The sequence below is a fragment of the Macaca fascicularis genome, chromosome 1, assembly GCF_037993035.2.
Source record: "Macaca fascicularis isolate 582-1 chromosome 1, T2T-MFA8v1.1".
Taxonomy (NCBI): domain Eukaryota; kingdom Metazoa; phylum Chordata; class Mammalia; order Primates; family Cercopithecidae; genus Macaca; species Macaca fascicularis.
In genome coordinates, this window is record NC_088375.1 from 50,594,430 (window position 1) to 50,720,386 (window position 125,957).

Genomic DNA, 125,957 nt, shown 5'->3' on the forward strand with positions numbered 1-125,957 from the left:
GACTTCAAATTATACTACAAGGCTACAGTAGCCAAAAAAAGCATGTTATTGATATAAAAATAGACACATAGATCTATGCAACAGAATAAATAAAGCCACATATTGGCCGGGCGCGGTGGCTCAAGCCTGTAATCCCAGCACTTTGGGAGGCCGAGGCGGGTGGATCACGAGGTCAGGAGATCGAGACCATCCTGGCTAACATGGTGAAACCCCGTCTCTACTAAAAATACAGAAAACTAGCCGGGCGTGGTGGCGGGCGCCTGTAGTCCCAGCTACTCGGAGGCTGAGGCAGGAGAATGGCGTGAACCTGGGAGGCGGAGCTTGCAGTGAGCCGAGATCGCGCCACTGCACTCCAGCCTGGGTGACACAGCGCGAGACTCCGTCTCAAAAATAAAAAAATAAAAAAATAATAAATAAATAAAGCCACATACCTACACAAAACTGATTTTCAACAAAATCAACACAAACTTAAAATGAGGGAAGGATACCCTATTCAATAAATAGTTCTCAGAAAACTGGTTAGCCATGTGCGGAAGAATGAAACTAGATCCCTATCTCTCACTATACACAAAAATTAACTTAAGATGGAATAAAGACTTAAATATACTACATGAAACTATAAAAATTCTAGAAGAAAACCTAGAAAACTTTGTTTGAACATTGGCTTAGGTCAATGTAACAAAAACAAAAATAGACAAAAGGGACTTTATTAAACTAAAAAGCTGCTGCACAGCAAAAAAAAAAAAAAAAAAAGTATGAACAGAGTGAACACACAACCCACGGGATGGGAGAAAATATTTGTAAACGATGCAGCCAACAAAGGACTAATATCCAGAAGCTACAGGGAACTCAAACAACTCAACAACAAAAAAGCAAATAGCCAGGCACGGTGGCCTGTAATCCCAGCACTTTGGCAGGCTGAGGCGGGCGGATCACCTGAGGTCGGGAGTTTGAGACCAGCCTGGCTAACATGGTGAAACCCCATTTCTACTGAAAATACACAAAATTAGCTGGGCATGGTGGTGTGCGACTGTACTCCTAGCTACTCAGGAGGCTGGGGCAGGAGAATCGCTTGAACCCGGGAGGCAGAGGTTGTGGTGAGCCCAGATCTCGCCATTGCACTCCAGCTTGGGCAACAAGAGTGAACCTCCGTCTCAAAAAAAAAAAAAAAAAAAAAAAAAAAAAAAAAAAAAAAAGAAAGAAAGAAAGAAAAAAAAAAAAGAAAAAAGAAAAGAAAAAAAAAAGAAAAAGCAAATAAAATAACCCCATTAAAAACTGGGCAAATGATATGAACTGACATTTTCCAAAGGAAGACATACACATGTCCAACAAGCATATGAAAAGATGCACATCACTAATCATCAGAGAAATGCAAATTAAAACCACAATGAGATACCATCTCACACTAGTCGAGATGGCTATTACTAAAAACCCAAAAAATAATAGACATTAGTGAGGATGCAGAGAAAAGGAAACACTTATATACTATTGGTGAAAATGTAAATTAGTACAACCTCTACGAAAAACAGTGTGGATATTTCTCGAAGTAAAAATAGAACTACCATTCAATCCAGCACTACTGCTACTGGGTATCTACACAAAGGAAATCACTAAATCCAAAAGGTATCTACATTTGTTTGTTTATCACAGCACTGTTCAAAATAGCAAAGATATGGAACTACTCTAAGTGTCCATCAATGGAGATGACTGGTTAAAGAAAATGTGCCATGTATACACCATGGAATACTACTTAGTCATAAAACAGAATGAAATGATGACTTTTGCAGCAACATGGATGAAACTGGAGGCTATTAACTTAAGTGAAACAACTCAAAAACAGTAAAATACCACATATTCTGAATTACAAGCGAGAGCTAAATAATGTGTATGTGTGGACCTAGACTGTAGAATAATAGACACTGGAGAATAGGAAGGTGGGAGGGATGAGAAATTACTTACAGAGAACAATGTACACAATTCAGGTGATGGTTACACTAAAAGACCGGATTTTACCACTAAGCGAAATATCCATGTAATAAAATCCCACCTGTATTCCTAAATCTATGTTTTAAAAAGTTGAACCTAAACTGAAATTCAGTTAATACCTTTGTTCTTTTTTTCCTTCCCTTGTCCCTTTCCCTGAAATAAGCTGTCACTAAATATGAAAAAAGGAAAAATATAAACAGTTTTTTTTTTTTTTTTTTTTTGAGACGGAGTCTCGCTCTGTTGCCAGGCTGGAGCGCAGTGGCACGATATCGGCTCCGCAACCTCCACCTCTCGGGCTCAAGTGATTCTCCTGCCTCAGCCTCCCAAGTAGCTGGGACTACAGGCGCAGGCCACCACGCCCAGCTAATTTTTGTATTTTTAGTAGAGACGGGGTTTCACCATGTTGGCCAGGATGGTCTCCATCTCTTGACCTTGTGATCTGCCCGCGTCAGCCTCCCAAAGTTCTAGGATTACAGGCGTGAGCCACCGTGCCCGGCCATGAACAGAAATTTTTATATTGTGTTCACAACATCTAATAGTAAGTTGGGATCTCAAGTTGAAGTTGATCCTCATAAACATTTGTTCAAACTACAGGCATACCTCAGAGATATTGCAAGTTCAGTTGCAGACTACTACAGTAAAGTGAATATCAGAATAAGGTGAATCACATAATTATTTTTGGCTTTCCAGAACATACAAAAGTTATGTTTACACTATACTGCAGTCTATTAAGTGTGCAATAGAATTATGTCTAAAAAATATACATACCTTAATTAACAAATACTTTAATGCTTTTAAAAAAAAAAAAATGGTCGGCCAGGCGCGGTGGCTCACGCCAATAATCTCAGCACTTTGGGAGGCCGAGGCGGGCAGATCACGAGGTGAGGATATCCAGAGCATCCTGGCTAACATGGCGAAACCCCGTCTCTACTAAAAATACAAAAAAAAAAAAAAAAAAAATAGCCGGGGGTGGTGGCAGGCACCTGTAGTCCCAGCTACTCCGGAGGCTGAGGCAGGAGAATGGCCTGAACCCTGGAGGCGGAGCTTGCAGTGAGCAGAGATCGCGCGCCACTACACTCCAGCTTGGGTGACAGAGCTAGACTCCGTCTCAAAAAAAAAAAAAAAAAAAAAAAAAGGTTAGCAATCATCTAAGCCTTCAGTGAGTCAGAATCTTTTTGCTGGTGGAAGGTTTTGCATGGATGTGGACAGCTGCTGACTAATCAGTGTGATGGTCGATGAAGGTAGTAGTGGCACTGGTAATTTCTTAAAATAAGATAACAGTTAAGTTTGTGGCTCTGGCAATTTCTTAAAATAAGACAACAGTTAAGTTTATCACATCAATTGACTCTTCCTTTCACAGAAGATTTCTCTGTAGCATGCAGTGCTCTTTGCTAGTATTGTATCCACAGTAGAACTTCTTTCAAAACTGCAGTCCTTCTAAACCCTACTTCTGTTTTATCAATTAAGTTTCTGTAATATTCTCAATAGTTTCTTGTCATTTCAACAATGTTCACAGCCTCTTTACCAGGAATAGATTATATCTCAAGAAACTGCTTTCTCTGTTCATCCATAAGAAGCAACTCCTCATCCATTCAAGTTTTATCATAAGTATGCAGTAAGTCACTCACATCTTCAGGATCCACTTTTAATTCTAGCTTTCTTGCTATTTCTACCACATCTGCAGTTATTTCCACCTCAGAATTCTTGAATCCTTCAATATTGTCCATGAGGGTTGGAATCAACTGCTTCCACACTCCTGTTAATGTTGACATTTTGGCCTTCTGCAATGAATCATGAATGTTCTTAATGGCAAATAGAATGGTAAATTCTTCCTATGAGGATTTTGATTTAATTTGCCCCGTTCCATCAAAGGAATCACTTTCTATGGCAGCTATAGCTTTATAAAATTTATTTCTTAAACTGTAAGACTTGAAAGTTGAAATTACTCCTTCATCCATTGGCTACAGAATTGGCTATGTTAGTAGGCATTAAAAAAAATTAATATCCTCGTACATCTCCATGAGAACTCTTGGGTGACCAGGTGCATTGTCAATGAGCAGGAATATTTTGAAACGAAGTTTTCTTTTTTCTGAGCAGTAGTCCAAAAGTGGATTTAAGATATTCAACAAACCATGCTGTAGACAGATGTGTTCTGTTTTCTTCCATTTCTAGAGCACAGGCATATCAGATCTAACATAATTCTTAAGATCCCTAGGATTTTTCAGAATGGTAAATGAGCATTGGCTTCAACTTACAGTCACCAGTTGCATTCACCCCTAACAAGAGAGATAGCCTGTCCTTTGAAGCTTTGAAGCCAGGCATTGACCTCTCCTGTCTAGCTATGAAAGTCCTAGATGGCATCTTCTTTCAATATAAGGCTGCTTTCTGAATTCTGCCAGAGGTAAAAAGAAGAACTGGTACTATTCCTACTGAAACTATTCCAAATAATTGAAAAGGAGGGACTCCTCCCTAACTCATTCTATGAGGCCAGCATCATCCTGAAACCAAAACCTGGCAGAGATACAAAAAAAAAGAAAGAAAAGAAAAGAAAAGAAAACTTGAAGCCAATACCTTTGATGAATATTGATGAAAAATTCTCAACAAAATATTGACAAACCAAATCCAGCAGCACATCAGAAAGCTTATCCACCACGATCTAGCAGGCTTTATCCCCAGGATGCAAGGTTGGTTCAACATACCAAATCAAACAAGTGTGATCAACAGAACTAAAGACAAAAACTACGTGATTGTCTCAACAGATGCATAAAAGGCTTTCATTGAAATTCAACACTCCTTCATGTTAAAAACTCTCAATAAACTAGATGTTAAAGGAACATACCTAAAATAGTAAGAGCTGTTTATAACAAACCCACAGCTAACGTTATACTAAATGGGCAAAAGCTGGAAGCATTCCCCTTGAAAACCAGCACAAGACAAGGATGCCCTCTTCACCACTTCTACTCAACATAGTATTGGAAGTCCTAGCCAGAGCGATCAGGCAAGAGAAAGAAATAAAGGACATCAAAATAGAACGAGGAAGTCAAAACTATTTCTGTTTGCAGATGACATGATTCTATATCTAGAAAATCCCATAGTCTCAGCCCAAAAACTCCTTCAGCTGGCAAACAACTTGAGCAAAGTTCCAGGATACAAGTCAATGTACAAAAATCACTAGCATTCCTACACACTAACAACAGGCAAACCAAGAGCCAAATCAGAAAAGCAATACCATTCACAAGTGCCACAAGAAGAAGCAAGTACTTAGGAATACAGCTAACCATGAAGGTGAAAGATCTGGCTAGCCATATGCAGAAAATTGAAGCTGGACCCCTTCCTTACACCACATATGAAATTCAACTCAAGATGGATTGAAGACTTAAATGAAAGAACCCAAAACTACAAAAACCCTAGAAGACAACCTAGGCAATACCATCCTGGACACAGGAACTGGAAAAGGCTTCATGACAACGATACCAAAAGCAATCACAACTAAAGCAAAAATTCACAAATGGGATCTAATTAAACAAGAACTTCTGCATAGCAAAAGAAATTATCAACAGAGTAGACAGACAACCTACAGAATGGGAGAAAATATTTTCAAACTATGCATCAGACAAAAGTCTAATATCCAGCATCTATAAGGAACTGAAACAAATTTACAAGAGAAAAACAGACAATCCCATTAAAAAGTGGGCAAAGGACATGAACAGACAGTTCTCAAAAGAAGAGATACATGAGGCCAACAAACATATGAAACAAAGCTCAATATCATTGATCATTAGAGAAATGCAAATCAAAATCACAATGAAATACCATCTCATGCTAGTCAGAATGGCTATTATTAAATAGTCAAAAAATAACAGATGCTGGTGATGTTGCAGAAAAAGGGGAACACTTATACACTGTTGGTGGGGGTGTAAATTAGTTCAAACATTATGGAAAGCATTTGCTCACAGAGCGAAAAGCAGAACTACCATTCGATCTAGCAATACCCAGCAAAATATAAATAATTCTATCATAAAGACAAGTGCACATGAATGATCACTGCAGTGCTATTTGCAATAGTAAAGACACGGAATCAGCCTAAATGCCCATCAATGACTGATTGGATAGAGAAAATGTGGTACATCTATACCATGGAATACCATGTAGCCATAGAAAAGAATGAGATCATGTCTTTTGCAGGAACATGTATGAAGCTGGAGGCTACTGTCCTTAGCAAACTAATGCAGAAACAGAAAACCAAATACCACATGTTCTCACTTACAAGTGGGAGCTAAATGATAAGAACTTATGAACACAAAGAAAGAAACAACAAACACAGGGGTCTACTTGAGGGTAAAGGGTGGGAGGATGAAAGCAGAGCAGAAAATATAACTATTGGGTACTGGGCTTAATCCCTGGATGACAAAATAATCTGTAAAACAAGTCCCTGTGACACAAGTTTACCTGTGTAACAAGCTTTCACATGCACCCCTGAACCTAAACTAAAAGTTAAAAAATAAATAAATATATAAAAAATAAAAGAATGCTGTAGTCGGCTTGATCTTCTATCCAGACCACTCACATTTTCTCCATATCAGTAATAGCACTGTTTCATTTTCTTATCATTCATGTGTCCATTGGAGCAGCACTTTTAATTTCTTTCAAGATCTCTTCCTTTGCATTCAAAACTTGGCTGTTTGACACAAGAGGCCTAGCTTTCAGCCCATCTTGGCTTTTGATATGCCTGCGTTACTAAGCTTAATCATTTCTGCTTTTGGTTTAAAGTGAGAGAGATGTGATTCTTCCTTTCATTTGAACACTTAGAGGCCATTGTACAATGGTTATTAATTAGCCTAATTTCAATATTGTTGTGTCTCAGGGAATAGGGAGACCCAAGAAGAGAGAGAGAGAGACCCGTCAGTGGAGCAGTCAAAATACACACAACATTAATCAATTAAGTTTGCTGTCTTACATGGGCACAGTTCATGGCACCCCAAAACAATTACAATAGTAACATCAAAGATCACTGATCACTGATCTCCATAACAGATATAGTTGGGGAAAAGTTTGAAATAGTACAAGAATTACCAAAATGTGATACAGGGACATGAAGCGAACACATGCTGTTGGGAAAATGGCACCTGTAGACTTGCCTATTGAAGGGTAGCCACAAATCTTCAGTTTGTGAAAAACACAATATCTATGAAGTACAACAAAGTGAAGCACAGTAAAACAAGGTATGCTCATAGATGAACATTATTACATCATATGGGGACAAACTAGTCCTATTTTAGATTGTGAAATAGTCTAATACCTATTGTATTAGACTATTTTGTATTAGACTATTTAGTCCTAATACCTATTGTGTAGGGAAGTTATTCCCAGTGCACATTACAATCCCACAGGTTAAAACCTAGCCTAAAGCTGCAGAATAGATGAGAAAACATGATACAGAGCAAGATATGTCTTTTCACCCATGTAACCCAAATACATAGCATTGAGCATGACTCAGAGTAGATAATAAATACTTTTTGATTGAATGAATTAATGAATGAACAAGCAGATGTTCAGCCTATCTTCAATCTTGCCTCTTCTATTATAATAAAAGGATTCATGTGGTATTTCTAATAGTTCTTTTCTCCTGATATTTACTGATACTAAAATATATAATTCAAAACTTTTAAAATGGTAATCCTGTCACTAGGCTCCAGAATTGCCTAGATTTATTTAAAGACATATCTAGAAAAGAGTTGATTTTCCTTTTTGTGAATACATTTGGAAAGACGCTATAAAGATTGTGTGTCCAGATGACTAGATACCAAGTTGCAGATGCTTGGTCAGAATAAATACTGTTTACACTAGCTTATACTCTGTATCATCTTGGAAGTTAGAATTAGCAAAAAGGATCACATCAAGACAGTAGTATAAATTACATTTATGAGCTTATGAAATTGTTATTGGAGGGAAAATAGATTCCCAAAGTTTTCTCAAAATAGCTAAGGAAATATGACAAAACTTTTCCTAAACTTCAAATGTGGTTTTTTTTTTTTTTTTTTTTTTGAGACGGAGTCTCGCTCTGTTGCCCAGGCTGGAGTGCAGTGGCCGGATCTCAGCTCACTGCAAGCTCCGCCTCCCGGGTTCACGCCATTCTCCGGCCTCAGCCTCCCGAGTAGCTGGGACTACAGGCGCCCGCCACCTCGCCCGGCTAGTTTTTTTGTATTTCTTAATAGAGACGGGGTTTCACCGTGTTAGCAAGGATGGTCTCGATCTCCTGACCTCGTGATCCGCCCATCTCGGCCTCCCAAAGTGCTGGGATTACAGGCTTGAGCCACCGCGCCCGGCCTCAAATGTGTTTTTAAAAAAAGTTTTATAAGCCTGATTTCTTATATTTGGATTCAACCAAAAGAGAAAAAGAGAGGTCCAAAAGACAGAGAGAGAGAGAGAGAGAGAGAGAGAGAGAGAGAGAGAGAGAGAGACAGAGTCTAATACAATGAAGCTTTAATAGAGCAATATTTGTTTAGTTGTACAAACAGATGTGAAAGCCACCTGTTTGCTCTATAAGTGCTATTTGAAAATTATAACAAAGGAAAGGACAAAGTGCATTTTAGCAGATAATAGAATATAAACAAACATCACGCAATAGTTAATAGATTAGCAGGACTAGAATCCCAGGTCCCCTAAGTCCAAATCCAGTAGTCTGTTCTCCAACTTACTGCAATATAGAGTTATAACTTTAGAATAAAAGAAAATGCACAAAGTCCACTGTCTTATCTGTGAGGTTGTGTTTACCAACCTTAATAAAATTGGCAAGAAAGTACAGTTCTTAGAATGGCCGTAGAAGCTAGAGTGAGCAAGTTACTCATGGAAGATGTAATGAGGGTACTTAAGTTGGCACACCATTGTTTTAGATTACAAACATTAATTCAAGTAAATTTCTGTCTGAAATCTGAAAGGGTAAAAGGTGTTCACTGTACATGCAATGCATATAACTATTCTATGTGCCCTGAGAGAAAAACTTCTCACGTTGTATCAGTGTGCAGAGCATTCCAAACATGTAAGTTAGATATAGACTATTTCAGGCATAAGATATTAGGAAAGGTCATATTGACATTATTAGAATACAAATACTGATTCCTCATACACTGATATTACATAGGTTATAGGAAATAGTCCCCTCATCTACAGACAGTCTGAAAAATTAGGTTAAGCAGTTTCTCCAGATGTCACTAAAAGGCCAGATTAGAACAAAAATAAAATCAAATAATTTTTTTTTTTTTTTTTTTTTTTTTTTTGAGACAGAGTCTTGCTCTGTTGCACAGGCTGGAGTGCAGTGGTGCAGTCTCGGGTCACTGCAACCTCCGCCTCCCGGGTTCAAGCAATTGTCTGCCTCAGCCTCCCGAGTAGCTGGGATTACAGGCACACACCACCACTCCTGGCTAATTTTTGTATTTTTAGTAGAGACAGGGTTTCATCTTCTTGGCCAGGCTGGTCTTGAACTCCTGACCTAGTGTTCCAACTGCCTCGGCCTCCCAAAGTGCTGGCATTACAGGCGTGAACGACTGCACCCAGCCAAGTCAAATAAATTTAAACTTAAATTACAATACATTTGAAAACACTTGTTGACACAAGAAAGGAAGCAGGGAAATGTCAACCAGAAAAGTGACAATTATGAAGTTTAAAATTTTGTCATTGTGTCTGTAGCAGTAGAAGCACGCAGTAACAATGTGATCAAGGAGGTGTGTAATGTAGCAGGCTTGATCTTCTATCCAGACCACTCACATTTTCTCCATATCAGTAATAGGACTGTTTCATTTTCTTATCATTCATGTGCCCACTGGAGTAGTACTTTTAATTTCTTTCAAGATCTTTTCCTTTACATTTGAAACTTGGCTGTTTGGCACAAGAGGCCTAGCTTTCAACTCATCTACAGGCAGATTTGGTTGGTGTCTTAATACAGCAAACCATGTCACAGGCTATCATAGCAAGTATCTTTAAACAACAAATAATTTCCTTCAGTACAGTTCTATAGTCAACTAACCTTCTGGTCTTAATTTGGTTTCCTTGGTAAGTTTATCTACTAGGGAGACAATGTATCAATAGGCTGATAGAAATGTCTGGTCTGCTGGCAGTTATAATTGTAAAGTAAATTAATAGATTGTTTTTCAGGTGTACGTTAGTCTCCTGCAAGTTTTATTAAGTTGGCTTAACTACCCAAAGTCCTTATCGCCTTCAATGAGTATACTCAAATCATAAGCTGAAAGGGCAGATCTTGGACCTTGGTAACCTCACTTGGAGACAGCCTGGGAGGCCCAGCCTGGATCGCTTGTTAGCTTCTAATCAAAATCATTATAATTACCAGCCCTCAGGGAGCCACTGGATCTCAGATCTCACAGTTACCACTTACTCTTGGCATTCCTTAATAACTTAGCAAAGGTCATCAATGTCTCCTACAAAGCTCCTAATAAATCCGGAGATAGTTTTTTCACGTAAACACCTCCATTGTACAATTCTGTCCGTAATGAAACTTTTACCTCTAAGAATCATTTTTATGAGAAGAATGGTGGAAGTATATAAAGGAGGTGTGCAGGTGAGCATCACAAGAAATTACTATAAAGAAGAAAGGAGGGCAGGGTGCTGTGGCTGACACCTGTAACCGCAACACTTTGGGATGCTAAGGCAGGCGGATCACTTGAGGCCAGGAGTTTGAGACCAGCCCAGCAAACATGGTGAAACCCTGTCTCTACTAAAAATACAAAAATCAGCCACGGTGGTGTGCACCTGTAATCCCACCTACTCGGGAGGCTGAGGCAGGAGAATCACTTGAACCTCGGAGGCAGAGGTTGCAGTGAGCCGAGATCGTGCCACTGCACTCCAGCCTGGGTGACAGAGTGAGATTCTATCTCAAAAAAAAGAAGAAGAAGAAAGAAGGGAAGGATGAAGAATGGAAATGGGATGGGGGGAGGAAGGAATGAAGGAATGGAGGGAGGGAAGAAGTGAAAGAGAGAAGTACAAGTAGTAGTTCAAGTTTGAATTCTAGATCTACTACTTACTAGCTGTATGAACTTGGGCAAGTCACTTATACTTTCATTTTCCTTAAAAATAAGTCACAGACATCCTTCCACGTTAATAGTCATTCATATTCTTTTCAATGACTGCCTAGTATTCCAGTACAACGTAACTAATGTATCCATTGTCTTTTGCTGTGCTTTAGTGTCCCTCATCTGAAGAAATGGGGATAATGTAACTTATTTCATATCTGTGAAGGTTGGAGTTAATGTGCAAAAGTACTTAGGACGCCGGGCATGGTGGCTCATGCCTATAATCCCAGGACTTTGGAAGGCCAAGGTGGGAGGATCATCTGAAGTTGGGAGTTCGAGACCACCCTGACCAACATAGAGAAACCCCGTCTCTACTAAAAATGCAAAATTAGCCAGGTGTAGTGGCACATGCCTGTAATCCCAGCTACTAGGGAGGCTGAGGCAGGAGAACCGCTTGAACCTGGAGGCGGAGGCTGCGGTGAGCCGAGATGGCACCCTTGCACTCCTGCCCGGGCAACAATAGCAAAACTCCATCTCAAAAGAAAAAAAAGTACTTAGGGCAATGTTTGGCACATTGCGAATAGTTTTCTATTTTATTTCTAATAACTTTTTCTAATTGATTGTTTTCGCATCTTGCTACTGAAATTGTAGAAGTCCTAAAACCAATTTTTTAAAGTCAGAAAATAAAGCACAATGCCTATTGATTATGGAGATACTTATTTCCATAAACATAACTAATGAGATTACGTTTGTCAAATTTTAATGTGCATAAATGTAATTTAATCAACTGGGCATCTTGCTAAAACGCAGATTCTGATTCCAATGGTCTGGGGTGGGACTTCAGACTCTGCATTTCTAACAAGTTCTCAGGTTATGCTCATTGCTGCTTGTCTGCACATCACCCATTGAGTACTCAGGATACAGATGGTTTGATTCAAAGGGAAAAAATACATAAAGGAAAAAAGTAGATATTATCTGTAAAATGAAGTTAATACTTACCTCATAAGATTGGTGTGAAGATAAAGTGAAATATATCTAAAACGTTAGAATAGCCATCAATGGGGAACACCCTACAATCATATTTTATTGCTTTATTGCAGGATTGCACAATAAATATATTACTCATATATGAGTATAATATGTAATATACAGAGGAGCTGTGTATTAGACATTAATTTGTCTAATGATTGTAATATGCATGTTGCATATTATGTATGACAAAATTTTATTTGTTGGCTTGCTATCTCTTTTATGGTGTCTGTTGCCTTACAGAAATTTTTAATTTTTATACAGTCAAGTATTTCTCTTCTGGGTTCTTTTGTTTTCTTTGGAGCTTAGGAAGCTTTTCCCTGTCCCTAAATAATAAAATATTCTCCCAAATTTTTTCAAATAATTTCATTGTTTTTGTTTTGTTCTGAGATAGGGTCTCACTCTCTCATCCAGGATGGAGTACAGTGGCTGATCACAACTCACTGCATTCTCAAACTCCTGGCTCAAGGGACCTTCCAGCCTCAGTCTTTTGGGTAACTGAGACTATTGGCATGTACCACCTCCATACCCAGCTAGTTATTTTATTTTTTATTTATTTTTTAAGAGACAGGGTCTTGCCATCTTGTGCACACTAGGCTTGAACTTCTGAGCTTAACCAATCCTCCTGCCTTAGCCTCCCAAAGTACTAGGATTACAGGCATAAGCAACCACACCCAGCCTGTTTTAGTCTTAATGGTTATGATGGGAAGGCGGGGGAGAGTTCAAAATGTTTTTAAAAATACACCTACATGAGACTTTCCCCACTGGTTTTATGGTTTATTCAATATTCTATTATCATTGCTACAAGAAAGAATCAAAGAAACATATTACATAAAATATATGGATAAGCTAAAATGTACATAGAACAGTAGTCCTAGCCTTTTCCATATATCTTTTATTCAACCTATTTTCATATTGACACTCCAGATCAACATTCATAAACCATTTAACTATCAAACATAATTGCAAATTAATATTCTTAATTATTGCACATTGATTCTGCCCATATGCAATCCACTTGTATAGTGCTAGTTGAGTACTAGAGAAAAAATTATCTTCATTTAGGTCTCTACTTAAAGCACATCTCATTAATAATCAAGATACATTCAAGAATTTATCTTGAAATGTTAATGTTATAGGCAACTAGGAGGATTAATTGAAAGTATTAATCTGCATATACCACCGTGGGCATTCTATCAAACCTCAGGTCCTCCCACCCTTTTCCCTACTTTATCTTTTACCATTCACACTACTATTTGCAAAGTGGTATTGTATACTTACTGTATGTCTCACCATGAGAGCTGGGGCTTTTTCCTGTTATACTACCCTCTAGCATCTAGAACAACTCAGATGTACCTCATAAGATTGGCTGAATAAATCACTGAATAGTTTCAAAAAGTTAATGTAATCAAGTCAAAACCAAAAAGTGCCCAGTATGCTAGAAGTGGTGAATCTTTACCACGTCAGCCATTGGAGTTAGGCCAGTTAACAATGTACTAAGGAACAAACTAAATAACATGTGTGTCTGACTGATCTAGGAATTCATACTACTCTAAAAAAATGAAGTATTGCTCTAAAAAGATAACTATCCAGTTTGTCTATTTTAGGCATTTAGGCATAGAAGGTTTAACTTTTCTGCATTCCAGTGTGCAGTCATTGGGTGTTACAGCAGTTTCCTCATTCCTTGAACTACTGCAACATGTTCTAACATCATAGTTCCAAAAGTGGACTCCCTGACTGCTGCAAAGGTGAGCAGTTCCCTAGGTACCCCAATACTGTATGTTTAGATGGGAGTAATTTCTGGAGACTCAAGCTTGAAATCACTCCTCCAAACCTTCCAATGATTTTGTAAGAAACTATGTAATTTCAAAACTGCCAATATAAATCTGCATTCCTCTTCAAATAGCTAGAGTGGTTTGTTTCCTGAAAATTTGTATATGATCAAGTTTAAAAATAATATAAACTACACAGAACTATTTCAGACTATGGGGAGGGCAAGCAAGACTAACACACAAAAACATATGTGTACACATGAGGAAAAAGATCACTAAATACACCAAAATGTTAATGTGCTCATCCCTGTTAATAGAAATACGGTAATTTAAATTTTATTTTTACTTATCTGTTTTCTCTAAACGTTTTTTGAGAATACATTAAAAGCCTTTTTAAAAATTATTTCAAATAAACAAAATCCTACAGGATAAAAATATCTAAATGTATCTTGAAATGTTAATGTTAGAGGCAACCAGAAGGATTAATTAAAGTATTAATCTGCATATAACACCATAATATACACACAAATACGTATCATGGTCCTAACTAGGGAAGCAAGTCCCCGTGGTTGTGACTCCTGAGCAAATATTTGTCTATTCTAGTGGCACAGATGACTGCTGTTAGAAAAAGGGCAGCTATCTTGGGAACTAAACATATAAGGTGAGAGTAGCTAGTGCTGCAGCTGTTGGCAAGCTTTTTGTTGATAATACCAGAAGTACATCCCTTAGAACTGGTCATTTTGAAAGGCATAAAATAGAATGGAAGTGCCTTCACCTATTTTGAAAGGCATAAAATAGAATGGAAGTGCCTTCACCTACCCAATAATTAAATAAAATTTTAGAAAAGACTAAATATGAAACGAGCAAGACTTTCTATAAAATATCATTAAAAAAACTTTCCACATAGCATTTATCTATTTATGGGTTGCTCTTTATTCTTCCATTTTCTGTACCCACTAGCTTCATGACTTAGTTTCAAACCAGCAATATATGGCACCCAGACAAAGACAAGTCATACTTCTTTATTCACAGACAGAAGTAATCATGAAGTATCACAAGGGATTTGCAATCATCCAAGAAGATGCAGATAAAATAAACCATTCTTAAGCTATGGAAATTCCTATTAAGGAATTTTGTTAGATTAATATGAAAAAATCCTTATATCTATTAACATGGTCATTTTACAAAGATATTTTTCAAATGTCATTTGATATTACTTTTGTTAACATTTTCAGTGACAATTTTGATGAGCTCTAATTTTGGATCTTTTATGGCTACTGCTTTCTGTGACTTGAGAAACCTTTGACTAACCCCCAAGTCACAAAAATAATCATCCATGTTTTCAGTTAAAAAGCTCCATATTCTTAAAATATTACATTTAGGTCTATGATTCATCTCCAAGTCATTTTTGTGAGGTAGGGGGTCATGTTCATTTTTTTCTATATGGATATTAAGCTATTCTGGCTCCATTTGTTGAAAAGACTTTCCTTCTCTGTTGAATTGTTTTGCCACCTTTGTCGAAATCAAGTGATCATATAAATGTTGATCTGTTTTCAGGCTCTCTCTTCTATTCCATTGATTTATTTGGCAATCCTAGTGCTAGTATCACACTGTATTGATTACTAAATACAACTTACCACAATAATCCTCACATTGCTTAACAAAATTTAAGCCTCAATAGGAAAGGATATACAAATTAAGCTGAAATAAATGAATGGGATCAAGATGAGCCTTCCTTAAAAATCCATTTTTAAAAATTATATCATGGCTTTGAAAACACTCCATAATTATTACTGTATCAAGAGCAAAACATATTTACCCACAAATAACTGAGAAACTACATTTTTCATTACCTCCAACTGAAATTATGTATGAAAAATATTTCATTAGTTTTTCTATCAATTTCCCATCAGGTTTTTCTCCATTAGTTCTAAGTCATTTAATACCACAATCACTAAGCTTAAAAACAATCCTTAAAAATTCATGTGCTGAAACTGGAAGATGGGTACACGTTCTCCCTAATAAAATATATTATGCTAAATTTATTTTACAATAAATAATGCTAAAAAGTCATGTATCAACCTCAGAAATATTCTTGATAAAGAAAAAAGTAGATTACTTCCTTTTAAAAAGAAAGTTTTATAAAGTCTTCTTTAAAGTCTGACTTGCAAAGGAAGATTAAAAGTAAGAAAATTATTACAAAGCAACTCCCAAAATCAATTTTTAAAAATCAATTGTGAGCAAACTGTATATGGCTCTTGGAAACTGCAGGCTGTACGAAATTTATTCAAATTGGCATAGAAAGATCCCCCATCACCACTACTATCTTTTTAAAAAAGCAGATAGCATGAACTGTCAAACCTCCAATTTTTTAATATACAGCTTATGAGCTTGAAAAAGTATTCCATTGAGAGTAACACCAACATTCTTTAAGATTTACAATTTCTTCTTAACCTGAAATTTTGCTTTGAAGCGTAATACTCAAGACCTTCCTGAAACAGTTCTCTACTACATAAACAAATAACCCCAAACACTTGAAGAAAAATTACTAAAATAAAATTGAGATGTTTATTACTTTTCTACTGACAGCAGTGAAAATCACTGGAAATTATACTTTTGTCCTTTTTAAATGATTTACATTTAAATCATACTTTTTCAAATAACTGGTATAGCAGATAAAATTCAGTTTTAAAATCCTCAAAACACTCAGATATCAAAGATAGAAATACTGATTTTTTTCCCATTAATGATGATAAGAAATAAGACATCCAGTTTCATTAAGATCTGACAATTGCAAATTTTAAGTATTTAAATTACAGATAAGGAGTATCATTTGTGCATTTTCTAGGTTCATATGGTAGTTACACATCCAGAAAACTAACAGTTCTCAGATTCAATGTCAAATAATGGAATTTGGGCAAGCACTCTTAATATCACTTTCATTTAATATGCACTACATGCACATGATGCAGGTAGGGAAGAAGTTTATGAATCCATGCATTAAAGACAAGACAGGCTGGCACTACCGCCAAACGTGCACTGAGCCAATTAGGATGTTGCTCAAGGTTCTTTATACATAATGATTTCCATGAAAATATGTGCAGAAGCAGAAATGTGTACACATCCCAAAACATCCTCTTCATTTGGTTTCCTGAGCTTTCTTTGCGTTCTGTTTTTCTTTTGCCTAAAAATTAAAAATAGTATGTTACAAAATTTTAAAAGTCAGTTTTAGACTATATTAAAATAAAATGTGCCTAAGAGGGTATTCTCAAGATGAAAGGTTTGAAATACATTGTTTCTAAGATTTCTAAAGCATTATGTTTTATAACTTGAGACTTATAACAAACTTTTCCTGGACAATTACATAGTTATTTGCTCTAAGAAAGGATCTTGTTTGGTTTGCAGTTCTTTCCTATCTGAAGGTAAAATGAATTATTATAATTATAATAATTTAAAAATTCCATAAAGTCAAACTCATTCATGAGTATTCCAAAACAATATATGTACACATATTTGCCTATTTCCGATTCAAATGAATATAAGAAAAATCTTACATTAGTTTCTGCAAATGTGAATAAATGAGTTTAACCTAACAGTTTAAGTGAGTTTAACAGAATGTCACTAAAGGATTATGTATCCCTGGTGTCAACAAACTTTATTTATATGACTTAAAACCATGTTCTTCATGACAATTATATAGCTTGAACACAGTACTTCTGTCTTATTCTTTAGCAAATGAAGCCAGAGCTTATAGATGTTATCAAGCTTGACCAAAGTAACACAGCTAGTATACAGTAAGTCCTCAACACAGATCAAAGACATATGCTTTATAGCATTGCTTCTCAATGTATATACCAAAGACTTAGAGATCCTGTTAAAATGCAGACTGATTTAGTAAAATGCCTGAGGTTCTGTATTTCTAACAAACTCTCAGATGATGCCAGTTCTGCTGGTATTCAGAAGACATTTCTAAAGCAAGATTTTAGAGTACTACAACACAATATTTTCCACTGTGCCACTACAGAAGAGTCAATAAATTTCTACATTATACAACTTTTTAAAACTTCCTTAAATAAAAAATAGAGCAATTAAAACAATTACAATCTTTTTGTGATGTATTAGGTACTATAATTATTACTTAACAGTAAGATAAAACTTGAGTGTTGTGCCTTAGAATAAGAGCAAATAGTCTGCATGCCATATTAAACATTATAAAATTAATTGCCAACATCAATGTTTTTAGTTAACAAACATAATTTGTAATTTGGTATGTGTATCGCATCTCAAAGTTTTCTTTCCTCAAATAATAAACATAATTTGGTTTTAGGCATAATTTAAAATAAAAGTATGTGCTTCTTTCCTTATTGATCTCGGAGTATACTTAGTAGAATACTGAGAAGGATTAACAAGAAATACATTTACTGGTTTCTGATATAAACTTTACAATGTAATTAAATGAGTAAACATATAAGGCAGAGTGTTCATACATTTATTAAAAAGTTATCACCATTAATTGAGCATTATGGTGAGCACTAATTTATATACTTTACAGATATGATCTCATTTAATCATCAAGAATGTGAAGTAGGTATGATTCCCAGGTTACAGATGAGAAAGAGGTTATAAGAAAGTAAGTGCCTAAAAGCACTAGCTAGTAAGTAACATATATAAGATTTAAATTCAAAGCCTGTATTTTGGTCTGCTTTTGTTAAAAAAAAATCATATTTACAAATAGCATGGAAAAATATATACTGTTAAAAATACTTTCCTTCTATACAGTGTACCAATGATATTAAAAAGTACTGACTTAAATCAGATAATTCTGCATTAATAGATATTAATGTAGATACTGTTGTGATTAGCCTTAACTATTCTTCTACCTTATTTCTATTAAGAAATAGAAAAAGATCTGAAGCTTACTTATTAGTAATCGAATCATAAAGTCATAGTAAAATGTGGACAAAATTCAATATTGTGAAGTTTCTGTGGATTCCCCCATAGCAATGGAATTTATGATTTTATATTAAGTTATTGATAGTCAAAAACTTAAGATAATCATTCATAATTACATAATGTGTAGACAAAAATTTTTTAATCATAAATATACTCGAATAAATGGAAGTCTCACAAATATAATCTTAAATTACATAATTTTATTTTATATTTTAAGAAAGAGATTTGGTACACAATACAAGAAGTTTTACAACTATATATTTTTGGATTACCTCCTATGCAGTTTTTTAATGTGGTATATATTCAATGAATTCATTAGTTAAAAAGTCTCATATAACAAAAACACTTATAGGTCCAAGTTCATTACAGCCATGCCAAGGGAGAATCACTTTTTATTTATTATGTTGCAAATAAAAAGATTTTAGCTCAAATACTTTTATGTCATCACAGACTATAGGCAACTGCCTCAGCTATTCAAAAATCTGATCCTGTAGAATCTCGGCATATAGTAGCACTGCATGGGGTAGCCACATCTTTCCTGTTTGTTTCCTTCTATTCCTTCTCACACCTTGTTCTTTTATCCTATTTTCCCTGAAAACAAAACATAATAAGATCCACTATTCCAATTTATCTATTTCTGAATTCTATAGGTAATTTTTCTTAGAAGCATTACTATTAAGTAACCATCACTGGTCAAGATTTTATATAATTATAAAAGCTAATATTTAGCAGTATTTTCACATATTTTATTTTTAAATTTGCATTTATCTGCAGAAAATGATATTTTAATATGACAAAATAAGATGAACAAAAATATATTCTTGCAAAGGAAACTGATATATTGCTACAGATTAAGTATTCCATTCCAACCACGTATTTAGAACTTTATGGAAGTGAAATTTTAAGTGGCTATAAAGTTATTTAGCAGCTACCTTGTGCTTGCTGGGGATCTTCAGCCTGACTTTATCCTGGCATTCATCAAAATAATACTATTTAGCACAGTACCATAATTGTTCATTTATTCCTTTCCTAAATCGTATCATGAGTTGCTTAAGAGAAAATAACACATCTCAGTTATACATACATCCCTAGACCTTAACAGAGTGCCTGGAATATCCTTGCAGCTAGATAAATGTTTGATGAACAATTTAAAACATTTCAACAATTCCAATTAAATGAGTCTAAGCTCCTTCAGAACCTAGGAGAATAATAGTTATTGCATGCATACAAGAAACAAATCTATCTCAATATTGTTTCTGGAATATTAATAAAAGAACAACTTAGAGAAATAAGCCACTAGAAGGTCAATAACTACTTTCCCTAAGAAAATGAAGGCAAACACAACAGAGTTGGTGTTCCACTAACATCAGGTATTCATATGCTGCCACCTTGTGTCCAAAAAATGTGAACTAAGGAATAAAGATTCTAATGTTAAGCTGACAAGCTGTTGTTCTCTAACTATGCTCTCAAAAAAAATCTAGGGATATAGTGTAATTAAAAATCAAACAACAGTGGTCCTTTTACTTACTAATTTGCACACACAAAAAATTCCGTTCACAGATCAATTTTAATGCAAAATTTATACATTTAAAATTTGTCTAAGGGTCCTGGTCCCTAGTAACATTTATCTAACTTAAAATATGATGCATCACATATTTAGCACATTGTATAGTTATTTTAATATTTTTAACAGAAAAATATTTGATAGGGTTAATAACATATCTAGGTATTCTTGTTAATCAAGCAATTTTGAGAACCACAGGACCCTGTATTAATCTAAAACTTGGAATACAACCTGAGATGCACGAACAGAAAAAAACCTATAGTGGAAAAGAGATTTAGCAGTCTTCTGCAATAATTTTTACATGTAATGCTAAAATTTGGGTCACATGTTTCAATCAATAAGGTATATACACAAAAAACTTATTAGCTCACATCTCATATTATTTAGAATGTATAACACAAAACAGCTTGGTTGAAATGTATCTTTGCTTTGTAAACTTAAAAATTAATAAGGAAAATATACCTACCATGTATTCTCGTCTTTAAGTTAATGGTCCAAAATTTTATTTGCCTAGTAGTGTCTTCTCAAAGTGTTTCTCAAACTGTGGTACACAGACCAGTTGCATTAGAATCACTTGGGGAACTTATTAAAGAATCCTTCCCCTATATCAGAATATCTGGGGAGGGGCCAGGTAACACGTATTTTAAAGAATATCCACTGATGTTCACTTTCAGAAACACTGATTGACAGTATGAACTTAAAAACAATTTAACTGCATTTTACTTACTCAACAAATATTTTATTGTTACTTATGAAAAAAATAATAATAATCAGATTTTTTCACTAACTTATGCTAGTTTTCCCTCAGTGGAACGGATGCTAGATAAGAAATAAGAAAGCCTGTTTTGTAGTACCGGCTATTTTTTTTTTTAATCCAACAATGTCCATTCTACTTTTAAATTCTGTTATATCAACTCAAATTTTTGCTAAATAGGAAAATATCTATTATTTCAAGTATTAGCATTAAAAATCTATTTTTGCCTAAAGAAAGAATAGTGTTTTAAATTTTATTTTAATATAGTACAACCTGAGGTCTTGACACTAAGAATCTGGAAGGCTAAAGCAGTGGGGTAATTCTTTATTTTTGTTTTACAGTCTCAGTTGAACTAATTCTTATAGAATATAAAACAAGAATCAAAAGCAAAAGAATAAAAATGTACAAGCTTCCAAAAATTTTACCTCTAGTCATGCAAAAAAAAAAAAAAAATACATTTTACGTTTTTGGAGAATCTAAACCTAATTTAAGTATCTACGGATAAAATACTTACCTTTTCTACTAGTGGTATTAACTGCTGGTGTTCTGCTAAAGTCTTTAACAATTCCATAATGAAAGGCAGATAATTATGCTTCCTTCTGATATTCTCAATCTGAAAATAAAACAACATCAATCCACACTAACTACATTTCTGCTAATTTTGGTATTTTACTCTTTGCATCCAACTCAAAATAGAAATGGTATAAAATATCCACTCTCATAAGAAAATAATTTTAGAAATAATGAGACTCCACTCCCACTGAGAATAAAGATTAACACAATAAAACACGTGGAGGGAGTTTCTTGGGCGGGGCTTCCTGCCCCTGACTTAGCAAATAATAGACGCCTTTAAAAGTCCAATCTAAGATTACTTATGAAAATGTCATTTATCAAAACAACTAAAGGTCTACATGCTAAATTAACATTTGCTACTTCACCTAATCAGGCAAAGTCTAATGAGACCAGCTTTATTTTGTGATCAAGCACAATCTTTCCTTCAGATTATTTTTTATCGAAAGGAGGTACATTGCAGGAAAAAATTTATACTTCAGTGGAAAACTATGGACTGTCTAGATAACACCCTCTCAAGTTATGTGATTCTAGGCTCTCACTGCCACTGAGCTGTTATATATTCTGCCTGGTAGAAGTATAAGTGATTGCCCTTCTTCCATAGAAAGTTTCCATCTCTTACAAATTTATTTCAACTTCATATAAATTTGAGCTTCTCTGACTACTTCTTTAACTAGAGTTCCTTCAGTTAATTAATTAAATTAAAGCTTAACATGTTTGTTTTATAGCAGTATGAGAATCATTTGATCTTTTTTTAAACAAAGCATTCCCAAATAATAAAACAGGAAACTTTATGGAAGTTATGGAAACTCTGTGTTGTATTTTGGGCGGATATTAAAAGTTAATTACATAATAACTACATAAGTATATATAAAGATGGGTAATTTACTTTTTTAATATCATGTGAAATGGAAAATACTTGGTAAAGCTATTATTTCTTCCTTTCCTATCTCCACAAACTTGGCCCTCCCTCTTTCCTGCCTGGAATACCCTAGAGCCTGCCTGCCTGCCCTTACCACTTTCACCTGAAGAAATTCTACTAGTTTAAGGCCCATTCATTTCATTTAGCAATCATCTGCTGTCTGATAAGTATGAGGCAAAGTATCTGTTGTCTGTTAAGTATGATGCAAAACACTTTACTGACACTGTGGGGAGCAACAAAAAGGATAGTTCTTGCCTTACACTGAGGTTCAAATGAAAAACAATCCTTTTACTAACATAACACACGACAAATGACATATACATTCCACATCCAAAGTTAACACAAAATTCAAACTTTCCTCCACTCTTTCCGCTTTTCTGAAAAAAGGTTACCAGACGGATTGCAAGTGAAAGACGATACATTATTAAAAATAACTTTGCCTTTATATTTGATTCTGAATTATATAAATGCTTGTCATGATTAAATAAAATTAAATCAGAATTTTTAACTCTAAAAAATCTGAAAGCAAAATCAACAGGAAAAAGTTTTAAGTGAATTTAAAATACAGTGATTTGATTATATATTCAAAATAGGATATACCCTAAGGAACAAGAAAAACAAGAAAAAAACTATTCACTTGTTATTATACTATTGGCTATTATTCTGAACCTTTTTATATAGATGCATATACATATATACACAAATACGTTATATACATACTACATGTATATGGCATAAAACAAATAAGTAATTACATTAATTTTGTTAGGAACCCAAGATTTTCAACTTAATAGAAGAAATGCAAATTATTAACTTCCTTATGCACAAAGCCCTTTAATCCTAAATTTGAGTATTAATATGAATACATGATGTATTTCCTCTTCAAAAATAAAATATGAAACAAACAAAAGTGTACTTGCAGTGCTAAAAAGGCCTAGAAACAATGATCAATCAGCAGCACTGAGCCCGAGTGCCCAGATAGTGGTTTCTAAACACCATTTTGCACCAAGGGAACAAAGGGCTTATTTATGAAACGGCTGATTCTAAGCTTAAGCAAGAAATGTACAAGAAAAGTCTAAGGCAGGCATGGTAGCTCACACCTGTAATCCGAACACTCTGGGAGGCCATGGTAGGCAGATCGCTTGAGGTCAGGAGTTCGAAACCAGCCTGGACAACATGGTGAAACCCTGTCTCTACTAAAAATACAAAAATTAGCTGGGCATAGAGGCAGGCACCTGTAATCCCAGCTACTCGGGAGGCTGAGGCAGGAGAACTGCTTTAACCCAGGAGGCAGAGGTTGCAGTGAGCCAAGATAGTGCCCTGCACTACAGCCTGAGCAACAGAGCAAGACTCTGTCTCAAAAAAGAAAAAAAAAAAAAAGGGTCTGAAACATTTTATATCAGAAAGCAAGGAAGCTGGCTGGGCATAGTGGCTCACACCTGTAATTCCACCACTTTGGGAAGCCAAGGCAGGAGGATCATTTGAGGCCAGGAGTTTGAGACCAGCCTGGCTGACATAGTGAAATCCTGTCTCTACTAAAAATACAAAAATTAGCCAGGCGTGGTAGCACAGGCCTGTAACCCCAGCAACTCAGGAGGTTGAGGCAGCAGAACAGCTAACCCTGGAGGCAGAGGTTGCAGTCAGCCAAATTCGCCTTACTACACTCCAGCTTGGGCAACAAAGTGAGACTCCAACTCAAAAAAAAAAAAAAAAAAAAAAAAGCAAGGAAGCCATCAGAAACTAAGGGGGTTATGTCAAAAGGACTCACGAGACAGCCTGAAGTGGCTCCTATTGGCCAAAAATAGGATAATTTGAGCATCAACAAGAATGATAACGGGCCGAGTGCAGCGGCTCATGCCTATAATCCCAGCACTTTGGGAGGCCAAGGCAGGTGGATCACTTGAGGTCAGGAGTTCGAGATCAGCCTGGACAACATGATGAAACCCGTCTCTACTAAAAATACAAAAATTAGCCAGGCATGCAGGCAGGTGCCTATAATCCCAGCTTCTTGGGAGGCTGAGAGGGGAATTGCTTGAACCCAGGAGGAGGAGGCTGCACTAAGCCCACATCATGCCCTGCACTCCAGCCTGGGCAACACAGCAAGACTCTGTCTCCAGAAAAAAAAAAGTCTGAAATATCTTATACTAGAAAGCAAAGAAGCTGGCTGGGCGTAGTGGCTCACACCTGTAATCCCAGCACTTTGGGAAGCCAAGGCAGGAGATTCATTTGAGGTCAGGAGATCGAGACCAGCCTGGACAACATGGTGAAACTCTGTCTCTACTAAAAATACAAAAATTAGCTGAGTGTGCTGGTGTGGGACCATAATCCTAGCTACTCAGGAGGCTGAGGCAGGAGAATTGCTTGAACTGGGAGGCAGAGGTTGCAGTGAGCCAAGATTGCCTCACTGCATTCCAGCTTGGGCGACAAAGTGAGACTTCATCTCAAAAAAAAAAAAAAAAAAGTAAAGAAGCTATCCAGAAACTAATCAATAAGAATAATAACAGGCCGGGTGCAGTGGCTCACGCCTGTAATCCAAGCACTTTGGGAGGCTGAGGCGGGCAGATCACTTGAGGTCAGGAGTTCAAGATCAGCCTGGCCAACACGGCAAAACCCTGCCTCTACTAAAAATACAAAAATTAGCGTAGCCAGGCATGGTGGCGCACACCTGTAATCCCAGCTACTTGGGAGGCTGAGGTAGGAGAATTGCTTGAACCTGGGAGGTGGAGGTTGCAGTGAGCCAAGATTGCACCACTGCATTGCAGCCCCGGCGACGCAGCCCCAGCGACAGAGCGAGACTCCGTCCAAAAAAAAAAAAAGAATAATAACTACAGTGAACTGAAACATCAAATAGGTTAAAATTCTGTTCCTAGTAATATTTTACAAAAATAAAAATGAAAGACATCTCACTACTTATCTTTGTAGGGTATCAGAGAATCAACATATTATTTGAAATTTGGTAAATGATAGGAGGGAAGGCCATCAGATATTCAATGTACCTTCATCTTGAAATATACTGCTCTACATTAAAAAAACATTAAAGGAACACATTTTTAAAAACATACCTTGTATCTTTTTAATTTCTGTACTTCTTCTTCAATAAGCATCTGATTTTTGGCAACTTCTGACTGAATAGCACTTAACATACTATTACCTTGATCTGTATCCATGGGTTCCTCCTTGGGGGAAGGAAAAGAAATAGCACACCCTAATAATTGAGGCTTACATTCAGAATATTTTAAAATAATAAACACAGTATGACTATTTTTGAATTTCTACTCTTCATATTGATAGCAGCATGCCAGCCTAACAGCAGCATTAAAGGATAAAAGCTCCAAAATTGTACCTTCCATATTTCTGTTTTAATAATATGAAATTTCATCTAAAAACAACCTACATTGTAATATACTATATTGCCATATTCTCCTAATACACTATAAAATAAATTTTCTTAAATATATTCTTAAGAAAATGTGATCAAAGGATGGTAAATAAACTTTTGTCTACTAAATCTCTTCTCCAATGACATTTACTACGGAAAGATAACCATAGACTAGTAAAGACTACATGTGACTCTAAATGTACTCAGTTAACTCTTTGAGAATTAACTTGCTTAATTATATAATGAAATCACAGAAAATAGTTAAAATAGTTCATTCCTAACACTTATTTAGCATTTACCATTTGTTAGTCATTAAGTGATTTACATATAATACCTCATTTACTCCTCATGACAGTCTTATGAGGTAAATACTACTTATTACCTTTATGCTATATGAAGAAACTGAGGCACAAGGAAATATACTCAAATTCCTATATCCACTAAGTGCAAAGTGAGGAACCAAATGAATCTAGGCAGCCTGATTTCAGAGTGTGTATTCGCTTAATCACCATTCAGACCACTTGATTATATATATATATTTAAAGTAAATACTATTCCTGAGAGAATAACCAAGCTAGAACTTTGTACTTAGAAACATGGCCACGAACCTCTGCAAGTTGTCGTTGTAACTCTGCTATCTTCTGTTCATATATCATTTTTCTATCAGACACAATGGCCATTAAATTAAATCGAATTTCACCTTCACTGTACCTAGAAGAAAATTATTTAAGTTTATAATGCAATAAAGAATTGTACAATTATTACCATTAAGATAATCCATTGTGATTCCTCTCTTGATTTTCTAGTATAAACAAAAGTATATCAATTGGCTAACAATAAAAATGGACACTTTTAAAAAGTGTCAGGCACATAGGTGTGCATCTGTGGTCCCAGCTACTTGGGAGGCTCAGAAACGGGGAGGATCCTTTGAGTTTAGAAGTTGGAGGCTGCAGTGAGCTATGATAGAGCACTATACTCCAGCCTGGGTAACAGAACAATACCCTGTCTCTTAAAAAACAAAAAACAAACAAACAAAAAAAAAGCTTTCATATAGGAAAGACAACTATAGCAAAAAAAAAAAAAAAAAAAAATTAGTTAAATTTCATCAATCACAAATGTTTTTCAAATGTTCTAAAATAATGTTAGTATCACTTAAAACATGTGAAATAAAAAATACTTTAATCAGTTTCCCTACCTTTATAAGAAATATGGCAACTCATTAACCTAAGAGCTCAGAAAAACACAAATGAATACTCCACATTTGTTAAATTAATTAGACTGGCATCTTGATTGGAATTAACTATGCTCCTTTATATAATTTTTCCCAAGTCATGATGAACTTTCTATTTTTAATTTACATATTTTAAATTTTATCTTATCATATGTAAATAAATATAACATATTTTATTAATATAATGTATAATTATATCGTATAGTAAAACTTCCAAATGTTTGATTTTCACTACTCTGATATCAATGAAGCATTTCATAACATAAGCTTGTTCATGGTAGCAACTGACATTAAAAGCATTATTTGTAACACTATGTAAATGGCACTGAGATGAAAATATATAGAAAATGTAGAAAATGTAAGCCCATTTTGCATTAGTTTATCTCTAAGAGTTTCTCATACACAGCTCTATTCACTGAAAAGAACATGGCCCAATATAACTATAGTGCTTTGAACTATGTAAAAATGTTTTTAAAACACTGATTGTGGGACTTCATGTCCCTATTCCTGCCATTAAGTACAACAAAAAACCCTGGACATAGTATGTTTTTTAAAAAGAGCAACCAAGAACATTCTGAAAGATAGAAAAAGGCAGACAAGGTGGGGAACTCAGGAACCAAGAATGATACAATAGTGAATTCCCTGAGGTTTTTTTCTGCCTCATATATCCCAGACTTGGAGCTGAAGAAACCAGCAACCCAGAAATACCAACAGATACAGACAAAAAAGCCCCAACAAAAGTCTGCTCTCTCTAGCCAAATAGAAAAGGTGCAGCCTCAGAAGACAGAAAACTTTTAGACAATAATCATTCTACTATAGCCAAACATGACTGAAAAATCTGTGACCTCACCCCTACTCAAAACCAGTAAAAGTAGAATAGTGAGCCTGGACTTCCAACCTTGTTTCCAACCTATAACAAGACTCCTAGGTTGGTATTAAAAAAGGCTGGGTAGGGAATGGGGACTTTCATCCCTGCCATGTGGTAATGACAACACCCATTTGTGGTATCAGAGGACACAGAATGGGAAGCTAAAATTGCCACTACCATCCAGTGGCAAAGCAGCCTCTCCCACTTCAGTATGAGTGGAAAGCAATAGCAAGGCACTTCTACCCCTCTCAGCCAGAGTGGTATTAATAGAAACCCTGCTGGGGGCTAGAACTCCTATCTCTGCCCAGCAATAACGAGAAGCCTTATTCCATTTCAGCTGTCACTGAAGGCCTAGTAGGGAAGTTGGACTTCTACTCCCATCTAGCAGTAATGAGGTGGCACCCACAATTTACCCTGTCAGAGCCATGTCCATAAAAACCAGCTCACACAGAAATTTTAAATAAGATCCAAAGTTGAGGGGGGCACCCAAGATGGACGAATAGAACACCTCCAGCCTCCAGCTCCCAGCGTGAGCGACACAGAAGACGGGTGATTTCTGTATTTTCAACTGAGGTACCGGGTTCATCTCACTGGGGCATGTCAGACAGTAGGTGCTGGTCAGCAGGTGCAGCCTGACCAGCAAGAGCTGAAGCAGGGCCAGGCATCGCCTCACCTGGGAAGCGCAAGGGGGAAGGGAATTCCTTTTCCTAGCGAAGGGAAACTGAGACACACAACACCTGGAAAATCAGGTAACTCCCACCCTAATACTGTGCTTTACCAAGGGTCTTAGCAAATGGCACACCAGGAGATTACATCCCACACCTGGCCCAGAGGGTCCCATGCCCACAGAGCCTTCCTCATAGCTAGCACAGCAGTCTGAGATCTAACTGCAAGGCGGCAGTGAGGCTGGGGGAGGGGCGCCCACCATTTCGGAGGCTTAAGTAGATAAACAAAGCCTCTCAGAAGCTCAAATTGGGTGCCCACCACAGCACAAGGAGGCCTGCCTGCCTCTGTAGACTCCACCTCTGGGGACAGGACATAGCTAAACAAAAAGCAGCAGAAACCTCTGCAGATGTAAATGTCCCTGTCTGACAGCTTTGAAGAGAGCAGTGGTTCTCCCAGCACGGAGGCTGAGATCTGAGAACGGACAGACTGCCTGCTCAAGTGGGTCCCTGACCCCTGAGTAGCCTAACTGGGAGACATCCCCCAGTAGGTGCAGACCGACACATCACACCTCACACAGCTAGGTACACCTCTGAGACGAAGCTTCCACAGCAAGAATCAGACAGCAACACTTGCAGTTCAGCAATATTCTATCTTCTGCAGCCTCCACTGCTGACACCCAGGCAAACAGGGTCTGGAGTGGACCTCAAGCAAACTCCAACAGACCTGCAGCTGAGGGTCCTGACTGTTACAAGGAAAACTAACAAACAGAAAGGACACCCACACCAAAACCCCATCAGTACATCACCATCATCAAAGACCAAAGGCAGATAAAACCACAAAGATGGGGAAAAAGCAGGGCAGAAAAGACGGGAATTCAAAAAATCAGAGCACATCTCCCCCTCCAAAGGAACGCAGCTCATCGCCAGCAACGGAACAAAGCTGGAGGGAGAATGACTTTGAGGAGTTGAGAGAAGGCTTCACGCCAAACTTCTCAGAGCTAAAGGAGGAACTATGTACCCAGTGCAAAGAAACTAAAAACCTTGAAAAAAGAATGGATGAATGGATAACTAGAATAATCAATGCAGAGAAGACCATAAAAGAACTGATAGAGATGAAAGCCATGACACAAGAACTACGTGACAAATGCACAAGCTTCAGTAACCGACTCGATCAACTGGAAGAAAGAGTATCAGTGATTGAAGATCAAATGAATGAAAAGAAGCGAGAAGAGAAGTGTAGAGAAAAAAGAGAAAAAGAAATGAACAAAGCCTCCAAGTAATATGGGATTATGTGAAAAGACCAAATCTACATCTGACTGGTATGCCTGAAAGTGACGGGGACAATGGAACCAAGTTGGAAAACACTCTGCAGGATACCATCCAGGAGAACTTCCCCAACCTAGTAAGGCAGGCCAACATTCAAATTCAGGAAATACAGAGAACGTCACAAAGATACTCCTTAAGAAGAGCAACTCCAAGACACATAATTATCAGATTCACCAAAGTTGAAATGAAGGAAAAAAATGTTAGGGCAGCCAGAGAGAAAGGTTGGGTTACACACAAAGGGAAGCCTATAATACTAACAGCAGATCTCTCGGAAGAAACTCTCCAAGCCAGAAGAGAGTGGGGGCCAATATTCAACATTCTTAAAGAAAAGAATTTTCATTCAGAAATTCATATCCAGCCAAACTAAGTTTCATAAGTGAAGGAGAAATAAAATCCTTTACAGACAAGCAAATGCTTAGAGATTTTGTCACCACCAGGCCTGCCCTACAAGAGATCCTGAAGTAAGTACTAAACATGGAAAGGAAAAACAGGTCCCAGCCATTGCAAAAACATGTCAAAATGTAAAGTCCATCGATGCTAGGAAGAAACTTCATCAACTAGAGAGCAAAATAACCAGCTAATATCATAATGACAGGATCAAGTTCACACATAACAATATTAACCTTAAGTGTAAATGGACTAAATGGTCCAATTAAAAGACACAGACTGGTAAATTGGGAAAAGAGTCAAGACACATCAGTGTGCTGTATTCAGGAGACCCATCTCACATGCAGAGACACACATAGGCTCAAAACAAAGGGATGAAGGAAGATCTACCAAGAAAATGGAAAGCAAAAAAAAGCAGGGGTTGCAATACTAGTCTCTGATAAAACAGACTTTTAAACCATCAAAGATCAAAAGAGACAAAGAAGGCCATGACATAATGGTAAAGGGATCAATTCATCAGGAAGAGTTAATATCCTAAATATATATGCACCCAATACAGGAGCACCCATTTTCATAAAGCAAGTGCTTAGAGACTTACAAAGAGACTTAGACTCCCATACAATAATAATGGGAGACTTTAACACCTCACTGTCAACATTAGACAGATCAACGAGACAGAAAGTTAACAAGGATATCCAAGAATTGAACTCAACTCTGCACCAAGCGTACCTATTAGACATCTACAGAACTCTCCACCCCAAATCAACAGAATATACATTCTTCTCAGTACCACATCACACTTATTCCAAAATTGACCACATAGTTGGAAGTAAAGCACTCCTCAGCAAATGTACAAGAACAGAAATTATAACAAACTGTCTCTCAGACCACAGTGCAATCAAACTAGAACTCAGGACTAAGAAACTCAATCAAAACCGCTCAACTACATGGAAACTGAACAACCTGCTCCTGAATGACTACTGGGTACATAACGAAATGAAGGCAGAAATAAAGATGTTATTTGAAACCAATGAGAACAAAGACACAATATACCAGAATCTCTGGGACACTTTTAAAGCAGTGTGTAGAGGGAAATTTATAGCACTAAATGCCCACAGGAGAAAGCAGGAAAGATCTAAAATTGACACCCTAACATCACAATTAAAAGAACTAGAGAAGCAAGAGCAAACACATTCAAAAGCTAGCAAAAGGCAAGAAGTAACTAAGATCAGAGCAGAACCGAAGGAGATAGAGACACAAAAAACCCTCCAAAAAAATCAATGAATCCAGGAGCTGGTTTTCTGAAAAGAGCAACAAAATTGATAGACCCCTAGCAAGACTAATGAAGAAGAAAAGAGAGAAGAATCAAATAGACACAATAAAAAATGATAAGGGGATATCACCACCAACCCCACAGAAATACAAACTACCATCAGAGAATACTATAAACACCTCTACGCAAATAAACTAGAAAACCTAGAAGAAATGGATAATTTCCGGGACACCTACACTCTCCCAAGACTAAACCAGGAAGAAGTTGAATCCCTGAATAGACCAATAGCAGGCTCTGAAATTGAGGCAATAATCAATAGCCTACCAACCAAAAAAAGTCCAGGACCAGATGGATTCACAGCTGAATTCTACCGAGGTACAAGGAAGAGCTGGTACCATTCCTTCTGAAACTATTCCAATCAATAGAAAAAGAGGGAATCCTCCCTAACTCATTTTATGAGGCCAACATCATCCTGATACCAAAGCCTGGCAGAGACACAATAAAAAAAAAGAATTTTAGACCAATATCCCTGATGAACAGCGACACAAAAATACTCAATAAAATACTGGCAAACCGAATCTAGCAGCACATCAAAAAGCTTATCCACCATGATCCAGTGGGCTTCATCCCTGGGATGCAAGGCTGGTTCAACATACGCAAATCAATAAACGTAATCCAGCACATAAACAGAACCAAAGACAAAAAACCACATGATTATCTCAATAGATGCAGAAAAGGCCTCTGACAAAATTCAACAGCCCTTCATGCTAAAAATTCTCAACAAATTCGGTATTGATGGAACGTATCTCAAAATAATAAGAGCTATTTATGACAAACACACAGCCAATATCATACTGAATGGGCAAAAACTGGACAAATTCCCTTTGAAAACTGGCACAAGACAGGGATGCCCTCTCTCACCACTCTTACTCAATATAGTGTTGGAAGTTCTGGCTAGGGCAACCAGGCAAGAGAAAGAAATAAAGGGTATTCAGTTAGGAAAAGAAGAAGTCAAATTGTCCCTGTTTGCAGATGACATGATTGTATATTTAGCAAACCCCATCGTCTCAGCCCAAAATCTCCTTAAGCTGATAAGCAACTTCAGCAAAGTCTCAGGATACAAAATCAATGTGCAAAAATCACAAGCATTCTTATACACCAGTAACAGACAAACAGAGAGCCAAATCGTGAATGAACTCCCATTCACAATAGCTTCAAAGAGAATAAAATACCTAGGAATCCAACTTACAAGGGATGTAAAGGACCTCTTCAAGGAGAACTACAAACCACTGCTCAGTGAAATCAAAGACGACACAAACAAATGGCAGAACATACCATGCTCATGGATAGAAAGAATCAATATTGTGAAAATGGCCATGCTGCCCAAGGTAATTTATAGATTCAATGCCATCCCCATTAAGCTACCAATGACTTTCTTCACAGAATTGGAAAAAACTGCTTTAAAGTTCATATGGAACCAAAAAAGAGCCCGCATTGCCAAGACAATCCTAAGCCAAAAGAACAAAGCTGGAGGCATCACGCTACCTGACTTCAAACTATACTACAAGGCTATTGTAACCAAAACAGCATGGTAGTGCTACCAAAACAGAGATATAGACGAATGGAACAGAACAGAGCCCTCAGACATAATACCACACATCTACAGCCATCTGATCTTTGACAGACCTGACAAAAACAAGAAATGGGGAAAGGATTCCCCATTTAATAAATGGTGCTGGGAAAACTGGCTAGCCATAAGTAGAAAGCTGAAACTGGATCCTTTTCTTACTCCTTATACGAAAATTAATTCAAGATGGATCAGACACTTAAATGTTAGACCTAAAACCATAAAAACCCTAGAAGAAAACCTAGGTAATACCATTCAGCACATAGGCCTGGACAAGGACTTCATGTCTAAAACACCAAAAGCAATGGCAACAAAAGCCAAAATTGACAAATGGGATCTAATTAAACTAAAGGGCTTCTGCACAGCAAAAGAAACTATTTTCAGAGTGAACAGGCAACCTACAGAATGGGAGAAAATTTTTGCAATCTACTCATCTGACAAAGGGCTAATATCCAGAACCTACAAAGAACTCTAACAAATTTACAAGAAAAAAACAAACAACCCCATCAAAAAGTGGGCAAAGGATATGAACAGACACTTCTCAAAAGACATTCATACAGCCAACAGACACATGAAAAAATGCTCATTATCACTGGCCATCAGAGAAATGCAAATCAAAACCACAATGAGATACCATCTCACACCAGTTAGAATGGGAATCATTAAAATGTCAGGAAACAACAGGTGCTGGAGAGGATATAGAGAAATAGGAACACTTTTACACTGTTGGTGGGACTGTAAACTAGTTCAACCATTGTGGAAAACAGTGTGGCGATTCCTCAAGGATCTAGAACTAGAAATACCATTTGACCCAGCCATCCCATTACTGGGGATATACCCAAAGGATTATAAATCATGCTGCTATAAAGACACATACACACGTATGTTTATTACAGCACTATTCACAATAGCAAAGACGTGGAATCAACCCAAATGTCCATCAGTGACGGACTGGATTAAGAAAATGTGGCACATATACACCATGGAATACTACGCAGCCATAAAAAAGGATGAGCTTGTGTCCTTTGTAGGGACATGGATGCAGCTGGAAACCATGATTCTCAGCAAACTATCGCAAGAACAGAAAACCAAATACCGCATGTTCTCACTCATAGGTGGGAACTGAACAATGAGATTGCTTGGACACAGGAAGGGGAACATCACACACCAGGGCCTATTATGGGGATGGGGTAGGGGGGAGGGATAGCATTAGGAGATATACCTAATGTAAATGACGAATTAATGGGTGCAGCACACCAACATGGCACATGTATACATATCTAACAAACCTGCATGTTGTGCATATGTACCCTAGAACTTAAAGTATGAAAAAAAAACAAAAGATCCAAAGTCTTACTTTTATAGATATAGAGATTATAATAAAATTTATATGGGAAGGCAGAGGAACTATAATAGTTAAAACAATTTTGTAAAGAAGAATACAATGAAAGGCATCCATCTACCTGATTTCAAGACTTACAGTAATCTACACAACGTAGTACTGGCAGAGGAACAGATAAATGGAACAATGGACAGAACACTGAGCCCAGAAATAGACCCACACAAATATGTTCCATTTTTGCAAAGGTGTAGGAGGAATTCAGTGGAGGAAGGATAGCCTTTTCAACCACTGGTGCCTGAGTAATTGAATATGTACAGGCAAAAAGAAAAAAAAAGACCCTTGACCTAAATGTCATACCATATACAAAAATTAACTCAAAATACATCATACACTTACATGTAAAACATTAAACTATAAACTTTTAAGAAAATAACACAGGAAAAAAATATATGGTCTCTACATCGAGACAAAGAATTCTTAGACTTGACAACAAAAACACAATTCATTGTGTGAAATATTGATAAACTGTACTTCATCATGATTAAGACCTTTTGCTCTGTGAAAGACCATTTTGGGAGTACGAGGGGATGGGCTACAGACTGGGAAAGAATATTTGCAGGCAATGTGTTTGATGAAGGATTAGTATCTAAATTACGTAAAGAACTTCAGGCTCAAAAGTCAAAAAAACAATCCAATCAGAAAATGAGCTAAAGGCACAAAAAGATTTTCAACGTCATTAGTCATTGGGGAAATGCAGATTAAAACCACAATGAAGTATCACTATACATCTGTCAGAATGGTTAAAATAAAAATGGTGATAACACCAAATCCTAAAAAGGATGCAGAGGAACTAGACCATTAATATATTGCTGGTAAAATATAAAATGATACAGTCACTCTGGAAAAGAGTTTGGTAGTTCCTTAAAAAAATAAATACCCATTTACCATGCAACCCAGCAATGACACTCATAGGCATTTATCCCAGAGAAATGAAAACCTGTAGTCACAAAAAATCTGCACAAAAACATTTATTGTAGTTTTATTCGCAGTAGCCAAAAAATAGAAAACAATCCAGATGTCCTTCAATGGATGAACAGGCAAAAAAATGGTATATCCATATCACAGAATACCATTTACGAATAAAAAATGAACTACTGATACACTTAATAACTTGGATGAATCTCCAGAGAATTAAACCGAGTGAAAAAGCTAAGGCAAAAAGGTTACATATTGTAAAATTCATATATAGCTTTCTTTAAATCACAAAAATTATAGAATTAGGGATTAAGGAGTGAAGGAAAGGGAAAGGCAGTAGGGGAGACAAGTGTTTGTGCCTAAAAAGAACAACATAAGGGATCTTTGTGGAGAGCAAATTTTCTGTATCTTGACTACATCAATGCCAGTATCTTGGCTGTGATATTATACTGTAGTTTTGCAAGATGTTGCCATTGAAAGATAAAAAATACACATGATGTCTCTGTATTATTTCTTACAACTGAATGTATATAATTATCTGAAATTGAATATATAATTACCCAAAAATAAAGAGCTTAATATTAAAAATAAACCCTCAAAAACAAAACTCTATAAAATAGCTGTACAATTATCCAACAGTACAAAATATCTAGCCGGGCACAGTGGCTCATGCCTGTAATCCCAGCACTTTGGGAGGCCAAGGCTGGCAGATCACTTGAGGTCAGGAGTTTGAGACAAGCCTGGACAACATGGTGAAACCCCATCTCTACTGAAAATACAAAAATTAGCTGGGTGTGGTGGCATGTGCCCATAATCCCAGCTACTCGGGATGCTGAGACACGAGAATCGCTTGAACCCAGGAGGCAGAGGTTGCAGAAAGCCGAGACTGCACCACTGCCCTCCAGCCTGGGCAACCGAGTGAGATACTGTCTCAAAAAATAAAATAAATAAATAAATAATTATTTAACTTAATGGAAATCTGCATGTTTAACTTCTCTAAAGACAAGATGACATACTACTACATGAAATTTAGAGATTTTCTGAAATAGACTTCTTAAACGCATTAACCCAATCAAAAGTAGATGTTTGGCTGGGCACAGTGGCTCACGCCTGTAATCCTACCACTTTGGGAGGTCGAGGCATGCGGATGGCTTGAGCTCAGGAGTCTGAGACCAGCCTGGGCAACATGGTGAAAACCCGTCTCTACAAAAAATTAAAAAAAAAAAAAAAAAAAAGTAGATGTTCAATGCACACTGCTAAAATAACAATAAAATACAAGTTTAAAAAATACTTAAAAAACAGAATATTATGCCAATAAGATTAGCTGAGCATTTACTTTTGTATCCTTTTTTCTATGACAGGCCTTACTGCACTGATCCAATCATCTTGATTGCATGCACCTAGAAAGAAATTTTAAAACAGTTAACACAAATAAAAATAAGAACAATCAACTTTAACATGCAAAAGTTTGGCCCCAAATATTTTTCTACAAATACTTTAACAAATTTAGAGCAGTAAAACTCTTCTTAGTATAATTATGTTGTTTCAATTCCATAAATAAATTTTTATAACAGACATAGAAAAGTAAGCATTTTTAAATATAGAGGCAGCATGTAAATCTGCATTAGATAAACTATTGATTGGTTCCACGCATGTGGAACGGCAAAAAGTACAAACAAAATGAACCCATGTTAATTTTTTTAAAATCTAAAACAGTTTTAAAATCGAACAGTTTTATGAATAGCCTGTAACATTAGATTCAACTAAAACAAGTTGTGTTGGACTTCAAACCTAATATTAAAAAAAGAAAAACAAAATTTAATGAAGTCAAAATAAGGAGTTAAAATTATTTTGTGAACCTATTATTTCAGTAATCTTTCAGAGCCACGGATTGTACCCTCAACCTTGATAAGTGTTTATCATTTTTTGCTCAGCATTAGAGATGGGGTGGGATCAGAACAAATCTATGCTTTGGCACAAAGGATAACACATTCATGCACTATTTAAATAGAGAACTTTTAAGAAAAATATTTTCTTGATTGCAAAACAATAAATTATACACTTCCAAATGAAAATACTTCAATACAGATGACAAGAAATGTTTGCTATCCTTTATGAATGGGTTAAAAATGACAAGAATAACTATTTAAGTTCACTAAGGGTAGTTTTTAAATGCTAAATGGAAAATAAAATATAAATTATGTAACCTATAGGTTAAAAACTAATTTTACTTGGGAAAAACTCAAAGGCCTCAAATGAACTATGGTAGTCAACATGTCCTTCCTGTATATTAATACAACATACTGAAGAGCTTAAGGCCTTCATTATTTTATGTTGCCTCATAGTCACTTTTACCTTGAAAATTTAAGCAGCACTGTGACTAAAATGAGGGTGAATACCCAACAGATTTTCCTCTGTCAAAAGTGAAACATCAGGAACAGGAACTGCATTACCTAAATCAATCGGTCCTTCTCTTAATCCATCTAATTCATACAGTCTTCCATTAACAGGAACATAACTGACAAAATGAAAAGCATCTTCTTCTTTTGCTGATGTCTTCGTATCAAATTCAAACATTTGCTGTCTATAGTAGATAAAAAAATAGTGAGACTCAAAGAAGCAAAGAAAGAAACAGTATTTATTTAACATAAAGTCTCTTTACCTGGCGAAACTGTTGTGTACTTGTCGAATCACATCTGAATTGCTCAGTGCCAAGCCTTTCATCTAAAATAATTTTTTAAAGTAGCCTATTAATACACAAACTTTCACAAATATGACATTTTAGGAATAAGAAGGTTGTACTCACAGCTGCATCAAAACTTTGTGAAAATTCTTTAAACTCTGATAATGTCTCGCCTAAATGGACATCCTGGTGGGTACAGTTCAGTAACACACTCACTATGGCTTGAGTAGCACAAGCATTATTAATTACCTAGAAAATATAAAAGTGAAGATATCAATGTGTTTAAAAAAAATAAAAAATGGTTTTTAACCGGTGACAATGATCCCAAAACATGAACAGTTTTCAAATTATATTTTATAAAGTCTCAGCATAAACAGAATAAATATGTTTAATGTCTATCTTAATCTATTTTCAGAAATTTGCTGCAATTCTGGAGTTGAAGATTCTAGGAAACCAAATGAACTCAATGAACTCATTACCAAAAACCAATCCCGTTAGGGTAACAAAACCAATCATCCTGATCGAAAACATAGCTGATTAAGCCAACAGAGCTTGTCCTCCTCTCCTATTCATTTCCTCCTAGACTCATTTCTACCTATTCAAATTCAATTCGTATTTTACTACTGAGCATAAGCTTCAAGTCACCTATGTGATTTTAGAGAAATTCCGAAACAACTCACATTAGTTTCTACCCTCATTTGAATTCCCAAACAGGGTATATAATGTCCACATATTTTTTTCACTCAATCATGTACAGTCTTTACATTGCTATCATCTAGCTGTTAATTGTTCATTTAACAAATTATCTGGACCTTACATTCTAGCCAAAGGAAAAAACATTTAGATAGCATTTACTATGTGCCAGTTACTTTTCTAGGCACTTCACATGTATTATTTCTTTTAATCCTCTCAACGACTTATGAAGAAGGAGTAATATTATCATCTTCATTTTAAATTTGTAGAAGCTGAGGCACAGAAGTTAAGTGCCCAGGGGCACACAGCCAATCTGGTTCTAGAATTTGTGTACGTAGCCATCATGCTACGCTGCCTCTGCACATACATGTGGTCTCTCCAACAAGATTATAAACCACTTTATGAACAGCAGTTTCTTCCACACTGCCTAAGCACCTACAGTACTGATCATGAAGCTGGAAAGACCCTCAGATGATCAGTGTGAACACCAGCAAGGTTAATCATAGAGCTGAATAATTTTTTAAATTACAGCTTAGTCCTACTACAGTATTATGCTACTATATTGTAATTAGTCTTTCCAATAATGCTAATTAGCTTATGATTTTACATTTTAGTAAATTATCTATTTTTATCCTGCCTGATTTCAGAAGAAAAAAATTCAGTTATTTTCCTTCTTTAATTCTTATAGTTCTCTATTTCTCATGTTGGTAGAGGTTTTTAAGGTCTTATGACTATCTACCAGTTCCTGAACTGCTGACTGAAGTATATTTGAGAAATTCCTTGATAAGACTGCACTCTCCATTACAGAACAGTCTCGTACTCCTACTTCTCAATAACTATAATAACATCACCATGCTTCTATAATTCTTCTCTTTAAGTATTTTGTATTCAAAACTGTCTTAAAATTGATAAATTAGGAAAAAGTAGTAATAGATCCAGAATCCAATTAACATTGCTGCTGACTTAAACGAGTAAATATTTTGACCTGAATCACAGTTTTTTAGTAAATTTGGATGAAAACTTTAATGATGAAAGAGGACTTCATAAATGTGGTTAACTAAAACACTGTAACACTTAGTACTCCCTTATCTTAGGTCAAAATTATCTAAGATGAAATTATCTGAGGATAGCAGAGTGGGAGGAGTAAAGTTAGAAGTTACAATTTATACTTATTAACACATTCTTTCAAAATCAAGACACCTTAAAGATATATAATATATGCCCAATGCTAAACTAGGCAGTGAGGCTACAGCAAAAAAATATTATCAAACATTTCTATAATCTAAGGACTTCGAATCTGTAATCCATTATTTTAGGATTTTAAGAAGTAGAAAAAATTCTTGTGGTTACTAGGTTTTTTGATGTCAATAATAATTTACACTGTCCATGATATATTAAAGCTCATTTTGTATGTGTGTGTGAGAAGAAAAGTTACAATGTACAAGGGTATGAGAATATTGTCTTCAAGTTTTAAAATGAGTTTAGTGCCATCAAGTGGTTATGCTATACATAGTACAAAATTAATAAAAAACAGAAAAAAAAATTTTAAAGTGCATAGCCATTCATTCATTCGTTCAAATAATACTTACTGAGCAACTACTATGTGCCGGACATTGTAATAAATGCTGAATAGTGAATAAGAAAGATGTGGTCCTTGTCCTCATAAATCTCACATAAAAATAATCTTATATATAGTCAAATAAAGTTCTATTTGAAAGAACTTTAACTCATGTCACAAAAAATCTATTGCAGTATGAACTATTTAGGTAGTTCTCAACTTTAAAAATCTTTAGCTTATCCTAAGTGTCCTACTTTAACTCTCGCTTTTAAGATATTTTAAAATAAAGCAGTAGAGTTCAATAGAAATGAGGCTAGAGCACAGGGTCTCAAGGAGGACTGACCCAGAACCTTAAGAGTTTGGTTTGCATTCCTTTGCCAGGATATATAGTCTTTAGTTAATCAGGACACTTCTACTCCCTATTTCTTACACACAATCCAATTCAAACATTCATGATGACAACCTGATACTGAAGGCATTTGATTTTGTAATCCCCAGACTAGAGAATAATTTCTTTTCAAAGCTTATACAAAAGAAGAGTAGATGTCTGGAGGGATAATACAAAAATAGCTTAAAGTACTGCCTATATAGATTATAGTCAATCAAAAAACAAGCAAGGAGAAAGGATTCCCTATTTAATAAATTATGTTGGGAAAGCTGGCTAGCCATATGCAGAAAACTGAAACTGGACCCCTTCCTTACACCATATACAAAAATTAACTCAAGACGGATTAAAATTTTAAGAGCAAGACCTAAAACCATAAAAACCCTAGAAGAAAACCTAGGCAATACCATTCAGGACATAGGCATGGGCAGACTTCATGACTAAAACACCAAAAGGAATTGCAGCAAAAAACAAATTTGACAAATGGGGATCCAACTAAACTGAAGAGCTTCTGCATAGCAAAAGAAACTATCATTGGAGTGAACGGGCAACCTACAGAATGGAAGAAAATTTTTGCAATCTATCCATCTGAAAAAGGGCTAATATCCAGAATATACAAGGAACTTAAACAAATGTAGAAGAAAAAAACAACCCCATCAGAAAGTGGACGAAGTATATGAACAGACACTTTTCAAAAGAAGACATTTATTTGGCCAACAAACATATGAAAGAAAGCTCATCATCACTGGTCATTAGAGACATGCAAATCAAAACCACAATGAGATACCATCTCACGCCAGTTAGAATGGTGATCATTTAAAAAGTCAGGAAACAACAGACACTGCAGAGGATGTGGAGAAATAGGAAAGCTTTTACATTGTTGGTGGGAGTGTAAATTACTTCAACCATTGTGGAAGACAGTGTGGCAATTCCTCAAGGATCTGGAACTAGAAATACCATTTGACTCACCAATCCCATTACTGGGTATATACCCAAAGCATTACAAATCATTACTATAAAGACACATGCACACATATGTTTACTGCAGCACTATTCACAATAGCAAAGACTTGGAACCAACCCAAATGTCCATCAATGTTAGACCACTTAAATACCATGGACTACTATGCAGCCATAAAAAAGGATGAGTTCATGTCCTTTGTGGGGACCTGGAGGAAGCTGGAAACCATCATTCTCAGTAAACTAACACAGGAATTCTCACTAAACTAACACAGGAATAGAAAACCAAACACTGCATGTTCTCACTCGTAAGTGGGAGTTGAACACTGAGAACCACTGAGTGCGAACCACTCAGTAAGAACATTGAGGAATAGAAAACCAAACACCGCATGTTCTCACTCGTAAGTGGGAGTTGAACAATGAGAACATATGGGCACAGGGAGGCGGGTGGGGGGCTAGGGGAGGGATAGCATTAGGAGAAATACCTAATGAAGATGATGGGTTGATGAGTGCAGTAAACCACCATGGCACATGTATACCTGTGTAACAAACCTGCACATTCTGCACATGTATCCCAGAACTTAAAGTATACAAAATATATATATTAAGTTAAACACAGAAAAATTATTGTCAATCTTCATTGAGTCATAGCTACTGCAATATAAATTCATAAGTTTTTAATTTTTTTAATAGTCAAGGAAAAAGTTTGAGATTGTAACAGTAGCTTTCCCACAAGAAAGTGATACTGAAAAAAAATATAAATGTTTTGCTCATGAAGACTCTATAAAGAAAGATACACAGAAAAAAGGGATGAACACCAGAAAAATAAAATAGTAAAGGAAAAAATCATTTTATACTGGAGTATCAGAGAACGTTTTTTTACAAATGTGAAATTTTAATAGGGGTTTGAAAGCTTGGTAGGAGCCAGAGAATAGAGAAGTAAATTCATTTTAAAAAGTGAGAACAGTTTGAACAAAAGAACAAATTAAGATGTTTGATGTGCTTGTTCAAGAGACAATGAGCACATTGGTCATTTGTACTAGTGTGGTTATAGTCACAGTGGGGGTTATTCTTTACCTTGTTAAGTCACTGGCCTTGAGGAATTAGGAGTTTACCCAAAGAGTAAGACATTTTGAATACAGAAATAAAATAATCAAAACAGTGGTTCAGAAAGATTCAGTTTAAGTCAATTTACAGGAAGGACTGAAGGTGGCAAAAAGGAGAAACAAGATTAGCCAGGTTCCTACCCTAATAAAAGTATGAAATAATAAAGAGTGGTAGGCTAATATAATACATAAAACCACTATCACACAAACATGCAAGTGAGAAATCTAGGAATCAGAAATATAACTGAAAATAAAATAAGATTAAAAACAAAAGACTATTAATAACCACCATATGAAATGATTTTGAAAATTTAAGCTGAAATGAAGAAATCTCTTTAAAAAATACATCTTACCAGAACAAACTCAAGAAGAAATAAAGAACCACAGTAGTCCCTTACCTATTGAACTGAAGCAGTATTTTAAAACATTCTCACAAAGAAAATACCAGGCCTACATGGATATACAGGTCAATTCTACAAAAATTTTGAAGAAATATATCACCTTAATTTTATACGAATTCTTCAAGACAATAAAAATAAGAGAAAATTCCAACTCATTTCATGAAGCCAGGATAACCTTAATACTAAAACGACTCAAAGCCATTACTCAAGAGGAAAAATTAAGATACATTTCATTCAAAAATTTAAATGCAAAAACTAAACAGAATACTACTACATTTAACCCAACAGTACATAAAAAGAGAATACACCCTGACCAAGTGGGCTTATCCCAGGTTTGGAAGAATAATTTAATATTAGAAAAATCCAAACATAATTAAATGCATTAACCTATAACAGGAAGAAAATACAGAAGATCATCTCAATAGAGGCAGAAAAAGGAATTGAAAAAATTTAATATACTTTCATAATAAACACGCTAATTAATAACAGAACATTAAAAATAAAAAAGCTGGAGTAAACATCATCCTAAATGGAGAAATGGTAAAAGGCATTCCCTTTTAAGTTGCAAATGGTTTAGCCAGGAACTAAGACAAGAAAAATAAATTAGAGTCAAAAGGATTATAAAGGAGGAAATAAAACTAACATTATTTATACCTCATATGGTCATTTTGATAAAAACACACCCACTCAAGAAAAAACACAAATTATTAGTGATAATAGAAAAGTTTAGTAGGATGGCTAAATATAATATTAATAGATGAAAGTGAATTGCCTGTCTTTATGCCAAAGGCAACAACCTAAAAAAATAAAACTACCCAAAGAAAACTACTCCAAGTCATATAATAATCAAACTCTCAAAAGTTAAAGACAAAGAGAGGATCCTAAAGGCAGTAAGGTAAAAATAAGCAAACAAAATATAAAGGTGCTTCAATTCATCTAGCAACGGGGTTCTCAACAGAAACCATATAGGCCAGGAGGGAGTGGGATAAAATTTTCAAATTCTAAAAGAAAAAAAAAAGGCCACTCAAGAATACTCTCTCCAGCAAAGCTATCCTTCAAATATGAAGGAGAAGTAAAGTCTTTCCCGTACAAAAGCTGAGAGAAGTGGACACAAGACCTGTCTTACAAGAAATGCTAAGGGCAGTTCTTCAATCTGAACAGAAAAAAACACTAATGTGCAAAACCAAAACATTTTAAGGTCTAAAATCCACTGGTAAAAGTAAATATACAAACAAACTCAGAATAATATTGTCACTGTGGTATGCAGTCTGCTCATAACTCTGGCATAAAGCCCAAAAGACAAATAATAATACCAATATTATTTGTATATTGCTGAAACAGACAATATAAGAAATATGCATATTGACAAAACAGAAAGTCAAAATATAGGGGGTAAAAAGTTAAAGCATAGAGTTTTTTACTTTGCTTCTATTCTTCTCTTTATAATCTAAGTTGTTGTCTCTTTATAATAACATGTTATATGTATATATTTTGTAAGCTTCATGGTAAGTGTAATGCAAAAACCTGTAATAGATTCACTAAAAATAAAAAAATAACAAATTAAAACATACTACCTGAGAAAATTTCTTAACAACAAAGGAAGACTGTAAGAAAGGAAGAGACCAATTACAAAACAACCAGAAAACAAGCAACAAAATGGCAGTAATAAGTCCTCACTTATCAATAATAACACTGAATGTAAACGGGCTCAATTCTTCAATTAAAAGGCATAGAGTCTCTCAGTTCATAAGGATATAAAACCCCACAATATGGTGCCTACAAATAGTCCACTTCACCTATAAAGATATATAGACCAAAAGGGAAAGGGTGGAAGAAGATATTCCGTGCAACTGGAAACCAAAAAAAAAACAAAAACAAAAAAACAAAAAAAAACAGGAGTACCTATCCTTGTATCAGATAAAACAGACTACAAAATCAAAGACTATAAAAACAAACAGAGAAGGTCACTACATAATGATAAAGGGGTCAATCTAGCAAGAGAATATAACTATTATAAATATGTATACATGTAACACCTGAATTCCCAAGTGTATAAAGCAAGTGTTTATAGATCTAAAGCAAATACTATCTACTCTGACAGATCATGCAGACAGAAAACCAAAAAATAAACATCAGAATTTAACTACAAACTAAACCAAATAAACCTAACTGACATTTACAGAACGTTTCACCCAGCTGCTGCAAAATACACATTATTTTCATTATTTTCATCAGCATATGGATATCCAGCATATATCCAGGATAGACCGTGTTAGTCCACAAAACAAGTCTCAATAAATCACTGAATGGTATGATTTATAGTAAAAAAAAAAAAAAACAATACCAAGTTTCTTTTCAGACCACGATGGAATAAAACTAGGAATCAATACAAGAAACCTTGGAAAATACACAAACAGATAGAGATTAAATAACATGCTACTGTATAATGAATAGGCCAATAAAGAAAATAAGAAAAAATTTTAAAAATGCATTGAAACAAATAAAAATGGAAATACAGCATACCAAAATCTGTGAGACACGGCAAAAGCATACTAAGAGGGAAATTCATAGCGAAAATATCAAAAAAGTAGAAAGACTCCAAATAAACCAATTAATTATATACCCCAAGGAACTAGAAAAGCAGGAACAAACCAAACCCAAAATTATTAGAAGGAAAGAAATAATAAAGATCAGAGCAGATATCAATGAAATTGAGACTTAAAAAAACAATATTAAGATCAAGGAAATGGAAAATTTTCAGGAAAGGTAAAAAAAATTGACACACCTTTACCCAGGCTAAGAAAAAAGAAAGATGATCCAAATACATAAAATCAGAAACAAAACAGGACACATAACATCTGAGACCACAGAAATACAAAGAAGAATTAGAAACTATTATGAACAGCTATATACAAAAAAATTTGGAAAACCTACAAATGGATAAATTTCTAGACACACACAACCTACCAAGACTGAACCAGGAAGGGATAAAAAATCTCAACAAACTAATAAGTAATGAGATCAGAGTCATAATTAAAAGTAAAGCAAAGCCCAGGACTTGACAACTTCATTACTAAATTCTACCCAACATTTAAAGAATGAATGCTAATTTTATTCAAACTCTTCAAAAAAATTGAAGAAGGAGGAATGCTTTCAAACCCATTCTACAAAACCAGGCAAGGCCACAACAAAAAAACTACAGATCAATATCACTGATGATAACAGATGCAAAAATCTTCAACTGAATAGTAACAAACCAAATTAAATAGTAACAAACCAAATTCGATAGTACCACATTAAAAAGATCATTTACCATGATTAAGTAAGAGTCATCCAGGGATGCAAGATGCTTCAGTATATGCTAATCAAGAAATGTGATACCAAGAAAAAAACTACCCAATTATTTCAACAGTTGCTGAAAAAAGCATTTGATAAAATTTAACATCCCTTTATGACAAAAACCCTCAATACACTGGATATGGAAGGTACATACCTCAATACAATAAAAGCCATATAAAACAGATTCACAGCTAATATCATACCAAAAAAAAAAAAAAAAGAAAGTCTTAGGCCAGGTGTTGTGGCTCACACCTGTAATCCTAACACTTTGGAAAGCCGTGGCAGGTGGATCACGAGGTCAGGAGATCGAGACCATCCTGGCTAACACGGTGAAACCCTGTCTCCACTCAAAATACAAAAAATTAGCTGGGTGTAGTGGCGGACACCTATAGTCCCAGCTACTCAGGAGGCTAAGGCAGGAGAATGGCACGAACCAGCAAGGCAGAGCTTGCAGTGAGCTGAGATCGTGCCACTGCAGTTCAGCCTGGGTGACAGAGCAAGACTCCGTCTCAAAAAAAAAAAAAAAAAAAAAAAAAAAAGGAAGTCTTTTCTTTAAGATCAGGAACAAGACAAGGATGATCATTTTTACCATTTTATTCAACATAATACTGCAAGTCCTGCCTAGAGCAACCAGGCAAGAGAAGGAAATAAAGGGCATCCAAACTGGAAAGGAAGAAGTCAAATTAGCACTATTGATAGCTGACATAATCTTAGAAAAATCTAAAGACCACCAAAAAACTCTTGGAACTGATAAAAAAGTTCAGTAAAGTTGCAGGATATAACCAAGCACAGTAGCTCACACCTGTAATCCCAGCACTTTGGGAGGCTGAGGCAGGAGGAATGCTTGAGCCTAGGAGTTTAAGACCAGCTGGGCAACATAATGAGACCCTGTCTCTACAGAAAATTCTAAAAATTAGCCACGTGTGCTAGTGAACACTTGTAGTCCTAGCTACTCAGGAGGCTGAGGCAGGAGGATTGCTTGAGCCCAGGAGCACGCGGTTATAGTGAGCTATGACTGTGCTACTTTACTCCAGCCTGAATGACAGAGCAAGACCCTGTCTCAAAAACAAAACAGTTGCAGGACATAAAGTCAGCATACAAAAATCAGCTGCTATCATATATACCAACAGTGAATCTGAAAAAGAAATTAAGAAAAAAAAATCCTGTTTAAAAGACCTACAAAGAATATAAAATAGGCCAGGTGCAGTGGCTCAAGCCTATAATCCCAGTACTTTGGGAGCCCAAGGCAGGCAGATCACTTGAGGCCAGGAGTTTGAGATCAACCTGGCCAATATGGCAACATCCTGTCTCTACTAAAAATACAAAAATTAGCCTGGCATGTGGCACATGCCTGTAATCCCAGCTACTCAGGAGGCTGAGGCACGAGAATAGCTTGAACTTGGGAGGTGAGGCGGAGATGAGCCAAGATTGTGTCACTACACTCCAGCGTGGGTGATTGAGTGAGACTATGTCTCAAAAAAAAAGAAGAATATAAAATACCTAGGAATCAATTTAACCTAAGAAGTACAAGATCTACACAAGGACAAGTATAAAGTACTAATGAAGAGTTTACCAAAAACTGGATATTCCATGCCCATGAACTGGAAGAATTAATATTGTTAAAATGACAATTCTACTGAAAGCAATGGACAGATTCAATGCACTCCCTATCAAAATACCAATGGCATTCTTCACAGAAACAGAAAAAGCAATTCCAAAATTTATACGGAACACAAAAAACCCAGGATGGCCAAAGCAATCCTGAGCAAAAAGAACAAAATTGGAAGAATCACATTATCTGACTTCAAAATAGACTACAAAGCTGTAATAACCAAATCAACAGGATTGCAGCATAAATAGACACATAGACCAATGGAACAGAATAGAGAATCCAGATATAAATCCATGCATTTACAGATAAATCATTTTCAACAAAGATGCCAAGAATATACAATAGAGAAAGGGTAGCCTCTCCAATAAATGGTTCTGGGAAAACTGGATAACCACTGCAGAAAAAACAAACTAGATCCCACTACCCCACCATACACAAAAATCAAATCAAAGTGGATTAAAGACTTAAATATAAGACTTGAAACTATGAAACTACTACAAGAAAGCACTGGGGAAAATTTCCAGGACATTGGTTGGGGCAAAAAATTTTTAGTAAGACCTCAAAAAAACACAAACAACAAAATCAAAAATAAATGAATAGGATTATATCAAACTAAGAAGCTTCTGCATAACAAAGGAACCAATCAACAAAGTAAAGAGACAACCCACAGAACAGGAGAAAATATTTGCAAACTACCCATTTTACAAGGGATTAACAACCAGGATATATAAGCAGCTCAAGCAACTCAATAGGAAAATATTAAAAAATCAGATTTAAAAATGGGCAGAAAATCTGAATAGACATTTCCCAAAAGACATACAAATGGCCAGCAGGTATATAAAAAAATGCTCAACAGCATTAATCATCAGAGCAATGTAAATCAAAACCACAACGTTATCATCTCACCCAAGTTAAAATGGCTTTTAACAAAAAGGGAATGACAGGTTAAGTGGTGAGGATGTGGAGAAAGGGGAACCCTCATAAACACTACTGGTAGAAATGTAAATTAGTACAGCTACCATGGAAAACTGTCTGGAGGTTATTAAAAACTAAAAAGAGAACTACTGTATAATCCAGCAATCCACTACTAGGTATACAGATCAAAAGAAGGGAAATAAATATATCAAAGGGATATCTGCACTCCTATGTTTTTATTATGGCACTATTAGTAATAGCCAAAATATATAATCAACTTAAGTGTCCATCAATGGATGAATGGATAAAGAAAATGTAGCATATATACACACACACACACACACACATATATACACACACACACACAATGTGAGATTATTCAGCCATAAAAAAGAATGAAATCCTGTTATTTGGAGCAATATGGAAATGGAGGTCATTACGTTAAATGAAATAAGCCAAGCACCGAAAGACAAATATCTCATGTTCTCACTCACATGTGAAAGCTAAAACAGCGAATCTTCAGGATAGAAAGTAGACTGATGGTTGCCAGAGGCTGGGAAGGGTGGGGTGGTGAAGGGGATGAAAGGAGTTTGATTAATGGGTACAAATATACAGTTTGATAGAAGAAAGAAGACCGACCTAGTGTTTGACAAATCAGTAGGGTGCCCATTGTTTACAATAATCTATCATATATTTCAAAATAGCTATAAGAGGATAATTTGAATGCTTCTAGCATATAGACAAATATTTAAGGGATTGATATCCCAATTACACTAATTTGATCTTTATAAATTATATGAATGTATTAAATTATCACATGTATCCCCAAAATATGTACATCTGCTATGTATCAACAAATTTTTTTTTTAAAAAAAGCACAATTAACCCCACTGAAAAATAACATAAACAAGAATTTCACAGAGGAAATACATATTGGCCACTAAGCATATGAAGAGCATTTCAACATGATTAGTGATCAGGGAGACATAAGCCAAGACAAAAATGAAGTAGCATTTTGGAACCAATTAGCTGACAAAAATTTAAAAGCCTAGCAATGCCACGTGTTGTAATATGTGGCTTTGTAACAACTCTTACATATTGCTAGTGGAAGTGCAAATTTGAACAGCTACTTCAGAAAACGTTTGGATATTTCCTCCAAAAGTTGCACATTTACATATTAGATGAAATAGTCATTCTACTTCTAGGTATATACCAGGAGAAACTTGCACATGTACAAAAAATGTTTACAGCAACACAATTCACAGTAACTCAAACTGAAAACCCAAAGAACAAACTACAGAAGAGTAAGTAAACTGTAGCATGTTAGTGCAGTTGGTATCATACAGCAGGCAAAATAAATTAACTATCATAATAAACTTACAGATGTATCTTAACAATATAATATTAAGTGAAAAAAGTAGGCTAGGCATAATGGTTCACATCTGTAATCCCAGTATTCTGTGAGGGCAAAGGTGGGAGAATCATTTGATTCTAGGAGTTAGAGACCAGCCTGGGTAACAAAATGAGATTCTGTCTCTACAAAAAATATAAAAAATTAGCAGGGCATAGTGGTGTGCATTCGTAATACCAGCTACTCAGAAGGCTAAAGAAGGAGGTTGAGGCTACAATGAGCTGTGATCACACCATTGCACTCCAGCCTGGGTGACACAGCAAGATCCTGTCTCCAAAAACAAACAAACAAACAAAAAACACTCCCAAAATTTATATAGAGCAGGATACTTTTATCAAGTTAAAATTTTATTTACAAACACCTTTTTCAGGATTACAAAAAATATACATAAAAAGGAAATGGTAAACAGAATTCAACATAAGGGTTACTTACACTGGATGGAGAGAGGGAAGATGAGAAGTACATTGAATGATGGGTGGGACAGAAGGAAATCACATAGATAAAGTTTATTTTGGTGGTAGGTTCTTAGGTACTTACTTTGTTTCTTAAAATAATCAAATAAATAAAAGGAGATGGTGAGTAAACCAATCATATATATGTGTTATTAACCAAGGATTCTTATAATCCCATTCTGGGTACCTTAAGAGTAACTTTTTAGGAAAAAAGAAAAACAGCCATCATCATAATGTCTTCCTCCTCTGTCCTCACATCTAATCTATCACACATTAAAGGCGCTAATAGTTGATCTCTAAATATTATCCAAATCTATTCACATCTCTCTTTACCTCCAGTTTTTTGTTTACTATCACATGGACTTCTGCAAAAGCCTCCTAACTTACATCTACTCATGTCCTACACTACTTCTCAAATGTAATCCCAACACTGGAGCCAAAATGGCCTCTTCTAAATGAAAATCTGTTCATGACACTCACTTCAGTAACTTTCTATTACTCTAAAGATACAAACAAAAGTCTCAATCACAGCCTAAAATGCCCTGTAAAATCTGACCTCTGTCTGCATCTGTAGGCTAGAGTATATAAATTTTATCTAGGCTCATGACCACCTGGAATGAAGACAACTTTCTTAGTGTCTTCTACTGCTAACTCAAATGACTGAGTTTTGGCCAGAGACAAGTATGCATGTGACATGGGCAAATTCTATAAAAGGGAAGGGAGTGTGCTTTCCCCTTCCTCCTGTCTGAATACAGAATTGAGAAAGAATGGCTGAAGCTCCAGAGATCATCTTGGACCATGAGATAACCTTTGGAACAGAAAACATACACAAAGGAGCAAAACAAAAGTGCCTCGAGCCTTGACAGCTCTTAAATATTACTTTAAAAAAAACAAAACTATTTCTTATATTGTTTCTCTATGCCTATGCCTAACTGTACCTAATCCTGGCTAACATTATTTCCTGTTCTGCTTCATATCACATGACATCTCCCCTTTGCTGTGCACAGTTCAGCTACATTGGTCTTCCAGTACCTTTTACTAGTCTTATTCACTTTTGCTATAAAGCTATAATTAATCTGGAATGATCCTAAACCTCTCTCCCCTAGTTAATACCTACTTAACCTTTAGATTTCAGCTGAACTGTCACTTACTCAGAGAGGCTTTCTCTCTGACAAGGTGAAGTCCCACTTTTATGAATATAGTAAAGAAATTAACCTTGCCCAACGAGAGGTCAGGGCTTTGCCCTTGGTTTCTGCGAGATGAGCTCTAAGTCCTTGAAAAGTCATGCCTAAGAGTGTCTTTGTTTACCTGGGAGCTTTGGGCCACAATGATAGTCTAACAATGTGACTTGGGTGGGGGGGCTGTATTGCGTCAAGATTATCAGCTCAACCTCCTGTGGGGCTGGAGACTAAGGTCAGCCACATGGGTGGCCAACCAGGTCTATGTGACCAAGGCCCAATAAAAACTTTGGACACCAAGAATCGGATGAGGTTCCCTGGATGGCAATACTCTGCATATTGTCACACAGCATTGCCAGAATAGTGAGCACTGTCTGTGACACTACTGGGAGAAGACAACTGGAAGCTCTGCACATGGAACTTTCCTGAACTCTGCCCCACGTGGCTCTTCACTTGGCTAATTTAAATCTACATTCTTTTGTTGTAGTAAGCCATAATCACAAGTATAGCAGCTTTCAGTGACATCTATGAGTCTTCTAACCAATTATAGAACCTGAGGATGATCTGGGGACCCCCCCATCACAAGGCTGCAATGCTGTCAGAAGTGAAGGTGGTCCTGAGGATCCCGAACTCTACGGTTAGTGTTCAAAGTGAGGGTAGTTTCGTGGACAGTTCCTAAACTTCGTAATATAGTTCTCATTTCACTCCATTCAGCACTTAGCATCATTGTAATTTTATATTTAATTGATTAATATCAGTTGCTTCCACTAAACTTTAAGCATATTTGAGGGCAGGAATCATGGCACTTTTTCATTCTCGAAGCACCACAGTATCTGGCACATTGTAGGTATTCAATCATTCTTTTCTGAAAGACTGAACAGATGGAGTCACACAAACTCAGTACTACTGCAGCATGATTTTAAGCAAGTAAATCACACCTCAGCTCTCTCATCAGTGAAATAACAAGACTACAATATTTTGTGGAGGGAGAACAGTTATCAAAATTTCATTTCGGGATCCTTATATACAAATTGCGATTACTAGGATATATTTCTTTCCTCAATATTTTATTAACCAACGATACACAGACACACAGACACACAACCCCCTTGAATTAGAGTATATGATCAGCACAAAATACCTCTCTATATTGAGGTAATCCCATTATAAATGCCATTTAGTTAATCTGTATAACCTTATCAAATAAATATGATTTCATTAAATTTTTTCAAATTTCTGAAAATACTCCAGACATCCTGGATTGGAAATTATTACTGTTAAGTCCTTGAAACCTAAAATCAACTATTACATATTCATGTAATATATATTATAACTCTCCTAGCATAGGCTTATAGGAGGCATATACTAAAAAGACTGACAGATATTAAGAGGGAATTACTGACCTCTCAATTTAATATGAACTATTAGCAAAATAAAGTACCAACAATGATACGGGGAATCACTAATCTGACACTTTCATAAACACAACTGGAATAATACAAATAAAACACTGTAAGAGAAAAATGTAACACAGAACTAAAAAATATCAAGGGACTCCAGAAATTATAAAGTCAGACTCTACTATCATTTTTTTCTTTGTGTATAGAGTACCTTCTTATACCTTAAAAATAGCTAGGTCTCCATAAATCAGACATCATTAGTATCCCAGTGGTAGTAAATTCTAGCACTCTTTAACAATAATATTCTTAGAGATGAACAGTTTGGTCTGCATTTATTGGATACCTATCATGTACCAAGGACTGAATATAAAAACAAAATCCCTAACTCCCAGTTTTACAGTTTAGTGTGGAAGAAACACAATTAATTAATTTACTGATACAGTTTGTAAATTTGTCCCTGCCCAAACCTCATGGTGAAATGTAATCCCCAATGCTGAAGGTAGGGCCTGGTGGGAGGTGTTTGGATCAAGGGGGTAGACCCCTTATGAATGGCTTAAGCCATCCCCTTGGTGTTAAGTGAGTTCTTGCTCAAAATCTGATCATTTAAAAGTGTGTCCCCCATTCTCTCTTTCTCTCTCGCTCCAGCTCAGCCATGTGAGATGTCTGTTCCTGCTTTGCCTACCACCATGAGTAAAAGCTTCCTGAGGCCTCCCAAGAAGCTGACCAGATGCCACCACCAGGCTTCCTATAAAGCCTGGAGAACTCTAGGTCAATTAAACCTTTTCTTTATAAATTACCCAGTCTCTGGTATTTCTTTATAGCAATATAAGAATAACCTAACACGCCGGGCGCGGTGGCTCAAGCCTGTAATCCCAGCACTTTGGGAGGCCGAGACGGGCGGATCACGAGGTCAGGAGTTCGAGACCATCCTGGCTAACACGGTGAAACCCCGTCTCTACTAAAAAATACAAAAAACTAGCCGGGCGAGGTGGCGGGCGCCTGTAGTCCCGGCTACTCGGGAGGCTGAGGCAGGAGAATGGTGTAAAAACCCGGGAGGCAGAGCTTGCAGTGAGCTGAGATCTGGCCACTGCACTCCAGCCTGGGCGACACAGCGAGACTCCGTCTCAAAAAAAAAAAAAAAAAAAAGAATAACCTAACACAAATATACACAAACATACATGGGAAAAAAATCTGTAAAAATATAAATTGTTTTCAGTAGTTATGTCTAAAGCAGAGATTACAAGACACTTTTATTTTCTACAGCATCTATTTTATAATGTTTACAATTTTTATAATGGCATATATACTTATATACATTGAAAAAATAATAACATTTTTAAAAAGGAGAAAAATCACCTGACAGACTTTTAAACTCATCTGCCCCCTAGCTTTTCTCTACTACCTAGATCTTAAAATTCACAAACAATTGTAGATTTAAAATTATAGTTACTATATATATAATGATACATAAGTACAAAAATATTATATAAATGGACTATTTGGACTTTTTTTTTGTTTCTGAGACAGGTCTTGCTCTGCTCTCCAGGCTGGCGTGCAATGGCATGACCATAGCTTACTGCAGCCTCAACCTCCTGGGCTCAAGCTAGTCTGGACAGTCTCCAGACTAGCTAAGACTTGGTAGGCGTGTGTTACCAAGTCTGGTTAACTTTTTACTTTTTTTAGAGACAGGGTTGCCTATATTGCCCAGCCTGGTCTCAAACTCCTGGACTCAAGTGATCCTCGCATCTCAGCCTTCCAAAATGATAGGATTACAAACATGAGCCACCATGCCCGACCAGATTATTTAGATTAGGGAAATAATTAGAAACTCAAAATGTTGACTACTAAAAGATTAATCAAATTATAGGATATCTATATCAAGAACACTAAAGGAGGCAGTGCTGTGATAAGGTTAATAGTACAGACTTCAGAGCCACAGTGCCTGGGTTTGCACCCTAGCTCTGCCACTGACTAGCTACATAACATGATCAAGTTTCTTATCTTCTCTAGGACTTGGTTTCTACATCTGTAAAATGATGAGGAAACTGCAAAACCAGATAATTGTTGTAAGGGATCAGATTAATAATTTTAAATATTAAATATATTTAAATATAGTAATTTATTTATAGAATATATAATAATATAAATTTTTATATAAATTTATAATTTAAAATATATAAAAGTACTTAGTAAACCTTCAATAAATGTTAACTAATATTTATTATGTGTATTGAAATGAAACAAAGTCAAACTTTCATTACTAAGTAAAAAAAAACTCAAAATATTTTGCATAATAATCCAATTTTAGCAAACAAAATTGTAAGGAAAACATGTTAACATATGAATAGAAAACGTGGGAGGAAGTATGACATATAAAATCACAAACCTGGGTTTTATACTTGGGATTTGAGTTCTAGATCTACTAAATATTATCTGTGTGATCTCAGGCAAATAATTTTTCTAGGCCTCAATTTCTTCATTTGTGAAATAAAGACAACCTCATGGGGTTGCTGCAAAGATTAAATAATATACCTAAATTACAATATCTGGTACACAACAAGAGCAGTAAATGTTGCCTACTGTTGTTATATTATTACTATTATTATTATTACAGTTGTTGAGCATGCCTCTCTTGTCAACTATTATATATGTAGTATCTAAAACAATGCCTAGCAAAGTAGGTGCTCAATGATTACTTGTTGATTAAATGGATGAGTCAAACTGTTAAATGGTTAGTAGAGATGGGTGTGGGATTACAAGGATATTCATGTTCATCACTATGTATTTCTGTAATGTTAAGTTCTGCTATCAGAAAAAAAACCAAATGATACATTTTTAACTACACTATAAAAAAACCCTATTTTCCTTAAAGTAAAAGCAAGAAGTTCTAATTTCTCTAAGAATGCTCAATTCAAAAAAGTCAGGGGAAAATGGAAAGCAGCAATAAAATAAAAGAAAAAGGAAAACAAGCTACTTTAAGCAAAGGCTTTATCTCAAGGGCAGTAATGAGAATAAGCAGTTTTATTTTCCACCTTTCCAAAGGTTATTCAGATTATTCTAAGCAATTTTTTGGGTCTCAGAAACAAGTGCAATTTTCAAACAAATGCAATCAAAGTATTATCTATGGCTCTCTAAGAATCCCTAAGACCCTTTTCAAGGAGTTTGTGAGCTCAATATGGTTTCCACCGTAATTCTAAGATAGTTTTAACCTTTTCCTCTTCTTTTCCATCTGCACTGTTGGCACAAAAGCAACAGTGTGTAAAACTGCTGGTATTTTAGCATGAATCTAGGCAATGACATTAAACTATTTCACTGACATACATAAGAGTTTCAAAAAAAAGAAAGAAAACAAGAGCAAGTTTTACTAAAAAAAAGTCTTTGACAAAGCAGTAAAACTTATTTTTATCAAACTTTGACCTTGGAGTACAAGCCTTTAATATTCTGTGGAATGAAATAGGAAGTACAAATAAAGAACTACTGCTGTATACCAAAATATGCTAGTTATCTTGAAGAAAGTACTTCAGCAATTGATTTGTAAGCTAAATTGTTAGCTTTTTTCCTTGGAACATCATTTTTGCTTGAAAGAACAAATGAGAGACAAATGTGGTTTTCCAGACAAGGATATCTGGCAGATATTTTCTTAAAAATGAGTTAAATCAGTCTGTAGCTTTGTGAACAAACACCTAATAGTATTTGTTGTTGTTGATAAAATTTGAATTTTCAAGTGCAAATTTAAAAATTAGAATTTTGTAAAACTTAGATCTGCCACTGTGAGCTTAAAAGGTTTGCCGTAGGTAACTTAACTTCTCTGATAACATCATATCTAATGTGTCAACACTTAGACATTCACAAATCAGTAAATGTACAATGTTACAAAATCATACAGGAATAAAAGATCCATTTGAAGGGGTCCAAAGGATTTGACCATAACAAAGTACAAATTTTACATTACAACTAACCTTTGAGAAAGCAATACTTTTAAAGTTTTGACATATTGTCAAAGAATATCATATTTACCTGAAAAATACAATATTTCTCCTTTTCCAACTACACATATGTGTGAGACAGAACTTTTTTCATTGATTTCAACCAAAAGCAAAACAAAACAAAAACACTGCAACAGACTGAATGAAGAAGTATGCAGGATCCAGCTGTGGTATTAAGGCAGACATTTAAAAGATTTGCAAAAATGTAAAACAATGCAATCTTCTAGCTAACTTTTTTGGCTAACTATAGTTATTTTTTCATTAAAAAATGTGATTATATTAACATATAACAAGTTTATTATTACTTCAAATCTATTCATAGTTCTTATTTTTTTTTTTTTTTGAGACAGGGTCAAGATCTGTTGCCCAGGCTGGAGTGTAGTGGTGTGAACATAGCTCACTCAGCCTCCATATCCTGGGCTCATGCAGTCCTCCCACCTCAGCCTCCCAAGTAGCTGGGACCACAGGCATGCCACCACCATGCCCAGCTAATTTATTTTTTTGATTTTGTTTTACAGAGATGGGTCTCTTCATGTTTCCCAGGCTGGTGTCAAATTCCTGGGCTCGGCCGGGCACGATGGCTCACGCCTGTAATCCTAGCACTTTGGGAGGCCAAGGCAGGTGGATCACCTGAGAGATCAGGAGTCTGAGACCAGCCTGGCCAACATGGTGAAACCCCGTCTCTCCAAAAATACAAAATAGCCTGGTGTGGTGGCGTGTGCCTGTAATCCTAGCTTCTTGGGAAGCTGAGGCAGGAGGACTGCTTGAACCTGGGAGGTGGAGGTTGCAGCGAGCCTTGCACCACTGCACTCAAGCCTGGGCGACAGAGCAAGACTCCATCTCAGAAAAAGAAAAAACAAATTCCTGGGCTCAAGGGATCCTCCTGCCTTGGCCTCCCAAAGTGCTGGGATTACAGTTATAAGCCACCATGCCTGGCCTAAGTATTAATAAAATGTTTTGGTTTTAATGTCTAATATGGCAAATATTGATAGATAATCCTAGAAACAAAAGCTCTTTTGGGATGTCAATAATTTTTAAGAGTGTAAGTGGAGATGTCAATAATTTTTAAGAGTGTAAGAGTTTGAGGACTACTATACTAGTAGCAAATAGTAGTAAACTAGAGTCTTGTTTATAAAAAGGGTTGCTCTTGAGACTTTTCAGAGTATCCAAGGACCATACCTGCTTAGCAAAAAATATCGTGTCAAGTCGGGAGTCCTGAACCACAGAGCCTGCTGGTTCTTCTCCTGGCTGCCACTTGAAAAGAAAAATTAACCCATGAACTGGCCTACAAAACAAAATACAAATTAGTGACAAACCCTGCTCCTTTCATAATACATTGTTAATCTATAAAATGTTGTCAGTTATTTAACAAATATAATGCAAATGAAGTAAATATGGGAAATTTTAAAAGATCACTATTGCCATTCATAGTCACTGGACTGTTGCCTTAGAAGACGCTAATACAAGTTAAAATTATATCAGTTAAAATAAAATTATAGTGAAAGGTTTACTTTCAAATCTGTAGACTATTCATTTCTACCCAATATCGCCTCAATTAAAAAATAAGAATATGGTAAAACCAGAAGCTGGCTGAACTCCAAAATATATAAAGTTCATGTAACATGTTTATAAACGGCTGATAATATAGGAAGTAACCTTCATATACTATTGGATTCATGAAAAATCCTCATATTGCAGTATGAATTGATGCTACCATCTCATACATAATGAAATCATCCACTTTCCTAAAGAAACTGTTTTTGAGCACAAAACATTAAATCACTACTTTGAAATTCCTTCTAGTCTATCACAACTGCCTCCCACCCCACAAAAAAACTTTTCCTGTCCTCAGGGCTGGGCGTGGTGTCTCAAGCCTGTAATTCCAGCACTTTGGGAGGCTAAGGCGGGCAGATTACTTGAGGCCAGGAGTTTGAGACCAGCCTGGACAACATAGTGAAACCACATCTCTACTAAAAAAACAAAAACAAAACAAAGCAAAGAAATTAGCCAGGCGTGGCAAAGCGTGCCTGTAATCCCAGCTACTTGGGAGGCTGAGGCAGAAAAATCACTTGAACCCATGCGGCAGAGGTTGCAGTGAGCTGAGATCACACCACTGCACTCCAACATAGGTGACAGAGTGAGACAGTTTAAAACAAACAAACAAACAAAAAAACCCCAAAACTTCCCCCTTTTTATTTGATTCAATTTTATTTTAGACACGGGGTCTCACTATGTTGCCGGGGCTGGACTTGAGCTCCTGGGCTCAAGTGATCTCCCCGCCTCAACGTCCTGAGTAGCTACAACTACAAGCATACGCCACCATGCCTGGCTCCTATCTTTTTAAAGACAGTTCAAATGATGCATTTTTAATTCACCTTCCCTGATGTTAGCCACAAATGATCTCATTTCATCTAAAGTGATTGCTCTTTTAAGGGGAGAAGAAAGGTAGGAAAAAGAAAACTACCTATCTCCTTCTTACTATTAACAACAGTTGGCATATCCCTAAGTTCCTATTTTCCCTTTTAAAAGATTATTCCTTGACCCCATTCCAAGACTCCAAGTCTCCCAGCAGTGAAAATTCTTTTAGCCCTCCATTTGCAGATACAGGGTCAATGTTTGAGGGCATGGTGGTCAGGGGTAAGGAGAAGTTAAGAGAGGTGATTCTGGTCAGAAAGACAGGGGAAGGATAAAAGCTGTTTCTGGCATCAACATTTGGAACTTTAAATATAACTTTCCCAAGAGGCAATGTGATAGTGTGTAGGCAAGTTCTGGATTATTATAAATATACATTATGTATTAAATATGCTTTAGTACACTGACCTATTGTTCTTGCTTTTTATGTTAAATGTGTTCCATGTTCTAACACTATTGATATATGACTGAATTTTGTAAAAAAAAAAAAAAAAAAAAAATCAGCCAACCAGTACTTTGTGGATATGGAACTACAGAGACTTAGGTTTGACTCCCTTGCAAGTTACGTATCAGCCTCAGGTTCTTGGTTATAAAAAGAGAATAATAATATCTATCTCACAGGATTGAACAGACTTAAAGGACATAATGTATTAAACCTAGAGTAATCCAAGTAAAATAAACAAACAAATCTGAATATCCTTTAAGTTTGCTAAAGAATATACATATTATTAACGCAACTAAAATTATACTTACTTTAATTTTTCAAAATTCTCAGGCTCTAAACTCCATATTTCTTCTACTTGGGCTCCTCGGCAACCTGAAATAATAAATTATTTTCTTCAGTAAACAGAATAATTCATTTTTTCCTTCAACATGAAATAAAATATTAACTAAAGGAAATGCAAGACATGACAAAACAAAATGGTAAAACCAACAAAGCTCACAGCCAAATCTCATTACTTCCTTTAATATATCCCAATTATTTATAGTGGGAGTATATTTATAATTTAAAGCATTTCAAGAGTTTATTTTCATTGAATTACCACTCTATGACGGTTCCTTCTCTCTCTCTCAATCTCTGGCTCCTCTATCCACTCTTTTCACTCAACTGTTCCATTTCTCCAGCTCTGTCTTTAGCCCTGTATTATTATTATTTTTTTCTTACTGTATACTTTTTTTTCTGGGAAAGTAAATAACTACCACTTAAGAGTAACTTTCAAATACATCTTTACTTCTGATCCTTATCCTGAATTCCAACTGTATATTTTCAACTACTTCAGAGTCACGTCTCCTCCTCCCCTCCCAAATGTCCTTCTAGGACAGCAGTTCTCAACTAGGGTGGTTTTGCTCCCCAGGGAACATTTGGCAATGATAGGGGTTTTTTTTTTAATTGTCATTATTTTCACTGGTGTGGGGGGTAGGGGACATGCTACTAGCATCTATTTGGTAGAGGCCAGGGATGCTGATAGATATCCTGCATTGCACAGGACAACCCCTGACAACCTTGAAAAAGAACACGATTTCTTTGAGCCTCAACTTTTGCCATGCATATATAAAACAAGGATATTTACCTGCTTCATCCAAGGTACAAAATTTTTGCGAGGTATGTAAGATTATCAAACAGTAAACACCAAGAATCATTTAATACAGACTCCCCAATAATATATATTAAATAAAAAGTTGAGGAGGGGGGAAGGTTTTAAAACGGTATTTACCAAATATCTTTTGTGTGCCAAGCATGCTACCAGGCCCTGGCAAGGACAGAAATTAATATTGTCACAATACTTAAAAAGTCACAATCTGGTAGGAGACAAGCACATGCAATGCAAAAACTATATAGTATGCATAAATTACATATGAAGCATACATAGAACATGTTCTGGAAGTTCGGAGGTAAGAGAGATTATTACTACCTGTACTGGTTACAAAAAAAAAAAAAAAAACTGTCATGGATAAATGAACTAGGTCTTTTAAAAAATGATCATATGATTTGTCATCTAAACCAGAACACTGCTCCAAAGCGAAAGGGGATGCTAACGTTAAAATGCTTTGAAATATTTATTTATTAACTAACACATCTGCATTATACCGATGGGTCTATAAAATCATTCAATTCAGAAACAAATTTCAAAAATAACTGTCTTAAAAATCAACCTGGAGCCCCAAGGAAAACGCTCGTGGAGTTCTCCCAAACTGTTGTCAATGTGTTAAATTTCACTGACTGCTAGGTATGCTATCTTCCAACAGACAGTTTTGACAATTTGTCATTCCCCTAACCTTACCGATAAATCTATCAGAAGCAGCAAGAATGGCCCCAGCTTCTGCACCTCTGCAAAAAAACACTCCCATATGTCTTCCACAACCCCACTCTCAGTCATTCCATGGTACAGATAAACTCCATTTGGCTGATGATGTGACCAAATAGGAAAAACTGGATTGACAGCACTCAGGTAGTCTCTCCTTAAACAAATACTATACCCAATTATTTTAACTAAAGTGGGAGCCCTAAATTGCAGGCACTGTTACCTTGTACCCCTAAACTTAGCTGGTACCATTTTAGGAGCCGTAACAATTGTAAGCAACACTTGCTTACAGGGGCACCATGTGCACCCCTAAACTTCTTGTGTGAAAGCCAGGCATTATCTCTCTCCTCAAAACAAGGTGAAATGTACCTTAGGAGCAGTCATAATTGAGCTTCATGTTAAGGAAACACCGTGTTGGACCCAAAAGTCATTCAAATCAGCCCTAACTCATGGGTCAGAGTTGTTATAGATGATGGAATTACTCTTCTTCCTTGCATGACAAGGTAGAGTCTGCAAAATCACTTATATATCTTGCTGTCCCGGGATTAATGCTTTGAGCCAAGAGGAAATGTCAATACAAAAATCCAAGAAAGTCATCTGGTTTTTTACTGTAAACATTATAAAGACACAAATTAAACAGATTTGGCACCAACCCTGTTGGTCAGATCATATTGAGCAGAATGGCTGAGGGAATGGCTATTTGGTGTAGAAAGAAGGCTGGATATTGTTGGAAGAATTGTCTTCCAATGGGTTTCTCCTGTTTCTGCACATCTTCTGCAAGGAATTACCAGCTTTGCTCTGGACCATCTTTTCAAGGATGTTCATACAGTAACAGAGTTGGAAGACAGAGATAGCACCTTTTTTTGAGGCAGAGGGAAGGCGGATTTGCTGCTCAGGATAATAAAGATAATGTGTCCCTAAAGGCAAAAGTTGAGCAGGTTTGCTAGCAGCTTCCTTGTAAGATTAGTTCTCTATCTCAGAGTTCCTCAGCTGTAATACAGCCTCACTACTTGTGCAGCATCTACCAGAGCCCACCTCCATCCTCATGGACTCAGAGGAAATGGGAACCAATGTCAAAATGAATCTCCTGTTGCCTACTATGCTATGAGTAATACAACCCTTATCTCTAAACCAAAAGTTGTCTGCTAGCATCTATGAAACTGGCAAGCCAACTTATTTGCTGGCAAGCAGGATAAAATCTAACACTTCATAATTCTTAATAGATGTTAGATTTTGTCAAACGCCTTTTCCATCTATTGACATAATCATATTTTTGATTTTTGATTTTTTTGGCTTATTAATATAGTACATTATATTGATTTTTAAATGTTAAACCAATCCTAAATTCCTGGTAAATTCCTGGGGTAAATCCCACTTAGTCATGATGTATTGTCCACTGAATGAAGTATTAAATTCAATTTCGTAAAATGGTTTAAAATTTGTACATTTAAGTTAATGATGGATATAGGTCTGTAATTTTCTTTTCTAGTAATATCTTTGTCTGGTTTGGTGTCAGGATAATGCTGGTCCTCAGAAAATGAATTGGGAAGCATTCCTTTCTCTCCAATTAGTTTGGAAGAGTTTGTGTAGAATTGGTATTATTTATATTATTAAATATTTGATAGAATTTACCAGTGAATCCACCTTGGCTAGAATTTCTTTGTGGGAAAATTTTAAACTACAATTTCCATTTCTTTAATAAATACAGGGCATATACTGGTTATCTATTTCTTAAGTGAACACTGGTAATTTGTGTCTTTAAAGGAATTTGTACATTTCATCTTTAAAGGAATTTGTACATTACATGTCAAATTTATTGGCATAAAATTGTTCATAATATTATTTTTAGTATCTGTAGCATCTGTAGTGCTGTCACCTCTCTCATTCCTACACTGAAATACAGGAACATTTCTTTTTTCTGATCAGTCTGGCTACAGCAATTCTATTGATCTTCCCCAAAAAACAGCTCTTAGTTTCATGTATTTTCTCCATTTTTTTTCTCTTTTCTGTTCCACTAATTTCAACTCCGATTTTTATTATTTCCTGTCATCTGCTTACTTTAGGTTTAGTGTGCTCTCGTCTTCTACTTTCTTATAATAAAATGAAAGCTGGGGTCATTGGTTTGTTGTAAGAAAAATGAATCCAGTCCCCATTACTCTATCTTGACAGTAACCAAATGTTTATAACTTCTGTTTTTATTAACAGACCATCACGGTTTGTTTTGGCACACATTTGTTATTATGTATGGACCATACCAATTAAAAGTACAGTTCTGCTCCGCCAGTTTCTTAATTTAAAGATACTACATTCCACCAAACTGTATTTACATACTTACTGCATCTACAATTTATTTCCCTTTCAATGATGGAACTTTTGAAATGAATTTATGACAGCATTCACAATACAGACATTTCATTTTTGAAAGACTCAACAGCCAAAAACTTTTTAAAATGTATAAATTGAGTGAAAAAAATGAAAATGATGGAAATAATTGGAATAAATGATTTTCTCTTTGAAGCATCCGATGGTGACATAAAACTACCATCATTTAACTTTTTGCAGGTTCTTCTGCTAATGAAGCCAATTTATTAATAGTTACTGCTTTTTCATATGTGCATGTACAGAAGATTTTATATATCATTCTTTCATGCATGATCTCCAATTTTTCTGCACATATGAAATTGAAGGAGTAAACAAACTACCTAGTACAACATTTCTGAAAGTTAACTTTAACATATTGTTAAGGTTTTGAGGGTGAAATATATGGCTAAATCTACAGACATGTGAAACTCAGTGTCTGTCCAAATCTGAATCCATTTTCTTGTCCATCAAGCCTGCTTTTCACTTGTAATTGCGTTTCACCAGCCCCCAGGCTAGAAACCAGGGAGTTATTTTTGCCTCTTTTTTCCCCCAACGTCTACTAAGCAGTCCTTTTGATTTTTTTTTCTCTCATGTAGGAGTAATATACTACCACTCAACCTCTACTGTAAGGTTGGCAGCCCTGAGAACTCCTTTTTTAATTTAGCATGTTATGGATGTATTTCTGCTCCCAAAGGAATAAAGAGCAGACATTTCCACATGCAACTGCTGATTTAAATATAGTAAACTTATGGAATCTAACTCCTCCTTCCTAACCCACTAGTTTAGCCAGTCATCTCGGACTCCAACCATTTTAAGAGATGTCTAGCTTCCCTCACTTTATTCCAACCTGTCCTGCACACTTACAAGCACAATAAACCTTAATTATGAATGTCATTTCAGCATTAAAATATATTTGATAGGTAAATTCCCAGTCACTACAGGGTAATTCAACCTATACAACATGGGATACAATCTGGCCTCGGTTTATCTTTTTAGTTTCAGATGCAAATAAATATTCCTCCAGTCTGTTACATTACGTTCTAGTCACTTTGCTAGCTGTTCGCTAAGCCATATACTTTAACATCACTACTGTTTATGTTTTTCCTTCTGCCTGTGCTCCTCCACGACCTGTGTACTTTATAACATTTTGTACATACTCTAATACAGCAATTAACACACCATATTATAGTCTATCAATTCTTCAAAACAGCAGTTATGGTTTATTCACACGGAAATTTTCCAATCCTTGGCTGGGCGCAGAGGCTCACGCCTGTAATCTCAGCACTTTGGGAGGCCGAGTCGGGTGGATCACGAGGTCAGGAGCTCGAGACCAGCGTGGCCAGCATGGTGAAACCCTGTCTCTACTAAAAATAGAAAAAAATTACTCGGCCTGGTGGCGCGTGCCTGTAATCCCAGCTACTCGGGAGGCTGAGGTAGAAAAATCGCTTGACCCGGAGAGACGGAGTTTGCAGTGAGCCAAGATCGCGCCACTGCACTCCAGCCTGGGCGACAGAGCGAGACTCTGTCTCAAAAAAAAAGAAAAGAAAAGAAAATTTCCCAATCCTTACCACTGTGCCTGAGATACAGATGAACAACATATGCTTGATAAATGACATTCCAAATATTAAGCTATGTACAATAGGCAGTATCTCCATCAACGTTTGTTATCCCGCGTGAAAGTTTTAACATCGTAGAATCAATAATACTTGGGAAATGTAACAGATAAAAACGTACTGTCCAAAGAAGAGACTAAAGATAAACAGGGAAGGATAAAAAGTCAAATGTGCTGATTATTTAGGACGGAAGGCACTAAACACAGCCAGAGAGAAACTGTGAGGAAAGCATGTGGCCTCTAGTCTAGAACACTAGCTCAAGAAAACTCACTTCACCGGAAGACAGAAATGAGCAGAGAGCGGAACCAGTGAAGTGGCCTTTCAGGCCCACGCAGTCGGCATGTGTGGACGTCCCGAAGAGCTATTCACACATTCAGGGCGTTCTGCTTTGAGTAACCAGAATCTCGAGTTCCTGGGCGGCTTAGGCCGCAGACACCTCACCCTTGAGAAGGCACACCCTAGGGTGGCTCCTGCAGGACTAATGGCCTGAGCAATGCACTTGACCACACCAGCCCGGGATAAGGTGCGCGCCGCAGAGAAGGGGCAGTGGAAAGGACAGTATGTGCTTTAAGAGCTTGGGGAGCGAGGGTCCTCAAGTCAATTACAGGATTTGGGTGCCAGGTCCTGAGGATATAGCAGGCACAAGACAGACACGATCCTTGCCCTCGTGGTGTGGCTCTTCAAATTACTGTGGAAACGCGACTGTCTCGAGAGCAGAAAACCTACATTTCCCCCACCCGGACTCCAGGTTCCTGAAGTCACCTCTCCAGATGCGGGGCGGCGGTGGCCGCAGGGAACCACTCCATGCCCAGCTTGGGCCTCCTCCCGTGACCCCAGGCCCAGGACGGTCCCCTAGGTTCTCACCGAATCCTTTAATGAGCTCGGTGAAGACCCCGGGGTCGCTTTCCATGAGGCACCACTCCCCGGCATTGCCCGTCATGGCCCCGGCCACACACCGCCCCGATCCACCTCTCGCTCTCGGCCGCCCCCCGCACCAGCTGCCGCCAGCCACAGATCTCAGCAAACCCGCCGCCGAGCTCGTCCACCACACGTCACCCCGCCTACTTCCCGACAGCCTCCGGGCGCCGTCACCTGCAGCGCGACGGAGCGCGCGAGGACGCTCTAGCCACCCTAGAGACATCGAAACTCTTCCCAGGCCGTGCAGCACCGGTAGCGGATTCGGAAGGGCTGGGGCCTGAGAAGAAAGGGCGGAGATTCAGAGCGCCGAAGGAGGTAACATCCGGGATCCTCGCCCCAATGGGGCGGAGGCGGGGCAAAAGAAGAGGGGCGGGACTCGTTCCCGGGAACCGAACCTGGAATTCCCCGGCGGCAGTGGGGCTGTTGCTGTCGCTGTCGCTGCCTATCGGTCTGCCGTCTCTTGTCGTTTCCCAGCGCTGCGCAGGACTTCTCCTGGCGGCGCTGCGGGTCCAGGTGGGGGTCGGCTGCCAGGCACAGGTGAGGACATTGCGGGAAGCCGACTGGGAGCCTTTTGTGCTGTGTGAGCGGCCCCAGGGACGCGCAAAGTCTGACCAGTCCTCCATGTCTCTCACCCTCATCCCAGGGGCTGAGGCTGGGCAAACGCCGCGAAACTATCGCTCTTCGCCGCCTCGCTTCCGCGCCTGCCCACCCTGGGAAACGGAACCAGCATCGCGGTAGGGACATCCTCGCTAGGCCTGCCCGGACCATTCCTGAGGGTGGGCCCTTTCCGAAGCCGGGACCGCTCCTGCTTGTCGGCATCGCTCCCCGCAGGCCGACGTCGAGAGGGCCTGCTTTACTCCTCCTCTTTCTCCTCCTCCCGCGGCTTCTGCGCGGAGAGGCGTCGCCCGGGATCTGGGTTTTGGAAGAAGGATCTTTGTGGGAAGACAAGGCGAATTTATCATAGAGGGAATAACGAGGGAGAGGAGAAAGGTCTGTCCTACAGTCCATGGGGCTGCTAGACTGGTGGAAGGGGATGCGATGCGTCAAGGGAAAATTAGGTTGAAAACAAATGTCGTGTATTAATCTAAAAACATTTGGAATGGTTCTAAAACTGGATGATGAGTTAAAACCCAATATTTACTAAATTGCCCTCATTCAACAGGCTCTCCCAGAATACTGTAGTGTTAAGATTGAAGTTTTTAAGAGTGTATTTGTTAAAGGCTTTAAGTTGCATATTCCTTAAAAGCTGCATATTCCAAGAAAGACCCTTGGCTTCCAAGGAAAAAACAAAAAAGTTTTAGTGGATAAAACTCTGACTCCTTCCTTCTCAAATAGGTGACCTGTGCCATGGAGTTAGGGAGCCTTGTGCTACGGATTATGTGAAGCCTCGAAATAAACATGGTAAATTTTATGAGGGAAGCAACAGAGCAGCTTTTGTATTAAAAGAAGCCTGAGTACTTTATGGGGTAGAAGCCAAAATTTGTATGAAGTGTTGGTTTAAAAAAAATTTTTTTGTAACTTTCTTGAAGTTTATCTCCGAAAACTCTGCCCTCAACTTGGAGAGTGGGGGGATTCTGTTCAGTGTATTTCCTTGAGATACTTAATTGGAAAGGTTTAAGAGGCACAAGAGTCCAGAATGATTGGCATCAGAGCCCGAAGTAGTTTGTGGTATTTTTTTAAATCTGTAATATTGCTGTGAACTTGAAACTGTTTTCTGTGCAGAATGCATCAAAACTAAAATTTATTTGATACCCAACTTAATTAACATGGTACCTATTGTAGACCAAACTGAAAATTTAGCCTTTGGCACAATCTAGAAGTAAGCAGAGGAGGGGGTTAAAATGTCTTTCATTATGTTAATATTTGATCCTGAGAGTTTCCATAAAAAGCCAGATTTCTGGATCTTTGAGAAAAATGAGATCTGGCAACTACTAGTTCCATACCACGTGGCAACCGGTTAGCAGCTCCCCTCAGACTAGCATGCTGTCATTTTTGCCACAGTTCCTTCCTCATCAGTTTTTATAGCATCACATTGATCAGTGGATTCAAATACCTGTATCATGGGTAAGCAAACCTCTATCATGGGCCCATTTTTGTAGTATTGTTTCTTTACATTTGTCGTGCACTCTCATAGATTGACAAATCTTTGACTTAATTTAAAAAGGAATAATCTGCAAATGTCTTTGACTTCTTGAGATGAAAGGCAGCATTTTCAAATTATCAAGAGACTTTGGAAAGATGTTGAGATGTGTAAATTCAAGAAAAATGTAGGATTCCTTGGAAATAACATATTAGTACTGATAGAAGATACTGTACATGCTGTAGTTCTGATGATTGTGAAACAAGTGCTATTATATAATGTGTTATTAGCATTTCCTGATTTTGCATTCTAAATTAAATTTTAAAAGTAGAGAAATGAACAATGCATAAAATATCCACAACCAATTTAAAATGTGGCCATGCTTGGCCGGGCGCGGTGGCTCACACCTGTAATCCCAGCACTTTGGGAGGCCCAGGCAGCTGGATCACGAGGTCAGGAGTTCAAGACCAGCCTGGCCAACATGGTGAAACCCTGCCTCTACTAAACATACAAAAAATTAGCCGGGCACCGTGGCAGGTGCCTGTAATCCCAGCTATTGGGAGGCTGAGGCAGGAGAATCGCTTGAACTTGTAGGGCGGCGGTTACAGTGAGCCAAGATTGCGCCACTGCACATCAGCCTGGGCGACAGAGTGAGACTCTGTCTCAAAAAAACAAAAAAGAAAAATGTGGCCATGCTTTTAATATTATGGCATTGTAATATTTAACTTCTCAAGAATTTAATTTATAGAGATTTAATACATTAGTTGTATGGTGTGTTTTAAGAGCACTAGATAGATAGGTCAGGCCCATCCAAAGAATTAACTATATTTTTTTTGTTGTTAATCTGGATTTACAACACTTGATTATCCAGGAATGGATTAACTGATGACCAGGTTCTGACCTCACTCACTGCCCAATTGCCTTCTAAACCACTGATAATGGAGCTTAAGCTTTGAGGCAGGAGATGATGGCAGTTGGAGAAAGAAGAAATTAAGTTGCTATGTATGTCTGTGTGTATCTCAAATTGCTTTTAAAAGTCAAATATAAAAATTGTAAGGCTAAATATAATTTTCGTGTAATCAATTGTATTGGTGCTCTCCATTATGATATAGATAATAGCAGGGTTATTTAAGTGCTTGTTTATTTAAATAACTTTCCAAATATATTTCACCTGGCCAGTTTTTGTGTTTTTAATAATAGATTTTTAGAATATAATTCACATATCATGAAGTTTACCATTTTAAAGTATCCAGTGCATTGGTTTCTAGTATATTCACAGAGTTGTGCAGTCATCACCACTAATTTCAGAACATTTTCATCACCCAAAAAGAAATCTATCCATTAGCAGTCACTTCCCAGTGTTCCTTCTCCGTGGCCTCTGACAACCTTAGATTAATGTACTTTTTATTTCTATGAATTTACCTACTCAGGAAAATTCATATAAATGGAATTGTAATACAATATGTGGCCTCTCGTGACTGGCTTCTTTCACCTGACATAATGTTTTCAACGTTTGTTTACATTGTGTCATGTATCAGTACTTCATCCCTTTTTATTGTCTAATAATAGTCCATTGTGTGGATGTACCATATTTTTTCATCCCTTCATCAGTTGATGGACATTTGGGTTGCTTCTACTTTTTGACTGTTGTGAATAATGTTGATAAAAACATCTGTGTACAACTTTTGGTATAGATACATGTATTCCTTTTTCTTAGGTGTGTGGTGGAATTCCTGGGTCATATGCTAACTATATTTAACCTTTTGAGAAACTGCCAGACTGTTTCCCAAAGTGGCTGTGTTATTTTACATTCCCACCAGCAGTATATGAGCGTTTCATTTTCTCTAAATCCTCACCAACACTTATTATTATTGTTTTGATTATAGCCATCCTAGTGGTTGTGAAGTGGTATCTTATTGTGGTTTTGATTTGCATTTCCCTGATAACTAATGATGTTTATCGTCTTTTTATGTGTTTACTGGCCATTGGATAATCTTCTTTGGGAAAACACCTTTTCAGATTCTTTACCCATTTGTATGTCTTTGGAGTAATATTCACATATTTTGCCTATTTTTACTTGGGTTATTTATCATTTTATTAAGTTGTAAGTGTTCTTAGTATATTCTAGATACAAGTCCCTTATCGTATGTATGATTTGCAAATATTTTCTCTATTCTTGGATTGTCTTTTCACTTTCTTGATGGTGTTCTTGGAAATACAAGTTTTACATTTTGATAAAGTCCAGTTTATTTTTTTATTTTGTCACTTTTGCCTTTGGTGTCTACATTCCAACACTAATTCTGTAACACCAGCTGGGTGCCCCCCACTTCCGTTTAGTTCTGACACTAGCTACCCAGGGTTGGCATCAGATCCCACAAATTAAAGGACAAGGTCCCCACTAAGAATGCCGTTAATTTGGATGCCAGCTGTAAATGGGGTCCCCAGGCTACTCACACTTCTGCCCTGTGGATTACAATTTCAAGACTCCCCATAATCCCCTCAAGGCTGATAATTCACTAGAATGAGTCACATAACTCACTGAAAGTGCTTTACTTGCAATTACAAGTTCCTGATACAACTCAGGAATAGCCAAACAGAAAGTAGACACATATGGCAAGGTTTAGGGCAAGGAAAGGATGCAGAACTTCCATGCCATCCTTGTGAAATGTGGGCACATCACTTTCCCAGCACATCAGTTTTTGTTCACCAAGGATGCTCCACTGAGTATTGATGAACAGAGTTTTTATGAGATTTCGTCACATGGGCATGATTGATTAAATCATTAGCTGCGTGACTGAACTCGATCTCAAGTCCTCTTCCTTTCCTAGAAAGTTGGCCTGACCAGTTTATTCCTCTAAACATATGGTTGGTCTTTCTAGTGACTAGCCCCCATCCTGAAGCTACCTAGGGGCCCATGTTGCCTCATTAATGTAACAAAGACACTCCTGTTTCTCAGGAAATACCAAGGGTTTTTGAAACTTTCTGCTGGGTATTATGTACAAAGACCAGATACTCTCTCTTATAAGATGCCACAGTATCATATCACTTTGCCAAATTTTGAGTTTATTTGTGTATCACACTCAGTGACAAGAAGGAGAGTAGCTTGGGACATGTTACTCTCTTTTCTGTCTTTTAAAATATGAATATGACCCTGGTAAATTTATACAATAAAGTAGAAAGGTGTCCTGGCTGCTAATAATGTTATCTGTTCCACTGTTTTATGTTGCACTCTGGAAAGTACAGTCGCAGAAGCATAGGAAAAGCTAAGCATTTTCTGCTGCAGAAAAACTGAAAGAGTATGTCCTTAGGGTTGTCATTTATATCATAATATGCAAAAGGAAGAGTCTGTGAATAAATAACTTGATTTCTTCTAATAGGGATTATAAGGATTACACTTAGAGATTACCTCTTAGACATCCTTTATAGATTTAGAAGTTCATTTTGCTGCTTGCTCTAGAAAAGTACTTGAATACCTAGTATTAAATATATTAGAAAAATGGAAATATTGTTCTTAGATGACATTTTTACTCAGCATTCACTACTTTTCTTTAAAACTTTGTTTTTTCTTGATTATATTCTTCACTACCTGCATATAGTACATTTATCATTCTGATTACAGAGTTTATCTTAAAGACTTGTATTATATATTGAATTACACATACTGAGGCTTTTATTCTCAAAATGTGTTATGGGAAAGAGAAACCAATTGTGCATGATTATTTGGGAAATGATTCAGAAAGTCAACTTTAATGATATTTGGCTTTAAGTATGTATTACTAATTACATAAAAGCAATACAAAAGAGGAGACAAAAATGATAAGATTTGGTTTCTACTCTCAAGGGAACCAATAATGTAGCTACATGTGGTCACAATGAATAATACAAAGAAAAGAATTTGAAGGGGAAGGGAATTTTGAGGTTTGGTTTGGGACCTTTTAAATCCCACCAGTTGGTCCTTGGTGCAGGAAAGCAGGTGTAGTAGAATTATCTGATATTAGATGTCATTTCAGTGTTACTCATCTAACAAATATAACTAATAAGTAGAAGTAGACAGGTTGAAGTGCCACCAGAGACTGTTTTTATGAAAGCTAAGGGAGAGACTAGCAGAGTCTATGCAATGTGAAGATCAGAAAAACATAGCATTTTCTACTGGAATTGGCAATTAAGGTATCAGTCTTTGTGAAGCATGTTAGTCTTCTTAAAGTGTTTTGGATCGAAAGGTAGAGATAAAAGCTAAATTGAAAAGAGGATAATAATAATTAGAAGAAGAGGCATCCACTACACCAGGAGTTCCAGCCTATGCTGTATTCAGTAACTACAAATTTGTCCCTAATGACTAATATGATCATTACATCTCTGATACCACCTGAGACCCAGGCTTCCACTAACATAAGCAAATTTGTACTAGAATCTTATTTGGAATATTGACACTAATATTCCCAACACAATTCAGATCACTGTACCCCTCAGTCACAGTCACATTCACAATGTGAGGTTCTCCATTCTTCCATGCACTTATCCCCCTACACCACTATGTGTTCCCCTCTCTGAGACCCAGTCTTTCATTCCTCCCATCTCTACCAAATTTCTCCACATACCATTTGGCATTCTACATCTCCTGTCAGAGGGGAATGTCTTCAATTTCCTTATCCCTCACTCCCTCAAATCTCTCTTTACGTAGACTCTTCACCCTTAAAAGATAAAGGAAGTATCTCTTTTGCTGTTAGTAGGCCAGTCTCAACCTGGATGCTCTAAGCTCATTCTGTCTCATTTCTTTCAGGAATCTAATTCCTTCAGTTATCCCCCTTCTCTACTGTATCTTCACCTCTCCAAATTGAATCTTTCAATCTTAGCATCTTCCCGTTGAAAAAGGTAAAAAGATTTTTCCTCTAAGTCCCATCCTCTCTCTTACTTTCATTCATAGTTTTTGTGTCTACAAAGAGTAGTCTAGCTGTGAAGTTTCCTCACTGCATATCTTCCTGATCTCACTGTAATCAAGCTACTTCTTGTACCACTCTACTGCAGTTACTCTCACTAGTCACTCCTACTTGGTAAATCCAAGATCATTTTCTAGCCTTTTATTTACTTTTCCTCTGACCATTTGAAATTATCAACCATTCACTCCTTGAAGTTCTCTTCCTCGTGGTCCATTAGTTTTCTTCAACTCTGCACCTCCTTTTCTGCCTCTTTAAAAAGCCCTTCTCTCATTAGCTCTTAGTTGTTAATATTCACCAAGATTTTATCCTTAGCCTTCCTCGTAATATATAAACATGTTCAAGTAAGGATGGTCTTCAAAACAAAACTTCTTAATTACCTTGTGTTCCTCTTTAAGTTATGGCCATATCTGTCAACATGTCTGTATGGCTCTACAGGATGCTTAGACAGTTTCTTTTCTAGAATATAAAGACAGATCAGGATTTCAGAAACCTCTTCCTGGAGCGCCTTCCCTAAACTTTATCAGTTTTTTAGTTTGCCTTCTCTCCTCAAATCTTTCTGGATTATTTAGACAGTATTATTTTATACTCCCTTGCTCACTCATAATACTTTTCTACTACAGCACTTAATTACAGTTTGCATTGTGATTCTATCTCCACAAATGAGTGTATTTCCCTGCGATAAAGAGAACAATTTTTTTTTTCAGTTTCTTTAATGGCGGAGAAATTGCCTTCATGTCTCACACATAGTATCTATTCAGTAAATGCTGGTTGAAGTTTTTGTTGGTTGTGCTGTTTTGTTTGCCATGGACAGAAGCCCAGTGCACCGAAATAACATGACAGATTGAAAGACCTCCATAAACAGTGATACTGTACTAAGAATAGTGGTGGACTGATGATGAAGTGACAATTGTTGGTCCTCCACTAGAAGGATAAAGAGGGATATTGTTTCCAGATAGCTAGTTCTAGGAGTTTTAGAGCTAATGGAAGGAGTAGAGTGAGGGTAGTTACAGATGACATAAAACAATAAACCTAAAAATGGCTTAAACAGTAAGATACATTTATGACATAATAGGAAATGTATAAGCAGGGCAGTTTCAGGTAACCCAATATCAAGGACCTAGGTACTTTCTGTTTTTTTCTATTCTGCCATCTTTATATATTGGTGTGCCATTTTAAGCTGGCTTATCTCAAGGTCTCAAGATGGTTGTTACCACTCCAGGCATGACTTGCAAATGAAAATTTCAGAAGGCAGAAAAGGGAACATTTCTTTTTAAGAGCCTGAGCCCCCTTTTGAGAATGAAGAAAACCTCAAAAGTGTTCTCAGCTGATTTACCATGTCGTACTGGCCAGAGTCATGACACATGCCCAACTCCCTATACCAGTCATGCGGCAAGGAGAGCACCATGATTATTGGGCCTGGGTCGAGCAGCAGCAGCAGCAGCATCACCTGAGACTTGTGATAAGTATACATGCTTAGGCCTCACTGGAGACCTACTAAATTATGAAAGAAACTCAGGGCAGTGCCTGGGAGGGCTGACCCAGCAATCTGTGTTTCAGTTAGAACTTCTAGTAATTTTGATGTACACTGAGTTTGAGAACCACTGGCTTAGAGCAATAAAGATCCATCCCTTGGGGCTAGGGAAAGGCCTAGCCTCCTTTGAAGGATATGAGGCCAACAAGAGGAGAAGAGAGAAGGGGGAAGAATGAATGTTAGATCGGCAACCAAAAATGTTTACACAATCCTTCAAGGAGTACGATCTTTCTTAGTACCCACTACTATTGCTTCCCTCCCTTCTTTTATTCTCTGTGTGGGCCTCAAGACGCCATACTGACCTGCCTGCTTAATCTCTGAAGCAGCACACTGTATCTCAAAAAGGTGACTCCTCAGTTGCTTCTGATTATCACACCACTGTGGCTATAATCTTGTTTATTTGCTGTGAAGGGCTTTCAGTTTCTTTAGGTTATAAAAATAGGAATATAAAACAAAAACATTTTAAAAACTTAAGATACCAGCCGGGCACGGTGGCTCAAGCCTGTAATCCCAGCACTTTGGGAGGCCGAGACGGGCGGATCACAAGGTCAGGAGATCGAGACCATCCTGGCTAACACGGTGAAACTGCGTCTCTACTAAAAAAAATACAAAAAACTAGCCGGGCGAGGTGGTGGGCGCCTGTAGTCCCAGCTACTCGGGAGGCTGAGGCAGGAGAATGGCGTGAACCCAGGAGGCGGAGCTTATAGTGAGCCGAGATCCAGCCACTGCACTCCAGCCTGGGTGACAGAGCGAGACTCTGTCTCAAGAAAAAAACGAAAAAAACAAAAACAAAAAACTTAAGATATTACCAGTAGTCATTTCAAAATATTCAGATATGGTTTTTTTCTTTCATTTTCTGCCTTTCCTGATTTTTCTTCGGGACATTTATATTGATTTTGTACTAAAGGAAAAACTATCGAACTTAAAAGATGTTGTTAAAAGAGTTAATAACATTTCAGTAAACCTACATTTTGTTTTCCTTTCTTAATTTTATTGTGCCCATCTAGTTGTAATAACATTTTGCCTTTTTGATAGGTTTCCTAAAGACAAAAAAATGGAGGAATCCGTAAACCAAATGCAGCCATTGAATGAGAAGCAGATAGCCAATTCTCAGGATGGATATGTATGGCAAGTCACTGACATGAATCGACTACACCGGTTCTTATGTTTCGGTTCTGAAGGTGGGACTTATTATATCAAAGAACAGAAGTTGGGCCTTGAAAATGCTGAAGCTTTAATTAGATTGATTGAAGATGGCAGAGGATGTGAAGTGATACAAGAAATAAAGTTATTTAGTCAAGAAGGCAGAACCACAAAGCAAGAGCCTATGCTCTTTGCACTTGCCATTTGTTCCCAGTGCTCCGACATAAGCACAAAACAAGCAGCATTTAAAGCTGTTTCTGAAGTTTGCCGCATTCCTACCCATCTCTTTACTTTTATCCAGTTTAAGAAAGATCTGAAGGAAAGCATGAAATGTGGCATGTGGGGTCGTGCCCTCCGGAAGGCTATCGCGGACTGGTACAATGAGAAAGGTGGCATGGCCCTTGCTCTGGCAGTTACAAAATATAAACAGAGAAATGGCTGGTCTCACAAAGATCTATTAAGATTGTCACATCTTAAACCTTCCAGTGAAGGTAAGCATAAGATCTTCATTGGGAACAAGGGTGGATAAGGGATATCCAATAAATAGCAAATTTTTATTTAACATAAGACAAGTGTGTAATATTTTCTAGAAATAGCCTTTCTTTCTCAAAACATGCATTAATTCAAATATGTTTAATGCCTTCCTGGGATTACACACCTACCACAGGCAATCCAGACATTAATAATCAAGAATCAAATGATGGGTTTATAGATTAATAATCTGAATCTTAAAGTGCCACCGTCCTAACTGGAATGCTCACCCAAGTGATTATGGACTGCGTAAGTAGCATGGACAGATTAAAAGTTGCAATAATCCTTGGATATGGGTACGATCATTAGAAGGAACTGCTTTTGAGTTCCAGCTTTGCCAGTTACTCAGCAGATATTCAAATTTGGTCTCAGTATAATCGTTTGTAAAACTTAGGTAAACTGTACACAACTATTCCATAAGATCATGTATAGAAAACTGCTCTGTAACCAATGAAATGCTAAGTAGAAAAGTAAAAAAAAAAAAAAAAAAAAAAAAAAAAGTTGCAATAAGCAAAACAGCTCCTTGCCAGTAGGTGGCAGATGGCCATGCTGTACCCACTTCTCTAGCCCATTCTTTTTTTTTCCTCCCCATCTTCCTAGGACATGTGTTCCTTGGAACCTAAAGGGATATACCTTGTACAGTGCTGAACTTAACAGTTCAGGAAGTTAATTGTTTTCAGGCAGTCAGTCAGGGGACCTGATAACTTGGGGCAGTGTTTCTGTATCTATGGAAAGAGACTTTTGAAAAGTTAGTTGACTCTATAATAATTACTAGTCCTTTTAAGGAAAGAAATAAGAAAAACTCTTGGGCAGGAGTAATTTGAAGTGTGAAGTTCCACAAAAATCAACATGTACAAAATTTGACATTTTTTTTTTTTTTTTGCACCAGAAGTGAAACTTGAAAAGACAGCCACTCAGAAGGGTGGGTTCACGTTTCAGTTCTGTGGCCTTAAGCCAAGTAACAAGCTGAGTTTCTGTACCTTCATCTAAAAAGGAGGGTAAGGAGAATAAGCTTACAATTATTGAGACTAAATGTCCCAGCACCTAACATATAGTAGAAGTATACTTTGGTTCTTTCTCCCTTCCACACATATCTTTATGTACAGAATCTCTTCAGTAATTCCTAACTTATCATTTTAATTATAAGTGGAATTTTTCAAATGAAATGTGAACAATAAATTGCAAGTATTTATATGTACAAGCATTTTATTTTGATTTTATTAGATTACATGTTTTAAAATAGTTGAATAATATGGAAAAATATGATGCAGTCGTACTCTTCAAAAGAAATAACTGCATATCAGCAGTCCCCAACCTTTTTGGCATTAGGGACTGGTTTTGTGGAAGATAGTTTTTCCAGACAGTGGGGAGGGCAGGGTGGTTTCAGAATGAAACTGTTCCACCTCAGATCATCAGTCATTAGATTCTCATAAGGAGAGCGCAACCTAGATTCCTCACATGCACAGATCACAGTAGGGTTCGCGCTCCTATGAGACTAATGCCCAGCTACCTATCTGACAGGAGGTGGAGCTCACTTGCCTGCCGCTCACCTCCTGCTGTGCGACCCAGTTCCTAACAGGCCATGGACTGGTATCTGTGTATGGCCTTGGAGTTGAGGACTCTTGCTGTATATGATATGTTGTAATTTACTCCAGATTTTTCCTAAACATGTATTACTGTGTTTCACTAAATTTTGTTATATGCCTTCTATGTTTCAGTAAAAAGTATATTATTGCTATCGCTATTGCTATTGCTGTTTTTTTTTTAGGTCAGTTGAAATAGTTGCATGTATACCATTGTATGACTGTAATTTATTAGCTAGTCTCTTATTGACAAGAATTTTTTCTGTTTTTTTAATACTGTTATTGACAACAGTGTTTCTGGTTTTTTGATACTGTTACAAAAATACTACAGTGCAAACTCTTGCATAGAGTACATACTTTCATAATGGTTAAATCCACAAACAGTATGTGAAGGATCAGTGTACCCACATTTGAACACTGACTGTTGTCATTATTTTTTTTTTTTTTTTTGAGACGGAGTCTGGCTCTGTCGCCCGGGCTGGAGTGCAGTGGCCGGATCTCAGCTCACTGCAAGCTCCGCCCCCTGGGTTTACGCCATTCTCCTGCCTCAGCCTCCCGAGTAGCTGGGACTACAGGCGCCCGCCGCCTCGCCCGGCTAGTTTTTTGTATTTTTTAGTAGAGACGGGGTTTCACCGTGTTAGCCAGGATGGTCTCGATCTCCTGACCTTGTGATCCGCCCGTCTCGGCCTCCCAAAGTGCTGGGATTACAGGCTTGAGCCACCGCGCCCGGCCGTCATTATTTTTTAATCTATTTCAGTAGAATCATGAAAGATTCTTTGAATTTACATTTTTGGGCAGAAGCTCATCTTTTCATGTGCTTATTTTTATATATATACACACACATTTATATATACACACCTATATATAATATATGTATACATATATGTGTGTATATATAGGTATATATATGTATGTGTATATATACCTATATATAGGTATATATATATTTTGTATTTTTATATATAAAAATATTTATTATATACATTTTGTATTTTTAGTAGAGACAGGATTTCACCATGTTGGTAATGCTGGTCTCAAACTCCTGACCTCAGTTGATCCGCCTGCCTTGGCCTCCCAAAGTGCTGGGATTACAGGCATGAACCACCGTGCCGGGCCCTCAGCAAATATTTATTGAGCACCTACTATGGATAGACACTGTTCTAAGAACTTGGGGTTCATATTACAGGAGTTTATTATTATGTACAGTGCATGCATTTTTTCTTCTTTTTTTTCCTTTGTCTTTTTTTTTTTTTTTTGGTTGGGGGACATTTCTGGCACACTAAAGTTTGGAATTTTAATGTAGTCAAACTTATCAGTGTCTTCATAGGTTTATGTTTTGTGTTAGGATTAGAAGGGCCTTTTCCAACCTACAATACTTATCTGTGGTTTTTTCCTAACATTTTCATGGTTAAGAAACATTATTTTTTATATTTAAATTTTTTATCCAAATATTTGATCCAACGTAAGAAGGACTTAGGCATCCAGCTTTATTTATTTGTTTGTTGAGATGTGTCTTGGAAGTGTGGAGCAAGTACTATAGACTAAGAGAAAGACCGCCCATTACTAGTCTGATTGGACCAGTTTCTGAACTTGTGAAAATAATTATTCTGTGCTTTGTTTTTTTGGTCTATATAATGAGGAATTAGTACATGTTCCCTAAACTTACTTCCACACATAGGATTCTTTAATTTGAAACTGTTGAGGGCAGAACTCATAATTGAAACCATGTTAGTAATATCACATTGGACATGGAGAATCCCTAGCATTTTGAAGTTTAAAAATTTGGAAAAACTGTAAGCAACAGAATTAATAGTATTTTAATATCTTAACTGTAATGTGTATTTATAACCGATAAAACAAGTCAAAATGTGATTCAAGTAATCAGGTATGGTATTTTTATTGTGCACCCACTGTGTGGCCAGCACAATTACAGAACTGGGTAGGATAAAGCTGCTTTAAGGAATTTTTATTTTCATTGGAAAAACAAAATAGAAGATATACTCACATGAAACATTTACTCATTTAAGATGATTTTGTACCAAAATCTGGAAGATAGCAAGAGTCACAATACTTGAGAAGTTCCTGCATGTTAGTGTTAACTTTTGATCAAGTTATTTAGAATTCAAAAATAACATAATAGGCTCAATTGGCATAGAGATGTGTTTCATATGGCCTATACAATATTTTAGGGTAAAAATGAATTCTTTGTCATCATCTTTAAAAATCAGAAGACATAAAAACTCGTATTCTGGCTTCTCTTGAAAGTAATTTTTTTTTATTTTGGCAGCACGAAGTCGATACATGGCTACACCACTTGTCAGGGCACACTCTGTTCAGTCACCACACCCTCACAACTGTCTATTACATCACCGTGGTGGTGTTTTATTTTTTTGTGTTTTTTTGAGACAGAGTCTTACTCTGTTGCCCGGGCTGAAGTACAGTGGCGTGATCTTGGCGCACTGCAACCTCTGCCTCCTGGGTTCAAGTGATTCTCCTGCCTCAGCCTCCTGAGTAGCTGGTATTACAGGCATGCGCCACCACACCCAGCTAATTTTTTAATTTTAGTAGAGACAGAGTTTCGCCATGTTGGGCAGTCTGTTCTCGAACCCCTGACCTCAGGTGATTCACACACCTTGACCTCCCAAAGTACTAGGATTACAGGTGTGAGCCATGGCGCCCGGCCTCACCGTGGTGGTTTTATTTCTTTATTTTATTTGCCCTTCCCTCATAGACATTTTAATGTTGTAATCCAATCCCTGCTGTGTTACAGAAGTGGTGAAACTAAGACCTAGAAAGACCACCATTTATTGGCAGAGTATAGGCTAGAACCTAGAACCCAGATTTTCTCACTCCCGATCCAAGGCTCTTTTCTCTTTCTTCTATTGGAAGAAATTATGGAGGGAATCAACAAGTTACTGTTTTCTTCTTCTTCTTTTTTTTTCTTTGGACCAGTAATACTTCTCAGCTATTAAAACACAGTGTAAAAGAACCTACCTACCTGTCCACTTCTATTTATTTCTGCTGTTTGTAAATATACATATTTTATTCAACAGCAAAGAGAGACAAATGAATATAATTAATATAAGATAATACAATATAATACAATATTAATTGAGATACATCTGTACTCTTGTGAGTTGTTCTGAGATTATGGACCTGAAACTTTCTAATGCTGGTGTCTTTGAAAAGAAAGAAAAGCCTCTGTAATAAAACTACTCAGGATACAGATTTTTTTACTCCAAAGTCTCATATTTAAATAGTAATAACTGAATAAGAAAATTAATTCACACCATTTGCTTAATAGTTATATCATGGAAAGCAGCATCCCAGTGTAAGGGCATTAACTCTTGTGTGTTGTTCATATAATGCATTTTGAGGAAACATGTTCTATTTTTTTACTTGGTAATCCTGCATGCTTTTTCAATTCTTTATCTTGTTAAAGGACTTGCAATTGTGACCAAATATATTACAAAGGGCTGGAAAGAAGTTCATGAATTATATAAAGAAAAAGCACTCTCTGTGGAGACTGAAAAATTATTAAAGTATCTGGAGGCTGTAGAGAAAGTGAAGCGCACAAGAGATGAGCTAGAAGTCATTCATCTAATAGAAGAACATAGATTAGTTAGAGAACATCTTTTAACAAATCACTTAAAGTCGAAAGAGGTGAGTGAATTATATGTTACAGCATGTGATTAGACATGAGTAATTTACTGTAGGTGCTAAAAGGATAAACTTGGGGTAGCTATATATTTATACTTCTAAAAAGAAAAATTATTTAAAATGTATCTTGAAATTAATGTCTATTTAAAACACCTACCATGATGTTCAACATGATGTAGGTGGCATTTGTGTTAGTTTCACTCCAGAAAATCTACTGCCTTGCTAATTAAAAAAAAAATCATCTACGCATTTCCTTCACAAAATATACTTCACTTCCTTTTTCTAGTAAAAAAAAAAAACTTAGCTTATTTGATAAGTCTTTGACTTAGACATTTTCATTCTGAAAGTACTCTGAACCCCAAATGAAAGCCTGAGACTATATTATGAATATTTATTGATATAGGTGTGTTATACTGATTTATTTTCCCTTAATTCCTGGTATTTCTATCTATGTTATTGCAATAGGTATGGAAGGCTTTGTTACAAGAAATGCCTCTTACTGCATTACTAAGGAATCTAGGAAAGATGACTGCTAATTCAGTACTTGAACCAGGAAATTCAGAAGTATCTTTAGTATGTGAAAAACTGTGTAATGAAAAACTATTAAAAAAGGTAAGCATTATCAGTGTTCTTTGTTAGCTACTACTAACTGAAAAAGTGGCTCCTAAATTTTAGAAATGCAGTCAGTGCATTTTTAAGGTATTTTGAGATGTTCATTATACCAAATTGCATTATGGCTCTTAAGTGTAAGTTTAATACGTTTTCATTTTTCTCTTTGCTCTATGAAATGTAGTTATTAGCTACAATAACACAGAAATCTAAGGAGTATACATAATCACTATTTTTTGCTAAAATTTTCCTTATACTTTGTTTTGTTTCTAGGCTCGTATACATCCATTTCATATTTTGATCGCATTAGAAACTTACAAGACAGGTCATGGGCTGAGAGGAAAACTGAAGTGGCGCCCTGATGAAGAAATTTTGAAAGCATTGGATGCTGCTTTTTATAAAACATTTAAGGTAGTGATATGATTTTTGTTTTAAAACAAATGACTCAAGACTTAATATCTTTTGTAATAATACATTTTAAAGGTAGTATTAATAGTTTAATCATTTTTTAATTAGGTATTCATTTGTTTTTCTTTAGTTCATATGAGGTGGGTATATAATTAATATCGTGTAAGTTTATGAGTAAAGTATTTCTCTTTACCTTTGGGTAGCAACTAATTATTCTAAGATCATTTTGGTAGCTTTTAAGTTACTAACTGTATTAGTTTGTTCTTGCAGTGCTATAAAGAAGTACCTGAGACTGAGTAGTTTATAAACAAGAGAGGTTTAATTGGCTCATGATTCCACAGGTTGTACAGGAAGCACAGTGGCTACTGCCTTGCTTCTGAGGATGCCTTGGGAAACTTAAAATCATGGCAGAAGGGGAAGCAAACACATCCTTCTTCACATGGCGGCAGGAAGAAGTGATGAGCAAAAGTGGGGGAAGCTCCTTCAGATCTCGTCTGAACTCATTCACTATCACAAGAACAGTATAGGGGAAATCACCCCTATGATTCAATTATCTCTACCTGATCCCACCCTTGAACACGTGGGGATTATAGGAACTACAATTCAAGATGATATTTGGGTGGGGACACAGCCAAACCATATCAACAATCATGGCAGAAGGGGGATATGGTGCTAAGCTATTAGACTGCCCCCATGATCCAATCACCTCCCCCCAGGTCTCACCTTCAACACTGGGGATTACAGTGAACATAAGATTTGTGTGGAGACACAAATCCAACCCGTGTCACTAACTTTAGAAATTTGCCTTCCTATCAGGTCCTTTGACTTGGTCCTCTGTTTTCCCCATTAATTGGTAGATACATCTCATCAGTCTTGATAAAAAATGAGGTTTTTAGTAATGGAAATCTCACATCAAAGACAGAAGCTAAAACGTCTTGCTGTATAACAAAATACGAGCAACCAAATTCAGCAGCAAAATAAAAGGATTACACACCATAACCAAGTGATATTTATCCGTGGCATACAAGGATAGTGCAACATATGACAGCCAATCAATGTAATACATCACGTTAGTAGAATGAAGTGATAAAAACCACATGATCATCTTATTGATGCAGAAAAAGCATTTCACAAATTTCAACATTCCTTCGTGATAAAAAGAAAACCACTATATAAACCTGAAATTAACTCCCTCAACATGATAAAGGCCACATATTTAAAAAACAAAAATGTTTAAACCCCATAGCTAATGTCATAATGGTGAGTGATTGTAATGTTTTCCCCTAAAATCAAGAAAAAGACAAGGATGCCCAGTTTTTCCACTTTAATTCCACATAGTATTGGAAGTTCTAGTAATAAGGCAAGAAAATGAAATAATGAAAGACATCTCAATTGGAAATAAAGAAGTAAAATTATCCTCAGATGCTATGATCTCGTATTTAGAAAATGCTAAAGAATCCACCAAAAACTCTAAAGTTAAAAAATGAATTCAACAAAGTTACAGGGTATAAAACCAACACATAAAAAATCAGTTGTATTTCTATATACTAGCAATGAACAATCCAAAAAAAGAAATTAAGAAAACATTTCCATTTACAATATCATCAAAAAATAAAAGACAAGAGTAAATTTAAGAAGCTGCTTTACACAGTGAGAACTACAAAACACTGCTAAAAGAAATTAAGTCATGAATAAATAGAAACACATCTGTGTTTGCAGATTGGAAGACTGAATATTGTTAAGATGACAATACTATCCAAAGCAGCCAATCTACAGATTTAATGCAATCCCTTTCAAAATCCCAATGGCATGTTTTACAGAAATAGAAAAACCCATTCTAAAATTCCTAAGAAATTTCAAGTGACCCCAAATAGCCAAAACAATCTTTAAAAAAAGAACAAAGTCTGGAGGACTCTTCAGTAACTCTTTCAGTTACCACAAACCTGCAGTAATCGAAACAGTGTGGCACTGGCAAAAGAATAAACATACAGACCAATGAAATAGAGTCCAGAGTTAAAACCTTGCGTATATGTTCAGTTGACTGTTTTTTTTTTGTTTTGTTTTGAGACAGAGTCTCACTGTGCCACCCAGTTTGAAGTGCGGTGGTGCAATATCAGCTCACTGCAACCTCCGCCTCCTGGGTTCAAGTGATTCTCATGCCTCAGCCTCCCAAGTAGCTGGGATTACAGGCATACACCATCACACTCAGCTAATTTATTCCATTTTTAGTAGGGACGGGGTTTCACTGTTAGCCAGGCTCATCTTAAACTCCTTGCCTCAAGTGATCCACCCACCTTGGCCTCCCAAACTGCTAGGATTACAGGCGTGAGCCACTGCACCAGGATGTCAGTTGACTTTTGATGAGGATGTCAAGATGATTCACTGGGGAAAGGACAATCTTCAACAAATGGTGTTGGGAAAACTGCATATTCACATACAAAAGAATGAAGTTGGACCATTATCTTACACCAAATACAAGAATTAGTTCAAAGTGGATCAGTGACCTAAATTTAAGAGCTAAAACTAGAAAACACCAAAAACACAGGCAGCAGAAGAAAAAATAAATTGAACTTCATCAAACTTAAAAATTTTGTGTATTAAAGGATACTATCAAGAAAGCTGAAAGATAATCTACACAATGGGAGAAAATATTTGCAGACCATATATCCGTTAAGTGCCTAATATCCAGAATACTGAAAACTACAAATTCAGCAAAAGTACAAACAACCTAGTTTAAAAATGGGCAAAGTACTTGAATAGACATTTTTCTAATGATATACAAATGAGTAATAAGAACATGAAAAGAGCCAGGTGCCCTATAATCCCAGCACTTTGGGAGGCTAAGATGGGTTGATCACCTGAGGTCAGGAGTTCGAGACCAGCCCAGCCAACATGGTGACACCCCATCTCTACAAAAAAAAAAAATACAAAAAATTAGCTGGATATGGTGGCGGGCGCCTGTAATCCCAGCTACCCATGAGGTTGAGACAGGAGAATCTCTTGAACCCAGGAGGCAGAGGTTGCATTGAGCTGAGATTGTGCCATTGCACTCCAGCCTGGGCAACGAGCGAAACTCCGTCTCAAAAAAAAAAAAAAAACAAAAAAAACCATGAAAAATACTCAACATCATTAATAATCAGAGAAATGCAAATCAAGATGACAGTGTGATACCACTTCACATCTAGTTGGATAGCTAATATCAAAAAAGCAGAAAACAAGAACTGGGGAAGATGTGGAGAAATTGGAACCTTAGTGTATGGTGGGAATGTAAAATGGTGTAGCCCCTGTGGAAAACAATTTGGCAGTTCTCAAAAGGTTAAACGTAGAATTACCATACCATCCAGCAATTCCATTTCTAGGTATATACCCAAAAGAATTGAAAACAGGTATTAAACAGATATTTGTTTACCAATATTCACAGTAGCATTATTCACAATAGCCAACAGTTAAATGTATTCTTGTCTTTTATTTTTGATGCTATTGTGAACAAATGTTTTCTTAATTTTCTTTTTTGTTAATTGCTAGTATATAGAAATACAGCTGATTTTGATGAACAACCCAAATGTTCATCAGCAGATGGATAAGCAAAATGTGGTATATATAATGGAATATTATTCAGCCTTAGAAAAGAAATACATTTGATACATGCTACACCATGGATAAATCTTGAAAAGATTACACTAAGTAAAATAAGCCAGACAAACAAGGACAAGTATTGTATGATTGCATTATATGAGGTATCTACAGTAGGCAAATTTATAGAGACAGAATGTGGAATAGAAGTTGTCAGGGGCTAGGGAGAGACATGGCACTGGGGGGTTATTACCTAATTGGTACAAGTTCTATTTGGGATGATGAAAAAGTTCTAGAAATTGATAGAGGTGATAGTTATACAACATTGTGAATGTGCTTAATGCCACTGAATTATACATCTAAAAATGGTTAAAAAGGTCAAATTTATGTTACATTTTACCACAATAAAAATTTCTTACTAAAAAACTCTGATTTTACTTCAATGAGGAAAGATTTTAAAAATAGGATGGTAACTTATTTAACTAAAATTATTGAATAGGTTCTTACTTCGTTTGTTTTGCCTGTAAAAGCTAAGCATTTTTATTTATTATTTTTTTAATTTTCAATCATAGCTGCTATGCCAGATGAGCATTTTTAAATAGTTGTCAATTGGTATATCAAAAATCTGAAGGCCTTTTATTATAGTCTTTTTAATGTAAGATGATAAGTAAATATGATTTAGAAATTTAATCTACTCATAATTTCTATTATGCTTTTGATGATTGTTTTGTTTTCTCTGTAGACAGTTGAACCAACTGGAAAACGTTTCTTACTAGCTGTTGATGTCAGTGCTTCTATGAACCAAAGAGTTTTGGGTAGTATACTCAACGCTAGTACAGTTGCTGCAGCAATGTGCATGGTGAGAACACCTAAGACAATTTTGCCACTCTAAAAACATGTTTACTGTAGAACAAAACTATAAGTTAAATAATGATTAAGAATTATGTTTTCACTTTTTTCTGTCCTTTCAGCTTGTCACATTTTTTATTTTATATTTAAAGATAATGGTGTAAAGCCAAAGTGTTAAGTGTGTTGAAAAAGTATGTCTAGAGAACAAGCAGAATAGAAATTTTAATTTTTACAACAAAAGATTAAATATTAATGGATTTTTTAGGAAGTAGATAATGCTTAGATAAAATGAAAAAAAGACATAAAAATTTTTTTAAACTTATTTTAAAAATAATGCTTAAATTATTTAATGATATGAAACTTAAAAGATCTGGGAACTAATCGGAGTGTCTAGGAGACTTTAGTTCTATCTTGACTGTCAGTGAATAACAAACAGATGAATAGTAGGCAAACTTTTTAGCTTCTTTACTGGGGCTTTATTTCTTACCTAATAAAATGAGAAGAATATTTACTGTATTTGCTTCAAAGGATAGTCATGACAGCCAGTTTTTTTGTGAAAGTACTTTGAAAGCTGTACTACTGTTACTGTATAGTTCTAAAACACACTAATAAAAAGTTAAGAAATAAACATCAGTGTTTCTTTTAAACATGAAGTTGGATAAAATTCAAAATATTGTTATTTCCCCCAAAATTTGCTGAAAATTACTGCCATTGAATTTTTCAGGTTGTCACAAGAACAGAAAAAGATTCTTACGTAGTTGCTTTTTCCGATGAAATGGTACCATGTCCGGTGACTACAGATATGACCTTACAACAGGTTTTAATGGCTATGAGTCAGGTAAGAAACTGTGCTTTTTAAGTTTACTTAGTTAAGTTTACATAACATGTAGAATGATTTTATATTGATGTCATGTATGGTATTAATCTGTGAGAACAAAAATTTTTTTGTCTTAAATTTCTCATGACAAGTACAAAAACTGAAAATATATATGCAGGCTTTGGGAAGGCTGTATATATTGGTGCTAAACAAAATGATACTGTAAAAACTAGTATTTTTAAGGATTTATTTACTTATTTATTCATGCTTTTGTTCTGAATTAGATCCCAGCAGGTGGAACTGATTGCTCTCTTCCAATGATCTGGGCTCAGAAGACAAACACACCTGCTGATGTCTTCATTGTATTCACTGATAATGAGACCTTTGCTGGAGGTGTCCATCCTGCTGTTGCTCTGAGGGAGTATCGAAAGGTAAAACAAATTCTAATATGGTTTCTCACCCAAATAATATTTTAATACTTGATTTTTTTTTTTTTTTTTTTTGAGACAGGACCTCATTCTATTGCCCAGGCTGGAGTGCAGTGGCTCAGTCATAGCTCACTGCAACCTCAACCTCCCAAGCTTAAGTGATTGTCCGACCACAGCCTCCCAAGTAGCTGGGACTACAGGAGTGTGCCACCTTGCCCACCTAATTTTTTGTGGGGATGGGGTTTCACCATGTTGCCCAGGCTGGTCTCAAACTCCTAGGCTCAAGTGATTCTCCAGCCTCGGCTTCCCAAAGTGCTGGGATTACAGCCACACCTGGCCATTCTTGATTCTTATTCACTTAAGTTTTTCAAAAAATGTTACTACAAGTAGTTCTGTGTCTTATATAGGAGCCAATGTCCGTTATAGACTCAGCAGTACTTAAGAAAAAGTATTGGTTACACATATATAATTTAACCAGTTTCCATTGTTAAACATTACTAAGAATATCCTTTGCAAACAGTATTTTTGGTAATGATCAGAATATTTGTTTTACCTTAGCTGTAAGTTTTTTTTAATAATTCAGTGTGCTCCTTAAAAATTTGAAAGTATTATTAGTGAGTTTTGCAAAAGGATTACATAAAATTAAAGCTATAATCTATGCTCTACGTTTTATGGACATATCTGTGTTCTAATCAGTATCCTCCTGTTGAGCTTTCTGAAATGGCATGAATCGTCACTCTCCAATATGTGTTGCCACTAGTCACATGGGACTTTTGAGCACTTAAAATATGGCTGGTATGACTAGAAGTAGAAATAGAACTTGTTGATGAAGAGTAGTGGTTCTCAAAGTGTGGTTTCCCTACCAGCAGTCTTAGCCTCACCTGCAACCTTAATAGAAATGCAAATTCCTGAGGCCCAACAAAGATCTGCTGAATCAGAAACTCTGACATTGGGACTGTGTTTTAACAAGCCCTCTGGAGCATTCTGATGCAGGCTTAAGTTTGAAAGCTACAGGTGAGGGAATAGATTTTTTTTTTTTTTTTTTTTTAAGAAATGGGGTCTCCATCACTGGAGTGCAATGGTGCTATCATAGCTTACTGTAACTTGAAATCCTGGCCTCCCAAAGCACTAACATTACAGCCATGAGGCACTGCCCAACCAGGATAGAGTGTAAAGACTGTTAGGTTATGAGTCCCGAGTCTTTCTCTTACTCTGTGTGGACCTGAGCAAATTATTACTGATCTACATCATAGTAAGTTATAGTCCCTACCTCTTACATTTGTTTTAACAATTACGTTAGATGTATTATTTAAAGAGTTCATTGTAGTTTCTCACGTGTATACATTCAGCGATTGTAGGTTTTTCTCAAAAACTCAATTATTTTAATCTTACATGTAGCTGTAGAGGACAAGTTCTTACATGGAACATGTATATATCGCACATATCAGTCATCAGCCAAAAGTTGATCATCCCAGAGAGATATTTCCTTATATTTATATATACTCATACACACTGCCCCAGCATTTGATATGTTGATAAAAATATCTGGCACCCTTAATACCCTGACAGGTTTCGTAAGTACAGAGTGCCTAGGCTGCTCAATAATGTATGCTGCAGCCGATAGAACAAGTAAAGTAATTGATGAGAAAAGTAGAAATTTCAGGCAGATTCTAATACAATTTTATTGTCCATTCTTCTAAAACTCCCATATTCTAGCCTTAAAAGATTGACCCTCCCCCCAAAAAAAATGACTTTGTAATTAAAAAGCTCTGGTAGAGAAATGTTAAAGTGATTTAATTTTGGATGTATTTTGTGTTTCCTTACATACATGTTCTTAATATGTATTTTGGTCTTTTTCTACAGAAAATGGATATTCCAGCTAAACTGATTGTTTGTGGAATGACATCAAATGGTTTTACCATTGCAGACCCAGATGATAGAGGCATGTTGGATATGTGTGGCTTTGATACTGGAGCTCTGGATGTAATTCGAAATTTCACATTAGATATGATTTAACCGTAAGCAGCAGCACGATCCAGAGATCCATTGCCATCAGTGATCTCACTAAAAATATACAGCTACTTCCCAGCTAATCCCCACCCAATGAATGATGATGGTATAGTATGTGTATAATGGAAAGTTACCTTACTGAAAAAAAAAAAAAAAAAAAAAGAAGGAAAAATAAGATGGGCCCAAAGGTCTGTCTACTAAACTAGCTCTTGGGGAAATAGCTTCAGGATACTGTAGTTTCCTCTATCTGATAGAGAACTTTTTGTTAATAGATACTGTAAAATAGTTTTGCTTTGTTGAATAATACATGTGTACTTAAAAGAGGTAAGAGCAAACAGTGTAATTCCACATCATGTCACTTGAGAAGTGCTTAACATTTTCTTAAACATTTCCATTGGGAAAGGACAGCTTTGATAATGTCCAAATACTCTGAAATGCACTAGACCATGTAACTGTGATGGAATATGAAACTCATCTGTAAACTTTTATACCAAGGGGGTAAAAAAAAAAAAAAAGACATTTGATTAAATTATGAATGAGTTTTACAAATTCCTGTCAGAGTTTTACTAAGATCACACAACAGCTTTCTTATTCAGTGAAAAAAATATTTTATTTCTGATGTTTTATTTGGACTTGTAGAACGTGTTACCATTAATCAGAAACATCATGGCAACCCCTAAGAATAGTTTGTGTTGGCTGAGGAATTCTGTTTGGTTTGCTTTTTTTTGCTTTGTTATATTTTATTGCCACAAGGGGTGTGACTTGATAATGATTTCCTCTGAATTATAACAACATAGCCAGATGTAGTCTCACACTTTTTTTCATACTCTTAAGTGAAAATAACATGAAATGTTTCAAGCGCTTAACTCCCCCTCATTCACGAAGTATAACAATTAAAATCTCAGCTATAACCAGTTTAGCTTTTTCCTTACTTTTAAAATAAAAATTTTTACTTTTAACTATTTTTTTAGTCAATATTTTTAAATTGTATACAGGTCAATGGCCTATCTCTTTGTCCATTATTCATTTCATGGCAAAATATTCTTCTTTGATAGTATAAATAAATAATAAAGCAATCTAGGTCCTTCAGGTTTGAAAGGCAATTTTTGAGTAGCATATTACCAGCTAGCCAATCACTAGGAATTTTTTTCAATATTATTTGTATATATTAAACTTTTCATTACACTAAAGTGCATTATTTTCTTAAGCAGGTATCCTTCATTGTGAGGTTTAACATTAAAGCAATCTGTTGAAATGCCGTTATCTTTGCTCATATTTTTATTACAGTCATCTAAGGTAGCTTACACATAAAACCTGTTTGCATATCTGTTGTTCTCTAAATATTAATTGAAGATTTACTGAGGGTTTGTAAGATCCTTCTTGCTGTTATGTGAAAAGTCAAACTGTAGTTAATGTAAATTATAGCCTTTTAGGTGCTTGGGGGTCAGAGGTTTTATGTTTTTTGGGAAAGGGGGACTTTAGTAGTCTGAGGATTTCTGTACATATTTTCTACTGTTTTATGTGAAGTTTGGGCTCTGGGAATAAGAAAATGTCCTTTTCAAATTTATTTGACATATTAATGCTGGTTGTGATACAAACCCATTCCTTCAAGGCAACTGGTATCAGTTTTTAAGTGTGATTTACCTGAGATATTTTTGTTCAGCAAAGCTCATCGTAGCACCCCCACCCCTACTTCAGATATGCATTGCTTCTGATGTAGTTCACATCTTTAACCCTGTCAAGCATTGAACTGAATATATTAGCTACTTTTGACACATTAAAATATTATGTTCAGATTGAATTTAAAGTTTAAAGAAACTAATAGAATTATGTAATAGTTAGTGAATTCTTTAAGTAAACCCAAGATCTTTAAAATTGTAACATGATCATTTTATTCCTAATAGAAATGTTAAATAGAATATAGTACAAAACTGCATTACCTTCAGTTGTGTACTATTTCCATAATACTTTTAGACAGATATATCTATGAGTTAATATTAAATCCATCAAGGATACAAGATTGGATGACCTTTCTGAAGTATTTAGGTAGGTCTAATTAAATGGACTAGGGTAACATTTAAGAAAGAAAGGATAATTAGGAGAAGCTACCACAGAAGGTAACTTTTCAAATCATGGCACATTAGAGCTGGAAGAAACCTTAGAAACCTAAAAGCTAATTTTTAAATTTTTGTTAGAGAGCTGAAGTCCAAGACAAGAGTGTGATTTTGAAGTACTATGACCTAGAAATCTTGGTCTCTTCATTCATGTGCCAGAATTTATTTCCCCACAACATGGGAACACATGGTCTCAGAAGAGTAGAGGATAAAATAAAACTATTTAAGACTTTTACCTTATTGGGTTATTAGGAAATAATGTATATACATGATTGCTTTAGGAGTAGAGAAACAGAATGGGAACATGTATAATTTTGTAATTCATAGGAATCCTCAAGCACAACTAACCTGTGTTGCTATATATATCCACATATATAGAGAAAAAACAAAAAGTTTACCTCATTATGAATAAAATGTACTGAAGTGATAAACAAGTTTTTTAATTTCCTGAGTTACTTTTAGGATTACTGTTAAATTAATATTTGGGAAAATACTGCTTTTAAAAAGAATCCTACAAGAATAAGCAAACTTTATTTCCTAGGTAATATGTAAATAGTTCCAGGATATAGTTGTAATTAGTAAAACAAAAACTAATCTTATAATCCCACCCTTTATTAAAGTTCTTGGAAATTCCATTTATTAATACTTATATTATTAGTAACCTATTTTATGAGAGTGTTAGTGAGGCAACATGCTAGTGAATGGAATTTAGTGTTACCCTTTGGAACCTCCTTTGCTTTATCTAACTTACTGTGTGACTGTAGACAACCAATTTAACCTAAGTGATTTGATTTTTTTATCCTTAAAAAGTAACATATCTGTGCTTGGATCATAGAAGAATCAGTGATTTAATATTTATATAAAAATTGAAACTGGGAAAAGGGCTTGCAATACAAGTTAGAATTCTTTTTTTTTTTTTTTTTTAGTTAAAAACATTCTTGTTAATAGGGTATGTATTTTGAAAGATAAAATGTTTTAGAAAAATAGGCTACTCAACAGGCCTAACAGTGTTTTAAAACATTCCTGTTCAGAGTGGAAAAATTTAGAAGAAAAATTTTCATAGCTAAAGTATTACCCAAAAAGTCACTGCTCTCTACTGAAGAGGGAGAAAAAATATATTCCAACTCCAAGATCTTCTTGGATAGACCTAGTAAAACAAGCTTATACTCTTAAGTGAGAAAATGGTGTTAACAAACTTTTTTTTTTTTTTTTTTTTTTGAGACAGGCTATCCCTCTGTCACCCAGGCTGGAATGGCATGATCACGGCTCACTGCACCCTTGACCTCCCAAGCTCAAGTGATCCTCCCAAGTAGCCAGGAACACAGGCATGCACTGCACTACCATGCCAGCCTTTTTTTTTTTTTTTTTTTAATTCTTAGAGAGACAAGAATTTTTTTTAAATTCATAGAGAGACAAGTCTCACTATGTTGCCCAGGCTGGTGTCGAACTCCTGGGCTCAAGGGATCTTCCTGCCTTGGCCTCCCAAAGTGCTGGGATTAGAGGCATGAGCCACTGCACCCAGCCAACAAACATTCTCTTAATCTTTCACAATAACCAGTAAATCTACAAATAGTAAAGTATTATTTTCATCAGGGATTTTTTTTTATTATTTTTCAGATTTTGCAGAAACAATGTGAAATTGTTTTGGAAAGATAAGGTAGAATTTTTGAATAAATTTGAACATCTCACAGTTAAGTGAGAAACACCTTTAAAAGCACAGTAAAGCTACACCTGAACAATAACTAAAGGCTAAATCATTGTAATGTTTTGTTGGACTGACTTTAACTTGACCTATTGTAGCCACAAATAACAAATTTCTTTGTAACTGATGCTATTACAGTAGGTAATCAAAAATGAAAAATTCTAGTCTTATATACTAGTTTTGGGGTGTTAAGGCATTATCCCCTCTGGAGAAATGTCATACAGCATCAATGTAAACATGTACAAGAAAGAATTTGAAAAAAAAATGACAGGTTAATCGATGAAATTCGTTGTATTTACTGTTTGGATTTTATTTAGTGTTTCCTTGATGTCTGTTTCCTCATCTCTTATTTGTTGGTAGATGACTTTTCTGCCTCTTTTTTCTTTTAAAATTCCTTTCTTACATTTCTGTCCTCTTTTTCTAGTCGTTCTCTATCTGGATAATAAAATGAATGACAGGAAAGTCACCCACATATAGTTTGGGATGAGCCTTTTGCAGATTGCTTTTTGTTTCATACAAGTATAAGATCATATTTTCTTTTTCAACTTAGTAATAGGCAGGCTTCTTGGAAAAATCAGTAGATTGATACAGTCTCTCCCCAAATCAAATTATATTGTATATCTTTTATATTAGATGTTTGCAGAAATTCTGTGGCCTTTAAGATCAGTTATTCAGCCTTTGTAATTATGTTATCTAGCTATGTTGAAAAGATAAGTGCTTACTATATAAGCACTCTTTGAAAAATAATTAACTGATTACTCTTTCAGAAAACAGCAGGTGTCTCAATGCTTTTATTTCCATAATTATAAAGACCATTGTCAAAATCTTTGGTTTATTAAGTATTTCAGTGAGCATATATAGAGATACATTGCTTGTAGCATAAAAAGTCTTGTAAATAACTTACTCACATTTGGCTTTTTTTTAATTCACACATTTTTATTTGCTTTTTTGAAAATTATGAAGTTAAAATTTAATTCTAAGGTAGTATTTTTCATGTATAAAACTAATAATGCAGTTGAGCATACTGTTTGAATAAAATTATAATAAATGGCACAATTCCTTAAACCCTGAAAATACCAAGTTATATTGGAAAGTAGTAGAAACAAACAAACTAGTGGAGAACATCTTAGAAAATTCTATTGTGGAAATAAAGATGATTATTTTCAGTCAGAATGAATTTATATATACAACAAAAATACACAAAAGCTAATTTTCTCATCCTAAAAAGATTTTTCCCTTTGCGTCTATTTTATTTAGCCCTGCCATGCACCACATTAATTTTATGAACATAAATGATATTTAACTTTTCTTTTTTGAGACAGAGTCTCACTCCGTCACCAGGCTGGAGTGCAGCGGTGCGATCTCAACTCACTGCAACCTCCACTTCTTGGGTTCAAGCAATTCCGCCTCAGCCCCTCAGGTAGTTGGGATTACAGGCGCGCACCACCATGCCCAGCTAGTTTTTGTAGTTTAGTAGAGACAGGGTTTCACCATGTTGGTCAGGCTGGTCTCAATCTCGTGACCTCGTGATCTGTCCGCCTCAGCCTCCCAAAGTGCTGGGATTACAGGCGTGAGCCATGGCACCTGGCCACCTTTTCATTTTAAATTTTTTAAATTTATGCCCTGTTAGACATCAGAATCTATGCTTGAACAAAGGAAATAGTAAATTAGCTATATGTCTGCTGGTTTCACTCGGATGTGGATATGGATATGTGGATAAAGACAGTGAATGAAATTAAAACCTTGGTATTTTAAATATCATTACCAGATATAATTGATGGAATGTTGTATCAACAAACATTGAAACTTGGCTTTATTTGTAACGTAAACTATATAGAATCCATACATAGCCAAATTAGATTTAAAATATACAGTTAATGAATGGTACTCAAAGTGTTTTTGTTGCACTGTTACTCTGAATGTGGACTCTCTATATTTGGTATGGCGTGACTAGGCATAACTTTTGTAATGTATTTCAGTTGTATGTTTTTCCTTTTATTGCCAGCTTCTGATAATGAAATTTTCCAAAGGGATGGGATATAAGAATCATCTTTTATAAAAACCAGTGGGGAGTTGGGTATTACAATCTAGTTCTAAACTGTCTATTTGCTTTATATAAAGGCTTTGATTTCTATAACTGACCATTTGATGAATATTTAAATTACACAGAATAATGTCTACATAGAATAAACTTAAGTATTCAAGAGCCTTAAAGTGAAAAAATGAACCTTTTGACTGCCTTAAAATATGACTTGCTCTGTAATTCAGGCATACTAGTTACTTTCCTTGGGATCTGTTTAATGCCTTAATAGTGTTCTAATGTTTCTGAAGTACAGAACTCAAAGGGTCTTTTAGAGCTTTTAATTTTACATAGTGAATGGAAATTTAAGTATTAAGTTTTAAAACCTGGTTGTACATTAGTAATTTAAACATCCAAAAACTGGAAAATCTAGGTACATTGATGTGTTATATACATGACTGTTAACATCAGTAATATTTTTTGATAGTTTAAGGTTTTTTATTGTTTTGTATAACAAGTTATCCAACAAGTTGGACTTTATAACATAACATCCTAGGACCAAGTTGCATATTTAACACTGAATGAAAATGCAGTTGTACAGTTCCAAAAATAATTAATTTTTAAGGGAATTTTTCAAGACAAAAGGCAAATATTTTGTTTCAAACCTAGAAGCAAATTCATTCCAAGAACTGAATATAGTAGTAAAACATAAAGACTATTGCAATAAAAAGTTTCCAGGCCAGTGACTTGTTTAATTACATTCACATTTTTACATTCACTTTGCCTTTCAAAGCAGGAGTATTTTATAAAACTGAAAGAATACTTTAAATTGTCAAGCTGGTGCTTAACAGTATATGTAAAATTTAAGTTTATTTCATTTTCAAGGAAAGGACCCTGAAGGGAGGGCACAGGGAGCTTCCTAGGTCTGTTGATAAACTAACTGATGCTTTGTCAAGTCTTCCAAGTTTTCACTGTAAATAATACACCTAACAATGTAATTTTGCTGTTTTCTAATAGGGAATGAATGAATATATTAATGTATTACATTTGTTTCATGATAAAACAGTTTTCACCAATACTGTGAAATCTTTTCTCTCCTTTCTAGCCTTGCAAAATACCCTACTAAATAAATCCTTTTAGACATGGAGTGCAGGTGGACACTGTGTGAACTGTTGCTGGTCAGTTATTGTAGAAATTGATAGATATACCAAATAAACTCTATGCACATTAAATAAGTGTCTTTCTGTTTCTTTTAAGATATGAATTTTAAGGTTATAATATGCCTTATAAAACCTAAAGCCTTTAGTAATCTTTTGTATTTGAACAAGGTAAAATTTAAGTTTTGATCATTAACATTGACCTTTTAATGTATCTAATTTTATGTAAGTATTAAAGTATATGAAGTTAAAGATTCTTGACCCATGGAATTCATTTATAACAAAATGATTAGATTTAATGAAAACAAATTCTTTAAAGTTTTAAAATAGGATTCTTTTGTGAAAAAATCTACTCAAAATTGCCTTTGGCAAAAGTTATCATCCAAACACAAGAAGTCAACTATGCAAATAAAAACACTGTTTCAATGCCAATTTGCAGAATTTTTTCTCTCAATTCCCATAAAAATTTTCTGAAAAGTTCTAAGATCTAAACTGTAGGTAACTAAAAGCAAGTTACGTCAGAATATACTCACCAAAATTCAAAAAATTTGGTTGATTTTACAGAAATCTACTTATAAAAGATGAAGTCAACAGTTGTATAAGGATCACAAATTATATTTATAGATACCAGATTTAATAAATTTTAACAATATTAAACTTATCAAGAAAACCTGACTTTAAAAGATGTTGTTCAAATGGTAATTTTTAATTAGTAAACAGTAAAATCCAGGTACAGAAGATCCCTTTTTTCTTCAACAGCTTTTCAATTAGATATTTTGGCAATTAAAATGTAAATTGATTAGTGATAAAGTGAAAAATGGCCTAGTTTTTTATATTAATGAAGTCCAGTAAACAGCTCGTATTTCAGATCTTAAAGGGCCGGGCATTGTGGCTTACACCTGTAATCATAGCACTTTAGGAGGCGAAAGCAGGAGGACTGCTTGAGCCCAGGAGTTCCAAACTGTAAATAAAGTTGTAAATATGGGGATCTTGCTGGGCAACACAGCAAGTCCCCCATATTTACAAAAAACTAAAAAGAATTAGTTGAGCATGGTGGCATGTGCCTGTAACCCTAGCTATTCAGAAGGCTACGGTAGGAGGACCACTTCAGCCCAGGAGTTTGAGACTGCAGTGAACCATGATAGAGTCACTTCACTCCATCCTGGGCTACAGAGGTAGACCTTGTCTCAAAAAAAAATGTAAATAAAAAATGTAAAAATGAGGACTGAGGAAAAAAGTTAGAAGTTAGTCACCATTCTCTTACTTTTATCCAGCTGTAAGGTATGGAAAAGCAGAAGAAACGGAAATCAATATCCAAGACAACATGAAATCCCAGAGGCTTCCCCTGCTCCCTAAATTCTTGGCTGGGTACAGGTAGGAATCTTGGAAAACCCTGATGGGTCCACAAGAAAACACACACATACCTGAGCCATTGTGATTAATAATAGCCATTATGTATTGTCTATTAAAAACCACTCTGAATGATTGACATATATTATCTCCATTCCTCAAAAAATAAACCCTAAAGGAAAGTACTATTACCTACATTTTATAAGAAACTTGAAGTTCTGAGAGGTTAAGTCACCTACCTAATGGTTACACCTTTAGTGATGTGAACGCTTGTCTGTCTTGACAAATCATCAGCTATGCTCTGAAAGTATGTTACGAATTTTTTTTTTAACTGAAGGTTTAGTGGTGTTATGCTGTGGTCTCCCATCTAAATCCTGCTCCCTTAACCCCTAGCTTTGTAACCAGCCTGTTGCATACAGTTAAAACTAAAGTTGTTGGCGTTCCACGATTGGCAGTGTCAGTAAGGGAGCTGCTGGCTTCGGTGCTTCCCTACATCCTTGGATTCTGCTCCTCGTTTTGTTTTCCTCTTGGAGAGTCCCTATACTTTTTAAAACCTGCTAAGCCTTGCATTTTTAAAAATGTATTATTGTGTCCAATATTTTAAACGTTTTAGAGTGGCAAGCTTTTTGTTATTGTTTTGGGTTTTTTTCCAAAGATAGTTAATGTGCCATATGGCAAAAAGAGGTCAGATTTCTTGTATTTTATTTCATCCCTTAGCGTTTAACAAATAGGGGAAATCTGCTTCCTTTTTGATGCAGTGCTAAACCCTCCAAAGTAAAAATCTTTTATTAGTCAATGAGTTTAAGTTCAGAAGACTAAGAGGCAGGTATTAGTGGTGTTTATTTCTTCCATTTTAAATAAAGCCATACTGAGAATCAGATATCATATTACCTTCAGTAGAGTTTTTGAGGCTTTTGATGATAAGGCTTCTCTCCCTAATACTGAATTCTTTCAAGATCTGAACATAGTCAAGAACCACCCACCACTCGCCTCTCACCCTATGTCCTACCAGTCTAGGAAGAGTTGATAAAAGATGTTTCTTCACAGGCCAGGCGCAGTGGCTCATGCCTGTAATCCTAGCACTTTGGGAGGCCAAGGCAGACGGACTGCCTGAGCTCAGGAGTTTGAGACCAGCCTGGCCTACATGGCGAAATCCTGGCTGTACTAAAAATAAAAAAAGTCAGCCAAGTGTGGTGGTGCTCACCTATAGTCCCAGCTACTCAGGAGGCTGAGGCATGAGAATCGCTTGTACCCAGGAAGTGGAGGCTGCAGTGAGCTGAGATCGTGCCACTGCACTCCAGTCTGGGCAACAGAAAGAAACTGTTTCAATTAAAAAAAAAAAGAAAAAAAAAAAGGTAAAGATGTTTTTCACAGTCAAGCACTGGTGTTTCTATACCTTGAAGTAACTTGCCTCTACCCTTAATATCTAATATGATGAACAATTATAACACAATTTTACCTTTCTCAGGTAATAGACTTCCTCAACTCTCGTCAAGATTTTTTTCAGAATCCCCAAAAGCCTGAATCTAACAAAGATTTTACAACATAGCAAGAACTTTCTTATGACATAATGCGAAATAAAGAACTAAAGACATTCCACTTTTTGTTCCATTCTAGTGCTATAACCTAAATTATCACAAGGGAATGAAATTCTTGTCTAAATTCTTGATCACGAGGTCTCCTAATGGCAGTTTAAATCCAGGTAAGAAGCATCACTGATGGCAAAAGGCCAAGGAAGCCATCAGCTGTATTCTTCAGGACTGTTCCAGATTCTCTGGTCCATCCTGACAGAAACCAGAAGCACTTTTGAAATCCATTTTTCTTCTACCTCTGATGGAGGATTTTTTCTTCTCAGCATCTGATAATCTGGCCCAACTGACTCTGTGAGATCAACTAGGAAAATGCTTTGTATAGTAGGTACTTTAAAAATTCTTGTTGGCCGGGCGCGGTGGCTCAAGCCTGTAATCCCAGCACTTTGGGAGGCCGAGGCGGGCGGATCACAAGGTCAGGAGATCGAGACCACAGTGAAACCCCGTCTCTACTAAAAATACAAAAAAAAATTAGCCGGGCACGGTGGCGGGCGCCTGTAGTCCCAGCTACTCAGGAGGCTGAGGCAGGAGAATGGCGGGAACCCGGGAGGCGGAGCTTGCAGTGAGCCAAGATCGCGCCACTGCACTCCAGCCTGGGCAACAGCGTGAGACTCCGTCTCAAAAAAAAAAAAAAAAAAAAAAAAAAATTCTTGTTGATAGGAAGCTGGAAAGATGATTTCACTAATGAAGTACTGAATGTCTTCAATTATTGTAAAATAAGACTTCCTATAGGATAAATCTTGCTTGCTAAGTTTAGCTGAATTGAAATCAGTTTGAATAGTATTCCCAGTATTGAACACATTAAGTGTTCAAAGGCTCTTGGAAATTGAGTTAAATTGTGAGGTGGAGAGTTCTGCTTTCCAGAATTTATATATATATATATGTATTAAAATACATATAAGGCCAGGTGCAGTGGCTCACCCCTGTAATCCCAGCACTTTGGGAAGCCGAGGCAGGTGGATCATGAGGTCAGGAGTTTGAGACCAGCCTGGCCAAGATGGTGAAACTCCGTCTCTACTAAAAAATGCAAAAATCAGCTGGGCGCAGTGGCGGGCACCTGTAATCCCAGCTACTTGGGATGCTGAGGCAGGAGAATCGCTTGAACCCAGGAGGCGGAGTCTGCAGTGAGCCGAGATTGCACCATTGCACTGTAGCCTGGGCAACAGAGCAAGACTCCATCTCAAAAAAAATAAATAAATAAAACACACATAAATTCTGGAAAGCAGAACTCTCCACCTCACAATCTAATTCAAGTACATTTAATATAAAAAGTGTGTGTGTGTGTGTGTATATATATATATGAAATGTTTATGAGGTGGAGATCTCATAAATTATGAGTTGATCTCACAGAGTCACTTGGGGCTTTCCAAAAAATATATATGTGTGTGTGTGTGTGTGTGTGTGTGTGTGTGTGTGTGTGTGTGGGTATATACATAAAACCTCAAAATTTATATATATATTATATATGTAATTATATATAATACATATATAAAAATATATATGACCTCAAACTCCTGGGCTCAAGAGATCCTCCTGCCTCAGCCTCCTGAGTAGCTAGGACTCCAGGCATGTGCCATCACAACAAGCTAATTTTTGTTTATTTTTTGTAAATATGGGGTTCTTACTATGTAGACCAGGCTGATCTCGAACTCCTGAGCGCAGATGATCCTTGCACCTCGGCCTCCCTAAGTGCTAGAATCACAGGCGTAAGCCTATCATCCCATGCCAACTGAAGTACATTTCTATACTGTTTCAAAAGTTCATCCTCGTACAATGCTGAAATCATCTCCTTTTAATTTCTGCCCATAGGTATAGTTTTGTTCCCTGGAACTATTAAGTCATTAAACGAGTAATTTAGTTTCTCTAAGATAAATTTCATTCCATGCTAAAAATTTAATATACTTCTATTACTCTACAAGTACAAAGTGTGAAGGCTTTTCACAATATCGTACAAGATATTCCTGCCGAGTTCACAAGTGTATCAGCAAAAGCCTTAAATTTTAAAGAGAAATCACACATCAGTCTTACCACTTAAAAACTATTGTAGATAAAGAGTTAACTCCTGAATAGGAAATAAAGAATTCTAAATGCTTACCTTCTAGCTCTTGGTTATAAAATTCATACATAAATTCCTAAGAAAATACATTCTTTCCTTATCTTGATACAACTCCAACCTTTCATTTTTTAAATATCATCCCTTTTTCTCAAGAATTGGCAGGTGGGAAGAAGAGGTTTCCACTGCAATTTATTGTTCATTATTTTTACATCTTCATGAAGACAATGCATGTATTTAAAACATCCTCAAACATTTAAAAGACATTATTGGGCATTACCACTTTAACTGACACTGTACTAGCAAACTTATTAGGATAAACATCACTGAAATTCTTTCCTCTTACTTTTTTTTAAATAACACTGATGAACTAGTGGGAGCAATTTTCCTTCTTTGTGAAGCCTATAAGTGTCAGTTGCACCTCCAATAAAAGTACCATTGACAAATATTCTTGGAACCTGTTGGACAAACAAAAGAAGAATTAGGCTTCACTCTAGTATCAGAACTAATATTTCATATAATAATAGACATTTGAACTCTGGGTACTTTTATGAGCCTGGCACCACAAAGCTCTTTCACAAATTAAATCTTAAAATCTTTACCCTTTGAGGTAGGTATTATTTTTAGCCCTATTTTGGAGGAAAATGAGGCACAGGAACTTGTGCAAAATCACAATGATGGTAAAAGCCAGACTGCGATTCAAATCCAAAACAATCTGATTCTAAAACCCTTCTTCCTAATCACCATGGTACGTAAAAGATAAACTAAAGCAGATAAACTAATAATATTTAGTTATTTTCTTACATTTGTTTACTGAAGGGAAAGAGTGCACTATAAACTTCTTTCAATAAACTTGAAAGTGGCAACACTGCACATTTTTCTGATTATGCATATTATGGAAAAATCCAAATTTCAAGAATCTAAAAACATGGAGCACTCAAGCATTCCTATTAGAAAAGTAATTGAACACCAACCCCTGTATTGCCCAGGTAAAGGGAGGAAGAATACTTTTATCTTGCAAAGAGCTCCAAGAGGAACTCAAAGATCCATAGACAAGCACTCATAATAACGCTACTCATCAACCTCAATCAAAACACACACACAGAATAAAAATAAATCAACTCTGCTGTTTCCTATTCTAAGAATCTAGTTCCTAGATCTGCAGCTGCTTTTTCTATCCTCAGAGTATGTCTGGCTCATTTTCCAAACACAAGGGTCTAGGCTCTGGGTGATCCGGTTTACAACCTATTAAAGAGGAACAGCACCACAGAGGATATACTCACAGTTCTTTCACCAGTCATTTTGTAAAGAGCATCTTGGAACTGGTTTCCATATTCAAGCAGGTCCAATTCCACCACTTTATAGTTAACATTCATGTCATGGAAAAGCTTTTTTGCCATTGTACAGTAAGAACAGGATGTTTTTGAGAAAATCACCACACAATTATCAGAAATTGTTTCCTGAAATAAAACCACAAAAAATCACTTTAATTCTAGACATTACCAATTGGAAAGAAATTAGGATATAATGGAAAGGGTATGGATTTTGGTCTCATGATTCCGGGCTCAAGCTAAGCATCATCTATTTTTTCTCATCTGCAGATTGAGGATATTTTTCATTTCAAAGCAATGTTATTAGGAAAAAAGATGTAATAAAAAGTGCCTGGCATAGAGCAATAACAATAAATAATAATCATAGCCAATTCATATACAGCAACCATTTCTGCGTGCCAAGTACTATTCTCAACACTTTTATCTTCACTGGGTTATTTAAACCTCACTACAATCCTGAGGTAGGTCCTATTATTGTCCCCACTACACAGATGAGGAAAGTGAGGTACAGATAAAGACCAACAATTTGTTCATGGTTCTCAGCTAATAGGTGGAAGAGCTGGGATTAGACCCAGGCAAATCTGGCTCTACAGTCCAGATATTTAATCTCCATTATACTCCTTTTTCAGCTGGATGCAGTGGCTCATACCTGTAATCCCAGCACTGGGGGAGGTTGAGGTGGACAGATCACTTGATGTCAGGAGTTCGAGACCAACCTGGCCAAAATGGTGAAACCCCATATCTACCAAAAACACAAAAGTTGCTGGGCATGGTGGCACATGCTTGTTAACCCAGCTACTCAGGAGGCTGAGGCAGGAGAATCACTGGAACCAGGGAGGTGGTTCCAGTGATTCTCCAGCCTGAGGAACACAGTAAGTGGACTCTGTCTCAAAAAAACAAACAAACAAAACAAACAAAAAAAACCCAAAACATTGTACTTCTTTTTCTGTTTTTTTTTTTGTTTTTTTTTTTTTTTTTTTGAGACAAAGTCTCACTGTGTCCCTCAGGCTGGAGTTCAGTGGCGAGATCTAGGCTCACTGCAACCTGCGCCTCCTGGGTTCAAGTGATTCTCAAGCCTCAGCCTCCCGAGTAGCTAGGATTATAGGCACCTGCCACCATGGCCAGTTAATTTTTGTATTTTCAGTAGAGACAGGGTTTCACCATGTTGGCCAGGCTGGTCTCAAACTGCTGACCTCAGGTGATCCACCTGCCTCAGCCTTCCAAAGTCTTGGGATTACAGGTGTGAGCCATCACGCCCGGCCCCAAAACATACTTCTTTTCAAATATTCAGTAGGTATTCAGGAGTTAACTCCTTACCTTCTATTCTATAACTTTCAATGGTAAGGAATGGTATATGATTTCTTCTTAAAATGTAAGGCTTACCCCTCTACTCCTATCCCTTCCTATATACCTTTATAGTACAAAAGCTGTCATTACTCTATTGATAAGGTATTCTCATACTCTTAATTCAGGAAAAGCTACTTCCAGAAATGCTGATTCAATGAGTTTGAGGTAGAAGTTGAAAACTGTATTTTTTCAAAAACTTCTCCATATAATTACGATATCAGCCTGGTTTGAAAACTACCCTCCAGGCCTTTACCACAATGGCTATGAGACTCTGCTATGCATCTGCACAGCCTATGAAGTTTTTGTTTTTGTTTTTTGTTTCTAAACATAGGAATGCCTGGGTCCTTCAAAAGATTTTGAATGGATAGATTTAGCACCCAGACATTTGTCTAGGTTTTTTTGTTTGTTTGTTTTTTGAGACAGAGTCTCACTCTGTCATCCAGGCTGGAGTACAATGGCACGATCTCAGCTCACTGCAGCCTTAACCTCCTGAGCTCAGGCGATTCTCCCACCTCAGCCTGCCAAGTGTTTGGGACTACAGACACATGTCATGACACCTGGATATTTCTTGTAGAGACAGGGTTTCGCCTTGTTGCCCAAGCTGGTGTTGAACTCCTAGGCTCAAGTAATCTACCCGCCTTGGCCTTCCAAAGTGCTGGGATTACAGACATGAGCCACTGTGCCTGGCCTGTGGAGGATCATAAGCAGCACCTTCAAGATGAAGGCCAAAAACCAGAAAGTATAACACCCATGCTTCAGAAGTTATACCCACCCTTGGGTGTCAGAAAGGCCCTGAGTTTTAGTGCAGCTGTCTGCAAGTTGGTCTATTTTTATGCTTCCCTTGTGTTTACTAATAATATTCAGTATAAAAGTCTATCCTAGGGAGGGCCTGCCATACCAGAGATGTATTAATGAATCCATCTTACGGAGGACAAAACCAAGGCTGAGTGGTTTGCAATACTGGGATTTGACTCAACCTTGTTACAACACCAAAGCCAGTGCTCTTCCCTCCACCATGTTGCCTCAGGTTACAGACATGCTGACACCATCGTGTAGGGAGAGATGAGCTTCCAGGGCTCTGACATATATTAGACATGGTTGAAGAGTTTCCAAAGTGAGCTGAAACTAAAGACGACAGTGTTAGGGTTTCTAGAACCCTCTTCTGACTTTTTCTCAAGCTCACCCTTACTGTATATTCCATGATGTTGTAATTTTACTTTAAAACAGGCAATTCGGGCCAGGCATGGTGGCTCATGCTTGTAATCCCAGCACTTTGGGAGGCTGAGGCAGGCAGACTGCTTGAAGTCAGAGTTCAAGACCAGTATGGCCAACATGGTGAAACCCCATCTCTACTAAAACACAAAAATAAGTTGGGTGTGGTGGTGGGTGCCTGTAATCCCAGCTACTAGGGAGGCTGAGGCAGGAAAATTGCTTGAACCCAGGAGGCAGAGGTTGCAATGAGCTGAGATCGCGCCACTGCACTCCAGCTTGGGCAACAGAGCGAGACTCTGCCTCAAAACAAAACAAAAAAGCAATTCCCTCACAGTTATAGCCAATAGCTAGGAGTTTAGCCAAATCAACTAAAGGCAGAAATTTTTTTTTTGTTTGTGGTAGTAGTGAGTGGTAAGCAAGACAGAAAAAATCGATGTATCTTGTAGGTTGCAAGCGAAGAAAAACATACATGTAAGGGAGATTTTCTAAGGCAGAATTAACGAAGCTTCTCAGTAAAAGAAAAAGGAAAAGAAGTCCTATCCCTGAGAGGATGGTTTATGGAGTAACTACTGCATAGTAGGTTCTGTACTAACAAAGAAAACTGTTAAACTGCTGCCCAGGCCAAAATCAAATAGGATCCCTAGCTAAGGGCAGCTTGACTGGTATCAACACTGGATCTCAAGTGGGTATGATGAAAAGGAGCAGCCAACCTCATTATCCAACTTAGACGGAGTGAAGACTTCATTAAAAATAAATCTCATACATTTTAATTACCAAAATGATCTAGGACTTCTTAGTCACAAGGATGATTTTCATAGCAGACTTTTAAATAAATATGAACCTCTTAATTCATTTGCTGAACTATCTCAAGTTTGGATACTGAATAAGCATATTAAATATGTAGGGGACAATTCTTTCTCTACAGAAGAAAGTTCTTCAATCATCTCCCACATCACTCACTTGGATCTGGTTCAGAGGCGCCGTTGCTAAATTCTCCAAAGATGATGATGAGTTGCTCTCCATTCTAAAAGGAATTTAAAAGAACAATGTAGTTTATTAAGCATTAAAGATAATTTACCACGAGTTCTATTTGAAAAAAAACTTACAAACATAGCCAAACTTACAAACTAGAAAAAATTTTTTACTTATTATCAGTATAAAATGTCAATTTACAAAGTGTTTGTTTCACCAAAACCAAAAAGGTCTGTGTGCTTATGTAACTAGCTTCCCAACATCCTTAATTATTTGATAAAATCATATTTACTGTGTTTAAAGTTTGACACACTCTTATTTATAACTGGCAAATTTCAAATATTCCATCCTACGCCGTGTGACCTGACCATTGGTTTAAAAATATAGTTTCTACTTTCTGAGTAAAACATGCCAAAACTCTAGGAACACACTGTGAAGCAGGGAACCTTCAAAGATTTTTGAGGAAGCTACGGTATCTCAACCGCAATGGGCCGTAGCTCCAAATTTCCTAGTGTGCAAAGTGGAAACAATAATCACTGGCACCTCTCAAAGGATTTTGTGAAGATTAAATGAATTCATATGCAGAAAGCAGGTAAGTGCCTTCCACATAGTAAATGCTCAATAATGTTTGACATTACTACTAGAATTTCCTGAATACAGGACCTCTCGGTATTTTTTTTTTTTTTGAGACGGAGTCTCGCTGTGTCGCCCAGGCTGGAGTGCAGTGGTGGGATCTCGGCTCACTGCAAGCTCCGCCTCCCGGGTTTTTACGCCATTCTCCTGCCTCAGCCTCCCGAGTAGCCGGGACTACAGGGGCCCGCCACCTCGCCCGGCTAGTTTTTTGTATTTTTTAGTAGAGACGGGGTTTCACCGTGTTAGCCAGGATGGTCTCGAACTCCTGACCTCGTGATCCGCCCGTCTCGGCCTCCCAAAGTGCTGGGATTACAGGCTTGAGCCACCGCGCCCGGCGACCTCTCGGTATTTATTATCCAAAACCTAGCTGTTGGGAGCTTGTAAAAGGAAGCATTCATTGTCAGGAAAATTATCACTAAAAAACAAAAAAAACTCAACCAGTTTATCATCCTCAAATCTTTTTATCCCTGGAACCTTTCCTTCCCCATGCACTCATCTTTCTTGGTCAACCAGGCCCTATTGCACTGTTGGAACAATATCAAACACCATGATGCAAACTAACTGCAGAGTAAAATTACAAATCTTACAACAGGATTATGAGATATAATAGATATTTCACAAGAGAGTTGCTCGAATATCTAAAGAATAAGAGAATTTTTGAAACTTCAGATATTTAAAAAACTGTTATCCTTATGATTATGTTATAAAACTCAAATATTCTGCTTTCAAATCAATAGTGTATTCATGGGGGGTGCATTTAAAATTTAAGTGTTCTTAAATATAAAAGCTACTTTTTATGTTTTAATTTTTGCAAAAGTCCCAAGCAAAATTTTTTAAACTGGATAGCATGAAATATTAGTCTTTTTTTTGAGATGGAGTCTCACTCTGTCACCCAGCCTGGAGTGCAGTGGCGTGATCTTGGCTCACTGCAACCTCCACTTCCCGGGTTCAAGCGATTCCCCTGCCTCAGACTCCTGAGTCGCTGGGACTACAGGCGTGTACCACCACACCTGGCTAATTTTTTGTATTTTTAGTAGAGATGGGGTTTCACCATGTTGACCAGGCTGGTCTCGAACTCCTGACCTCAGATGATCCACCTACCTTGGCCTCCCAAAGTGCTGGGATTACAGGTGTAAGCCACCGCGCCTGGCCTGAAATATTAGTCTTATTTTAAGTGAATCCACTTTAAATAGCTTTTTCCATTACATCTTATCCTTGGATAATGAACATCTGCCCTACACAGTAGTCTCCCCTTATCCACGGTTTCAGTTATCCAAGGTCAGCTATGGTCCAAAAACATTACATGGAAAATTTCAGAAGAAAATAGTTAGTAAGTTTTAAGTTCTAAGTAGCATGATGAAATCTTGAGCCATCTAGCTTCCTCCTACCCAGGGTATGAATCCTCCCTTTGTCCAGCACCTAGACCCTCTCCCCACCCTTTAGTCAACAGCTGTCTTGGTGACCAGATCGACTGTCACAGTGTGGTGATGCTTGTGTCCAAGTAACACTTACTTTACTTAATGGTTCCAACAAGAGTGAAACTCCATCTTTAATAATAATAATAATAATGGCCCCAAACCACTATAGTAGTGATGCTGGCAATTCAGGTATGTCAAAGAGAGAAGCCCTAAAGTGCTTTCTTCAAGTGAAAGGGTGAAAGTTCTCCACTTAATAAGAAAAAAAAAAAAAATCGCATGCTGAAGTTACTAAGGTCTATGGTAAGAACAGATCTTCTATCAGTGCAATTGTAAAGAAGTAAATAGTTTTGATGTCACATCTCAAACTGCAAGTTACAGCCACAGGGTATAAGTGCTTAGTCAAGCCAGAAAAAGATATTAAATTTGTGGAGGCAAGAACAGAAAAAGTGTTCCAACTGACAGCAGTGTGTTACGCCAAACAGCACTGGGCCTATAAGAAGATTCAGCAAGGGATTCCTTGAAATGAGCATTTTGTTATTAAAGTGGTTGGTCTTTTATTATTGTTGTTAATCTCTTACTCTGCCTAATTTATAAATTAAGCTTTATCATAGGCATGTATGTATAGGAAAAATAGCATGTATAGGGTTCAGTACTATCCGAGGTTTTAGGCATCCACTGAGGGTCTTGAAACATGTCCACCCCAGTAAGGAGGAACTATTATGATATCGGCACACCTAGAGTGAGGAAGCTACAGCAAACATCAGTTTGTTCAGTAACAACAAAGAAGAGTAAGAGACAGGAACTAAACATTATAACATTATAACCTACCCAATGTTTACAATCTATTATTCCTTGCTTCCCAATAGATTAGCAAGGAACCCTTTAAAACAAAAAGTCCTGCGCGCTTAACTCAGGAAGGAGTTAGGGGCAGCGAGCTAGGAAGACTGCAGCCAACCTGAGAGGAGGGTGAAGCTTTAAGATAAAAGGAAGTTGAGTTCCTGAAGCCTAAACCAGAAAGGTTAGGCAGCGCTGGCCTAGCCCTAAGGAAGAGCATTGGTGGAATCAATCAGCAAGCTGTATTTGGTTTATCAACTAAGAAAGCAAGTCCTTTCATCTCAGGTCCAGCACTTAAAACTGTCATACCCAAACCATTTACTTCACTACTACTGAAGGAACTCCAACTGAACACAAGAAAATGTTTTCTTGGATAGTGAGAGGAGGTAGGAGGTGCATTCTGAAATATTACCCCCCTACCCTACCAAATAAAAGTGTTTCTGGAAGGCACCCTTCCCCTTCAATTTCTGGTTGACCTCGGTAAAATCTGTCACGAACTATGAATAGAAACATGCACGGAGGAAGTAAGTGCACAATAAACATTTCGTTTCAACACGGATGAAGCACCTAGTCACGCCATATTTATGGAGTGCCTACTGTGTGCTAAGTAGGCAAGGTGCTATATTGACCCCAGGGATACGCAGAAAAAACACTGCAGGGCCTCAACGAGCTGTCAAATATTTAACAGCCTGTGATTAGGGCCTTCAGGAGGGGTGTCCAGCTTGATCTGGAAAGTTAAACTTGAGGTTCCTGGAATCTTGCAAAACTGATATAAGTTCCCAGATTAAGCAGATAGGGAGACAGACTCTCCGGCCAAGTGCGCAGTGGCAGGCGCGGAGGTGCGAGTCGGCAGCACAGCCAGGGACTGGCCGCGCAGGCGTGGGCGGCACAGCCGCAGGTCCCTTCCACTGCGGGTCCCGAAGCCGCGGATATTCTAAACTACTGTAAGGCAGTCACAGCCTCTATCCTAAAAGCTCTGGCCATTCAGCAGGAATCCTTGCCTTCACTTCCTGCAGTAGGGTGGCTAAGTTTAGTAAACAAGAATGCAGGACGCCCGGTTAAACTAGAATTGTAGACAAACACCAGAAAACTGTTCCGTTTTTCCTATGTCCAGTGCAGTATTTGGGACACACTTGGACTAAGAATCATTCACTCTTTAAGTGAAATTCCAACTGATCGCGGCGTCTTGTATTTTTACCTAATAATTCACAGAGGATGGTCTAAGCGAACATGAGTCAAACATTTTCAACACGAGAGTCACAGGCTCCTGAAGTCAGCACAGCCGCGGAGGCACCCTTCTCTGCCCATCCCTCGAGCGCCTCCGCGTGTTATGACTCAGAGCCCACGCTCTAGCCCGCCTAACCCACCAGGGGCCGGGGCAAAGGGGCGCGTCCGCCCACCGCTCCCTCCAGACTCCCGCAAGGCCAGCGCACCACGCAGGGGCGCTCCCGCCCGCCAACCCCGTACCCAGAGGCCGCAGCGGCCGCAGCTCTTGCAGCTCCCGCAGCTCCCGCCGCCCTGTCAAGCCAGCCTGCCAAGCCGCTCCTGCTCCGAACCAGCCGCGTCCCCGCCAGCGCCGGGCGGTGCCAGAGCATGGTCAGACTCCTGAACCGCAGCAAGCTCTACGGCCGGCCGGACACCGCGGATGCTAGGAACCCGCCTCCTCCGGCCCGGACCCCGCCTTGCCCCGCCCCATCCCGCCCCTTCGGGCTGCCCGCGCCGCCGCCGGTCACCTCCACTCTGCCGAGCGTGTCCTTTCAGGGCGGCCTGGAGCTCGGATTCTGGCGAGTGCCGCCCACATGTAAACATCCTTCAGAGGGGATAGGCGGCTCCCTTGCTTATCTCGAGGGTTCATCCAAGCCCCGCCTCTGGTTTCTTTTAGGTTTAGGGACGCTCATAAAGGCTCCCAGGCACGTGGAAGCAGTGCATGAGGATGGCAGACATGCTGGGGAAACGGAGAAGGAAAAACATGACTATCCAAAAAAAGAATCAAAGTGGTGCCTCAGATGTTTCCAACTACCTGTTAGACAACTTTTTGTGTAGGTGAAATAAGAGCCTAAATATATCCTCTTATAATTAGGCAGTTGGTCGAGACCCAATATAAATTATGGGGATACTGGGGTTTACACCCATAATCAAAAGAAAAAATCCAATGTTGAAGGTTTACTCCTTTGTCTTTAAAGAAGACAAAGATTATTTCCCACCACCTTAAAAAAAAAATAAATTAGGAAACAAAACAAAAGAAATTAGCACAGAGATGTTTCACCATGGCTTTGAAAATGGGCGATTGCTGCTGACAGAGTTATCTAAGCCACACAGTGATGGTAATAATAGCCTTTGTGCGTCACTATTTAAGGTTGGGGGTAAGCCTTTATTTACTGAGGACACTGAAATTCATCTTAAAGTCAAAGGTCAAATGGTACATCTAAAATTCTAAACAATTGCTACAACAATCCAAACCTTTTTTGATTCTTCATGTTCAACTAAGTGTAAAATTCATGTTACCAAAGTACAAAATAAGAACTTCTATTTCTGACAGTTCTTTTCCAACATTCAAATGGGCTATGTTTGATTACTTAATAAAAGGATGGAAGTTAGTTGCAAAAACAAATACTCCCGAAGGGTATGAATTCATTCTTTATAAAGACAAATTTGACTTTAAAAATTAAGGTTGTGGCCGGGAGCGATGGCTCACTCCTGTAATCCCAGCATTTTGGGAAGCCGAGGTGTGCTGATCACCTGAGGTTGGGAGTTCAACACCAGCCCCTCCAACATGGAGAAACCCTGTCTCTACTAAAAACACAAAATTAGCCAGGTGTGGTGGCGCATGCCTGTAATCCCAGCTACTCTGGAGGCTGAGGCAGGAGAATCGCTTGAACCCATGAGGCAGAGTTTGCAGTGAGCCAAGATCACACCATTGCACTCCAGCCTGGGCAACAAGAGCAAAACTCCATCTCATAAATAAAATAAAATAAAAATTAAGATATATTATCTATAGTGTTGTGGACTTTTAAATTTTTTTATAAAACTATTTTGGAAATTTACAGCGTTATGTTAGTTTTGAAGTCGAATTTTACCTCATTATCTCAAATTGTTTTACAAAATAAAGATCATTATGAGGTGAACTGATCATGTTACAATTTAATTTTAATACAGTATATATGGACTATATCAAGCACAGAATTCACTGTACAGATTTTTTTAAGGATTTCAGAATGTAAGTACTTCAGAACAAAGTGTTATGCTTGAATTCAGCATAATATATTAATAAATATATTGATAATTTTCAACGTATTTGTGCTTCATGGGGTAGCTACAGAAGTGATAATTATTTTTGGTCACAGTTGTGATGACTGCAATAGCAAGTTAAGAAATATGTCAGCAGACAGTAGAACGGTGGTTGCCAGGGCCTGGGGGAAGGCAGAAGTGGGGAGATGTTGGTCAAAGGGTACAGAGTTTCAATTATATGAGACAGGTAAGTTCTACAGAGCTAAAGTACAGCAATATGACTATAGTTAGGAAAATCGCAATGTATGCTTGAAATTTGCTAAGAGGGTAGATCTTGTGTTCTCACACCTGCCCACAGAGAAAGAAAATAGGGCTGGGTGCGGTAGCTCACACCTGTAATCCCAGCACTTTGGGAAGCTGAGATGGGCGGATCAGCTGAGATCAGGAGTTCAAGACCAGCCTGGCCAATATGATGAAACCCCATCTCAACTAAAAATACAAAAATTAGCAGGGCACAGTAGCACGCGCCTGTAATCCCAGCTACTCCAGAGGCTGAGGCAGGAGAATCACTTGAACCTGGGAGGGAGAGGTTGCAGTGAGCCAAGACTGCGTCACTGCACTCCAACTTGGGCGACAGAGTGAGATTCTGTCTGGAAAGAAAGAGAAAGAAAAAGGAAGAAAGAGAAGAAAAGGAAATAGAAAAGAAAATGATAAATGTGAAAGGTGGTGGCTATGTTAATTAGCTTGATTTTGATAGTTATTATACAGTGTATCATGCTTGGGAATGAATGTTTGTCCCCTCTGACGCATATGTTGAAACTCTCCAATGTGGCAGTGTTGAGAGGTGGGGCCTTTGAGAGATGGCTGGGCATGAGAGCTGGAACATGAATGAATGGATTAACGGGTGATCATGGGAGTAGAACTGGCAACTTTATAAAACAGAGTTCTCCGCTCCCTTGTCCCATGATGTCCTACACGGCTTGAGGAATCTGCAGAGAGTTCCCACCAGCAAGAAGGTCATTACCAGATGTGACCTCTTGACCTTGCACTTCTCAGCATTCAATACTGTAAGAAATACTTTATATACAAATTGTTCAGCTTCAGATATTCTGTTATAAGCAATAGAAAATGGACTAAGACATATACATGTATCAAAATATCAGGTTGTGCATTTTAAAAGTGGTGGCTCATGCCTGTAATCCCAGCACTTTGGGAGGCTGAGGCAGGTGGATTACAAGGTCAGGAGTTCGAGACCAGCCTGGCCAATATAGTGAAACCCCGTCTCTACTAAAAATACAAAAAAATTAGCCAGGCATGGTGGCACATGCCTGTACTCCCAGCTACTCTGGTGGCTGAGGCAGGAGAACTGCTTGAACCCCGGAGGGGGAGGTTGCAGTGAGCCAAGATGGCGCCACTGCGTTGCATCCTGGGTGACAGAGTGAGACTCCATCTCAAAAAAAAAAAGGAAGTTGCTGGCATGAAGAAGTGAAGGCAGGCCAACTGGAAGGGAAGCATCCTATGTAACTGGTTTGAGGAGCATATTTGGAAAGCTGGTAGTCATTAACCAAGTTCTAATTGTTCTGGTCTGTTTGCTCGAAGTCAGAGTTTTATTGTCATATATGTTCTGCCCATTATCCATTTATATATTCAGTCCCTCACCATTAAATGATGGGATTCCATAGTTACCCTCTTGTTCCTGCATTCTATAAATTTTATGTGCCCACCATGTGCCAGGCACTGTAGTGAACAGCACAGAAATGACACTAGCATTCGTGAAAATGTAGGATAATACATAAGAGGAAAACCTAAATTGAAATTGATATTTGGGAAGGAATGGCAGAATAAGAACTTGTAACCTAAGGTTTTAACAAGAGTAAGAGTTAGGCAGACAAGGTGGGGACAGAGGGAGAAGGGAAGGGGAAGAGCGCTCCAGGTGGTGAGGCCGAAGACAAAAGCTATTACATGCTTTCCATACAGAATATTTTTTATTTAATCTGATTTGTAATTTAGCCATGTTCGAAATTGTAGTTTGTTGGTTTAAAAAAGCAAGCATGACTTAGATCTGTGTTTCCATATTTTAAAATCCGTGTTGAAAAGCAAATAAACCAACAAATCTATTTCTGTCATATGCCTTACTTTTACTGCCCTCTACTTTCTTTTCTTGGTTTGGTAAAGGCTATTTATTAGACATTCTTTAAAGTTTTTAGAGAATTGCGTTTGCTGCTTCTTTTCATTGGAAATTCAACATGTTATTTTTCTGCTGTACTAGTAGCCAACCAGACTGAGATCAGACCATCATCCCACAGCCCCAACAGATCCCTATATTATTGGAGCACCTTAGAACAATTATCAATACAGGTACAATTTATGCTAGGAGATGCATGTTGAGTCAAGCTCAACTAAATTCTGAAAAAAAAAAACCAAAACAAAACCAAACAAAACCCAATATAGGTAATGGTTAGTTTTATGTGTCAACTTGACCAGACCATGGATGCCCAGGTATTTGGCCACTAGGTGTTTCTGTGAGGACATTTTGGAAAGAAATTAACATTTAAATTTGAAGACCGAGTAAAGCAGATTGCCCTCCATAATGTGTGTGGGCTTTATCAAATCAGTTGGAGGTCTGAATAGGACAAAATGATGACTGTCCTCCAGGTACGAAAGAATTCTCCTGCTGGATGGCCTTGGAACTGAATATTAGCTCTTCCTGCCTGATGGCCTTCAAACTGGACAATTGAATCTCCTTGGTTCTGCAGAAGCTTTCTGGCCTTTGGACTCCAACTAAGACATTGGTTCAGCAGATATTAAACTTGCCAGCCTCCATAATCATGTGAGTGAATTCTTTTCAATAAATCTCTTTATATATATTCTATTTCTCTGGAGAACCCTGACCAATACAATATTCAATTGTTATTTTATTCAACATAAAAAACTATTGTTCCATTTCTTTTTTTTAAATTACTTATATCCTTAGAGTTCCTGAGACATAAATTTCAATTCAGTAAGTCTCTAAGTCCTTTTCTCTGTAAAATTCCCACACAAGGCTATACTTAACAGTGATGGTAATGAGATTTAATCACAAATCTCTAGTACCCATGTTACCAAAGCTCCACTACGTGGTCCAAACACTGAACAAAGACCTATCAAGCTGTTTGCTCTCTGATAGGGGATCTGATATGGGCATAGTCAGGACTGCAGTAGTGATAGAAGTCTGTTCAACTCCCCCTACTTATAGGCAAAGTAAAGAGCAGCCTCTGCCATTCAGAGTCTGGATGGGCACTAACAGCTAGATCATTATGTTCTCCTGTTAAATAAAAATAAATTCAGAGTACCAGCAACCAGATAAAACCACTCTGTGACCATAATGAATCAAGACAAAACAAGGACTGGGTATGGGGGCTCACATCTATAATTCCAGCAATTTGGGGGGCCAAGGCAGGAGGATTGCTTAAAGCCAGAAGTTTGAGACCAGCCTAGGTAACAAAGGGAGACCCTGTCTCTACACAAAATAAAAAGTTAGCCAGGTGTGTGCTTATAGTCCCAGCTACTTGGGAGGCTGAGGTGGGAGGATCGCTTGAGCCCAGGAGTCTGAGGTTGCAGTAGCTATGATCACCACTGTACTCTAGTCTGGGCAACAGAGCAAGACTCTGTCTCTAAAAAACAAAATAAGGCAAAACAAGACCAATCAGTAATAATCATAGCTTAACACAGATCCCCAAATGACCACTTTGAATGACTTCTACTTCTTTGCCACTTACAGTTTTAGCCTCACTTCATTCTTCACACCTTCTAAATAAAGAAAAATACAACTCTGCAGGCCAAATCTGTTTGCTGCAGCAGTTATGAGTCAGAATTCTGTTGTTATATATAGTCTGGCCATTTCCCATTCCTATATTGTCTCGCACCATTAAGTGATGGGATTCCACAAATAAACTCCTATTCCTGCGTTCAATAAACATTATGTGTCCACCATATGCCAGGCATTGTAGTGAACAGTATAGAAATGAATCTAGCATTCATGAAAATCTGGAATACATGGGAGGGGAATCTACACTGAATTTGAGAATTTGGGAAGGCATATCAGAGGAAGTAACTCCTGACCCATGTTTTAACAAACCTTGTGTTAGAATAGTTTAAACATTTTTTAAAGAGTTAAACAAAGAAGAATATATGAATGAAACCATATGTAGCTCACAAAAGCCTAAAATATTTTTTATCTGACCCTTTCCAGAAAAAGTTTACCGATCTCTATTCTGGAGAAAATTAAGAGACCCAATCATAAAATTGCCCTCGCTTTGTGATAGGAACCAATACAGAGCAAAGCCCCATATCACTGAATGCTTTCCAAAATTACCTTCTACAACACCAAAACTGAACAGGTCTAGTCTAACACCTTCTTACAGAAATACCACACAGATACACATAATATGTGGTCTCAATTATAGCAAACAGTCAATAAACTTAACTTTGTTTGACTAAAAAATGTGTGTTAAAAGCAGGGGTCAGCAAACTGGAGCCAAATCCTATCTGTGGTCTGTTTTTGTACGGCCTAAAAGCTAAGAAAGATTATTACTTCTTTTTTTTTTTTCCCTTGAGACAGAGTCTTTGCTCTGTCGCCCAGGCTGGAGTGCGATGGTGCAATCTCAGCTCACTGCAGCCTCGACCTTCTGGGCTGAAGCAATCCTCCCACCTCGGCATCCCGAGTAGCAGGGACTACAGATGTGTGCCACCATGCCCAGCTAATGTTTTAGTTTTTGTAGAGATGGGGTCTTGTTATGCTGCTCAGGCTGCGCTCAAACTCCTGGGCTCAAGCCACCCTGCCACCTCAGCTTTCCAAAGTGCTGGGATACAGCTGTGAGCTACCGCACCTGGAAATTTTTACATTTTAAAGAGTTGTTTCAAAACAAACCAATACAGAAAAATACTTGACAGAGCCCTTATGTGGCCACAAACCCGAAAATATTTAATATTCAGCTCTTTACAGAAAAGAATTTGCCACCTCCTGATCAAGAACTGTGAAGAATCAGAGATTTTATTCTCCTTGCAAGCTGACAGATTAGTTTTTGCAAGTTTCATGAATGCTGACACAGAGACAACACACTTGGATCAACAATGAAGGGCTTTATTACTGAAAGCAGTAACCAGAGTGTCAACATATTTGCCCTGGTTTCCTGAGCCGCAGTTCCAACAGGGAGGCATGGGCGGTCAGATGACAGCAGTATATAGTGGGTTGTTATTATTATTATTATTACTATTATTATTATTATTATTTTTGAGACACTGTCTCACTCTGTCACCCAGGCTGCAGTGCAGTGCCATGATCTCAGCTCACTGTAGCCTTGATCTCCCAGGCTCAAGCCATCCTCCCACCTCAGCCCCATCGAAGTAGCTGGGAATACAGGTACACACTACCAGACCAGTCTGATTTTTGTACTTTTTGTAGAGATGGGGTTTCGCCATGTTGCCCAGACTGGTCTCAAACTCCTGGACTCACGCAATCTGCCTGCCTTGGCCTACTAGTGTGTCAGGATTGCAGGCATGAGCCACTGCACCCGACCCACAGTGTTTTTGTTTCTTTTCTTTTCTTTTTTTTTTTTGAGACAGAGTCTCGCTCTGTTGCCAGGCTGGAGTGCAGTGGCGCCATCTTGGCTCACTGCAACCTCCTCCTCCTAGGTTCAAGTGATTTTCCTGACTCAGCCTCCCGAGTAGCTGGGACTACAGGCACATGTCACCACAGCTAATTTTTGTATTTTTAGTAGAGACAGGGTTTCACCAAGTTGGCCAGGATGGTCTCAATCTGATCTGCCCACCTTGGCCTCCCAAAGTACTGGAATTACAGGCGTGAGCCTGTAATCCCAGCCCTGTAATCCGTGCCCGGCCCCCATAGTGGGTTATTTTTTAAGATAATTACCCAGGGCCAAAGGTCTAGGAACGAATATTGCAGCAAGATGCAATCAAGCCAGTCCTCTTCACCTGGTGAATGAGCAGTAGTCATGATGTTGCAGGACTTTTCCTTAGTTCAGCTAAAGACGGGGTTCCTTGTCCCATGGCCATGAAAATGCAGGCTCACAGACAATTTGAATGGTGAGTAAGATAGGGTTTTATCGAGTGAAAAGGAAGAAAATGGGGAAACAGGGACTCTTGCTAGGCCAGAGTCCCTGCTAGAGCACTTCCTACTCAGCAGTTCAAATCCCAGTTTCCACACAGAAGAGATGGGGCCAGGCTCCCCGCTGCTGCAAACATCATGAACTTCCTGCGGCTCCACCTCTGTGGGCAGGCTGGTTGGAGTTTCTCCAGGGACTCCTTCCCACATGGCTGTCTCAATGCTGCGGCTACCTTCATGTATTTAGTTACCTATGTGATGAGCTACAGCAACTACTCAGAATCAGCAGAAAGATAGTTCTGCAATTTGGCATCCACAGCAAGAACATGCAGGAATGCTCAGGGCCTGAGGTGAACTAACTCTGCCTACAGTGTGCCCCTGATGATATTTGTTTGCAAGTCATTGACAGAAGTGAAGTTTCCACCAAGATTCAGCTGAGACCTCGCTGCTGCAGGCTAAGATCCTGAACTCTCTAGTGTGGACATTACATCTGGAATCTTGTGTCTTCTCCTGATTGAGGCCCCCAGGCACACAGGGAGGAGGTAAGTTTATACTGAATTGAGCTCCAATATTTTATTGAAGTTCTTCACATTGAATTTTATTTTGTTTTCTTAGGAATGAGGTACCCTGGCATCCTTCCATTATCTGATCAGACTTGTAACGTTCCTTGGCGAAACTGTTGTCTAGTCTTCTAGCAGTTCCTTTTATGGTCTGTCTGCTTACCAATTTGTCAACTTTACAGAAAAAGTCTACAAGAAGATACCAGGCAAAGGCCCTACAGTTCTATCCTTGTGCTCGCCCTGGGGGCTGGGAAGTTCAGAAGATCTCCTCAGACCGCAGTCTTTGAACCAACTTTGCCTTGAGTCTCCATTACAAATTATACAAAGACATTCTCCTTAATTTTGTCTTTGTGTTCATACTTTGTTTAATTTTATCTGCTTGGAATCAGGAGGTTTGTCCACCCCATGTTTGGTGACCATTAACCTTTGGCCAATTTATAAAGACATGAGTTACACAAATGCCATTTTAGGGAAGATTGCAGTACTCATAGGGCCTTCTTAATTAAAACCTGCTTCCTTCTTGACAAAACATACTTCTCTTATGTTTTCACACTATAATATTAACTTGTATGTTTATCTAACTGGTACAGTTTTACCAGAGACAATTTGGGATTATAATACCCACTTTAGCTATTTTTGACAAGAATAAGATTGTTCATATGAGAGGTGCTTTAGAGCAAAAAGTGAGGAAGCCTTCATGAGGAAATTTTCTTGTTTATCTAAAAAAGAGAGTATTTCATTTAATGTAGGAGACATCCTGTGTTCTTACTTTGAAAATAAATAAGTGTTGGGTTTTTCACTGTACGGGTGGATAAAATTGTCCAGGTCCCAAGTTGTTCTTTAAATCAGCTATTATAATGCTCTTTTGTGTGTGTACATGTTAAAATGAATATTTCCATATCTAAACTTTCTCTTTTTCTCAGAGAAAGCATAATTAGCCTTTTAAGGTGGTAATTTTATATTTATCTGAAGTCAACTCTCTCATCTTGTTCTGTTTCTCTTTCTGTTTTATTCCTCTTTTAGAAAATTCTAAAGATTAACCAATCAAAAAACAAAACAAAGAACCAAAACATTCAGTCATTGTGTGCTCACTCTAAGAATACATAGTTTAGATAAATGATCATGTAAAAGCAAACAAAAAAGTCATCAAAGTACTCATTTTGGCAGCACATACACTAAAAAGGCCACCAAACTCTTTGTGTTTATTTTGTGAGCCCTGAATTTACTGAATAGCCCTTGTTACCGTACTTACAAGGTAAAAAGACAAGTCCTTAGTTATTTCCAAGATAAAAGAAGAACTTTTAGCATGATTCAGAATCTTTAAATTTCAATACCATATAAAAGTAATGTCAATACAATATTTTGTTTTGAACAGGACCACAGTTAAACTTCTCATGATTTAAACTTCCTATATTTCCTATGTTGGTTTTATGAGTACAATAAATTATCATTGCTTCTATGACATGTTTAAATTTCCATATATAAATGTAAATATGTGTGTATACATATATAAATAAAATATTTGTAATTGTATTCATGCAATGCAAGAGTAATAATATCTTTTTAGGGGTAAATTTTATAAAATTCTTACAGTGCTACAATAAGTATTCACTGTGAGAGCAAATGTGGTAAATTTCAGATCCTTAACTACGTTCAAGACATTATACAAATGATTAATTTAATTAATAAACAATGTTTTGAAGCCTCAACAGTTTCTAAGTAAAAAACATATATATTTATTTCCATATGTAAGGAATTTGGAAGTTGTCATTTTGTCGTAACATTAAAAAAAAAAACTGAATAGATTGAAAAATCAACTTTTCTTAGATCGGTGAAAGACAGGAAGATACAGGGCAAACACTGCCCCCAATATTGGAGAGACAGACAGATGAGTACAGGGATTCACAGCTTACCTGAGCAGAGACTCATAAGCAGAAATGGCCACAGAACCAGTGCCAGGATACGAACTTCTAAACTGTAATCAGTGAATTGCTGGATGCTTAGTGTGGTCAAGTCTGAGAGTTAAAAATTCCAGGGGGATCCAGTCAAGTGGGTGTAGGGGACTCACAATTTTGTGACTCATCTGACCCAGAAGCTTGACTTGGTTCTCACAGTAAGTATGTTAGGAAAATCCCCACTTGTTTCCAGCAGGGGGAGGGAAAATGAATCATTCTGAAATAGACTAGAGGACTATGTTATTCTTTTTTTTTTTTTTTGAGACGAGTCTCGCTCTGTCGCCCAGGTTGGAGTGCAGTGGTGCGACCTCCACTCACTGCAAGCTCCGTCTCCTGGGTTCACGCCATTCTCCTGCCTCAGCCTCCTGAGTAGCTGGGACTACAGGCGCCCACCACCACGCCGGGCTAATTTTTGTATTTCTAGTAGAGACGGGGTTTCACCGTGTTAGCCAGGGTGGTCTCCATCTCCCGACCTCGTGATCCGCCCGTCTCGGCCTTCCAAAGTGCTGGGATTACAGGCGTGAGCCACCACGCCTGGCCGACTATATTATTCTTAACAAGGCCTGCCCTCAGCAAAAACTAGTTAACTAGAGTCTAACCTGTTGGAGTTTTTTTCAGAGCCTCAGTGACTTGGGGGAAGGAAAACACCAAGTCTAGCCTGCTTGAGCTAGCCTGTCCCAACTAAGGGTGGAAGCAGGAGGGAACTAAGTCCACAGTCCAGAGGCATAGGTTCATTAAAAGACTGTGACCTAATCATAGAACTGCAGAGCACTTGTTCTCCCCCACAACTTACCACCACATTATTAAAGACCTATTTACAGCACCTGGTCTATCCTTTCCCCTGGTATATCATGTCCAGATATTAAGAAAAAAATTACATACTAAAAGGAAAAAAAAACAGAATTTGGAGAGACAGAGCAAGCATCAGAACCAGACATGGGCAGAGATGTTGGAATTATCAGACCAGGAATTTAAAACAATGATGAATATGCTAAGGGTCTTAGTGGATAAAGTAGACAGTATGCAAGAACAGATGGGCAATGTAAGCAGAGGAATGAAAATCCTGGAAAAAAAAATGCTAGAGATTAAAAACAAACAAACAAACAAACACCACTATAAGAGAAATGATGAACGCCTTTGGTGGGCTTATTAGTAGAACGAAATGGCTGAGGAAAGAATCTCCAAGTTAAAGGATCTCTCACCAGAAAACTCCAAAACTGAACAGCAAAGAGAACAAAGATTGAAAAAACAGAACTGGGCCGGGCGCGGTGGCTCAGTCCTGTAATCCCAGAACTTTGGGAGGCCCAGATGGGCGGATGACGAGGTCAGGAGATCGAGACCATCCCGGCTAACACGGTGAAACCCCATATCTACTAAAAAATAAAATAAAATAAAAATTAGCTGGGTGTGGTGGCAGGCGCCTGTAGTTCCAGATATTTGGGACGCTGAGGCAGAAGAATGGCGTGAACCGCGGAGGCGGAGGTTGCAGTGAGCCGAGAGTGCGCCACTGCACTCCAACCTGGGTGACAGAGCGAGACTCCATCTCAAAACAAAACAAAACAAAACAAAAAAACCAGAACGGAATATTCAAGGACTGTGGGACAACTATAAAAGGTATAATGTACATATGATGGGAATATCAGAAGGAGAAGAAAGAAAAAGAAGAAATATTTGAAGCAATAAAGACTTTTAAACTCTTCAAATTGGCCGATTGTAGTGGCTCACACCTGGAATTCCAGCACTCTGGGAGACCAAGGTGGGTAGGTCACCTGAGGTCAGGAATTTGAGACCAGCCCCGGCCAACATGGTGAAACCCCATCTCTACTAAAAATACAAAAAATTAGTTGGGTGTGGTGGTGCATACCTGTAATCCCAGCTGCTCGGGAAGCTGAGGCAGGAGAACCATTTGAACTTGGGAGAGGGAGGCTGCAGTGAGGCAAGATCGTGCCACTGCACTCCAGCCTGGGTGACAGAGTGAGACTCCACCTCAAAAACAAAGAAAGAAAGAAAGGGACAGACAGAGAGAGAGAGAAAGAGAGAAAGAGAAAGAAAGAGAGAGAGAGAGAGGGAGGGAGGGAGGGAGGGAGGGAGAGAGACAAAATGCAAACATATAAAATGCTCAATTAAAACCCCAAACAGCTGGGCAGAGGGGCTCAGGCCTATAATCTCAGCATTTTGGGAGGCTGAGGCAGGAGGATTGCTTGAGCCTAGGAATCTGATACCAGCCTGAAAAACAAAGTGGGTCCCTGTCTCTATAAAAAATTTAAAATTTAGCTGGGTGTGGTGGTGTAAATCTGTAGTCTCAGCTACTCTAGAGGTTTCACTGGGAGGATCACTGGAGCCCAGGAGTTTGAAGCCACAGTGAGCTGTGATCATACCATTAGGTTCCAGCCTGGATTACAGAGCAAGACCCTGTCTGTCTCTAACACACACACATACACAGAGCAGAAAAATTGTGGCAGACATACATAGGAACAGAGAACAAAGGCAACAAATAGAAAGCAATAACGAATACAGTAAGTATTAGTCTAAATTTGTCAATAATCACTTTGAACATCAATGGTCTAACTGCAACAATGAAAAGAGATTGTCAGAGTGGTTCAAAAATATGAGACCCAACTCTATGTTGTCCACAAGAAACCCACTTTAAATATAAATACGCCTATAGATAAAAAGTAAATAAACGGAGAAAAATACATCATGCTAACACTAATAAAAAAAAATAGGAGTACCTATTTTAATTTTAGACAGAGCAGACTTCAAAGCAAGAAAAGTTTGTTGGCATAAAGAAGAGCATTACGTAATGATAAAGGGTCAATCCTCCAAGAAGACAGAACAATCCTTAACGTGTACGTGCTTAACAACAGAGAGTCAAATTATATAAGGCA

The 125,957-nt window shown here is 37.2% G+C and overlaps 3 protein-coding genes, 1 long non-coding RNA gene and 1 other non-coding gene across 60 annotated transcripts; 2 read left to right on the forward strand and 3 right to left on the reverse strand.

The window, feature by feature from the left end:
* Positions 1-14,816: 14,816 nt before the first annotated feature.
* UCHL5 (ubiquitin C-terminal hydrolase L5) lies at positions 14,817-68,177 on the reverse strand. Of its 50 annotated transcripts, none has more exons than XM_074031257.1 (13): positions 67,728-68,177; positions 60,891-60,954; positions 58,905-59,010; positions 38,453-38,578; positions 38,309-38,370; positions 38,100-38,230; positions 36,983-37,046; positions 36,769-36,849; positions 26,561-26,663; positions 25,636-25,746; positions 21,596-21,694; positions 20,794-20,868; positions 14,817-16,994 (listed from the first exon to the last, which is right to left on the reverse strand). In XM_074031257.1, the coding sequence occupies exons 1-12, from the start codon at positions 68,149-68,151 to the stop codon at positions 20,830-20,832; spliced, it is 1,410 nt and encodes a 469-aa protein (XP_073887358.1). In that variant the 5' UTR covers positions 68,152-68,177; the 3' UTR covers positions 14,817-16,994; positions 20,794-20,829. The 50 variants fall into 50 exon arrangements, with proteins under 50 accessions (XP_073887358.1, XP_045250155.2, XP_065395089.1 ...); XM_045394220.2 differs by having other exon boundaries at positions 25,636-25,749; XM_065539017.1 differs by lacking the exons at positions 20,794-20,868; positions 67,728-68,177 and adding exons at positions 61,853-61,888; positions 67,507-67,604 and having other exon boundaries at positions 25,636-25,749.
* On the forward strand, positions 52,848-54,431 carry LOC141409647 (uncharacterized). The gene is made up of 2 exons (XR_012430861.1): positions 52,848-52,976; positions 54,385-54,431. It is a non-coding gene; the product is annotated as an uncharacterized lncRNA (long non-coding RNA).
* Positions 65,390-65,524, reverse strand: LOC123571266 (small nucleolar RNA U109). The gene has a single exon (XR_006695444.1). It is a non-coding gene; the product is annotated as a small nucleolar RNA U109 (small nucleolar RNA).
* RO60 (Ro60, Y RNA binding protein) lies at positions 67,548-98,073 on the forward strand. Of its 5 annotated transcripts, XM_074031237.1 has the most exons (10): positions 68,210-68,322; positions 68,668-68,733; positions 76,916-77,514; positions 82,580-82,800; positions 83,263-83,409; positions 83,680-83,817; positions 88,130-88,246; positions 88,961-89,074; positions 89,338-89,484; positions 91,345-98,073. In XM_074031237.1, exons 3-10 carry the CDS (start codon positions 76,935-76,937, stop codon positions 91,495-91,497), a joined length of 1,617 nt encoding a protein of 538 aa, XP_073887338.1. In that variant the 5' UTR covers positions 68,210-68,322; positions 68,668-68,733; positions 76,916-76,934; the 3' UTR covers positions 91,498-98,073. The 5 variants fall into 5 exon arrangements, with proteins under 5 accessions (XP_005540335.1, XP_045250131.1, XP_073887333.1 ...); XM_005540278.5 differs by lacking the exons at positions 68,210-68,322; positions 68,668-68,733 and adding an exon at positions 67,548-67,647; XM_045394196.3 differs by lacking the exons at positions 68,210-68,322; positions 68,668-68,733 and adding an exon at positions 67,730-67,869.
* Positions 98,074-103,651: 5,578 nt separating this feature from the next.
* GLRX2 (glutaredoxin 2) lies at positions 103,652-113,178 on the reverse strand. Of its 3 annotated transcripts, none has more exons than XM_045394296.1 (4): positions 112,957-113,178; positions 108,327-108,390; positions 104,760-104,936; positions 103,652-103,934 (listed from the first exon to the last, which is right to left on the reverse strand). In XM_045394296.1, exons 1-4 carry the CDS (start codon positions 113,076-113,078, stop codon positions 103,800-103,802), a joined length of 498 nt encoding a protein of 165 aa, XP_045250231.1. In that variant the 5' UTR covers positions 113,079-113,178; the 3' UTR covers positions 103,652-103,799. The 3 variants fall into 3 exon arrangements, with proteins under 3 accessions (XP_045250231.1, XP_005540330.1, XP_065395138.1); XM_005540273.3 differs by lacking the exon at positions 112,957-113,178 and adding an exon at positions 112,691-112,849; XM_065539066.2 differs by lacking the exon at positions 112,957-113,178 and adding an exon at positions 109,210-109,349.
* Positions 113,179-125,957: the final 12,779 nt, after the last annotated feature.

What these genes read in the sequence shown, in the direction of transcription:
- UCHL5 (XM_045394208.2), bottom strand. Translation starts at nt 68,151, where the DNA reads ATGCCGACAAGCAGGAGCGGTCCCGGCTTCGGAAAGGGCCCACCCTCA. An exon ending in CACAAAGTTTTGATGCAGCT is followed by an intron (nt 38,371 to 38,452) that starts GTGAGTACAACC and finishes AAATTATTTTAG; the next exon opens with ATGAAAGGCTTGGCACTGAG. An exon ending in ATAGAAAAAAGGATACAAAA is followed by an intron (nt 36,850 to 36,982) that starts GTAAATGCTCAG and finishes AATTTTTTGTAG; the next exon opens with AGACGGGTTTTCACCATGTT.
- GLRX2 (XM_005540273.3), bottom strand. Translation starts at nt 112,818, where the DNA reads ATGCTCTGGCACCGCCCGGCGCTGGCGGGGACGCGGCTGGTTCGGAGC. An exon ending in GCGGCCGCTGCGGCCTCTGG is followed by an intron (nt 108,391 to 112,690) that starts GTACGGGGTTGG and finishes AATTCCTTTTAG; the next exon opens with AATGGAGAGCAACTCATCAT. An exon ending in CGCCTCTGAACCAGATCCAA is followed by an intron (nt 104,937 to 108,326) that starts GTGAGTGATGTG and finishes GTTTTATTTCAG; the next exon opens with GAAACAATTTCTGATAATTG.
- RO60 (XM_005540278.5), top strand. Translation starts at nt 76,935, where the DNA reads ATGGAGGAATCCGTAAACCAAATGCAGCCATTGAATGAGAAGCAGATA. An exon ending in ATCACTTAAAGTCGAAAGAG is followed by an intron (nt 82,801 to 83,262) that starts GTGAGTGAATTA and finishes TTATTGCAATAG; the next exon opens with GTATGGAAGGCTTTGTTACA. An exon ending in TTTTAATGGCTATGAGTCAG is followed by an intron (nt 89,075 to 89,337) that starts GTAAGAAACTGT and finishes GTTCTGAATTAG; the next exon opens with ATCCCAGCAGGTGGAACTGA.